Source organism: Dermacentor albipictus, chromosome 2 (assembly GCF_038994185.2).
Source record: "Dermacentor albipictus isolate Rhodes 1998 colony chromosome 2, USDA_Dalb.pri_finalv2, whole genome shotgun sequence".
Lineage (NCBI taxonomy): Eukaryota > Metazoa > Arthropoda > Arachnida > Ixodida > Ixodidae > Dermacentor > Dermacentor albipictus.
The window spans coordinates 191,648,354-191,765,164 of NC_091822.1; the positions used below are offsets into that span (position 1 = coordinate 191,648,354).

The window sequence follows — 116,811 nt, forward strand, 5'->3', positions numbered from 1 at the left end:
TAAGAAAAGAGCAGATTGGGTGAGGGAGCAAACGTGAGGTAATGACATCTTAGTTGAAATCAAGAAAAAGAAATGAGCACGGGCAGGACATGTAATGAGGAGGGAAGATAACCGATGGTCATTAAGGGTTACGGAGTGGATTCCAAGGGGAGGGAAGCATAGCAGGGGGTGGCAGAAAGTTAGGTGGGCGGATGAGATTAAGAAGTTTGCACGGACAACATGGCCACAATTAGTACATGACCGGGGTATTTGGAGAAGTATGGGAGAGGCCTTTGCTGTGCAGTGGGCGTAACCAGGCTGATGATGATGATGATGATATGACGTATGCTGTATGTGCGAGTGAAAGCATGCGAGGGTGAGCCAGTGAAGGCAGTTCAATCTCATGTGCATGAGCGAGGAATATGGGCCGGCAGCGTGCCCTCTCCTGTCACATGCGAGGCATGGCGGTCAGGCAAGGGAGGACGGCATTCTTCTGCGACAGCTGCTAGGGTGTCTCGATGCGCTCGCCTGCCACTCCGTACAGAGTGGAGACATCCATGGTGTCTACTACAGCATTGGGCACGCGAATGGTGGACACCATAGTAGACGCCTTTGGCGGACGCCGCAGGGACGTGTTGCCAGCGCTTGTGTGTCTTGAAAGTGATTTGCGACATGACAAAAGTGGGCACCCGAGTGTGCCTCATCTTCAAAGTGATCTGCGATGTTTGCAGAGTGCGCTTAGTGCCGGTAGCTTCGTATGCGCTCTGCTTTCAACATTTAGTTCGCGTTGAAGCAAGAGATGCATGAAGGTCAATTCGCTTGCTGCTGCTACGATTCCTCACTCCAGGATTTTCACAGCGAGTTTCCTCACTAATTAAGTGAGATGTGTTCATGTTTATTTTTGCACATGTGACACCGTGCTGGTTAATTTAGTTAAAACACATTGGCGGGCTGGTTGGTCTGAATCCATAATGGAATGCGTAAGCGTGACTGAACAAGGACGCAGAAAGAAGCAGACACACAAAGACAGCGCTGTCTCAGTGTGTCTGTTTCTTTCTACATCTTCGTTCAGTCATGCTTACATATTCTATCATTGTCAATTTAGTTAGTAAGCGAATGCTTACAAGTTTATATGGCCGATAAAACTATCCTTACTTCGTACAGCTATCTAATAATTTGCTATCGTAATTGGTGCTTCGCCTTCCGCAAAGAAGTGCAAATATTTTAATGAAGGAAGAGTCTAGGTGCGCACAAATGCAAATGGTTTATTCATGCACTAAAAAATGTGCAAAAGAGCACTTGGATGATCTAGAAAACAAATGGGCCCAAAAGGAGCCTCCACTTGCTTCTTTGAAGTACGACTGTGATGCGCGATTCTAGACAACAACCAACTTAGCTCGCTGCTCTCATGAGTACTGACCAATATGGTCAACTCAATGAATCTGGTTCTGGTTCCTTGAAGTAAAATAGTATGTAAAGCATCCACAAAATTCAATTAAAATAGTGCCTAACCGGGAAACAACGTTAGCACAACATATCAACAACAAACAGTCAGTGAATATCCAACTCAGTCAATCTCTAACTCCTTCAGTGACAAAAGACCAGTAAATTCCTTTTCCTTGAGCAGGCTGTCCAGCAGCTTCAGAACTCTGGCAGTTGAGTTATCTGAGAACTCCTGGTATATTCTTGCAACATTATCACGAGATTTGTTTAAGAGCTCTGAAAACAAAACAAAACAAATTAAATGGAACCTGCAAATTGGATGGGATGCACCTTCGCAGCATATCTATCAACAGCTGTAGTAACAGTTATGTATCTAAAAAAAAAGCAATTACCTTCTTGTACTATAAAAATTATTGCATATTCTACACATTGTGGTGGGAATCTATGTAAGCAAAGCTTTGGTTAGCCAACAAGATTATAAGGCACGGCACAACAAGAGACACAGTGTTGTTTTGTCATATCTCGCACAGCATATTTCATCAACAAAAGCATCCAGCAACTGCCTTCAGCTACGGCAGTAGACTTTACAGATATTTTTGAAGAAACGAAACTCAATGCCACACACAGCAAGTAAACCTTTGGATGCCAAAATGAAGACTTGACTAAACAAAGCCTCCCAATCGCAGAAAGTTTTGTTCCGCTGAAACTATAGAGTTCTGGTTCAGCAAATGTAGTTGCAAATGAATGATGGTGTGCCTGCATAGGCTTTGTTTTTTTCAGGAGCAAAATTTTCTATCTTTATAGTCAGCTAATAGAGTGCTGACTAGCTATTGCTTGCTAGCAGTGAAACGACCCCACGCTGAGCCTATCGGACAATACAAAGATGAAAAGCCAAACCCATACATAAGCAAAAAAAGCTTCACTTTAAACAAAAGCATCAACTGCATCCAGTCTGAACAGTTTAACACAATGAGTCAACAGGAACTATCCCAATGTGGTCATGCCATCCTGGCAACCTGAGGTGGAGGTGACCTGTGTGACAGCTAAAGCACACATTCTTTGAGTGAAGCTTCAAGTGATTGGCTTGACAGGGTCTGACATCTCAAAATGCCACCTGGACCATGAGAGATGCTGCCGTGAAGGGCTTTGGATTAATTGCAACCAGCTGCTGTTCCTTACAGCAAACTGGAATGCAAGCACAAAAGTCGTTTTGTATTCTACTTCCAATAAAATATTATTGCCAAGTTATTGAGCCTTTCTTTACAAAATCTTGCATGGTATACTGAATGCATACTGGTAGCTAAAATATTTTGCTTACTGCTGCTGAAATGGCTGAAAATGGTGCTACTTTACATTCTCTGGGGGCTTGCTTGTATCTATGGCATGACAGAAAAGCTTGTGTCTTTCATTTAAAATGAAACAGTGGTTAGGTATTTATGCTCCAATTTTCGTCCTAAGAATGTACGAACAAAAATGTTTACACTTACCGTATTTACTCAATTGTAACGCGACTTTTTTTCATGATTTTCATTGCCTGAACTCGACATTCGTATAATGGCAAAATTTAAGATTTTAAAACAAGTGTTCCAACTTCTGCCGAATTCAATGTTTCGTTGACAACCAGTACGCTTACGTCCCGACTCCATTGATAAAGTCAACCGAAATCAAAACTTTGTTAGAATCGACACCATTTTCACTATACTTGTGACTGGTGTTACGGCTACAGTGCTGCATTACCCTGTGGCCTTTCACGCTTTGACTATGTTGATTCACAATGTTATGGCAATGCAGAGCGTTCAGTATGACAGTTGCTTCGACAGACGAGTAAGTTTGATGGCCAAGGAGCTGAGAAACTCCGCCATGGCTTGGCGGCTCAACATCAATGAGTCGACGATTCTCGGATGGTAGCACCAATGGGAGGCCCTTTGTAAATGCGCGGCCAGTTGGAAGGGCCTCGTAATGGCCTGGTACTGTCCCTGAATAAAATGGTTTTGCTGTCTTTTAAGAAGTACTTAATCTCAAACGAGCTCGACCGCACGGATAACTTGATTCTTGGGCGATCACTATCGGTAATAGTTTCACTTTTGCAGGACTTGACTCGCTTCAGCCCCGAACCCCACAATGTATACGGCCGACAGCACTCTTGGCACTGATAAGAAGCTTGGCAAAGCGCCAAAAACACATGCCGGGGACACTTTCGGTGCTGAGCGACGTAATATTTTGCGAAAGTGAAACTATTTCCCAATGTGATCACCTGAGAGTCCCACCCAAGGAACGCTTCATCCCCTTCTCAGGTGACGACGACAAGTGAAGGGAACTCATGTCCAAATTGATTCCTAAATAAAGGTACCATTTCTCTTTCTGGTAATCTCACGTTACACTCGCAGTTTTATTTTTTTTTCTATTTCGTGGATTGAAAAGTCGACCCTTGCATTACAATCGTGGTTGCGTTACATTCGAGCAAATACGGTAACTGCAGATGAATTTTAAGGCAGGTAAAGCACAAATAAAACACGGACAGTGGAAAGAACAACAACATACAGAGCACTGTGAAGATGAATGTCTGGAGAATAATGACTTTGGATATTATCTTAAACATGGAATATATATACTGTATATATATTTTTCGATTTCTAATATGTAGAAGAAACTTGGCAAAAACAGTTAACCAGTATAGAGATTGGAAGTGCATAGTTGGAAAGGCAAACTGAAGTTACCACACTGTACATTATGCGAGTGATGAAAACACATTGTTCGTCTCTGTGAAGAAAACACTTATTTCGGTCGAGCTCCAGAAGATCCTATTCCCAATAACACTGCAAAGCATTTTCTAGCACTGAAGATACCATCATGTAGTACAAGTGCCTCTTGCTACCTGCCATGCATGTGGGACTGTGGGCCCTGTAAAGCCCATTTGAAGCTTTTCATTCCTGGTCCTCAACACAATTGATGTTAGTTAAATATAAAACCTGTGCTTTGGGCCTATAATAAATACAGTGGCATTATAAGCAATAAAGGGGCTTCTGGAAGAATACATCATTCAGTAGAATAAGGGGGGACAGATATTGAAATAGCCATAAAAGAAGATGAAAAAAGTGTGTGTGCTGTTTACTGACATGAACATGCCAATCAGTTCACCAGTCTAAGCTAGGATAGAAATGTAGGAAGGGATCGATACAGATTACTACCATTACTATAATCAGTTCCCAATCTAAAAATATAATTCTTCAAAGAGATATAGGTGATGCTTCAACCTATCGAGGCCACTTCACAGGCTAAAAAGAATGCTTTCAGAGGCATTTTTAGGGAACATTAAATGAAGGCACTCAATCAAGCTAGACTGGTAGATTACAATTGTATAACAGTATTTTTGTTACTTTCAGGAGGTAGTGACGTGATAAGTAAAAAATAATGATATAGATAAGACTATATTAAAATTGAATATTTAAAGTGAACATTGAAAACATTTTTTAGAGCAGTTTCCTTTGGCACAAAGGCTGTAAATATTATTGGTTGAGAATAGAAAATTGTCAGTTGTAATAAAATAATAATAATAGATATCACTACATTCGAAAACAAAAGAGTTTGGCCTGGCAACCACTGTAGACTTTTCAAGCACAAAAGACTCCCCCCAAACCGAAGTAAAGATAAAGACAACGTCTGTGCCATCACACTGACTTCATTTGTACTATGGCTTGTGAATGACAGAAATGAACAACAATAGGTCTAACTTTCAAATGAAGTTTTCTTTCCTGAAGTCATTTACATCTTTCAGGCAAATGCTCAGAAAATCACAAGAGGATAAACTACCGCTTTAACAACAATTCAATGTTTGGCTTCAAGCTGCATGCAGTAATAGTGTTGTCACAAGGAGCCTACCTAGAAGTGATGACTTTCCTTGTGTCCTCTTAAAGGCACTGGATATATTGCACTCATGTTCCAATGCAGCCCGTGCCATATCGGTTAGATCTTCAGATTTTGCCAGGGACAGGAGGTGGCATATCGTGGCACACAACTAGAAAGAATAAATAAATAATGGCTCGCTGAAGGTGCACACACGCACAAAATTTTAACTGCAATGGCCACTTTCACCTGAAGCACCCCCCCCCCAGCCCCCTCTCAAGAAAAAGAAGCAGGAAAAGAAAAAGGAAAAGAAGAAAGAGGGAGGGGACATCTGAAATAGCACATTTGTTACAACTGAAAGCGAAAGCATCTGAAGGCTGCTTTTTCTTAAAGTCCTAAATTTAGCATACACATTACAATCCTGGGCACATCAGATTTTAACAAATATGAAATATTTTCCTGCCTCCGTATAATGCACCCGAAAAAAAATGGGATTCACAATGTAGTTATCCTTTTACGTTTCAATTTTATTTACAATGAATACCATGGTAGGAACCCAAATTCAACTGTGGATAGTACTCATTAACTCCAATGTGCAGCAGTTCTTATGCATACGGGTTTGCAGCCACTCCTTTGTACAACAACCATTTGATAATCACATAGAAAATGTTCATCCTAAATCATTATTGGCTTCGAAATCAAAATTGACTAATTACACATGCCTAGTGAATGCCCATATGTAAAACGATTCCAATGACATCACGAATCAGAAGTGCAGTTTCCACATGTGGGGCAAGTGAAACACTTAGCATCTGCAATGACAATTTGAAGGCCCACAATGCCTAGGCAATAAGGCAAGATTGTAGTGCATGCACAAAAACAGAAAAACAGACTAAAAAAGAAATAATTAGCCCAAATGAAAGAAGACACTAAATCAGTGCTTTGATTTACGCACATAGGCAAGAAAATGCAGAAAGATGGGAACATAGGGCAGACTCAAAATACAACAACCTGTATTTTTCGTCCTTTTTATATTAAATGTGAGAGCATTCCTTTGGCTACCCTACCCCACCTTGGTTGGTAAATGTTGCCTTGATGCAATTATTGTGTAAAAAAAAAAACCCAGTCCCTACGAGGAATCAAACCCAGGCCTGCTGCATGGCAAGCAAGTACCTATCCTTAGTTCCATGCCAACAGTTGAGAAGGGGTGAACAATAAAATACTACAGTACAGCAGAAGAGCACAGCCACTGTTGTGCTGCCGCATTAGCAACGTGCATGCATGGCTCATTGCGTGGAGGGTTAGCAGGCCTCCAGAGTTGTGGAATGCATTTGGCAGCAAAAGTTACAAAGCCAAACGGGTACATCGTCACACTCCACTCAATTTGCCGCAATGAAAGTTGAATAAAGTATGTGTGTGTAGTGTAAATGCTCTCGCATAACTTAGACAATCACTGTAGGTGGGTTGCGCTGGAATATTTTTGTTGTGGAATACCAGACATACGAGTGCCCAAGTGCTCAGGAATTGAGTTGGGAACCCGCACCACATATGAGTGCTCAGGTGTTCAGGAATTGAGTTGGGAACCTGTATCCCACAGGAAAAACTCACCTGCTCCCTCAGCTGTTCCTGGTGCTGCAGTTCTCGATAGTCAACTGATTGCTTGGTGCCTTCGAGAGCGGTCAGTGTACCACACCACACGGTTTGCATGTGGCCGCCATAGGTGTTGCGTACTTTCGGCACTTGCAGAGCTGCTGCCGCTTGTATGCGCACCTTGAAATTGCTGCAGGTGTTGAGGCTTGAAAGTAGGGCCCCGAAGACAGAAGCCTGGAAGGCATACATAAGCAGCAAAATGCTACATGCTATTTTCTTTTACCCCACAAAAGGTCTGGGCACCAGAGCAAAGATTCAGTATTTTTCATGACGAGCTTGAAGCAGCACCTTGGACCTGGAGAAGACTTGAAACAGTACACTCTTAAGAAAAATGGGCACCCTTTGGGGCTTATCTTGTTCCTAAACAATTATTGTCATCTATCTTGTCTACATTTGATGAAGGTAGTCACAAATGACAGTCACAAATAGATTAATGACAGAAATGTCTATGCAAATAACTGTCAATGAAGGGTTTAAGAAGAGTGCTGCTTGAAATGTCCTAAGGGTTACTTTACACAAGTGTGGCTCATTATTAGCTCTGAAATGTCAACAACAACCTAATACAGTGTATTAGTGTTAAAAATTGCGACCTCTTTATGCTATTTCTTTAAAATATTTGAACTACTGACTCTTGTTTGTGGGAACAAATAGGCAGTAAGGTTAGGTAATCTGCAAAGGCACCTCAATGCACTGCCCATAAGCACATTGTTCTAGGAACAAATAGGCAGTAGGGTTACATGATATGCAAAGGCACCCCGAAACAATGCCCATAAGCACATTGTTCTAGGAAGTTCTGAGATCTATTTAGCTCACGCTAAAATTTTCTAAAATGCTATATTTGACTATAGCCCTAACGAAGCCATGGATATAGATACTTGTGGAAATTAAGTGTTCCAAAGCTGCAGACCTGGAAAGGCAGAGCTACTTCCAAGAGTCATAGCATTTAATCTCTTGCACAGGCTTTGCCAAGAGATATGGTGACAGCTCTCGAAGGTTGCACAACAACTTCATAATTTTCAGTTATTGCTGCGCACTTGCCTTTTGTTACCTGAGATTACTAACACAATCGAGTAAGAAGTAAAAACACTGTGGCATTCTGATGTGGATGGAATGCACTATAATGTCGAAGCAGTGAGGTTTTTGTACACATTATAAGCCAGAGTTACCAAAATTAATCTACGAGTCTCCTACATTCACATAGCTGAAGCCTAGTTTGAGGACCTGAAATGCCCATCAATACGTACCACATCAACATGGTCTGCGGAGACAATGTCAGTGCTTCCCAACAGACAGCCCAAAGAGTAGCAAGCGTTCCAGCGGACTTTCATTAGGCCAGCGTTGAGGCTCTGGATCAAACATGATGTTGAACTGATGGCAAGATTTCTGATGCTTTCGTTTTCTGAATGGGAAGGTTTGGAAGAAAGAAAAGGATAATCAACAGCGTGAATGCTCACAGCAAGTCACCACAGTGGGACAGCCATCAACAAAGTATTGACTCTTGCAATTTCACAGATGAGATTATTATCTTTAAGGCAACTTCACATGTACATTGTAATTCTCCCAGCATTAACAAAAAATTTTATTCTCCTATTTCTTTTAAGCGTGTGTTACGCAGTGTCCTTCCATATACAGTGAAACCTCATTAAACCGTAGTTGGCCAGAGCTCAGAAAAGGTAGGTACTAACTGGTAATACTGCTTAACCGAAATAGCATGAGATCGCCCACTTATCTGTCTAAAACGGAACTCAGAGATAATATGATGAAAGGGCAAAAGCATGGCAGTATTTATACACTTCGTGCGACAAAAGTGCTCTTTTCGTTTGATGCTGCAGTGGCCTAGCAGCGACGACAGCGGCCTCAAACTTACTGAAGCTGTGAGCCAGCTTTTCAGCCAGCCCCCACTTCTTGGCAAACACTCGCATGCAGATTCCTCGTTGGCGTTGCATATTTTTCGCGCACGGGTGCAGTAGCGCTGCTGAAGTTGTGGGGCGCCTTTTTAATTGCGGGTTGCTGGTCTCGTCGTGACAAATGCATTCATTAGGCTAACGTAACGCGCAGTTTCTGCCACTGTCGGGCCTGAATCACCTGTACTGTTGCTTTCCATGTTGTCCTCACCACTGTCGTTAGGTGACACTTTGGCAACAACCGAGGCAATGATGGCGAAAAGTTGAACCTCGTAGCTGACATCTCTTCGAGGTTGTAGCAGCGTTGCCGAACGACAACTTCCCATTCCAAATGCCAAACACCGTAGTCAACAGTAGATCTCCAGCTGTTGCATGCCAGCACCAAATTCTTTGTGCCACGTTCAATAGCACGAACAATGCCCAATTTTTCTTCTATGCTGAGCACCCGGTGTCTTTCATCCGAGCTTCGGCATGACACCACAATGCTCTCTGGCATGGGGCCCAACGCAAGGTATATGTAAACTGGTAGCGAAGCTTCCATAAAAGCACACTTGTCAAGAAAATGGCGGCTCATGGCAACCGTCACCACCTATGTATTGTAGGGACAACTAACAGCAAGCAAAAGATAAAAAAATTAAAAAAGTCATGTCACAACTGAAAATGGCAATGCCTCATTATCCTATGCTGCTTGGCACGAATGTTTGAATTTCTTTAGCGTCTGGCATTTCGATTGCTACGCCAGCAGTTATTTTTCTTTAGAGGCTGAGGTGTGCTTGTGACTCGCCTCAGCTGAAACGCCTTTAACTATACTGCAACCTTTAACTAAAAACTTTTAACTATAGGACTGGCATATGTCTTAATGCAAACATAATTAGGCTGTTATTGGTGGCAATTGCTCCAGTAGCTTCCTTAGGAATGTGAGCGAATAGGATGAAAATAAATGACACTGCCACCGAGGTTTCAAAACCAACTTCACTTTTACTCATCTAGAATAATGCAACCAATGTAACTGACTAAACAAAATATGTTTCAATGGATGAAAAGTATAATGGCCAGCAGACAGCCGTAATGTAAAGCAACATATGAGGATTCTTTTCCCAGAATCACCCATAATTCCTTGTGACACCATGTATTCATATGCAACAGTTATCAGACAAGACAACACTGCCCCACATCATCATTTAGAAAACATTCAATTTACTAATTTTGCTGCCCGTCATACACTCAAAGCTTGTGTTATGGAGAGTGAATGAATATAGCACGGCGTTTGTTCGCATAGCGTTCCGCATTTATCGTCACAATGAGACGAGCACGTCAGATTCCGCAGTGTGAGCTTGCACAATAACAAAAAACCTGCACACACACCTTTCGCCAATGAATGGCATGCTCTAGGTCACACAAAATTTGAACTGGAGCGCACGCCACACTTTGAACAAACACGCAAGGGAATAAAAAAACTCAAATGAAACCGCCACTTTCAAGTGAGCAATGCCATTCCGCACGAAATAATAGCTTGCTTGCACAGCCTTGCCAAGTCTTGCGCCAGAATCAGTGGTTAGTAGGGGTCACCAAGAAAAAACTAATAAATTGTGAAATAGAAAAAAAAATGAACATTTGTTGTTTTAGTACAGCAGGAATATTTGAAAAGGAATATTTACTCATATGACAGTATCCTGATAAAAGTTTTCGAACATATTTTTTTTACATAAATTTTCTAGTTTCAGTGTTTGTCCCCCCTCACATAGTCGCACTTAAATCATGCACCACTAACTGATATCTTTGGCAATAAGTTTTGGCACACTTTTCATTCCAAGCTTTGCAACCTATTTAGATGGACCTTGCCCAATGATCTTAAACATACTTCAGTTTCACAATTCCACTTGCGAGGCGGCTGAAGTCGTCATGCAAACGAGTGGTGCTGCGATGGTGTCTTTCATGTCTTCTACCACTTCTGGCTTCACTTCTGTATTCATTTTGGCGGTGCTGCTTTGTCTGTAACTACTGTGGTCATGTTTTTGGTGTCACGTAATGTGCCGGCACTTCCTTCCAGTGAAAAGTTTCGCGCAGACGCGTGTCGCCGTCTAATCACAGAAAGGAGCTTCCTGTGCAGTTCTGCTTTACCCACAGCTGCTTGAGTGGCCAGATGCAACGTGATGCTGGTGGTCACTATTTTTTTCACACCGCGATGACGATAGAGAGTCCTATATATGGAAACAAATGCTGCGCTGAGATAAAAAAATGCCCCACAGATAACTCCTACACATGTGAACGTCATGTTCAGGACAACAATCTATGTTTTCATTCTTGGGAACAAATACACATTGATTGCTTACTGGAAACATGGATGTTTGTTCACGGCGCGATTCCACAATTTAGTTATTCCCGGTCTTCACGAACATAGCTTGAAGCCAAGAAATGTGATGCAAAAGCGAAGTTCACCAACAGAAGTAGCTCGAGAGTTGACAGGCACTTCGATGGAAGCTTGCAGAGATGCACTTCATGCAGCTTTCAAACAAAATGTACTTGGAATATTGTTGTGCATGGCTTCGAAATAAGCACTAATGACTGTGAACAACAACATCGCAACTGTGATTTTGCCTTCTGTACTCTGAAAGTGTGAATTTATTGAAGACGACGCCATTCAGCAGCGATATGTGAATCGTTTTACATGAAGGAACTCGTAGGTGGAATTTTTTCAGTTATAGAAAGTAATGCCCGTGAAGAGTATCGCACTTAATTTGCTGCATGAAAAGCTGCAAAAAAATCCACAAAATGCTATTTTGAGTGGCTGTACTACCCTCAAAGCCATAATTGAAATCAGCCTCAGAGAAGCAGATGGCTTGACAATTAAGCACGGCCGGACGTGCATACCATGAAGCCAAAGTAAAACAGACACATACAAGATCATATGTGCGCCGCAAACAGCGTAGTGCAGCACTTACGAAAGGTTATGAACATTATCTCTTGCTGTAGAGGCAGCCTTGTTTCCGCAAGCCTCCAAACAGAACCCTTAAGCAACTACAGAAACATAAGTATGGGCAATACGATAAAGAGGCTTCAATGTACCTGTGGCTTTAAATGCACGTGATTCTGTACGTCACCAAGCCTCTTTTTTCGCAGAGAGATGAGGTCGTTCAAAACAATCCTGGCATATTCAACGTTAATGAACATGTACAGAATTAAACATTAATTCATTACACTTTAGTGAATCCTGCTTCTGGCGATTTATTCTGGAACACCCCAGTCAGGCTGCAGAAACCATCCATGAGTGCCTGCATTTATATGTGAAGATTTCTAATCGTTAAAATGACTAATAAAGTTTTATGTGATCATGCGTATTGACTTAATAAAAAGAAAAGAGAAAAAAAAGAAGGATATAAAATGACAGCTTACAGAGCATATGCACATCACTCGCCAGTAAAAAAATGCAAGATTACTTTGAAAAAACGTTGCTCAAGTAAATAAAAGACTTCACAATGTTCGTTGCCACTTTTGTTCGTAGAAAATAAAATAATCCTTTGACCAAAGAATGTTCAGTTGTTGAATCGGTTCTTGCCACTTCCTGCTGATCCCATTGAACGTACATATTTCAAATGCGTGAGGGACATGGAAAAAGGTATGCACAAACTAGGTTAATTAGACAAGGAACAGACGGCGGGCAGAGAAATTCACGAGTACATTCAGTTTCCAGATAAGAGCTTCGTCTGTTTATAGTTTATAGCTTATACAGATGACAATCATCTACATTTACACTACTTTAACAAATTAATGCACTTCTTAAATGCGCAAATTACGCATTTCTGTGTCGATACAAGGCATTACACTTTGCACGTGACAGACAGATTTTGCAAAGGGTACTCGCCACAGAATGCTTATGCATTAAAACAATGAGAAGTGGTTAGCTTATGAGCAGAGGAGCAGCATTTGGTGCACTTTACAATCTACGGCTGCGCGCGATACATTCTTAATACCACTGCAGATTACATACAGGCACTCGTCTTTATTACAGATGGTAGGAATATGCTGCTAGAAAAAAGCACCGAGCAGACCAGTGTGGTGCTTTCGACTAGGAAAAGCTGGTTGAAAAAAAAACGAATTGTTGCACCTGGCCGCTCATTTGCCCCGTACAGCTACAGATGCGATAGGCCAACCACATGTGCATTTAGAGGTTGGCACAAGGAAATTTTGTTTTTTGCATTAATTTTAGCATAAAAATTTGAGCAGGCAGCTAAACCACATTCACTAATGAGCAAGCAGTATAGGTTAGGTGGGGCAAACGATGCATCGCACCAATCATAGTAGACGAAGCACCATGTGTGAGGAGAGACACGACTGTAAGACACATTGACACAGTCACATCGACGCAATAAAGTAGCTGTTACTTAAGCGCGGCAGGTTTGTCACGAAGCTCAGAGTGCATATATAAACTACATTTACTGATGGATAAGCGCTACAGGCCAGTTGGTGCAAACGACGCACTGCAGCAGGAGCAGATGTCGCGTGGCGCGTGGCGCGTGACGAAAGAAGTGACTGCAGCGCCGATAGTTCCAGTGACAGCTGCTGTGGTCACGTCAGCCAGTGAGCTCGCATAGGGAGCTGCGAAACTGAAGTATGTATGTCTAAGAAGGTTGATGATGCCAACGTGGTGCTGAAATGATGCTGATGTCGCTTCACATGCAAACACACAGGCCGCTTATAGGTCGTTGTTCTGATCTCTGAGGCTTGTTGTTCTGGGGGGCTACCCGAAGGGGACGACGCACAACCGTGATTGCACGATAAAAAGTGGAAACACTACGTGTTCATCGATATGTACGCAATAAGCTAGTACGGTTTATCCGGATACACAACGCATTATGTTCAATGGCTGCTAAGTCAGGGATTTGACTTCAGTACTTCTAAAACGAAACTACTGTTTAAGCGGGTACGGTTTAATGAGGTTTTACTGTTTTTTATAAACATGTCTAGCCCTTACATGTGTAAGGGCTAGACTACAAATACAACTACACATAGTTACTACAAACATTTGTCACAGCTCTAAATAGGCCTATAGCTGGATACAACTTAAGTCTGCAGTGAAGCCCCGCCCATGCCCTCATAACCACCAGCCACTATTCCTCCGTGATGCTGCAAATAGTTCGTACTTCAAACTTTCCCTGCTACGCAAAAAAATGTGTTAACCACAAAAATAAAATTACAAGCACTTGATTTTATATGGTTTCACCTGCCTATTATAGTGAAACGGCAAAAGCCTAATTCTTTATTGAACTGAAATAAAGCGCTTGCTCCGCTGCAAGTTATTGTCAAGTTTCACTTCAGTTGGCAGTGTAGTTTCACGAGTTAAACGGGCTTAGCAGTGAAATGAACTGTACCACAGACTTTTGAAGAGTGAAATTCTCAGACTCTGTAAACTTCGTCTATGTCTGTTGCACACCTCATCGCTTCTGCCGATGAGGTATCAAGTATGACGACATTTTGAAAAGGTCGCATGATGACGATTTCGTTTGCTTCTGTGATTGGCTGGCAAATTAACACAATCCCGCTCGGTCTGTATGCCTTGGATGCCAACTGCTGTTTTTTTAAGTTGTATCCCACTATAAATTAAAGCATCTTTCCCAGGTTCAAGCAAAAAAAGCTCAATCAAGGAACACTAATCTGAAAAGCTTGTGAGGCACAGAATTTTATGCAGCAATAGTGGATTGCTGTAAATGACCTATCAAGGGTACAGCACAGCTGGAAATAATGCAGCACAAGAGGTCACTGTAGAGCGATAGTTTAAGCTATCCGCATTAAAAAGACAGTTACCTAAATTCTTCACTGAGACGAACTGTAGTAGGCAACCGAGTGCTCTGACCGCATTTGCCTGCATTTGGTTTTTGTCTGGCCGGACATGGATTGCTGCATTCCCAAGAAGACAGATGAAAGTATCTGGCACTTCAGATGCAACCTCTGACCCACTCTTCCTGCAGCCAAAGGCACAAATGCACATATTACAGTCAGTCATAGTGGAAGTAAGGCCGAGTTGGTCATAGCGCTGAATGACAAGGACAGACAAGAAGACATAGGAAATACAGTGCAGAACCTCAGTTTCTGTCAAGATGGATGAGCCAGGGCAGTTCATGGAACCGTGATTCATTTCTTGTTGTTCAGCAGTAAAGACACTGAAGTCACAGTCAGACCAGGAGATGGTGGACAGCGTCTTTCCTACCTGTTTTGTTCCGTTCATAGAAATGTAGGACTCTATAATATGGCTAAAATCTATGATATGGATAAGCGAAGGCAATAGATATATGGAATAAAACAGGCAGGAAAGACGCCTAAGTAAAAGGGATCTCTGCAAAACTACACACACTATGCCAAAACACAGAAAAACAGTACGAGTACATTCCATCCCGAACAATTTAGACCTATGGCAGAATTAATATGCGCAAGTGGATTCCTTAATTCACTTCTCAATTATATTCACAAAATTAGCTTTTTGAACGCACCTGAAAAAGTTGTGCATCTAGATAAAAAACAAGAAGAGTCAGTATACATATGTTACGCCAGCCTGCTAAGAACAACAGCTAACTTTAAAGTTCAATTTCCCTTTTGTCATGCTTCTCTTCGCTGATTAAGACCTTCAACATAAAGTGCAGCCTTGTTAGGACATAAGAATGCACAACTGCTGATGTGAAATCATCAGCATGTAATTTGGAGCCTATGACATAGCCAAATTTAAACCTTTCACTAGAATCATGACATCGACTATGCTGTTGCTGCAAAGCTCCTCTTTGCTTGAAGAAGGTTGTAAATATATTCCCTCAAGTTTCTTTACTTCTTCAATAAGCAACTTGGAGGGATACAGCAATCCTCCCCTGTAACAAATTTCGTGAATTTTGAGACTCTGCTACTGACACTAGAGTTCTGCAAAAGAAAAGATCGGCAGCTCTCACATTTGTTTCAAGTAAAAAATGTCTGCACAATATACCGTGCCATATGATGGACGAGGCGGTCATCGCCCCTTTCCTCCACATAAGCCCGGTGCTATACCAGAGTACTGTTTAGCCTTTGCTCTACCAGAATCAGATTTCCAGCTTCAGCTAACTCATCAAGTGATGCAACGTCCCCTTCCTAGTCTGAATTGATATCAAATCTTCACTGACCTCTGTGTTCCCTGTTTGCATTGCCTTCGCCAAGTTATAAAAAGACAGGCAATTCACAACAATAAAAAACTGAGATGACGTTTGGTGATCGATGGATCCGCACGACTACCTCACAAGAAGTTCTCCAACTTATATTAGCTTAGTTTAGATGTCAATATGTATTTAACCCCCCCCCCCCTCCCTCCAAGTATACTAACAGAACCAAAGTGCTGTACAATGTCGCGCGGAGCCCACCTGCCGTCGACTGGATCAAGAAGCCGCAAAGCCCCTTTGCATGTGACTCCTAATGAGACTGAAAGACAGAAACTTGAGGAATCCCTTCAGAGTCCTTAAGAGCAAGCACGCTGCAACCGGCCACAACACACGGAGAACGTGTCCGTACAGCCTGTGCGACTGCAGTGCCACCGCATACATCCGGGACCTGTCTACGCTCCCGGCTTCAAAGCAGTGCGTGGCACGCTCCACTGTCTGAACACACAACCCCTATTCTAGTACACTGTAGTACTACTAAACTACTCACTGAAGGAATTTGCAATATCAATTGGATAGCAGTATGTTTGTGTCTCAGTTGTTATTATTTTACTATATTTGTTAAATGCTCATGACATTTGTTATTTAAAGATTTGTTGATAACCTGCCAGTTGTGCCTCGCATTATTGCCATTATTCAAAATGTTGTTCTGAAAGTAATCTCGTTTGGCACACTCAAGTGCGACTGCAAGTGTGCTGGAATATTTCTTGAAATGAGCTTTAATTTTACAGTTAAGTGGCTCACAAATGACAAAGTTAACCTTTGTTTTTTATTGAAGATACGTTAAATAGCTCCCTCGTGACCCAAGGTTTTCTAGGGGAACTAAAGATACGAGCTATGATAAATGCAGTTGTGCATTCATGAATGCAGTGTGTAACTTCAGCCAAAAACAACTCATAAGCCTTTTCAGTGCAGAATTCATGTAGTACGGAGGTTTAACCAGTTGACTGTATCATAGAAACAAACATTTGAGAGTCAAAATATAACTTCTCTTTGTTTTCAGTAGATTTAGAATTTCTGTACCTAAGGTCAGGAATATAAGGTGGTGGTCTGTTATGCTGTGCTCAATGACTCCAGCTGTATTATCTGTAGTAAAGTTGGTTAATATGTGATGCATTAACGAATTAGATCCTGCCATGTCACATCTAGTTGCAGTGGTTATTAAAGAAGCAAGGCCGTAGCTAAGAAAAGAAAACACCCGGGATAATCAGAACATGACTGATAATTAGAGTCAATATTGTTAATGTTGACGTTTCCACAGATAATGACATTTTTGTTTTTGTTTGTAACAGTGTGTAACAACTTTTCGAACTGTAGACAATGATCATGAACGATAAATGCATGCTAACACTGCGTTCCGGCTATCAATTGAAAAAAAAATAAATGTTCTGATTAACTTCTAACCATGTAGACTCGCAGAGCAAAGAAGAAAAGGCAAGGTCGTTGCTGTGTTTGTATAACAATGACGGTTTGATAAATATGGCAGATCTTCCGCAAGGTAGTGTAGCACGATAGCAGTACTCTGCATTCTACTCAAATAGTGCATACAAATTTCTATTGTTCGGTGACAACCATGTCTCAGATAGACAGAAAAAAGAGAAGTGATTGATGACAGAAAGAAATGCAATAAGGCTGTTGTACTAATTTAATTGGAGTGGTGATTAAAGAAGCAAGGACGTAGCTGAGAAAACACCCAAGATAATTAGAACATGACTGATTATTCAGGTCGATAATGTTTGTTTATGTCATTTGAGCTACTGGATTGCGAACCTATTGTAAACAAACAAACAAACAAACAATAAATAAACAAATAAATAAAAATAATAAATAAACAAATAAAGTAAGCCCCACACACTTTTATACTCCTCCCTTCATTTACAACAGTTTTCATAGAAATATTCATACATTGATGTCAATTGATGACAAAACAAACAGGAACGAAGAAAAGGAGCAACACAAGGATGAGCGGACGAGGAAAGCGCTCATCCTTGTGTTGCTCCTTTCTTCATCCCTGTTTGTTTTGCGCTCAAAGTGTTTTCAAAAATGAATCTGTTCCAACTAGGCCGACTCGCAGTTAAGCAGTAATAACCATAGAAATCATCATCAATGAAGGAAATGGAAGCATCGCCCACAATTTTATGCTATGTCCCATCGCTACAATTATTTCACAAGCACTTGAAGAACAATATGGGCAGCAGTCATGATACGTAGAGAAGTTAGGCATGGATTCCTAAAAAGCTTAAAGGAGCTCTGAACCACTTTTTACCAAAGTTAATAAATGCATTTATATTTAAATTGGACTATTTCAGAAATACCTTGCTGCAAAAAGTGCTTCAATGTGTTCAGCAAAAGCGGAGTTATTGGCAATCAAACACTGCATTACTGGTGCTTCCATTCCTTCTTCAATGACTTGCACTGTGAAAGCTATGGCGGAGCGGGGTGTGCTTACAATGCTCTGCATTGTGGTCTGGAAAGGCGGTGGTCTCGGGTTCGAGTCCCGGACCAGGATGAATTTTTCAACTATGAGGCTTTTCTTTCAAGGAACCTGTATGGATATCTTTTGTAGCAACTGCTACGAACGGGTGGATGTCTCACTTTCTCTTTATTAAATGCTCTGCATACTGAATGCCACTACGGCGCACAATTCAAATTTGTTTCTGAATGTTCCTGTAGATGCCACTATTTTCAATTTTGGTGTCTATGGTGTGCCAAACGCAGTGGTCCTCAGCGAGCCTCGGTTCACTCAGCCAGTGAACTTATCGCGGCACCCTGTGACGGCCACAGTATCTAAGCTACGTAATAAACCGCAGCTACATGCAACTGTAGTGCGTATGCGCAGCATTTGCTTTCTGCATGACAGGGCTCACGTGCCAGCTTGTGCTCGTATTTTCCAGTCTGGGCGTGCTACGCGGTGCAGACTGACTTCATCCTGCACCAGCTTGACTGATGGATAGTAGCCACATCAAACTTGCTCATTTTGAAGCGCTATCAATAGCTCAATATGAAGCTAAGTCTGCCAAGGCATCTAACCAGGAGCGGTCAGGAGTGAGCATGTGCTGGCAAGCGTGTGTGTGGTCTGACCTTAAGGTTCCTGTGGTTATAGGCTAGTTGAGTGCTGAAAACTAGTCGAAATTAGCAAGACCTGATGGCTACGACAACAATGAGCAGGGTGGCCAAAGTTTAATTCCCACACGGGCCAAGGGTGAGCAGATGATAGTTGACTTTTTCTGGAAGTGCGTAATCATTACCAAACTTCAAAAGCAGATTTTCGCTTACTTCAGCTTGTTTATTAAACTGCATAAAAAAATACACAGAGCAGCAGTAAGAAGCAGCGCACTGATCCAAACATCTCCTTGATTGATGTCAGCTATTGGCCAATAGCAGCTGCATATGGGAATACGCTATATTACGAAATAAAGCCTCCAGAAAAAAGTGTGGAGTAGGTTTCTGTTGGAAAGAGAACATTTGAGAGAAAGGTGACCTTGCGCTCTGCTTGCGAGCTCTGTGCAAAGTGCACGACAGCAAAGCTTGGCTGAGATCTTCACAGCAGCGTATGCTATCCACACACTGTGTTTTTTCGCCAAGCTCAAGGGTGGTTAGGACCCCGTTAAGAACAAACATTACCTGACATCTTAGAATTTCTTGGACACAATACTAAAATGTTAAGGCGGTTATGAAGCACACAACCACCTTACAATGGTGCTAGCGACATAGCAAAAAGTAAAATGCTGTATCCACACACTGCCATGCCATTGTAAGAATGTATGATAATGCAGTGTTTACAGAAGGTGGCTAAATTTTTAATGCTTACCTTAACTCTGCGAGCATTTCAGTCACGTTGCTGAGAGCCCATGATGCATTCATTCGAACACTGACATCTTCAAGTGCTTCTACAGCAATTTCACCAACATCCATCAGGAACAGAAGATCCTATGATTGGAAGAGAAAATATGCAAAAAGGCAACAGCTACGAGTCTTTAACTCATGTATGACTCCTAACTCAGTTTCATACATAGCGAGCAACGCTGCGAAGGCTAGCGAGGCTTTTCTCACTGCAGAAAAAGAGTGCATCAGATTAGAAAGAAAGACATGCACTTGAACTTCGTCATAATGAAATGGAATATAAGGAAATAACAGATATAACAAAACAAGTGAATTTGCCCTTGAAATCTATATAGAGATTCATGTATTGAAAACCTTCATTTAACAAAGCGAAATTGTTCTGCCAATGGATTTAATGATCTAGATTTGTCTCCAAAAAGAAAAAAATACCCAACTGTTGCATGCTGAGTATATCTCTTTCCACGGGGTTTGGCGTGTGTTAGCCACGGCATTGCAAAACTCCCGCGTCAAATACGTTGTTGAGCAACAGTGGCCTTTCTTACAGTCGCACGCAGCTGCACACCTGCGCACCCGTGCACAAGCAGCAGCTCACTATCGCACTTCTCCACTGATCTCTCACTCCTGTGCATGCCTGGCTGCACGAGACGCGCAGCAGTGCAAAAGATTAGTGCATTCACTTCTACTGCAGGGCGCACAGCGCAGGCAGGTGCAGCTCTGAATGGCCTCTGAGATTCTCTGAGATTGCGCCGGGGCGATCTCGAGGGGTCCTGGCCCGGCCATGCATTCAGTTATCCCTCTCCCTGCGGTGCGTCGTGCGGGCTGGCAGCTGGGCATGGCGTCTGAGATCGCTTTGGCATCAGTGCGATCTCAAAGGCCATGAGCCGACAGAGCCAAGGCGGTGCGACGAAGTTCACTTGCATCCTCGATCGCATAGCGCAGTGCTGTGTTGATTGCCACGTGCTGCACGACCCCAACGAGCCAAGTGGAAAGCGGATGCAAAAGTCCATCACAATGGAACAGAAGGCCACTATCTAAAGCCTCTTGTGTCAGTAGCTAAGTTACATGTTGCACACGCTGAAGATTGTTTTGTTTATTCAAATTTCATTGCATGCAAGCCTGTGTAGTGATTTCGCGGGCGGTAAAGCAGTCTCCTTATTTCGATGTTTACAATTGTGCACCCCATTGGGCATATATGGCATTACATGGCAATAATAAATATAGTGAAATAATATATATAATGAAGTAATTTCAGCTCCCCCTTCAACTTTGTTAAAACGAGGTTCGAGTGAATAGGTATGAATCATGCAACTCGATGTGACATTAAGTCTCATACTTTTAGTGGCGAAATGTGATGTAATTGTCACATGGACAGCGTCACAGATGCAAACCTACCTGTATCTCCACCTAGTGAGTGGAGCGACACATTTCTGTTAGCAGTGGCGACCATTTGCTCTCACAACCAAAACACAGTACTGCACCACATGTTGACAACACAAAGGTGCACAAATAATAAGCGATGTGACACAACCTTACATCCACAAGTTGTAGTTGTAACATATGAAGTAGTTTTTTCGTGAAACAACTACTTCAACTGTGAAATGCGTGGAGGGTGACTTCTACGACGACGCTACTTTTTCTCTTAATTGTTTTAACTCGGTGAACATACGTACTTGGCAAGGCATATGTACAAAAAAAAAGAAAAGGGAGAGAGCCGAAGGCGTCAAATAAATGCATACAGTTGAGCCATGTTTGATGCAGGCATTGGATGTCACTACAGTGGAATCTTGATGATACGATCACGGCTAATACAAATTTCTGGATGATACGAATTTTTCTGTGGTCCCGGTCGAGCCCCATTACTTTCCAACGTGCTAGAGAACGGTTGTTACGAATCGATTTTCGACCCGCATCGGTTGATACGAATATTAGCGAAGACACTTTGGAAATTTGAAAGTGTGCTTGGCGAAGGCCAGACACTGCTGCCGTCTGCGCTCCGCTTCCCTGGCTTTACTGTTCGGTGAAATGGCTGGCCGCTGCTGCTGTCTGCGCTCCAATTCATTCGCTTTGGTGTTCGGCGATATTGCCTGTCGCTGCTGCCGCTTGCATTCTGCTTCCCTGCCTTTAGTACCCGGCGATCTAATCAGTCGCTGTTGGCGTTTCCGTTCTGCCTCCCTTGCTTTCACATCTGGTGACATGTTCATTCGTCGCACTCGCATTCGCTCCTTGTTCTTCTAGCGTTTGATGTTGAGGGAATCCGGCGTCCGCTGCCGCTTCTAGAACCGCTTGGCGCACAATCACTGGGTCGCTTCGGAGCTACGGGTCTCACTCGACTGCAATGAGACGCCTGACGAAGGAGCGGCGGTGCAGCTGCCACCGCCGACGCCCGCGCGCTCATTGGCACGCTCGTTCTACCGCTACTGTGTGACGTCACAGTTGCTATGCGCAGCTGCGCCCCGACCGGCGCGCCGGTTTCTAAGGAGGGGAGGAGGTTGCGCCGCTGCGCGGAGAAGAGGCCACAGTTGGCACCATTCCAGCGCACGGATGGACGCGACCACGAGCGCCACCGACGGCAGTGAAAGAGAACAGCGCACAGTTACGCGATTTCTCCCTCTCTCTTTTGGTGCGGAGGCGCGGACGTGGCGCTGGACAGCGCGGAGGCTGCGACTGGCCGCGAAGATATTGAAGCGGTGGCACTCTTGTTGCTTTTCCTCCTTTTCCACGTGCCATCGGGCGGAGTAGATGCTGTGCTTCTAGCCGCGTTCTTGTCTTTGAAATGGGCGACGGCGAAGGACCACCACCGGCGGCTGAAACGCTGCATGCGCTCGAAGTTCTGAGGCGTGCTATGGCCGCGAATGAAATCAGCGACGACACGTGCACGCGTTTTTATGGATTTGAACACAGTCTGCTAATTGACCTGACAAAGAAAAAGAAGCAGAAGGACATCGGAGACATTTCCTTCAAGAAATAAATGCTTTTTATGTACGTGTGCCTGAGTGTATTCACCTCTCACTCTTTAATTTAGCTAGATTTAATTGTTTGGATGATACGAATTTCGGCTAATACGAATATTTTTCGTGACCCTGTGAGATTCGTATCATCGAGATTCCATTGTACTTGCGTGCCATTCACAGTGTTGCCTTCTAAGTAGGAAATGGAGTACAGGGGTGTATTCCCTAAGTGTCCACCTAGTGTACTGTCCATTTTGGCTGCTTCCGAAGTGCTGATTGGCTGGGCTCGGGTATGGCAACAAGGAGGCAGGCGCCCTCAGCCTGTCTCCTTCTCGTTCATGCAGCTTCAGCCAATCAACACCAGCCAAAATGGACAGTCCTCTAGGTGGACACTTACAGAATACTCCCCCAGTTACATTGCTTCTGTTGAGTAATAATAAGTGCAGTCATTTTCATCCTATCCTGTTTGAGCGCTATAATCATGTCTTGACTGCCATTTAGTGTTTCACCTTGATAATTGCGAAACTATCCAAGAAAAAAAACAACGTGGAACTAAATTGGCATGGTGAATTTTCTGGGGCTAAAGTATTATAAGGACTGGACTTACTTATGCTTTAGCAAGAACTTGATCAACAGCACTGCTGCAGACATGGTCTCTTGTTAAATTTTTGAAGAGAGCTTTATCTAGGGACATTATAAATGACTGTGGGTCATTATAAATGACTGAGCCTCCCCTGGCAATGCTAAAGCCTACCTCCTCCCCACCTAACATGTAATTTCCAGAGTTTTGTTACCACAGTCATTTGAAGTTTCTTTTGTCTTGCCTCGACCTTCTCATTTAAAATTTTATTGTGGCTAATAGCTTACTGCATCATTGTTCTCGCAGATGTGCATGGATTTTAATTCATACCTTGCTTTATTTCTGCAAATCCTGACAATAGGAGAACAAACGCATTAGAAGCACCAGCGGCAGCTGCCTCATACGTATTTTCTCACTTCAGGATTGTTTTAAATTTTCACTGTAAACACCATGCACATACGAAATATATTTAAATATATACACAGGTCAAAGTTCATTATATTTTTAAAGGGAAGGAGGTAGCCAATTAAGAATTACTTCTAAAGCTATGTAAAGCTTATGCCTAGAGAATGAATATATGTTGCTGTATTTTCACCTCGCTTCAAAAGGCTTTGCATGCTCTTTTGATGCTGAAAAAGCCTGTAGACTTTAGTGACCCCTTTGGCAGAGTCCTTTATCAATGGCGTGTGAAATGCACGTGAATGATATGTGTCTCATTATCGCTTCTCTTTCCAGTAAGCGAAGCTAACGACTCATTAAGAAAACACTTCTAATAATTGACAACACTTATTAGGGATGGAAACATCGTCACTTGAATGCAGAGGTCATAAATATACACAGGGTGTCCTAATTAACTATAATGCACAAAGATTAAAAAGAAGCAGTGCAGAAGAAAATCTAATGCATATTGTTTCCAGTACAGTGGAGTAGCTGGCAGTAATTTTTTCGTTACTGAGATTTAATTAAATAATTGTAATTAATTATCTAACTTGAGATGCACTATCATAATTATCAAAGTGTCAATGAGGCATTTACAGGCACAGCCAAGGGACATCTAGCTGCGGTATTTTCAGCAAGGTACTAATTGCATACAAATTTTTTCCAACTGAAGAATAAACATTGCGAAATGTGGCAAATATCGCATGACTGCGCTCCCACCCGCATCATAAAGCAGCGCCCTCGAACAGGCTCCTTCTGAGTTAGCCAGAACGAAATGAAGGAAATAAAGAAAGAAATCACTGCCCAAGCACTACGTACAGATGGTTAACCAGCGAATCTACAATGCAGCCCCGGTGTTTATAATTGGGTTAATCCCGATGGTTTGTTAAATGACAGCTTGGTAGGTTGCCGGATCCTCAGTGCACAGTTGCTGCTTACGCTCGGCTGTATAAGCCTGTTCTTGTGCCCGGGCTGCAGCATCGGGATGGTGTAGAAGAGCTCGTTCCCGGTTCTGCTTGTGGCGTTGCTGATTGAAAGCTGCCTGCTCCTCATTTGGGAGCCGGAGAGAAACTCCTGCATGCCTGCTCGGCTGTGACGGAGAGCAACGACATCACTACTGGCGCAGCCAATCGCACGGCTCTTTAACTTTTTTTTTTTGAAGCATTCACATGGGGTTGCACCGGAGGAGGTTTCGGCATACAGGCGACAGACAGACGGGTGGACAAATCGACTAGCCATATAAAGCTTCGCTGCAAAATGTCATGATTGAGCTAGTGCCTTATCTGCCGCGCCTTGGCCGAAGTAACACGTCGCATTTGGTGTTAGTTCGAAACAAGCTGTGATAGCTATTGTCTTAGCGTAGATAAAGTGCACAGATGTGTGTGTGTGTTTTTTTTTTTTTTTGCCGCAAGACCTATCACCACAAAAGCAAATTGACAATGTCAGTGCAAATGTCTGAGGGTGCATTTTGTTTCGTCCGAGACGTCATGTCTTTCTCTAATGAGTAAAAACTGATCCTTGCCTTGGGAGCTGCAAGCGACGACAAGAGGAAGGCCCCAGATATATATCAGTCGTGGAAGTGTGGTGGTAGACCAAACACGTCAACTATCATCAGAAATGATGAAAACCTGAGACAAACCAGCAGCGTCAAGAAATAGCGACATAGGACTCTATCTTTGAGTCCTAGCCTATGCACGGATGTTGTAGCATTCATGGCCTCAAACCCTCATGCTAGTGTGCGGGACGCGGCCGCCCAGGTACCAATTTCTAAGTCATAAGTTTGGAGGATTCTAAATTTCGCCTGTACCATCTTAACCAGCACCAATGCTTGGAAGATAGCCCTGTCGAATCGTCTAGATTTTTTGTATTATGTCCTCAGAAAAGCCGATGAGTCACCAAACTTTTTAGGCAACATCATGTGCACAGATGAAGCCAATTTTCACAGAAATGCCCAGGTAAATTTGCATAATGCACACTAGTGCAATGACTACAATGCACACTGGGTAATGTGCAATCGGCACCAGTACCAGTGGTCGTTCAATGTGGGGTGCAGAATTTACGCCGGTGCTATAATCAGTCCCATCTTCTTCGATCACAGACAGACTAGAAAGAGTTACGTGGACGAGATCCTTGAAGTAGCAGTGGATGAGTTTCTCAGCAAAGTCCCGCTGTCACGTCTTCTACTTCTGTGGTATCAGCAAAATGGAGCACCAGCACACAGCAGCAGCCGAACACGAAACTGACTGTATGCGACTTTTCATGCGCAACAGATTGGAAGGCACTGGCCTGTAAATTGGCTGGCTAGTTCACCTGACCTCTCTTCACTTGATTTCTTTCTTTGGCATTATATGAAAGATTGTGCTTACATGATCAGGACAGATGTCAGTTTAGCTGAAGACAAGGATGACAGATGGCTGCCGTAGAATTCGAGCATTGGTCACCAAGAAAGCGACTGAGGATGTGATGAAGTAGACTCAGTACTACATAGCTGTAATCTGGTGGTGTTCAAGGGCGCTTACGAATTCATAAATAATAAGGGAACACTGAAATCTGATGTATTTTTCTTTTCTGTGCAAGCGTCCCAATTGCCAATTCGGCTCATTTAGAAGTGGTTATTTACTTTCTTGAATGCATCGGTTATGTCTTTTCTGAACAGATACATTGCTTCCCAGTGTGTTTATTTCGGTTTTATTTTATGCCCTGAACCTATTTTTGCAGGACGTATACACTCTCATGAAAACTAAGACCATCACTTTAATTTGGCTTAAGCAAGTTTTTGGCATGAAATATTGCTGTACGCGAAACATGCTACAGTCGAACATAATTATAGCAATGTTCAGGTGCCACGAAAATTCCATTGTTATAACCAGGTTGCATGAAAAAAACAAAATATGGGGATGGCAGAGCTGTTGTGAGAAAACTATAATGGCGGGGAGGCCAGTGCCCCTCCCCAACACCTTCCTCCATCTGGCTGCTGATTGTGTTCACTCGTTTAACTGCTTCCTGGGCGCTCCGATTACGTGTAACAAGACGCGGCTGTCAGCGTTAAAGAATGACACTGCTATAACAACTGCAAAGAGGTGTCACGGGTGACAAGTGGTATGCGAGTACCAACGAGGCATCGCTTTGGTGGCCCCAAAAGGGGCCTTTTAAAAATTGTGAAAACGCTGCCACAGCAGCCTGTCAGCTTGAGAAATCCAAAAGAAACGTTGAGGTGGAATTGCTACAAGCATCTCGACAGGTACTTCTCACTGGCTTGCATGAGAAAGCCCTACGTTCCTCACTCTTGCATGCTTTACGCGAAGCTTGCCGACATCCTTCTCCAACGCATCCAGGTGCTCCACGTAGTGCAGCGGAAGGTTCGTAGCGAAAACAAAGCTCCGGAGTGACTGAATAATCTGCCGAGCCTCCTGTGAGGACAACGTTGAGGCAGCCTGCCCTACCGCATCATCGCTGTCATCGTCGCTATCTGGTGCAAGCATAGTCGTGACGATCGCCTCATTGATTAGAAGCACTTAGTTTCTAAATCTACAGCCGTGCGCTCTCTTTTCACCGGCAACGTCGTGCATTGTCGATGATCAGCGGGCGAATCAGCCATCTTCCGTTTCGGCGGCGAGCAACTGCGTGGCCAGGAACTATTTCGAAGCAAACAACAAAGACCAACACGAGCGATTAAGCTGTTTGCAGAACTGCGCTGAATGAAGAGCCAGCGAGCAACCTGTGAACAGCATGGCTGGCGTGGTCCATTCGTGTTTCGGTGGTGGGGCGGCATAGAGCTGTGGGTGCAGCCGAGCTGTGCGTGCAACCCATTCATGTTCAGAGGGGGGAAAGAAGGGCGACGGGAGAGAGGCGCACAGAGATAGCTAGAAAATGAGTGCACGGTGGCTGTTGGAGCAGCGGTCTATTGTGAAGTGGCTCAAATTTCTTGTTTTCTTTTTTTCTTTTCAAGGATTTTGCATTTCACTACTGTTCGGCTCGGGTGCCCAACAGCCAAACTTCATCGTTATAACCGATAATGCGGCATTGGGGCATTGTAGTAAGCGGGTTATTTCACCATTGAAAACATACAAAAGTTGACAGTGCAGCAGCTTCTCATTGTTATAACCGATATATTGTTAAAACCAGTATCGCTAAAAGTGGGTTCGACTGTATGCCTATTACATCACTTTTCGCATTCCGTGCGTTGTCAGAGTGGCACTTTGGCCGCGTTATCAAGGGGCTTTTGTCATCATTGTGATCAGTCAACCTTGAGAGACGGTAATAAGTGTGATGTGGAGAGGAAGGAATAGCTGCAAAGCCGCGAAACGTGCTGGTGGTGCTGCATCCGTACCATTATCAAGGTGATGCGCTGTCTCTTCATGTTTGGGATAGGCAGTGCAGTCTTTCAATCAGCTTATTTGAGGGCGCTGCTGTATGATGTGGATGGGAGCGCAGTCACGTGGTATTTTTCATATTTCGTGAGGTTTGTTTGCCAAATGAAAAAAAATTACATGCAATCAGTATGTCGCTGAAAACACAGCAGTTAGATGTCATTTGGGGGTGCCTGGGGGTGCCTACAAATGCTTCATTGACATTTTGATAATTAGGACAGCACTTCTCGAATTAGAGAATTAATTGCAATTAACAAATTAAATTTCAGGGATGAAATAATTACCGGTGGCTACTCCACTGTACATGAAACAACATACACTAGGTTTTCTTCGAGTAACGAAAATGCTCTTTCTTAAAGTCTTAGTGCATGATAGTTGGGGCACCTTAAATAATTCACTCAGTAACTGAAACGAGGCTAAGCTGGATCCAGTCGAAATCAGAACCAACAGCAGTCATGCACAGGAGCGCTTATACACAGACTCACAGAAAAATAAAAGACAGAGAGAGGCTGCAGTTTCACCAGAAAGGTGAAGCAGTATTAGTGATAACAAAGTATACGACAATTACACGAAGGAAGTTTACACCACCGAGAGACACCAGATTCTTTGTGGTGGGAGAGGATTCAGTCTGTGAAACTGAGCTGTCTCCTACTATGAGGTCTTGTAAATTCTCATATAAGGCTGACACTTCAGTGAACAATTCTTCGAGGTCACACGAAGTTTCTTCAAGTGCAAGAAACACACAACCACACACACACGCACGCACACACGCACGCGCACACACGCGCGCGCGCACACACACACACGCACGCACGCACACACACACACACACACACACACACACACACACACAGGGTTCGGAAAGCTGGTTGGGCCCAAACCTCCAAACCTGCACCCCCCCCCCTCCGTAAAAATGAAAACTTTCTGCCTATGATCAGAACATACTTAGTGCCAATTGCTCACACGCTTACAATTGCTCGCACACAAATTACAGTTAACAACTCGGGTTATCATTCTTGGGTGTGCCTACTGTGCCCCTTCGTTGAGCCCTGATTGTACGGATGAACTGTACACATATATGCAGCGTCTTGCATGTAGTGCCAGAGTTAATCTAGTGGGGGATGTTAATCTGCCCGATTTCAACTGGGAATTGATGCAGTACCACAGTGCCAGCTCATAAGTCATTTTTGACCTAATGCTTTCCTTTAACTTTATGCAAATAGTGACGCAGCCTACAGGCATACGGAACACAGTTTGAGTATGCTTGATTTACTATTTCTCGCTGATAACTTTTCGATACGTGATGCAAAGATAGAAATACTGGATGGCATATCAGATAGATAGATAGATAGATAGATGGATGGATGGATGGATAAATAAATAAATAAATAAATAAATAAATAAATAAATAAATAAATAAATAAATAAATAAATAATGTCCTCCTCACCTCCCGTAGTGATGTGTACATACAGAAGATGCTGAGGCACCTAATGGCAGCATTACGCACAAAGGCATCTTCTGTCCGTTCCACAACATTACCGTTGCTGTCGGGTGACCGTGCAAGTCCAAGTAGCACCGTGATGCATAGCACTCTGCGGTCATCCTGAAGAGAGGAGTACAAAAGTTAGGCTGAAAATGGCTGCTGGATTGTGCCCAAAGACAAGCTTTCGAGCGGGGGGGGGGAGGGGGGGGGTCATAGTTGGTTCACTTAAGAAGCTCCAACATAAACTGCTGACTAAGGTGCAAGAGAGTACGCTATGAAGCATTATGGGGAATTATAGCAGCGGTATACTAACAGACTTGGTGCCCACTTTGTATAAAAGCATAGAACCGGTGCACACAGCTGTACTTAGTGTTACTCGTGATAACAAGCAATGAACCAACAATGAATGTGCAATTCTGCTAGAAATATCTAGGGATGAGTCTTTTATGTACAGTACGGTACGCTGCTAAAGAAAAACAAATAACTAGTAATAAAGACAACATTTGGGTTTTCTAATGTCAATAATTGTTGCTGTCATGGTACTTTGATTGCGCCTATAATTGCAGTGTTTTTTGTGCTACTGTCTTTACACACATTGCATTTTTTTTCTTGTTTTATTGTTGTGTAATGCATTTTAAGTGCTTCAAGGCCCCCTTAAAGTCCCATTGGGGTCTTTCAGAGCAAATAAATTGTGATTATGATGATAACTAGGAACATTGCTGTTACTAGAAAAAAGTGGCTGATCAGATGCATAGTGTACACTTTAACATAAGATATTGGTACATGTGCTTTTATGTCATATCTTAAAGATAATCAAAAGCAGTATACTAAGTGCATGTGTCCTTTAACAGTGGGCCATACTGTACTATCAGTATATATAAACTACTACTACACTGTGTTCCATTTCCAGGTTCACATGCACATTTACCAGTGGCTTAATCCAGGCTTAATCAAACAGTGGCTTAATCCAGTTATTCAGCAATGTATAAGCTTCACCAGTTCTTCTAATCTCACTAAGGCCGATGATATCCCAAACAATGTCTGATAGTTCCTCAAAGAGTTCTGCTAAGCTAGCCTCACTTGACAGAGTTTGGCAATTAAAGGTTGACAGGGTCAGTTTCCATTGACAGCCTATCTGGACCCACAGATTGAGTACTTACAGGCAAGGAATCCCACATAACCGTCCCAATTGTGGAGAGGCAATTGCAACCCTCTGTTTGTAGCATTGGTTCAGAAAAATCTTGTAGAAAAGACTGTAGTGTTCCGTTCAGCAGGCAGTCCAACCAAAGATGGCGCCCCTGAAAAAAGAAAAGAAGAAACATATATAAAAGTGCGCCAAATGCTGATTATACCAAGTACTCATTGCCCAAGGCAATGCTCGGAAAGATGAATTATACAAGTATAAAAAAAAAACTTATGGTATTCTAAACAGAGCTTTCCCAAGTCACACAAGGATTAGAAAGTGACAGCTTCTCCAAAACTTTATTGTGCTTGAAACTATGATGTTCACAAGATTTGCTAAGTTCTATGCACATTCATATTTAGGCAAAAAAAGGAGAAGTAATATTGCTTATACCTGAAACGCGTAGTTACAGCTGAACAAATTATTGCACGGCTGAATCAGAATAAAAGAGAATAAAATCTACTTAAGGCTATGTACACACTTCATCTTGGAGCAGGCAGAAGCAGCAAAAACTTGACAGAATCCACCTGCGTAGGCAGCGAAACAGGCAGAAAACCCTGGCAGCGAGCCCGATCACTCTCGGACCGTTTTTTCCGTCACAGAGAAGCGGAAAGCTGTTCTGCTTCACCAGAAGCTGCACTATCATGTAAACTTCTGGTTGTAAACCTCTCCCGTTGTTTATTGTCCATATTTAGGAAAAACAACTAGCTAAAGGTATTAAAACTATGTCTTTTTCTGCTTCCATGGTAGACGAAAGCAAAAGACGACATGTACAGTAGAGTGAAAGGATAGCTTTTAATAACTGATGGGCCAATAAATGAACATACTGCTTGAAATGGTGTGATGAACAGCACCACCACGCAGACAAACATACGCAGACTAGATGGATGTGGGCGAAAGTGGATGTGCTTTCCGCTGCAGTGGCAAAACAAATGTGAACATCTTGGTCACGCGTGGAAAAGATTTTCCACCTGATTTGGCCTTTCTGGCTGCTTGCCGCTTCCCAAGTGTGAACGTAGTCTAAAATATTATTTTATAATTAATTAATTATGGGGTTTTATGTGCCAAAACCACTTTCTGATTATGAGGCACGCCGTAGTGGAGGACTCCGGAAATTTCGACCACCTGGAGTTCTTTAACGTGCCCCTAAAGCTAAGCACACGGGTGTTTTCGCATTTCGCCCCCATCGAAATGCGGCCGCCGTGGCCGGGATTCGATCCCGCCACCTCGTGCTCAGCAGCCCAACACCATAGCCACTGAGCAACCACGGCAGGTTAAAAATATTATATTATGCAGCCTCTAGTACTAACAATAAGCTTTTTGGCGTGTCTTAATGTGGCAGTTAGAAAATCATAACCAAGTGTTTTTCAAACTGTGGTTCACAACCATCAGGGTAGTTATACAGGCTGAACAGAGGGCCACGCAGTGGCTCAGAGCTTTATTCATGAGAGCGGATATTAGTAGAAGCTGCTGTTCGTCAAACATGGCAAGAGAGTACCACTCATTCTTCAGTACCAAACCCACATATGTTTTCATCATTATTATCACTATGCACTGTAGTGCAAACCTGGCTCTTCAGTACAGTGCCGTGAAAATACAGTTTGCCGTTCAACAACCAGAAAGGACTTATGGTGCTGACAAGAACTATGCTCTCTTTTTGGGTAGCTGTGGTGTAATGAACAAGATCACCTCAGCCATTTCTGCTGAATAGCTTTTTTTTTGCTGTCTTTTCTAGCACAATGACTTGACCCTGACCATATTAACCTTCAGTAGAAATATCAATTTTCTACATTGCAGATCCTGCACAGAAACCTTGAAGCTTGCTGTCTTGCGGAAAACCAAAGGGGACAAAAGGCATAGCGCATCAGAAACAGGACAAAAGAACACAGACGACACACACGTTTGGCGCCTCTATCATGATATACCAACAAGCCCAAAGTGCAACTTTAACCAAAGGGGAGGTAGAGTGCCCCAATACTATTTTTGCACATCACAAAGTACATAGTTGCAACACTAAAATTCGTAAAGCTTAGCAGAGAGATAGAGAGAGATAGACAAACTCCATTGAAGAAAACAAAACTCGAGGTCCTGTGATTGGGGCGCCTAGTCCAGGGCTCCAGTGGCACGAGTGGCTCGCTGGGCTTGGTCCATGAGAGCCAGTTGGCTATCATAATTTTCATCCACAAGCCGCACTTCCCATTGCTTGTTAAAATTTTGTGTTCTTTGTTTTGTGGAATTGATATGGGTCAGTCTGTTTGGGCACATCCGTGTGATGTGTGATAACGTTGGCATGTACTTGCACTACGAGCATTCGTCAGTGTGTCGTGCGTGGTGAATGCGGCTAAGTGTATGTATGTAGGTTTGGGTACGCTTGTTTTTGAAGTCGGCGCCAAATCCTCGCCTGTTTAAGTTTGGTTGCAGCGTCCATATTGTCTCTGCTCCTCTTTTTCGTGTTCGAGGATGTCATGCACTGTAGAGGGGGAGGGAGGGGGGGGTCATCACTCCTTTGGTCTGCAGCTCATGTGCTTAGTATGCAAGCTAGCCTGTCCACCCTTGTGTTACCCTCCATGCTCTTGTGCGCGGGGCACCAAGTGAGATTGCAAAATCTGGTGAGTTGGTTCCCTAGAATTTTGAGTATACTAAGTGCAGCGCTGACCCGGAGAGATACAGGTGACAGGCGATTTCTGAGTCCATGAGTATGGCTGCAGATGTGTCTCGATTCTCCACGTTCCTAATTGCAAGTGCAATCGCTGTGGCTTCTGCCGTAATGACAGATTTTACAGATGCCCCTATCACGAGAGTTAGGTTTGTGGCTACCACCGCATACTTGTCCTTGCCAGTCTGACTAGCGTCCGTGGAGTACACGTCCGGTTGCGCTCTAAAGGTCTTGTGCAATGCTCTTGCTCGGCCTTTCGGTGCCCACGCAATACGTTGGACTCATATTTTTTGGCATTGAATACACCACTATGTGCTGTCTGACTTCCCAGGTCATCTGCACTGTCTCTTCTGCAGTGAACTGAGGGCGGAGTGCAAAGCCGAGTTTGGTTAGTATGGCCCCACACTGCGTTGTTGCGCACAGCCATTCCCTTTGCGTGATGAGGGTAGCCACCACACACCGAAAGGTATTGTGGATTCCCAATCTCTCAAAGCATTCTGTACTAGTAGATTCAGGGAGCCCTAGAGCAGCTTTAAAAACTCTCAGAATGATGACTTCAAGCTGCTTGAGCTTCTGATTGGTAATGCTTTAAAAGGGGAGTCCGTATGGTATCCTACTGATGACCGAGGCGTGTACGAGTCAGATAGTTAATCCTTCCAAGAAGCCTTCGTAGGTTCGCGTAACACTACGAATCAGCTCAGCTACATATTGGGTGGTACCTTTCAGGTGGCAGATCGCGTGCGCTACTTTGGCCATGTTGGATCCATAATCACAGGATGCAATGTTTATCCACCTCCCTTATGGAATCCCCATACAAGAATAGTCCAAAACTCTGGCAATTTTCTCATCTCGCGTACTTTGCCCTTATTCGCATAAGTTAAGACTTCTCTAGGGCACATGTCATGCCAGCTCCTAGCGTGAATGTCTCGACCTGTTGGATTGCCCACTGGAGAAGCTCCTGCTTATCCCCCTAGGATCCCCAATTTGCCCAAGGCGTAAATCATCAGCATAAATAGCGCGCCCTAGGGTTAGCTTCCCCCCTAGTTACAATGCGGGTTTACACATTCTAACATTAAATAGGAGCAAGGAGCGTACATACACTTGCTGGGTTTCTCGATCAGGAACTACAAAGGGTTTCTACCTAGTTGAGCTTGGACCGATGGTGGCCGTATGGTTTTTCAGATAGCTGCGTAAATACGGGAAAATGCGTGTCCCGCAGCCTACCGCTTCTAGTCCTCCCAGTCTTGCATTGCAGACATGACAAAGAGGAGGGGGGGGGGGGCAATACACATCTTTTACAATGTTTCTCCTATGAACACAACTTTTGTGGGATAAATACACTCTTTATTAATGATTTACCTTTAAACGCAGCTGTCAAGCAGCAGCAAACTTGGAACAACAGAGGCTAACAAGCAACCATGTGTTTGAGATCAAAGTGACTTTATCACCGAGTTTGCTGTTGCTGAATTGGCCTGCTCTAAAAACTTGTGAAAATAAATTTGTTCAAGCCAACCAGCCTCAGACATAATGGCGGCTTGAGTTGCCGCGAAAATGACGGTGCAGGTACCATCACAATTTCTTTTTTGCACACAATTTTTCCAATATTGCAGCACTGCATTTTCAACATGTTATCTTTTGCAAAACTGGAGACAATGATCGTAAAACTGTACAAGTAGCCTAAATTTGCAAATTTCTGCAGAGCCGGCAGGTGTGATAGTAATATCTTGGAGAACACTGTCACAATAAATGCAAGAATCAAGCTGCTTACACGAGGCACAAGAAATAATTAACACAAAAAATTACATGAATGCCTTTGCTGTGACTGCCAGTTCAATATCTAATTTGGGCCTGAGGTTGACATGTACCAGCCGAGTACGTGTCAATGCAAACGAGATTAGACACTGAGCCTTACCAAGTCTAAGCAGCGTTGTACGTCAGCATTATCCTCATCCTGCTTCACGCTGACAGCTTCACCCAATTTCTTACTGAATGCGCCAAGAAGCTGTAAACAACAGAATAGAGCACACAGTAAGCAAAGTTTCTTTAACACGATGGCATGACAGTGAACATTGTAATCAACATGATGTGACTATTAAGAAAGATGACAAGGTTTTATTAATTTATTCACATAGCCTAATAACACAAGATAATGCTGGAGTAATAGAGAAACAGCACGACACAGGCTGAGCAAGTAAAGAGCACAGGACAGAGTGCTGACTAACAACCAAATGCTTTATTTGCAGAAGCAGCATATAAAGACATCATTGAAGTGACATAAAAGAAAGAAAAAGATGGATAAGCGTTAGCCACAGAGATAATCTAGTTCTTTTTTGATAGCATGAGGGACGCAGAACTGACGCTTGCGTCGCCACTTGTGAACATGCAAAAGGCCTCAAAGATTTCCTGCGTGCGCTGTTCACTATATCTTCCTACTATTTAGCACTATTGGAACATATAGTCAACAGTGCGTGCAGGAAATCTTTGAGGCCTTTTGCATATTCACAAGCGGTGTAACCTTCAATGATGTCGTTATATACTGCTTCTGCAAATAAAGCATCTGGTTGCTGGTCAGCGCTCTGTCCTATGCTTTTACTCCCTTATCTTGTGTCATGCTATTTCTGTTTTATTCCAATGATGAACCAACTAGCCCCTTTGAACACACTGCTAACAAGATACTGTGCCAAAGCCCTTGCAGGTATTGTGCAAAACATAAAGGAGTAACAACAAAATAAAGACACCTATGCACAGAAGCAAAAGAAGACACATGCAAAACCAGTGATAAATTCAGAAAGCAATTTTCTCAAACTGAACTTCAAAGTATGTACCTTAGTTTTTGAATGAATGAGTGAAGTACATTGTGCATACATGTTGCGAGCAAAAAGAGAAGCCTCAATGAGAAAATGTTCTTGTGCAGAAGTGCTTTCTCATGTAAAAGAAATAGGCACAATAAAGCTTGTTGTTGGGTGAGTTGGTTCATAATGCTCAAGAAAAGATACTGCGCCAAACACAGACAAGCACAAAAGGGTATCGACACGGACAAGTGCTAGTTCGTGTTGATACCTCTAGTGCTTGTTCGACTTTGGTGCAGTATCTCTTCTTAACCCTTTGAGGGTCAATGACGTAAATATACGGCGCCGCAAACAAACTCCAAAATGGTCAATGCCACATATTTACAGCGCCGCTTGTATACTTTAAAAGCGCGCCAATTTCCTAACTTTTTCTTTTCTGTCATGTGCTGCCACCATGTGGGAATACAGAAAATTTATTTCGCGCGCTGTTAGGAATGGCCTTCCGAGTTGCGGACCTGCAGGTTTTTCAGCCAGCTGCAGCTACGAGCGTTGCGATCTTCCCCAAAGAGAACCAGCGAGGACAGCGCTAACCGACCATGCGCCTTGTTTGGAGGATCGGTGACGACAGCAGGGCTGGCCACGTTTGACACACCGTGCATTGTTGGTTAATTTGCCAAGTCGTCATGGTCTCTCTGCGGCAAGGGGAGCCACCCTGGCAAAAGGGTGCTTTGCGGTACGGGGGCCCCAGGATTCGTCACAGTCTGCCGACACACGTGGCGACTACAGGAAAAAGGCAGCTCTGGAATTTAGAGCGCCGACTGGGGTCAGGCGTGACCACCTGACTACTGTGACGCAGGACAATGGACACCACGACGACTGCACTGCAAAGGTCGTCTGCGCTCGGAGAGAGCACTGAAACCTGTGCGGCCTGCGGGTGTCTAAAACTCCTACCCCCTTCTCTCAAAGGTGAACACGAGGCCTTTCTCCGATGACGTCGAACGATGACGTCGAACGAAGTGGTTATATCGAGCTGTTGTCGGCGGCTAGAGTGTGCTCGTCGTCATGCTCTGTGCTCGTCAATGTACTCGTGAGCTGTGTGCTCGTTTGCTGTATGCTTCGTCTTGCAGGCTCCATTTGGGGGTCACGCATAGACTGTGTAAATGTATCTCTTGTTCAAAATGTTAATATGTAAATAAACCCTGCTCGCCTAAGTCCTGAGGAAGAATCAAGGTCCTCCCTACAGCTACGACTGCCAAATCCTATAGCGCCTCCCTCACTCGGTTTTCGTTGTGTGGTTTGTTTTAGCGCTAGTTCCCTTTCGTGCGTCTATATAGTACCGCTCGCGCATTGGCGCGCGCGCGGGTGAGCAGCGGCTTGCGCTTTGTTCCACGGTCGGTTTCGGCGTCTTCCGCTTGCAAAACTGATGGCTATCTCGTTACTAATCGCTCAAAGGGCAACCGCCTCTTTTTCGCTCATTTAGTGCTCACAGGGGTGCGCATAGGAAGGATGCCGCCGTGCATGCGTTTCTGCTGCTTTTTTTTTACTCGCGAAAACTAATTGCCTCTGGTTGGCGATAAGATGAAGATTAGCGGAAGTTTGTCACACATTTTGCTTTTTTGACGGGCACACAACCACGCAGTTTTCTTGAGTGCGCGCTCCTACGCAGTTCGATTACGCTATGGATGTGCACATTAGTGTAACAGCAGGAACATTTGAGTCTTGCGAAATATTCTCGTGTGCGCATTTTCAGACTTGAACTATAGAAATGCATAAAATTTTCAATTCTTACAAGTTTATTTCCTCTTTTGTTGTTATTCATGAATGAAGAGTACATATATGCCAATGTAAAATATTTTTTTCTCACTTTACGGGCATCCTAGAAAAATTACGGTAAACTTTTTTGCGAAATAACTTCCTAAGAAGAATTGGAATCTGCAATAAAAATTGACCCCCGAAGGGTTACGCAGAACTAGGCCTATCATCATAGAAATTTTGCAGACTAATTTAGTACTAGACTCACCTTCAATGTGTGCATTTTGATGGTTGAATTGGTGTCCCGAAGGCATGCTTCTACTGCCGATACCACACAGTCTGATGACTTCCTGAAAAAGAAGACAAGCTAAATTACACAGTCAAGATACAAAGTTTTTCTAAGAGTGGCAAGGTTACAAGCGTGCAACCTTCTCTACTGCGGTACATAAAGCTTCCCGCTTTTCAAAGTATACAGTATCGTTAAATAATCTTTGCCTGACAACAACCTCTGATACTGCATTTTTACACCGAGACTGTAGCTGTGATGACAGATGACATAACATGGAGTTTTACATACCAGCACAATTTGCCAAGAGCCATTTTTAAATCATCCTACAATGTGAAATCATACATTGAGTCCTCCTGCCATTAGCCTTGGGACAGACATTCAAGATAACTTAGTGCTTAACATGCTTTTACATTATACAAAGCAAACTGTCACTTAAAAAAAAGAGGGTAAAAAGAATACTCTACTCTTACTGGAATAAAGATCTTTTTACTACATACTCATAATGTATCAAGTGAACAGGTGTTATTTGTGTTAGTCGTTTATATAAGCACAACATGTACTGTAGAAACATACATGAGCTGTGCAAAGTATCCCTGGCACATGTTGGTCAGAACCTGGAGTGCCTCTACACGCACGGCTGTTGTAGCTATCCGAACAGACTCAGTCATGTCGGCTAGCAGCTTGTCAGCACAAGCTGCAGCAAGCCAGCAAGAGCCTGGAAAGTTGCTGCTGCTCTCTGTGCTCTCAGTGCCATTGCTTCTCAACCCAGGAGTGCTGCTCGGCTCCAGCGCTACAGCAACTTCCTTCGGCCAGGGAGTTACATTCACTACTGCACCCAGCACAGTCAAGGCAGCGACCTGCACCTGGACACCTGTGGAATGCAAGCAGAATGAGAGCTCAACATTCCTTACATCATGCTGAAACCGAACATATGTGAACCTAAATTATTTTTAATAAACATTGTTAATACTACACTCACTGCTAGCTGAGCAGTTCAAGGCACCTCATAAACAAGAGCAGTGTGTAAAAAATTAGCATGAAGGCAAAATTCCTGCCATGGTGGATCAGTAGCTATGGCTTCAGAAGGACTTGTTCGCCTAGTTGGAATTCGTTGCGAGAAATATTAGCAATATTTTTTTAAAAGGATGTAGACAAACCACAGACACAAAAGAAAACAATCATGAAAGAATTACAGACATGAAAGAGAACAGCCACCCACGTGGTCGTAATTGTTTTTTTCCTCTTGTGGTTTGTGTGCCTCTTAGAGGCAAGCATGTCTCACAGTCACTGTGACACTCTGCCCAGCAACACGAGGTAACAGGTGTGGTTGTCGGCTGTGGCAGCTGTATTCTTATTAAAGAAGAATGCTAAAATGCCTGCGTACCAAGCTTTGAGTGTTCATTGCAGGACCCTGGGTGGTTTGAACGAATTTGGTGGCAACCATTGTGGAATTTCTCACAGTCAGATTGTGACTTCACATTTATATAAGATCCCATCATAATTTATTTGATTGTATTATAGGGGTCAAATATTGTTTAACACAGTGCAAGGTCCACAGATGTTTCAGAAAAAAGCCAGTGCTCTCTCTTCAGAAGTGGAGCTCAGTTAATCCTCTGTCACATGAGGATGTGTGGAACAAATGCAGCCAGTGATGATGGCATACACAACTGCAGACTGCAAGAGTAAAGGCGTGCTTATAGTCGCTCGATGCCGGGCGTGACGGAACGCATTGGCCGTGTCCGGTTATGTTGACTGCGCCAGTGCGTGGCACCATCGGTCGAACTATAGACGCTGTCGCTCTCGCTAACGTGAAGTAACATGTGCGCATGCTCACGCTACGTCAGACTACGTTTAGCCCTTAAGGTGCGCCGCAATATAGTATCCTAGATTATATGTAATGACGTTAAGAAGATGCAGTGCTTCTATGGTTTTCACATTCTTCAAACTTTTGCAGTTGATAGCACAATCAGAAAAAAAAAAAAATCTTTATTTGCATCAGTGAATGCACTAGGCATGGCCTCAGTTTAAAGAACTGCACCTTAAATGGCATTGGAATACATGCTTGTGGACAGTGCCAGAAGCCAGACAATGGATTTAGCACAACAAACCTTTGTTGTCCATAAAGGCAGCCACGTCATTAATGACGCGACTAAGAAGTCCTTGTTGCAAACGATGATATGGAGATCCTGTGACTACAGCTGCTAGGCACTGTTTTCAGCAATAGGGATTGGGGGAAATTGTGAGAGAAAAAGAGGGAAGGACAAGTTTGAGGTCAACAAACTGTTCTGTTCACTTTATGGTACACTCTCATACACACAAAGAGCTTTAGTGAATGCTGCGTTACTTGACTTGTGCAAGTTCTTCGCAATAGATGATGTAAATAAAAAATAGGCTAAAAGCAACTAAGTATGACATCAAATGATATGTACAGCCACTCAAACTTCATGCAGTAGATTAAAGAAACCAGAGCATAGTGGCTGTGTGCTGCAAATGACACAATTTGGCCAGCCAGACGAGAATTTTCAATTGCAAGCGAGCCCAATCCAGAACAAATTTCTCAACCCTGATTGGCCACCTTCTACATCTTGTGCAAAGGCACCAATTGGGATTGAGAAATTATATCCTGATCAGGCTCAATCATGATTGAAAGTGTCCCTTGTGACATCAGTACAAGACTGTACAGGGTGTTGATATCCTCTGAAGGTGTGGTGAAATGTAATGCCATGCTGTATTGATGTGGAGTTCTTTCATGGAGTGCAGTATTTGTTTTGATTTCTTATTTTGTTTGTTTCTTTGTTCAAAACATGCGCAATCTTTTCTTCAAAGTGTGTTGTAAGGTTACTTAGAAGCAATGGTTCAGACTGCGCAGGTCACATTTACATGATTTCCTAATAAATCATGCCATTTACCAAGGATAGCTTGACAAGACTGAAATCAATTTCATTCAACTTCAACTCTATTATGGAGGTGCTTTTCGGAAAAAAGAAAAATTGCCTGCTTCTAGAAATTCTTCATGTAAAATGTAGTCCACTTATCATACATAGTCAAGATCAGGCAGCCAACAACACAATGGAACTAGTCACACACGCTTGCTTAGGTATGCAAAATGTACCGAGCACTCAGCAAGGTATACAGACCTTGAGTAGCTGGATAATCTGAGCTGGATTGTTCTCTGCAATAATGGCTAGATGAAGGCACCGATGCACTTCTCCTAGGATAGCAGCCACAGTTTCGGATAAAGTCGTGAATGCTGTTCTCTTTGAGCCGCTACGATAAATCAGAAGAAAATAAATATTAGCACCTTCAACACAGACACTGGAGCCATTTCCCATGCCAAGTAACCAAAAGAAGAAGAAGAAAAAAAAAAAGTTAACCAGGCAGTTAGGTAAGCAGTGGCAAAATTTGCAGGTTCATTTTGTGCGTCAACTGTCCATGACGGTACTGCCCCAGAAAATGTTTCTTATGACTTATCATTTATTTTATATACAACTCCTAAACAGGCTGCTAATGTGGGTTTCTATCTATGTAATGCATGTCTTAAGAAAATTAAATGGCATTCAAATCATACGAAAAGTGGCCAACATTTAAAAGTAAAGTGCAGAAAAAAAAAGGTAAGAACAAATATAAAAATGAAGTCTATTTATTTACTGCTTATTCAAAGGTGCACATGTTTCTACATCTAGAGGATGTATAGCGGATGGATGGATGGATGCAAAACTTTAATGAAGGTCCTGAGGTACGCGACTCAGCGCGCTGCGGGCCGCTCCCACGTTGGGACAGTCAGGACAATACAGAAATAAAGCCACCAAGTTCAGCAACGACCTAAATCAACAATGTGCAGTACATCACAGTTGTCTGTGCCTATAAGGGGAGACACGGGTCTTAGAGACCAAAAAATTGGGGAAAAATAACTTTTTTGAAGAGTTATTTATGGATTTTGCAGTATCTGATGCATTATCTCAAATTTTCACCCCTATTGGACCAATAGTTTGGTCGTAATGGCGCTTGATATCGTGTCGGCAAGCTGTATTTTTATTGATGAACGTGCAAAAATAGGTCTTTTTCTGTGACGCACAGTTGCCGTTCTAAGTTTCCGATCGCAGCCATCTTGGTCTTGTTTGAAATAGGCACACTTCTCGTTCAGTTTTTGGGCCACCGCTACTCCATGTGCTGAATGGTTATGAAGAAAAAGCCCACAAAAAAAGCCCCGATGCACAATTCCATTTGTCGACTGAGGCACGTGACCGCAAGCACACCATGCCATTGGCAGATTTTCGCCGCCATCTGCTCGGGCGTGCGAAACTCGGCATGAAACAATGTCAAATTCAGTTTGCTACAAGCCATAAATTCAGCGACTAAAAGAAAAAATGAGGGGTATTAAACTTTTAAAAGTGCGCATTTAAAAAGATGCCAGCAATAGTTCGGTACCCATGACAAGTGCCGCCGAAGCCTCCCCCCACAACAGCGGAATAGGCTTAGCAGGCTTAGCAGATGAAAGTGGTTCTGGCAGCGACCGGTGTTCATGTGGGATTCCAGCAAAACTACTGCAACCCGATGATTTGGAGAAAGTGAAGAAGGCTCAAGAAAAACTGCAAGACTTTGTTTCCGCATCAGCTACCAAGCGAAAATAGGATTTCCTCACTCACCCTGACGCAGCCGCGGCTGGCATGGATGCGATAGAGGCGCACTTCGTTATTGTAAGCCGCGATTCTACGAATGCTTTGCTGTCTTGTGGAAAAAGGTGAACGTGACTGCAGTCTTTCCATAGAGATAGTCATTTCGTGTGCAATCTGCGGCAATGTCGCGTCGGCGCAGAGTTCGCTATACGTGAATGGCGGCCAAACGTGCACTCTGTTGCTCATGAATAATTTCCTTTTGCACGAAATGCAGAGCACTGGTAATTGGCAAATGGCATTAAATTATATTTTTTGCGATGAAAGATATTAATCTTGTGCGCGATCTGCGGTAATGCAGCATCGACAGGATGTGCAACCCATTTCTCGTGAACAATTTCGCTATGCTCGAAATGTGGAGCACCGGTAATCTGCAAACTACACAATATATATATTTTTTTTCTTATCAGAAACCTTTCAGGCTGCAACATACATACTGGGGCATGTGCCAGGGGCATACTAGCCTGTTACAACTTGTAACATGTAAACACTTTATTATATTTACTAATAAATCTAGTTGTCCGTTTTTCTGAAGACAAGCTTTTCACTCAGTCTACTTGTTTGTGGCAACAATATTTTAAGATCTAGGACAGTTACAACTGTAACGTTTTTTGCTACATGAAGGTAAATGCATAAAGCTTGAACTGCTGCAGGAAGATTACTGCAGGGCTTACTAGTCAATTCCGTATGTAAATATGTAAGTAGCTTCTTCTGTATAACACTGAGTAACGTTTACTTTTTCTAATTTTTCTCAAAAGATGATTTTTAGTCACCTTGCTTGTTTGCTGCATAAGTATCTTTGGACCTACAACAGCTACAGCTATTATTTTTTTGTAGCACAAAGCTAAATGTGTTGGGAAGGCAATGCGGAGAGCACATTTTTTTATTTCCAGCTTCAAAATCTTTTTATTTACATCTATATTTGCTCTTATTATTGACACTGTGGACACAGAACTTCAGTGGGCTGTAAAATGACAAATAATTGTCCAATTTCGAATCTGTTTCCAGCATTGCAATCCTTATGCACTGTAGTATCTACCCTTTAACAGGTAAATTTTAATTGTTTCAGCAAATAATAGAAGGTAATTATTAGTTATATCGGTAACTACTATGTATATGCAATACATAATTGGATATTTAAAGTAAACACAAAACCCTAAATATGCATATGCAGTTTTATCAGATTTGATCAAGAAACAACAAAGTTATCTCAACTTCCCCCCCGACATCCCGTCATTGAGGCAATTCAAAATAACCAAAGGAGAAACATGTCCTACATTACCTATAGGCTGCAAGCCCCAGGAACGGCTTGTACTTGGTCACAAAGCCAGTCAACAAATCGAGCGCTGCTACCCGAACCTACACATAAAAAAAAGTAGTCAGCTGCACATTAGGCCCAGTCAAAAATCTGTGCTGTGATGAATTGCTGAAAATTTTAATCTCTACTTGCTAGCAAGGACAATAGTATTGTGGGAGCTCCAGAGGAGATGTAATCTCTGCTATATAATACTGATTACATAGAGCATAAAGGGCAAGGACAATGGCAAGACGCAAATGATACACACATGGCACTAACTCAACTACTAACAAAGAAGGGTAAAAAGCCCTGCATGCGTCACCTGTGTCTTGCTGGTGTCCTTGTCTATTATGGGCTATTATTAATGGCACACCAGCAGGCCAAAATAGCAACCTTTATATAAAGTACTCACGGACAGTGTCAGAATGTAAATTTAGTTTGCAAAGGACAATACGTAATTCTTTGTGATACCACTTCAGTAAATGAACACAAAACGAAGACTATGAAGACTCCTTGCAATTATCTAGACTATTAATAAAGTGTTTTCAAGCCATAACTTAGACTAATTGTGAGAATGTCAAGCACTGGAAATGTACACATAACTGCACCTGTGGGTTTGGGTCCTTGAGAATGGTCAAAAGAACTGTCTGTGTCTGAGGTGCACCAATGGTAACTGGTATATCAGGAAGAAAGTGAAGCCAGTAGCCAAACATCTCTCGGCTGTCAACGACCTGAAATGCCACATATAGCATTGTGCCAGAAGAGACTTCACCCATTTACCCAGACGGCATGATATACTGTGGCTAAAACATGATTTGGTAAACGTGTTGGACAATAAAAATATGCGATCAACCATGTTATCAGTAATTCAGTGGTGTGTGCTATTCCTGCTACAAACTGTACATGAAGGCTACTGGAGAATTTGCCTAGCAAGGGAGCGTAACAAAGCAAACAACTTTCCTCCCAACTTCTCTTCTTCAGACATATGTGTATAAATAAGAAGCAGATCACACACGCAATTTATTTAGATTGGAATGCTATGAGCAAACAATTTGAAGGAATAAAAATTAAATTCTGCCTATTGCATTAGGCACTTCAGAATAAGGGGTTAATTAACAGAGATGAAGATGTTAATTATCCAGCTTTCCAAGAAAAACTATTTACTGAATAAGTCTACTACATTAATTTTTCCTCAAATTTCTTTTTTAAGGGCCCCAGCATCAATACGAGATAATGCACAACCTGCTGGACAATCTTCCTGTCAAAAAGGACAGCTAATAAAAACTCATCAACACATAAGTTAAGAAAATATGTTACTAAAGAAATAGAGGTGGAGGGAGACAACGGAGAAAGAAAAGTTATGGATGCAATTCTCACCTTTGTAATGTAAGCGAGAGTGAAGTAGACATTGCGACGGACACTTGCTTGCAAATGCCGTTGCCTCATCACCTGACTTCCTTCGGAATCAGAAAACTCCGACTCCGAACTTGATGTCTTTTTCCAAAACTGAAGAGGAGTCTTCATGCCCTCTGCAGAAATTACAGCAATATGGAAGAATGCAGGTATGGGAAATTAAGAATCTCTTTTAACTTAACACACACACAAAAAAAGAGTAGTATTGCAAATGCCAGAAATACTGCCACATTCAGAGTCACATGGCAAATAAAGAGACAGCCATCCTCACTGCCATGACAACAGATCAGCACATTACAGCAGTCTTACATTCTGCCTCATGAGATGCCATTCGTCCATGTTTCCACCTGTGTGTCTTTTTTTTTCATTTCTTTTTATGTGGCTCCCGGTTGCCCACTTACTCAGAAGCCAATGCATTTTCTTTTTCTAAATTTATTTTCTCCAGATGCACAGCCCACAAGCCTCACTAAAGAGTAGTTCTACCCCTTTGCTGGAGTATTAAAATGGGGTCTGAACTAGCAACACAAGTGTCACTATCATGTGACACTGTGTTCGATCAGAAAGCGCTGGAGCATTCTTCAGTTGCCTGACACTTCTTTGCAAGATGATGCACAACATGAGGAAGCCTATGTTGCTGCAGAAACCTTTATGCTAGAAGACAAGAGAAAACAGCTGCATTATGCAACAATCTACATGGTTAATTGAGCAAATTGCCACAAGATGTTGCCACTACTGTTGTCCTACATGGCTCTCTTTAGGTATTCTGGTAAAACTGCACTATTAATATGTATAGACTAAGGCAGGGCTGCACAATATACAACCCACAGGTTGCATGTGGCTTGTGATCAGACTTTTAGCAACCCACAGCCAAGTTTAGACTTCTATAATATGCTGGTGCTGCAATCAGAGCACAGCCATATGATGAGGAAAACAATTTCGTCACCAAACATAATGCACAACATGAATTGTTGGCAGCATCAGAAACATTAAAACAAAAGGAGTGTGGAAGCAAGGATCTCTAGTTGGGAGGAGATATAAAAGATGCACAATCACCGAACGTATTCGTTAAGTTACTAACATCAAGACCACATTATTGGCACGGACTTTTCTAAAATAATTCCTAACATGCGCTTTTCCAATATGTTTTTACTGAATGACAATAACCAGACTGCCTTTTTGCAAACAAAAGACACACCGTTTCCCGCTAAAGTGCAGCCTGTGTGGTTCCCACAAAAGTTGGTATTGGTCCTTGCTAGTTTGGAGTTGTGCAGTCCTGTATTAACTGACTGATGCATTTTTTTTATATTTTGCAGGGGTCATACCTGATTATATTGGAAAATGCATACAGCATCAAAAATTGATTAGCACAAATATAGATCCATGACTTTATCAGTTTCTATAGCTCCAATGTAAGATTAGATGGCCTGTCAAACACATGGCCATGATATCAGCAGTTTAACATACCTTCTTCAGACTGCTCTGGAGTGTCCTCCTTCAGACATCCATTCCCTTTCTTGACCTTCTTCTTACGATTCCTTCGCCTCGGCGTTGCTAGCTTCAAGTGGAGTAACAACAGATGACCAGGAATGAAAGTGTGAACAAAGCAAGCTCCTAGCAAATTTATCAGATATCGCACATAAACAAAATATTCTTGCATAAAAAGAATAACCCTTAAAGTAAACGTTTTTTACAGCCCCATGAGTGATACTGAAAGTGAATGCAGATGAAGACATACTTATACACGAACACATAGACATGAAATTAACAAGATTCATCTTCAGAATTCAGAATACTCAGCATGATGTAAGAAAGAAATAAAGAAAGAAGGCTTCTCAAGGCCGTTGTTTTTTGTCCTGCTGGGTCTTCTAGAGATGAGTAGGTGCCAATTCACCTAACACTTAGCTTAGTGAACGTGATGTCATGTTCAATTAATTTCGAATGAGCCGACAGGCTTCTGTGCTTTAGTTAAAAGACTAGTCAATGAAATTCAGTGGTCTTTTGATGGGAAAGAAAAAGGTATGTTGAATTTTTCCCCCGAGATTTGGTTTTAACCAAAAGGGGTCAGTGATAGTAAATTTACATTAAGGCTAGGACGGTGCTCGGTAAACAGCTGTGAGCTTATGTGTGCTCCAATGCCTGATCCCAAGCAGTTTTTGCTTTTTTCTTATTTGCTTCTGTTTTGCCTGTGGCTGCAGAATGAAAATGAGAAGTGGGGACCATATGCAGAGGGGTTCAGGGATCCATGGTCCAGGCTTTTGCAGTTCTTGCACTGCGGCAACTACCACCACTGCGGTGGATCAAATGGGCAAGCTCACTAACGGTAAAGCGAGGTCATATCTACCTCGTCATTTCTTTTTTTTTCTAATTATTTGTAGAAGCTCTGTACCTGCATAATGTTATAAGTAAGGTACCATTTTATTTGTGCTTGAATGCGAAATGCATTTCCTGCGTATAGTCATGTCACCATATGGATCCAGTTACATCCTTGCTATTTAGACAGCTTCTCGAAATCTTGTGTACTGGACGCAACTACAGCGTTGAAGAGTAAGATGTGCAGTTATACAGATTGTTTCAGTATACACAAAATTAGTGAACCTGATATTTACTAGAAAAACAAACCAAAACTAAACAGTAAGCTTAAAACAAAAAATTTCCCATTAAAAGAGTTGGTTAAAGTTCACCCAGAAAAATACATCCAGCGAAAAACGCCCAATTTTGGGGCGGAAATAAAAACCAAGACGAGTGTGCCCAATTTCGAGAAAATAAAAACCAAGAATGCTGAAACCTAATCACACCCTCTTATGTTTTTAGCAGAGATCGAACAAGGGATGCCTCAAAATAGGAGCCAACATATTGAGAATGGGACTTGTCTGTTAGTACCCTTGTTGAAACGTTGGTTCTACTTCGAAGCATCTCTTCTTTAAGTACTGTTTCACAATTCAAGTATCTCTCTTGCCCTAAACCTCTCTCTTGCATTGATTTATGCCCCCTCATGCCACCCACAGAATCGGGAACCTTATCATTTGATCAGCTAACAAAAGAAAAAGAACTCTTCACAGATGTATCCCAGTCTGACAACTGATAACTCAAAGACAGCGAAGCTGTATAAGCAAGTTGTCACATCCTTTGTAAGTAACAGGGGACAAATGTGGCTGGCTGTTCTTAGTGACAGTTCCCATGCAGGCTGCATCGCAGCATGACGGTGTCTGCTTTTACTGCCACAGCTGCACAAACTCATGGTTGACCTCCAATGTGGAGGTGACATGAGAAATAAAATTGTGTATTACTGACGAAAAAAAAGAGTGCATATAAGCTATAGATTTGAATGAGATATATAAAAGGTAACTTTAATTTTATAATCATTAATCATTCCCTTTGAAAGCAAATTTGGGGCTCCGCCGCACGTTGTGTTGCATCTACATTTGATATCAGCCACACCCCCAACGCCCCTGCATGGAAACCGTTGTGGAACTCCCCTTTACAGCTTCATTGTAATGAACAATGAAGCAGCTGTCAAGCTACAGTCACACATTGCCATTATGTAAAGGAGTCGAGCACAGAAACGTTGGTAGGAATAATTTAACAATTCTATTTCAATTCTTTTTCACACTTCATAAGCAAGCATCTTTTGGAGCACAGATAAGCGAAATGAAAGATTTGTTAAGAAAATAACATGCACAAGACATCAATGATGATTATCTAAGTAAGTGTGTAAGCTGGCCTGCCATCGATAAGCATTCATCACATTCGTTTGCTGTAGATAATGTTCTCTTTCTTCAGCATTCTGTGCAGTGTAGTGTAGGAAAAAAACGGCACGTTTCAACAAAAGACACACAACAATCTACAGTGACAATAATGCTCAGCAAGGCCAGGTGGCACAGAAAAGCAACTCAGCACTACCACTAAGCACAGCATGCATCTAAACCTTTGGACGGCACAAAGCACATGAGACACATTTGCCCTCAAGGAGCTAAGTACAGTTGGCGTTTGGCAAGAAATGTGCCCTGCAACCCTCTCGCTTTCGCACCGCTTCCCTCTCCCACCTCCAACTCTGGTGCCCACTTTTCTGAGTGTGACAGTGCACTAGCATAGGGCCAATCAGCGAGCCCTCTCTCCTCTTCCGACCTCTGGCGCTCACATGTGCTGCCCTTTCCCTATGCCAAAGATGACGGGGGCACCGGTACTCTACCATGCAAAATGGTAGCCAAAGAAAGCTATTTACTCTAAGTCATCAAGTTCCAGCGTATCACTGCTGCCCCTATTTGGCAGCTTTATTTACAATGATGTCTAGTTTACATTTTGAAGGAGCTTGGTAGACTTACCTTGGACGGACTCTGAGATTCGTCACTGGTTGCAACTGACGGCAAATGTGTGCACAACGGGCTTGGATTAAGGATGAGGTACTGCCTGTTTTTTTGTCCAGGGAAACCGAAAAAGGAGAGGCTCTAGCAAAAAAAAAAAAAGGAAGGAAAGAACACATTAGTTTATTTATCGGAGAGAGCGGAATAAGAAAAATTAAAATCGTGGATATGCACTGTGAGTATTTACTCAAATTTAAAAGATACAGAGCTATACAGTCCAGTCCACTTATATTTGCAATCAGGAAAACCCCAAGAATCTGGTTGCTATGACTGGTCATCCTTATTTCTAGACTTATTTAGCTGAAAAGCACTGCCCAGCATTCAGGAAGACCTCTACCACTATGAGTAATGTCAGAGGGAACACGTGAGCTAAGCATGAATGGCCTCAATTAAAACATTGCAGTCATATACAGGCAAAAGGGCAGCACAACTAGGTTAACTGGTGGCCTGCTCATTGCATCTATGTTTCTACAATGTGGGGTATCCCACCGCATCTGGAACTTGCATATATATTCAGGTATCACAATGACTGGCAATACACTTCAGTGTAACAGTGAATACCCCTACTGTGATAATGGCCAATTCCTATGACGAGGTGAGTGCAATATACAAGGGGGCAAGAGGCGGTTTGACTGGAGCGGCTTTATCACTATCAGCACAGACCTGCCAATCTTATAATTTGAAGAACACTTCACTGCAAGCCTAAAAATGCTAAAATGTGGAGGATAACACTAACTCTGCTCTATATGATCGCAGCAACGATCCCTGCTCTAAACAAGCAGAGATGACTATGAAGTTTAAAAATGAAATATTCAGGGAACGGTTGTCAACAATTCAGTTGCCCTAATAGCGAAAGAACTGGTGCCCCGGACGTGAAGGAGAGACATTTATTTTGCGAACATGGAGGCAAACTTCCTGATCCTCGCACGCATGTGAGCCCTTGTGCCTTGATTTAGCCTAAACTGTCTCTTCCCCCAAAGACGCTGGCATGGTCTTTGTTGCTACGTTGCATTTTTTTTCTTCTTCCCTAGAGCCCTTATACAATGGTTCTGCCTGTTTATGTCACTACCATGTGGGCTTGTCCGTATAATTGACAGGTCCGAAAAAATGGGCCATAAGATATCGCCCATCGACTGCTTTGGTTATCTTTTAAAATTAGTTTTGCCTCAACAATCAGCACATAAAAATCAGAAAATATTTTTGGCAATAAGACAATTGTAGAAGAGCGCTAAAAATCAGGCATTTTATAATAAAATCATAAAAGTTGGCAGGCATCAGAGCAGAAGCTGTAGAACGTGCCTTCGTACTCGCACATAAAAGTCTAGAGCACAGGTGCTCTCCTCCTTTCCAACACACCTTCCTTCCCCTCATTTAACATTTCACAAGTAATTAATACTTGTAAATGTAAATAACACAAGGAGTAATTATTAGTGAATAAAAGTTCCAACTAATACGATCAATATAGCAACAGTAGATAAAGTGATGTGGATCAACTTCGTTAAAGGGACACTAAAGCGAAACAATAAATAAGTTTAGACTAATGAAGCATTGCTTGAGAACCCTGCAGGCAGTCATTTCAAAAAAATAGTTTGATTATGAAGATGAGAAAATGAAGGTCCAAGTATCAGTATTTGAATTTCGCGCCGAAACCCCAGCGCCGGTACGTCAGCGTGACGTCAGGGATTCCAAAGTATGTTTTCACATTTGGGCCGCGTTGGCTGAATAAAGGTTCCCGAAAATTGCCATATTTAATATTTGGTTCCTTTAGAACACAATGTAGTCAATCTGTACCGCTATATATATTTAGTAGGCCCTAGAAGATGCCATAAAAATCCAAGACGTCACAGCCCATAGGTGCGGGAACTTAAGTAGGCGTTGCCACCCGTATTTCGTTCTTGCGTTTTTTCTGGCTTACCAAACGTCTTATCATTGTAAGAGTGGTGTTTTTGGTATTGTAAAATGGTAATTTACTTATGCAGTAGAAACCATTTTTCACTTTAGTGTCCCTTTAAACAACGCTGATGCAATAACCTGCCAAATAAGCATGCAACCAGAGACCAACAATAAATAGCAGTTAAAATTGAAGATTCCAAAGAGAAGCACAACTGTGTGTCATAATGCTGCTGTAGCTTACACTTAAACCCTATACTTAAAGTTGGTTATAAGTCCTGTTTTTGAGACCGAATCAAATATGAATCGATTAGTGCCAGAAGCAAACTAAATCAAATAGAATATCGAACAGCTTTTGACTAGTTTTCAAATAATGAATAGTCGTTATCACAATTAATAAATACAAAATGATGTTCACATCCTGGTATTCTTAAAGTTAGTAAGTTCATTCATTACATAGTACATTATGAAGCGTGTTTATTAAATGTACAAATGGAGCATTAGGAGCAAACAAATAGTTTCTTTGCATGCGCAGGGCTCTTCAGAGAGCATGAATGATCATTGTACAACCTGTAAGTATGGCGAACTAAGTGATGCAACTGGCTCTACTACGCAAGATCTCATGTTTTATCTCTATACTATGCCTTCGGGGATAAAAATTTACCGTACTTTTGCTCCAATTTTATGTTTATCTGGGCACAGTTGACGCTTCCAGGTACTTGAAAAGTATGCGAAAGGTATCCACATTTTAGAACAGTGACAATTCGATTCGAAGACCAAATCGAATAGGACGCTATCATTAAAATTTTGTATGTCTGTATAAAAAGCCACCATAATCGTGGCAACTTCATCACTTGACAAATGCAAATAACATGCAGGGTTTCTTACACCTGTTCCGAACAACTGTGTACAACTCACTTTGAGAATGCCCAAAAGATTTCCTAGGTGCTCACTGGGAAAATTCCATTTTGTAGAAAAAATATTCTGCAAGCACCTCAGGGCACTGATCACCAAAGTCTGTGAAGAAATCAGGAGAAAAGAAGTGCATAGACGCCAATGATAAACTATGCACACAATACGAAAACTCTGCAAATTTTTCAGCTCTCAAGAAAAAGCTTTAAAAAACAAAAACATAAGGTTAATGTTGCATGAAAAGGGTTAAAGATCTGAGTCCGTTTACCACCGAATGCATGGAGTTGGAAGCTTTAGCTACCAGTGGCCACAGTGCTATGTTTGATAACATGACCAAAGCAAAGCACATTGAGTATTAGAGGCCCAAAGGTGCACAAATAATGTGATGTTATGCAATCTTATGTAAACAAGTTTTCGTTGTACAATATGAAGTAGTTATACGGTAAAAAGTGCTGTAAATAAAATTCATGCAGAATCTCGTCAGGGAGTTTATGTATGCCTAAGCATTGTGCCACTTGTTCACCTCCACACAGTCAGGTATCATTATCAATCTTACCAAATTTGGCTCGACCAGTATGAGCACTTATCAACGCTCATCGGTTGTCATCAACCTTACTGGACTACATCCGACCCTTATGAACTTTTATCGATTGCTATCAACCTTATCAGACTTGATCTGACCCTTATCGAACCTTATTGCTCATTATCAACTTTATTGTAATTGATGCGATCCTTATCATCCCAAACCTATCCTTAAAAACCTTGCCAAACTATGTACAACCCTTATCAACTCTTAGCAGACTTGATCCGACCCTTGTCAACCCTTATCGGCCCTTGTCAAACTTATCCGAATTGCTTCAACCATTATAAGGCTTATCACTCTTTCGCACCTTATCCATCCAAGTCGGACCATTACCGACTATGATAAGACCCATTAACCCTTCATTACTCCTTATCATACTCATCAAACACACATACACCACATAACTAGCAATGCTAACCGCATGCTTGGTTACCTCCATCGCAATTTCTCTATGGTCCCTGCTAAGAGCTACTCAGTACAACACACTAATACATCCTAAGCTTCAATATGCCTCTTGCTGTCTGGGACCCTGGCTCAGATTACTTAACAAATGCAATAGAATCTATACAAAATCATAGTACACGTTTCATTCTTACAAACTATTCTCGGACGTCAAGTGTAACAGCTATGAAGGCTACTTTAAACCTCCCTCTCCTTTCATCTCGTAGGAAGTTAGCACGCTTATCACTGCTGCACAAAGTTTATTACTACAATCTGAAATTAAAAAGTGAACTTTTGTACGAACCTGCATACATATAATCTCGCACTGACCATCACCATAAATTGAGCGTTCTGCATAGTTGCACGAACCTATTTTTATTCATTTATTCCTAAAACTACCAATGAATGGAATCATCTGCCAGCCTCAATTATTAACATAACTGATACATCTGCTTTTAGAACTGCTATTGAAGAATGCTTTTATTGATCTGCATTTTAAAATTTTTTTATTATTATAACCTGCCATCTGTACATGCTCTGTATTTCGTTCCACTCCCTTCTGTAAAGCCTTTGGGCCATGAAGGTACAATAAATAAATAAATAAATAAATAAATAAATAAATAAACTCATTGACTGCTTATCTGTCTGTTGTGTAACACAAAGTGCATGAGTCCATAGAGATCAGTGGCATTTCGGTCAGTGAAGGAACACCCCAAAGGAAAACGCATCCTGCGATCACTGAAATGCATCGAAGATGTGGCATGTTTGGCATTAAATTTTCACAAAATTAGAATTTTCCTGATGTCTACAAGGCTCCAAGTCGGCTCTACAAATGGTCCTAGAGATGGCTTTTATCCCGCCATCACCAAATCTTTCAACAAAGACTTCACAGAGACTGTTTTCGTTTTACTTTTGCTTTGTACCGCCAGTACAACACATTCATATGGTTCAGATATATTGACCTTCTGCGAGTCTAGGTGTTCAGCCCAGTGGGTAAGACACTTGGCTTTCGAGCGTGGTTCGCAGGTTTGAAATTCTCCACCACCAATATTTCTCCTTTCGAATTTATTTTGTTTTATACATTAATTTCTTTATAGCGATTCATCTCACATGACAGACGGATTGACGGTCGGACAGGTTTCCTCGTTGGGTACGCACAGAAATGCTTATGCATTTGGAGAACAACTGCCTTGCAAAACACATGGAGTGATACGTTTCTACTAATAGTGTTTCTACTAAGCTTTTGCTTCTTTCTTTGATGTGAATATTTTCAGCAATGGAAAATATGTGAGAAATCAATGTGAGCAGGACTATGATACAGCATTGCAGTACTGGAGAGTAATAAAGAGGGGGGAAAAAAGAAGAGAAAAAAAGAAAGATGGGATCACACTTGCCTGTGCTTGCACTGTGCTGTCATTAAAGCATGGTCCACTGAGCACACCTAGAAGTATTTCCACCATTCGAATGACGTAGGCATCTGGCATGTATGGTTCTCCAGGATTCCTGTTTTGCATGAAACGCATAAGCAATCAGCTCACTGAAAATACTGAAGCTTTTTCAATTACATTAGAGAGTTTGAGGTTCTCCGTAAAGTGTCAGTCCCTGCGTAGGATAAGCCTGCTGCGCGCTGATGTGCGTCCTGCAGGGCCTTTATTCAAGTTTGTCCAATCCAATCCGTAAACTTATTACCGTTTACAGAATACTGGAATAGTGTAGATACTGGTGCATGACAGAAAAGCGCCATCTTGTGACACAGAGTTTAACCAGAGGTTGGTAAACTGTTGGTATGAAGTGTTGGTAGCAACATAATCACTGACGTGCAGTCCTTTTATGATTTTACCTTGACAAGAACACTCATGCAATATGAAAATGTTTCAAATGCATTGAAGTTGGACAAAGCACCACAAGATGTTTCTACAAGCTTTGCTAATTCTGTCTACAGTTTTGCTAACCCGATAATCTGCACATGGTCAGAAGTTCGAAAAAACTATAAATGAGACTATATATACATTGAATGTGTATAAAACATTTGTTCATCCTATTTTGGAATATGTCTGCGTGGTATGAAATGCAGACCAAAAAGTTCTGTAAGGTAAAATAGAGAAAAATTCAGAGGCAGGCGGCCAGTTTTATATGCTCAAAATAATGACGAACTTGTTCAGCTACAGATATGCTAAATGAACGTGCTCTAGAGCTGTCGGAGTGCCACAAGAAGAAGCATCGATTAAAGTTTATTTTCCGGATTTTGCAACAAGCGGTTGGGATAAATAGAGACAAGTATATTTGACAGCCAGAAAAGAGAAGTGCAAGAACAAATATTAGTATAGCCATTGAGCCTTATTTATTGCATACTCATGGGTTTCATTACTCATTTTTATTCAACAATATGGAAATGTGGCCAGCACTACCCAACTCTGTTGTTGTTGTAAGTGTGCATTTTGGTACTGCGTAACTTGATGTGTTTCTTTACTTGAATGTGTACTTAGAATGTGTATGACTGAGTATGATTTTAACTTTCCCTGTAATGGCCTTACACAGGAGTTGACACTACCAATAAATTAAATATAAAAATAACTGTAGACATTTAAACTTCAGGGAATACTGACAAAAAATAAAGACAAGGAGGTGGTGATGCCAGACCATTTTCAGGGAAACAGAGATGTGAGGGGAGGGGAGGAGCAGAAAAAGATATCTCTTGGAAAAAAAAAAATTACTCAGACGTATTTTAATTTTTTTCTTGTAGAAACTTTTTGAGTAATTCTCGGAAAGCCTTTCTGCTTGCACTTCCTCACTGGCTGTGGCAAGGGGAGGGCACTTAGAGGGAGGAATGCACTGTAGTCTGTCAACGAAAGTTGATGATCCAGTCAAGTATCAGATATGCTAACCTCCTGGTGCCACAGACAGTGACGACAGCTAGATGCGGAGCAACAATGTCCCCAGTTATTTACTTAACAGAGTTGCATCAACAGTTAGTCTCGTGACCAACATGATGTGGCTGGTTAAAGGGCCCCTAAAGCAAAACATTAAATCAGTTTAGATGGATAAAGCGTTCTTTGAAAACTATGTATTTCAAAATTTCATTTTTTGAATTTCATGCCAAATCTGCAATAGTGGCATATCACTGTGACGTCAAGGACTTCAAAGTATTTTCTCGTATTTAGGCTGCGTTAGCTTAGCAAAGGTTCCTGAAACACGGGATGTTCAACCTTTGGCTACTCTAGAACTCAATGTAGACTATCTTTACCGCTAAAAAATTAACTAGGCCCTAAAAGGCGTCAAAATCTATGACGTCACAGCGAGGCCTTGTGTGAATTTCAAGAAGGTGTCACCACCCGTCATTTCTTATTGCATTTTTTCTGGCTTACCAAGCGTTTTATTGTGGTAAGAGTGGTGTTTTTGTAGAAAGATAATTTACTGACATGGGAAAATTTTTTTCTTCTCTTTAGTGTCCCTTTAAACATGATCTGGTATGTGGGAGAGTGGTGCACCTTGGGTGCGACCGCAATGTGCCTCTGCTACTGGCAGAGCACCTTGCCTTTTTGGAACCCCTGGGTGATGAAAGCACTTTGCATAGAGTTACTAGCATAGCTGCTAAACAGGAGGCCGTCCATGCTGAGAAACACAAACTCAAAACAAGCGGAGGCAATGCGGGAGGAACCTTTGAGAGGCGCAAACTCCCATGCCAGTCTCCGTCCATCACCGCCATCATGAATGGCTCGTCTGCCTGAAGTGGGACTGACTGTACTTTGATGCATTTGTACCCTTTATTTTCTCTTAAAGTGATGTGCTCCTTGGGCCCATTTATCTGCATTGCGATGGCAACAAGATACTATAGAAAACCATCTAAGAGAGGAGGGGGGGGGGGCGACCCCTCCGCCCTTCTGTAGGTGGGCCCCCCCACCCCGTACTGCCACTTATGTGGCCACTCATGCAAATGCATCAGATAACACGGTATTGCGTAAACTGCAATACGCTTATAAAAACGCTCTATCATGGCAAAGGTAACGACTATTGTGGTGCCATGACAAGACAAAATAGAATAGAAGCAGAATGACTGCCTCGATTGGAGGTGCTTGGTATGCAGTGGTGCAGCTTGAGCCAGCCAGAGTGTCTGCAGGAAAAGTAGTGCTGCAAAATGAGAAGTGAATGCTTCCCACTGTCCACTGCCGCATATTAAATGCCACTGCAAGTTATTATATCATGGTAGTGTAAAGTAAAATTCTCAATGCCATACGACTAAAAATGCAGCAGACACAAAAAAGTCATTAACAGGCTCACAATTTTGGCTGTTTCCACCATATGTGTGCTGGAGGATTTTCAAAAGTGACGAAGTTCAATTTTTGTCAGTAACATTTGTGCAAGTAACACATTCACAGGCTTTAAATTCAAATGGTATTTATTCATAATATGCTACTGAACCTCCTACCATATTTGTTCGTGTATAACCCCCACCCCCTCGTAACAACAGCCTGGAAAGAAAAGAAAAAATGCACACGCATAGAGCGTGTAAATTACTGCATAGAAGTGCTAAAATCCTTGCAAAAAGACTCCACTCGTGAACGCATGACTCGCCCACGTCGTATATCTGGCCAGCCAGCAACTCTTCCCACAACCCTCTTTGGCGATGCCGATGAAGTTGGATTCACAGAACGGACATGGTCACGGACAAACCAGTCATGTGACATGTGACGTGAATCGGATAACTTCACAGCTAGCATTCACACGACAAAGGATGACAACGCGGACGGAGTCAGCCTCGCATAGGCAGCAGCAACGGAGCAAACAAGCGAAGCGCTTCACGCGGACCGAGGGAGCACACCAGGCATGGGTGACGTATGTATGATCTCATGGTATGTAATCTGCAAGCTCAAATCGCAATTTGCTTCATCGTGTGAAAGCTTTATCATTAGTTTCTGCTGTGCTAGGACGGCGGTTGTGCACAGGTCACCGTGATCTGAGTTCTTGTTTGCTGGCGGCTCATACACTATTCGCTAACTACTCGATGTAAAATGACGATCCATAAAGAGGGGAGAACGGGCAACCATGCAGGGGAGAGGGGAGCTTCAACACGCAAGGATGGGAAGAGGGTGGGGTTCCCTATGAGATAACGAAACAATCATAAAACCCATCCTTAAGGTGCAGCTTCAAAGCAGCACGCGCTATGCTGCCGTGAAGCCAACGCCTCAAGGCGAAAGTTGCAGATATCTTGCACCCCGACTTTCCTGTTAAATTTCTTGCATTTTGTTGCGGATTATATGCGCAAAAATATGGTATATACACTGTTTCTTGATCTGAATATTCCAATAAATGTCAATAATAATGCCAATGAATGACTTGGCCTTTTTGTCATTATCATTGTAAACAGAATGCACTTTGTAGTCAATATCAAAGGCCTCTGAATAAGAATTCACAAGAAGCTTCCAATTTCTTTTACATTCAAAAGTCACGTGCACGTCTTGTGCGAGCCCGCCGTGACGAGAGAACAAGAGACAAAAGTCACATGAGCATGGAGGCTGATGTGAGCAACATCTATAGATAAGCTATATAGCACCACCTGCTATATACAAACAAAAGCTGTCATGCAATTTCAGTTTAATCGACTTCTGCATAGATGGTGAAACTAGTATATAAGGGTACCACGTTCACGAGCTTTCTCAGAAAAGACAGGGACTGAAAGGAAAAAGTGATATGGAAGTTGTGATGAGAAGAAATTGCATGTGTCCTCTGTTCATTTCTTGTGTGGTTTCCATGTTTGCACTAACTTACTGTATCAAGTCACGCAACCCAGTTTTACTTGGATGGACTAGCATAGTGCACATGCACCCAGACGCGTCCATTTTGGGCATGGCACTTAAAAGGATGAAAATGATTGTCTCCTTCAGTTTTATTTATCACAAGATATTTATCTTTTTGGAAATTTATGCCTTCCACAGTTGGCATTCTTACTTTTAGTGCATACAAAAAAAATTGAAGGACATGCATCACAAAAATTAAAAGAAAAACAAATCTATGCATGTAGAGAGGGTCTCAAAAGCAAAAAACAACAAGCATACGTTGAAGTCATAAGGTTTATATGACTCACCTAACTGTCATTGCTCTTAGAGCTTTAAGAGTTGCCAGCTTTGCATTGATGTCAAGCTCCAGTGAGGAAAGCAAGGTTTCAAATGCACACCCTCGGCCAAGCAGTTGCTCCCAGAACTAAAATAGGAAAGCAATGAGATATACTATTAAAAGCACTATAACACACGAAAGCTACAGACATTAAGAAACTTGGTGAGTGCATGTAAAAATAGCAATTTAAAGAACATGAGTAAAGAGTTTAAATATGAACCTGAAGAGTACAAAAATTGCTGTCATTTCATGGAAGCAGTAAATGAGTATATATTTATGCTTTAAAGGTATCTAAGAGTATTTATTGAGCTTCACTACACAACGAAGCGAAATTTCGAGCTGCTAACACAATTTTAATAAAAACTGGAAAGTGTTCATGGTCATAATATAAGGACGGGTACCAAGTTTTATTATATTAGAATAATTTGTTAAAGAGTTACTGCTCTTAAAAGGTTTATGTGATTGTAGTTAGTCATAAAAGCAACCTTTTCAAATTATGAGAAAGCATAGCAATTTCTTTTTCCCTTATATAATAATAGGTAAGCCTAAACTATGCTAAGGGGCTCCATTTTTATGTTTCAATAGTTTTCATACAAAAAAATATTATATAATTGACACCACTATCATTGCACTTCCATCCTGCATTCAAAATAGCAATTTTTTCTATTGTAAGGGAGGTAAAATTAAAGAAATCTGAGCTGACAGTAGCATTCTGCATAATATTTAACCACTGTAATACCCTTTACAACTAAATCAGTCTAATGTAATGCTGAAATAATAACTTTTGAAAACTCAGACATCGCTAAAAAATGCAAAATGCAAAAGAAAAAAAGAAAGCGCTTTTAAAGAGTTAGAACTGCGCTATTTTATTTTCACATCACATCTCCACCCCCCAGCCCCCCCTGGAAATACATGCTGGGCTTTCCTGTATTCTGTGTCCTTTTGTGAGAATGGCTTCGAGCTGAGACTTCCTTTTGACCACTTTTACAATTCTGTTACATCAACTTTTGCCTTGAATGCACATTCTTCGAAGCTCTTTTCCAAATGGTATGCTGCGTGCATGCCACTGTTACAAACAGTGCCCGAGTTCTCAAGCAATCCCTTATGGGCAAGTAATGTTTAATGAGTGACAGGGTTGTAATTGCAGAGGTTGCCAAAGTGGATCCAGGATCAAGGAAGATGCTGCGTCAATCTCACAGTGGCCTGAAGAGCTCAGAGCATGAGCTACTTTTTCATGCGGTCACTCGTCCATCACAGGCTGTGCCCCTTGGCCTCGCGAAACAATGTTGTGTTCTAAAGCTGTGGTTTATGCAAAACTACAGGGCCATTTTACAAATGCAAATGTGCACACTACAAATGGCGAATGACCGTACAACAATACATGCACCGAAAACTGTCATAGAAAACAATTTTAAGGCATTAAGCCGCATGTCTCAGGAAATCAAGTTACGGTGCAAAGCCTCATGTGGTAGTAAATTGCACTCAAGTGTCGATAGTGTATTGAATATTGCTTCCTTTGCAGCCACTTCCCAAAATTGGTTGCTTTTTGACTTCACTTGTCAGCCTCTGCACATGCCTTATCGCACCTCTGATGCCACTGCTTGAGCTTATAGAAAAGAGAGAACTACTTTACAATGAAGGCAGCCATTTCGTGTTAAGTGTTTTCCTTATGTTACAAATGCACTTTAAGAACGGTGGTCACAGGCAAATTTCCTTTATCCAACGTGTCACCAGCTTATTTAAAAATACTAATTCCCGCTTCACTACCGCACAGATGTGGCTGAAATTTTGCTGGTACCTTCTTGAATAATTGAGGAACCATAAGCAGCAACAAAGTGAAAACAAGCTTTTCGGCTGAAAATTAGAGTATTTTTTCACTGTGTCCCTACTTAATAAATTTAAGTTCATGCACTTAGTGCCACAATCTTATTAAAGAACGGACCTCAGTAAAGTATTTGAAGGAACAAGATTTAGCAAAGCAGGCCTAAATGTTGGGCTCGCAGTGTCACAGTAACTGTTGCAAAAAATAAAGCATGCAGCAGTGTGGGTTAAAAACAGGTGTTCTATGTGGTGCACAGCCACAAGATGTTCACATATCTTCAACTACAAGTTATAGTAGAGATGGCATCACACCCTACAAGCATGGCACAGAGTGTTTTACTTAGTGAACTTGAGTAATTAAAATAAAATTTGGAGTCTAAATGGTTCAGAAAAGGCTGTGATGACATCCACACACACTGTTCCAGTTGCTATTCTCTCATGGAGATGAAGGAAATACTGGAGCAATAAGTGAAAGAAAGACTGAAGCAAATGTTTTAACAAAAGCAGACATGTTGTGGCTTGCCTGCTCCAGCCGTGGCACATTTGAGTAGAGGAGTGCACCACAGGCACTGATGCAGCTTGTCAGCACCCAAAAGCTACAGAAAGACAATGCCTTCAGGAAGTACTCCATTGCTTTGTGTAGAGTCCTTGTCTCCAATGTGACCTGAAATCATGAAGAGCAATGTAGAGATAGCAGGCAATGGCAAGTCATATCTCCTGAACGCTATCATATTTCCTGGCAAGTGATCCTTCATGAACACATGACGAAATCATCTGTATACTGGTTACACGAAATATTTTAAAAAAGGAGAGAGCTTATTTTGCTCCAAAACTTGTAGCAGCGGACTACATAGTGGGCACAGACTAAGGAAAGGCTTTTTATTTTAAAGGGAGAATAAAGAGAAATACTCTTTATTCTGATAAAATATAATATCAAAACTTAATTTTCATTCACTTTTCAGTGGGAGTGTAATTACTAGATAAGAAAATGAAGGCCAACTTATATAATCTTAATTTTGCATCGAACACCCGCCATGGTTGATTAGTGGCTACGCTGTTGGGCTGCAAAGCACGAGGTCACAAGACCGAATCCCGGCCGCAGCAGTTGCGCTTTGATGGGGCAAAATACGAAAACATCTGTATACTTAAATTTATGTGCACGTTAAAGAACCCCTGGTGGTCTAAGATATTCCGGAGTTCCCCATTGTGGTGCCCTTCATAATCAAATCGTGGTTTTTGCACGTAAAACCCCATAATAAAATTTTGCATCGAAACCTCGGTGCAGGTTTGCTATAGCTTCATCATGGATTTCAAGATGCTCTTTTGTGCTATTTGGCTTATGCCGCTAAAATTGTTCTCAAGACTTACCAAGTTCAGTCCTTGATTCCTTTAGAATACAATGAAGTCCGTGTTTACTTCTAGACAACTGACTAGGCCCGAGCAGAAGCCCTCAAAATCCATGGCAAGCTGATGAGGTAACTTCAAGTCAGCACTGGCACCTGTCTTCGGTTTTTGCATATTTTTTGGCTAACCAAGCCTTCGTTCACGGTAAGAGTAGCTTGTTTGGTACTGCCCAACTGTAATTTACTAATACAGCCAAACCTACTTTTCTGTGTAGTATCTCTTTAAGACCAAATGTGCCCCTGCAGACATTAAATCAGGTGCTGCATAGGAAATACAGTACTCTAGAGAACTTACAGCACTCTATTACAGTAAGAATTTGAATCTGTGTGTGCATGTGTACATATATACATACAGGCATGCCACAAAATTATCACGTCTGTTCTGTTTACAAAGGCAGGGAGGTGATTTCATTTCGATATTTTTGTTTCATTAATTTCAGTTTTGCTCATTGGCTCGAAACTTGACACACCAGTGTTGATCACTCGAATGGCACAGTCGATAGGAACGAAGAAAACAAAGGTAGGAAACCATCATACTCTGTCAGGGCAGTGCTCTAGATATTATCAATTTAATTAACATCTTTAACAGACTATTCAAATGAAATCGTCACACGCTACATATAGGTACAGCCATACGCACATGCAGGATTTCAGATGTTCATATCAAGGCAGAAACTACGCTGAAGTCCCATGGCACATGCAAAACAAATTTCATACCTTTTGTTTCGTGCAGATGTCAAAAACGAGCTGACCGAAATTTGATATCAGGTCATCATCATGTAAAACATTTAGTGTGTCGACGAGAAGTACAATTATCACATCAGCATCCTGAAAAAAAAAGAGAGAGAGAGAGAGAGATAGAGAATTGGTCATATCAGGTGTGGGGACTTAAACAGGGTAACGCGCAACATCCGATTGTAACTCTGACGAACCTACATCTGTGCTCACTGGACCTTTAACTTTGCACGAACACTGCACCTCTCAAGAAACTGCGCGTAATTTTCACAAAGGGTTGCTGAAACAAACCGAGGTCAATGCACAAATCGCAATAACATCTGCACGATGAGCAAAACGAGAACAAGGTAAAAGCGGGAGGGAGCCAACGTTTCGACAAGTGTGCTTGTCTTTTTCAATAACATTTGCAGTAATCTCTGCAGTAATATCTTGTATGACGAAAAATAGCCCAAAGCCTAAACAATCGAGGCAAAATCAAGACGTTCTCACCCGACTACTAATGAATTGAAAACTATAGTTGCACTCATTCAGCTTTCGTAAGTTCTGCTTGAGCTCCACACCGTCTTGGATTTCTTGCTTTCGAACCAAAGTATCGTAGCACTCTTTGAGGCATATCTGCTGTCTCAATACGATGTCCATCGTCGCTATTCAGCAGCAAAACACCTCAGCGTTGGCTTTCAGAGTGATTCGAGGCGCGTTTCAGTTGTACACCAGTTCAACCTGCGCCGAAACGGACGTATTTAAAACATGAGTTCATGGCGAAGCAGACACATACGTCAGCGTTAGATCGCGATGACCTGACCACTCGCTCTAACGATACTCAAAAGTACACGTGAAAGGGTCACAATGCTACAATATCAATATATGCCGATGGCATAAGGGCTCATTGCAGACAGCTCCTCAGAAGGCGGCCATGATTAACACATGGGCGCCACCTAGAATAAAATAACTTCAATGGGCAACTGCCAGCTACTTTCGGTTTTAGAATCGTTTTAGAAGGCTTTAGAATACTTTCGGTTCCTCGTATTCCCTTGGTGCCAAACCGTGAAGTACGCAAAATTATGGCCTTCGAGATAGGTTAGATTGGTCTCGCCCTTACTGACGAGTGCAACGTGAACAGCACTTCGTGCAGGCTGCCCTTATTGCCCTTGTGGCATTTTGTATGGCAACGGCCGTGTTCACTGCACACGTAGTTGTGCACAGCGTCAAATAATCTCAAAGGCCATACCTTTCTCATAGCGTCACAGGCGTCACCGCTTGTCATCAAACAAGCGCAACGCCCTGTGCACAAGTGTATACCCATGGACACGACCCATTTAAAAACATTGGCTGCGATGTCGCACCTTAGTCGAATGATCTATTTTAGATCACAGACTCTGTGGTTGCGCTCGCAGGCAGTGCCAGCGCGCGAAATCTCGGAGGCCGTGCCTGGACCTTTTGGACCATGGAGTGTTTTGGACTTCCTCCATATTGTCAAATTTGGTAACAGAGGCATTTTCAGCCCATCAGAGGGAGCCAGAGAGCTGCTACGGGCTTTCTGATCCTCAAAATGCCGCGATTACTAACTCAGCATGGCGGAATTTGACAGTGTCCAGAACTGGTCCAGAAATCCCAAGCCGACATTTTCAAAGTCATGACGGGGTCAACTTAGTTATATCCCCCTCCCCCACCTTCCCCCAAAATTTTCTTTTGTGCAGTTATTTGCTGCACACACCACCGCACTGTTGCACACATTCTGAAAGGATGTCGATCTAGATAGATATTACGAATTCCGGAGAAATCCTGGGGGTATGCGTGGTCCTGGAAAATCAGGTCGCTCACTCCAAGTAAAGTGTGCACATTTCTAAGGTACCACCACCATTTCAAAGTTAGCGACAAACCTTGATCCAGACATTAAGTGCGACATTGAATGATCCATACGGGGCCTATGCCAGTCGTTCTTCCTCTATTTTACCATCTTGATGTGTGTAGTGCAGCATTTTACACGTGGAATATAGCGCCTAAACGTAGTTTTCGATAAGCTTTGTTGTCACCTAGCTCAAATATGTGACACCGTTCTGGATTCTTTTGAGAACTCAGCGCAGAACTGAAATGCGATTGAAATGCTCACATATATCACTAGAAGTATTCGCAATGCAGACCTTATGGGTGGTCCTAAGGCTCACATCTTTGTCTACTATAGCAATAATAGTTCACACAAATCCCAAGGGACGATTATACAAGCAATATCAGGTTTATGGTATATGTAGACATGTTTCGAAATTAGCTCGTGCATGCGTTATTAAAACGCTGAAGTGCGCCTGCTGTCAAAGCTGGCTTCTCCACAATAAGAGCTTGTGTGCGGAGAAGTACACTCCACTAATCTCTTTTGACAACATTAACGGAGGAAACTTGAAGCACAAAAAGCTAGGCGTTCTAGTCCTCTCATTCTAGTAGAACATTAACTCTGCGGTACCCTGATATCTGCTAGCATCTTTCCTCGCTTGAGTGGTAGCACGGTAGGGTGTAATTAGAAGCGTTACATTCCCAGGCCATGGTGGATTTTCCTTTAACTAGGTAGTTTTCTTACCAAGAAACGCTTTGTGGTCTTATGCTACGACTAGCTGCAAACTTCTTTCACTGACGGGATTTCCACAGAGATCACATGGTTAATCCAGACCAAGCTGCGAGCTGCTTTCATGGTACCTAAATATTCTGTAGTCAACAAAATTTAGAAAATGTAACATATTTCCACAATTATCAGCGACTCAGGATAATATTTATATGTGTCTGAAACACAATAAAATTGCTAATATTAAGGTCCTCATCACTCTGACGTGCTCGATCGTGCTAGGCCTCCGGCGCGGCGCCAACATGAGCTCAGTGTCTCCCTGTTAACGAACGTGTGCGAGCAACCTTCTCTGCTTCAAGAGCATATTAAACTTTTAGGAAGCTTAACCTTTCCCATTACACACGCTGCATGCGCTCAGCAGCACCTAAGTACGGCAAGAGCACGCGGGAGAACTACGGCGCGTGACGTCAAGGCACGACCTATGTTGAACGCGCTTCTCTTGGAACGGAAAGTCCCCCCCCCCCCCCCCCCTCGATGCGCGCGGAGAAGCTTGCGGGCACTGCAGTCAACCGCAAGACGTAATCCGCTTATCAGAAAACCTTCGCTGGACCCCCTGGGCATGCTTTTTGTACGACGCGGCCACAGGAGCCAATGGACAGGTCCAGAAAGAAATTTTCACCCACAAAAGGCAACTTGAAGCGCTGAGCCTTACTTTCTGAAGATGGCTAGCGAAGATCGTCTAGTCGATCTTTTCAGCGGTGTTTGGAATTCACGAAGAAAACAAAAGCCAGAAAGAAAGCAAAAAAAGAAGAAAATAAAAACTGGCTAGAGATAGAAAAGATACAGTTAGATTAGGGAGAAGGAATTATTATAACGCACTATAATATTGCATTATAATAAACAGCGGGCGACCAACGGAGGCCTCAGGCTCGAGACAACATTTCGACAACTAGAACTAGTCTTCGTCAGGGCGAAAGATGTCAGGGCCCTAAGAAGGACAAGTTCCCTTATCGATCGAAACATTAGCTCCGGACGGAGACCTTCCTTGGTCGTAATTTGAGCGCCTCCATTTTACTGTGGCTCCTTTGTCTTGTTTAAATGTAACACTACATAAGCAGCCCAGCTACATAATGCTGTCAAATATTGCCCCTACGGGCGCGCTTCAACTATGTCGACGTCGTGCAGAAGCATGAGATGTGCACTCGCCACCACAACAACCAAACAAACCGAGTGCTAAAGTTTCCATCTACAGAGGTGTCTGCATACATCGAACATGTTAAAACTCATGCGCATGACCATCTCACGAGAAGACCTGCACTAAAAGACGGTGGTTTAGCTTAACATGGCGGTTTCACAATCGACCGCTGTGGGAGCAAGACGTGAGGGCGACGATTATGCACATAGCATACCAAAGCATACAAGAGCATTGCCGCGGTTCCTAAAAAAAAATAAACAACCGAACTGTGCAGCCATCTATTAATGCGTGGTTAATGCTCATGTGCGTGCACGCGCGCCCTCATCCTGTCACTTGTTTTTTATCATACCGTCGTCTTTATCACACAGTTTTATCATACCATTTCCCTCCCCCAGTGTGTAGGGTAACAAATCGGGTGCAATAGGCACAACCTTCTTTTCTATTATTCACTCTCACTGCACGCAGACTCTGCTTACTTGAGTTTCGATGCCCTAATTTGCCTGTGTGTCATCGTACTTACCAACTTTACCTGAACAGGAGACATACACTCAAGAGCCGATCCTCGTGGCGACATTGGAAAATGTGTGTCGCGTTATATTAAAAATAATAATAATAAGTCAACTAAATACCTGCAAAGGGTTGTGCATTGCGCTTGATTGCGCTGCGAGGTCAAGTGACGTTGTATCGACATTATAAAGCGACGTTGCGGATGTGGGTCTACTCGTACGCGATTTACACATCTCTGAACGATGCATGCGTAAGATGCGAGCGCTTTGCTCGATGTCCCGTCAGGATTGTTATTAATTCGCTTTCGAACACGGGAGCTATAGCCGAACAATGGTGACGCGCACGAAGATGGAAAAAAGTGAAAATTTTATGGTTGGAAGCTGCCATCAGGAAACACGCGACGCCTTTTTTTTTTTTTTTTTTTTACAGCCCACGGACAGACAGAACGAACGCGGGGATGAACTAGTCTCGTCTCGTCTTGTCTCGTCTCCCAAAAACTGGCGCATACCCACTATGGGGGATTGGTCAAGAAGAAGGTGGTTTTCCGTATGGTTAGAATTAAAGCAAAACTAGATTTGAAGTGGAGCGTGAGACTAAAGAACTGTAATTTAGGAATGTAATGAAAATATTGTTAAGAATTTTGATAAAGTGTGTTAAATAAAAAAATGAAATAATAGAAATAACTGATGATTTTAGAAATTCAGCAAGGTAATCTTCTTGTCTCTAATAAAATTCTACACTGCAAGAAAAGCGTCCCTGTGGCAGGATCCCAGTGAATTCACCCCAAAAGAAAGAATGGTTGGTGAGGTGATCGAAAGCGCAAGTTTGCTAAATGAGGTTTCTCAGAGTTTTCGTTGTCTTAGAAGGCGGCGGCACGAGAGAAAGCAATGTTCGATAGATTCAGGTGCACTGCAAGAAGAACATAGAGGGGACATAGCGAGACCAGAACTGTGTAGGTAAAAATTTAGAGGCGGTATACGGCATCTCAATTTTCTAAAAGAAACTTCCGATTGCCTTGATGGTCACCAATTATTATTCCATGGGAAGTCAAGATTTTGGAATTCAGAAGAATTCGTTAGCATGGATATTGCAGAGTTTTGCGACATACAGAAATTTCTGTACCTAACCGCGGTGACATAAGCTGATGTCGGCAAAACAGATATGATAGGACCATTGGGGGATGCTCGTGCGAGTGAATCGGCCATTTCGTTCAAGTGCAGCCCACCATGTCCCGGTACCCACTGCAAACATACTTTCTTAAGTACGGAGGTACGATCGAACGAAATGTTCGTTGAATTCTTTAATTTAAAGATGCAGTTAGTGCTCTGCATACAGATGGCGAGTCGGTCACAATAATAGCTAATGGGTCATTTAGGGGGAGTTTTCGTAGTGCCAGAGTCCTTCCATTTTCCAAAAACATGGAAGGACTCTGGTAGTGCTAATATAATGGCTAATAATTCTGCCTGAAATATGGGTGTGAAGTCGGGAAGGTGAAGGGAGTAAGATCATTGAAGAGATTCAGAGACGATCCCCATTCCTGCCTTTTCATTGCACACAGAAGCGTCAGTAGCTATTACATTGTCAATGGTTAGCTGGTGTAGGTCGGCCGTGTAAGATATTAATTACATGTCTGCTTGGTAATAGTTTAGACTGATTTGAAAATATGTCGTCGAACTCAATTTTGAGGTCTGGTAATGCTTTATTTGAATGGCAACCTTGGCGTATGGACACATCTAGTTTTTGTAACTGTGCTTGCACAAATATTATATAAGGACTGTGTAATCTCGACCACGATACTTGAAAAAACTCAGACGGTTCAGTGATAAATGCATATTGCGTACGTAAGTCTATTTAAAAAGTCATATATCTTTAAAGATGTCTGAACCGTAAACATGTGGAATCTGCAATCTAGGGTGGGTATATGAGCTTCCTGATATAAAACAGTGTTGGCAACAAATCTAGGTAGCCCGAGGCATAATCGTAGGGCTTCCCTTTCTAAGAGTATGAGAGGTTTAATTTTGCATGCGGAACCACCGGAAAATATTACGCAGCCGAATTCTAATATAGGCCAAACATACATCTTATATATCATCAGTAAGGTATCCCTACGTAGCCCAAAGCGACAGTGGCTGAGCCGGCGGAGCATAGCTACGGCACGTTCTGCCTTTGTTTTAATATGATCAGTGTGACTGCGCCAGGTGAGTTTGCCATTGTAAAAAACACCAAGATACTTGACTGCGTCCACTTGAGGAATGATTTCCTGTCCGTATTGTAAAGATATATGTACCTGTGCAGTCAACGGGAATACTAATACCGTACTTTTGCTAATGTTTAACGACATACATAACCCCTCTAGCCATGTCTACAGCATTCCTAAGTAATTCTGCAACGACTGATGAATTGAATGTATATTATTTGCGGATGTAAAAAAACGCAATATCGTCCGCATAAACATAAACATGTACTTCCGGAGACAAAGTAATTGTGCTTAGCAAAATGTTACACAATATAGGGGAAAGAACGGAAACTTGTGGTACACCTCTTGTCTGTTTGTGTTTAGACGAAGAAATGCCGTGTTGGTAACAATAAAACTCTCTATCCCTTATAAATTTATAGATAACAGCGGTTATATACTTCGGGAAATTCGTAGATTGGAGCTTATCGAATAGAATCCAGTATTCTACAGAGTCGTATGCTTTTGCTACATCTAGCGTCACCAAAGCTGCGCACTCACGTTTGCGGCGAGCAAGTTTAATGCGGCTGTCTAAATCTACAAGAGCGCACCATATGGAGTGGCGGGGACGAAATACAATCTGACAAGGACTGCGAATGGTATCATCCTACATAAAATTTTTTATACGGCCGTGAATAACCCTTTCTATTACTTTGACGACATTGGAAGTAAGAGAAATTGGTCTTGTGTTGTTTAAATCAAGTCCAGCTGCTTTTTTGTTCAATAGTGGAATAACTTTAGCTACTCTCCACTCTCTTGGAACCCATGGATTTTTTAGAGAGAAATTTATTATATTGAGCAGGTCCTGAGGCGCATAATCAAACAAATCTTTTAGCATTCATGTTGTAATGCCATTTGTATCTGGGGCTGACGCCGGTAACGTACTAATAATGCCCTCAAGCTCTGTCGCTGTTACTTTTACAAAGTCGTCTCCCAAGGGAGGTTTCTTTACTCTTATCGGCAATTTATGCTTGAAACGCCGCGAAAGTCCTTGAGTTGAGCAATTTTCCCAAGTGATTCTGATACTTCTTTTGTTGGTAGAACGACAGAGTCGATATTCACGGGCGCCGGTATAACTTTACGGGATCGAAGAAAGGTACTTCATTAAAACTTCTTTCTGGGCGAGTTGGTGCATACTTGACATAAAAATTCTTACAGCGCAAACACATGCAACCACGATGTGTATGATAGTATCCCTCGCTTTTTGCTAGTGTTTTTCTAGTTTTTCGTTTTCTTCTTTTTTCTGCGCCTGATTCGGTTGACTGCAGGCACGTTCGTTCATAGATGCGCATTATCATTTTCCCCGATTGTATCACTCCCTTCCCCCTTCACTTCTGCCTTTCCCCTTATATAAGGTATCCGTACAGCGCTTGTGTCCCGTCCTTCATACTTTGTGGTTGCATGTGTTTGCGCTGTAACAGTTTTTATGTCGAGGGATCGAAGAAATTTAAACAGGGCTTTTTTATTGCTAGACCTCGAAAGATATGTGCAGTGCTTGAAATCATAATCTTCCTTAGCTTTTGAGACTGTTCGTTTAAACGTAGTAGCTATATATGTATAATCAGCCCAATTAACAGGGCATTGGTTACATAAAAGTTTTTTCCACGCAGCTTTTCTGTGTCTAAAATCTCGCTCGCAGTCAGAATTCCACCACGGACAATATGATCTACCCTTAGTACCTTGCACAGCAAATTGAACTTTTTTTGATGATTGTTTTAGAATTGAACATCCCATTGCTTTAATATCCCTCCCCATGCCCTCCTGAACGTGTTAAGTTGATATTAACGCATTTTAAAAAAAAATTGCGTAATTAACAAAAGTGCGCACGTGACTATCTAAACTGTTTAACGGGGTAAACAGTTCAAAAATTATAGGGAGGTGATCACTATTATTTCCGGAATCAACAGTCTTCCAGGAGGTGACAGACATGCTCGAGGTAGCAAAAGTAAGATCTAGAGCAGATCGCAGCTGACGCCGAACAAAAGTATGTGCTTTCGAATTTAAGCAAGAGAATTGATTTAATAAGACCCAATCCCACAAGCATTTGCCACAAGTGTCCATTCGGAAACCCCACAATACATGATGAGAATTAAAATTGCCCACTACTATTATGTTCTTCTGACTGCAAGCAATAGAGGTACCGAGATGACGGGCATCTTGCACTCCAGCGGGGAAGTACGTGTTAATTATAGAAAAAGGCGTGCAACCAAGAAGTACTATATCCAGCACTAAGATTTCACAGTCTGGGGACATTCTCTGGTATGCTACAGTAGCTCTATGGCAGATGTTTGATGAGGCAAAAAAAAAAAAAAGCTAAGCCACCACTTCGAGATAGGTGATCCAATCGAAAACATCGGAAATTTTTTAGGTGAAAAGTTTGACCAGCAGCAAGCTAAGTTTCCTGTAAAATAATAATATCTGGATAATAGTTAGAAGTAAGATATAATAAATCTGTTGCAGCGGAAAGTATGGAATGACAGTTCCACTGAATTACTGTTAAAGTTCCTATGGTGAATAAATCCGAGACAGAAGATTGCTTGGTCTAAAACGCTCTGTTTTAAGAAATCCTTAGTCGTAATCTCTCTAACGTACTTTTTTGCCTTGGAGTTGGTGGGAGAGCTAGACTTTCTCTCTATCGGTGACCTTGTTCGTTTAAGAGATGGGGGGTCCATATCTACATCTTGATTTTCCCTTCCATCTATGTCGGAGAGACAGATGCGGCCAACTTTCTCAGAAGTTGGTGGCTTTGATGAATCGTTATTACTGAATGGCTGCGCGGTCGACATTTCAATAGGTGGATTCCGCGGTAGACCCGACACCTGACCTGCAATGTTGGCTTTATTGGTTAGTTGGTGTTGGTTAGCCACGGTGCTAGCTGTGAGGACATCACTTGAACAAGGGAGTCGATGAGATTTGTCACAATGTGCTCCATTGCTTTCTCCAACGCCTTTTCTACGGAAGCTGCCACAGCCTGAGAGATTGAGTTTTCCATGCACTGTATTTGACGGGCCGTTATACCAGCACACCCTTGAGTCCTGCTCTGAATTTCTCCAATGGCATCACAACGAGGGCATCGACGTCTGTCAATTACTTCGAGGATTTGCACTTCTTTTGACCTTGCAGGGCAGTTAGGCTCATCTGCAGGGTGTGGACCACTGCAAATGCAGCAGGACTCATTTCGGGAAGAACAGTCATTTGAATTATGGATTTCTCCGAAAATCCGGCATCGTGTGTTGGACTTGCAACCTTTTATGGAGTGCCCAAACCGCCAGCACTTTAGACACTGAAGGACGCGTGGTGATAGAGGATCAACTCGGTATATAAGTGGTCATGTTTTGATTTACGATGGGCGGTTCATTCCAGCAAATGTAGCAATGACTGTTCCTGTGCGCATGCGCTTATTATCAGCGACACGGCTGCAACGATACACAGAAATCACGCCTGCCGCTGAAAGCGTTTCCGAAATTTTTGCGGGACATATACTTATGTCGACACTGCGGACTAGGCCTTTGGTACATGCAAGGTGATGAGGAATGAAACTGCTCACCGGATGTGTCGCAAAAACATCGCACTTCAGTAAATCTTGAACACAAGTCTGGTACGACGAACAGCAAAGAATTCCCTCTCTGCCAAACTGTCGAACCTCGGTGATTTGTTAAAAATTGGCCCAGGCCATTCGGAGTTCGGTTTGAAGTGCCTTGGGATTCTTCATGCAAATCACTCCGCTACCACTCGAAACCAAAGCCGCAGGTGCGCTGCTCGTCCCACTGCGTAAGAAAAGCTCCACCGGCAAATCAGAGGGAGGAATAGAAGCCGACCAGGTGGAAGTCCCCTGGCCTGGCGATGAGAGAGACATTGCAAAGAAATAGGAAATTTCTCTGGAAAGTTAACAGATATTGGAACTAAAGGCTCTAAGACAATTAGGTAAAAGACACAGATCAAAACAGAACCGCCAGCTACTTGACCGAAACCAGCGTCGTGAGCTCCACGGAGCTGGAACTTGCTGTGGACTGGACTTGATGATGATGATGACCTTGATGAGTTTGGCGCATACCCACTCACGGGGATTGGCCAAGAGTCGGGCAGACTTTACTGATGTGTTCAGGCAATGAATTTAACAATCTGCAATTTTGTTGCATAAAATTAAGCGAGGAAAGCTCAAAACGGTTCAGTAGACTGTCTTACAATCAAGAGAATATATATATATATATATATGAAACTGCAGAAACTATATATGAAACTATATATATATATATATATATATATATATATATATATATATATATATATATATATATATATATATATATATATATATATATATATATATATATATATATATATATAGTCATATAATGAGAATGAGTTGGTTGGCTTCTCATTATATGACTAATAAATATCGGGTCCCTCGGTTAACCCCCTTTCTTCTCGTTTATATATATATATATATATATATATATATATATATATATATATATATTCGCTCATTCGCCTGTGCATTGATTTTCACTTTTTGCCCGAGCATTCCCGCGTTGTGATGATGCAAATAAATTTCAACTGCAACTTCAACTTCAACTTCCTTCTTCTTCTTCTTCTTCCTATTATTATTATTATTATTATTATTATTATTATTATTATTATTATTATTATTATTATTATTATCTGAGCGGCTGCCTCATGAGCTCTCGCCATAGTGACCAGCAAATTCACATTATAGAATTTGAAGGCGTTTTGGCCCCGCACAATGTTAATGTAAAAGATAGCAGTCATGAAAGCTTTCAAATCTGTCACACGTTTTTCATGACACGTTCCCTCCTGCAAAAACTATCTGACATATACTTACGCAGCCGACGTTTCAACGGAGAACGTTGAACAGCGCTCTTGAAGTAGTCTCGAGGCAGAAGTGTAGTCAATGCAGGTACGTCGTGGCTCCCGCTGATGTCTTTCGAGATGCCTGTCATTTATAATACCAGAGTTTGTACCAACTAAATTTCGCTAACGCACTTCAACTGTTCTCTTCTTGCCCACACTGCAATGATAGAAAGGCCCATGCATATAATCACGCCGATGACAGGCTTTCTTTCATTGGCTGGAGACGCTATTATTAAACTGTGGCCCTTTCCGCTGCTTTTATTCCTTGCCGAGCGTACGATGCCGGAATCGCGACTGAGGCTGCGGCATGCATGAGGAAAGTTGGCGCAATTTGTATGATGACGAGCTGCTCATTACTAGATCGCGTGCACTTGCCTTTCCTCGTGCGGTTGAAGGGCTTATGTAAGCGCGCAAGAACTTGTCCGGACTGAAGGAGAGAGATAGGAGAGAGAGAGGGGATGGAGAGAGCAGTCACGTGAAACAAACAAACAAACAAACAAACAAACAAACAAACAAACAAACAAACAAACAAACAAACAATACATTAATGTGATGCGTGTCTATCGATGTCCATATCTTTGTGCAGCTTGAATTTTCCGTGTTGCAAACGAGTGCACGCTTACATGCCTCACTGTACGCTGTGTACACTGCGGGATGCTCTTAGAAGGGACACCAAAGCAGCCATATATGCATCAGAGCTCGCACCCTCACCATTGGACTGGAAAACAACACGTGAATTCGTCAGAATAGTGGGACCCTATACCAGCACAGACAGACGTCCTTCTTCTTTTGTCTTCTTTTTTCGCTTACTGCGTTCAGTGAAGTGTGATCATCCTCGCCAGGTGGTACGTAAAGGGTGGTGCGGACAAATTATAGATAATAAAGAGACAATGTGCCGTACCAATTGAGAAGCACGTGCCCATTTTGACAATTTTGAGCACGTGCACCGATTTTTACTGGTTTCGTTCTGCACGTGACGTCAACACGTGATTCGTGCAAGGGCACGTCTTTGCGAGAGCTTTTTGGCCTCTAGGAAAGAACTGATTAGCATTCCAGCATTGACTTCTGCTCGGACTTGAAATCCCTCCGTAGAAATATTTCGCAACAAGGTACTTTAATTAGTTTGTATGTTGCGGGTTCCTTAGCGTTTATGTACGCTGTGTGTCAGTGCCGCGCGCTGTGCGCAACATCTAATATATCATCATTTTCATCTGGAGTAGCCGTTTGGTAAGCTTCTCAATGAATCAATGAGCCTCTATCTCGCCGTTGTATATATGCACTGGCATCGGACAACTCAGTTCGCCATATTGTGCCACGTGCAAGCTGTCTGACGATGTTGAACCCGTGTTATGTCACTGCTGCCGTTATGCCATAGCATGCGGTTAGTCGCAAAGAGTACACTTGATCACGACTGCATGGACTGGGGCGCACGTCTGGTAGACCAGACACCGGACGCGCACTCTAGACCGGTCGCCACTTGATATACGAGGATAACTACAGACTAGTGGTTTCCTATAGAGCGCTGAGACAAGTGAAGGCGTAACCCGAGCCATGAAGTTCCTGTGAAGAACTGTATCGGCTGCGGACTGAGAGTGGCTAACGCGGCGGTCAAGCAACAACAGGAGTTCCAGCACGAGCGGCGAACCCCTGCCCAGCGCTGGTGATGATGATTTGCCAGCGTTCGTCGTCTTCACTACAATTACCCCCGGGAACGAAAAGGAGCCGTCCTGGCGACCTAAGAGTTCACCATGATGAGCGGCCCGGGTTTTTAGGCGCTGCACATGGACAATATCTTGCCCTTGGATACAACTTGACCGAGTATAGTAAGCTGTCTCGCTGCAAAGCGGTACTTTTGCAAGTTCATCTGTAGGCCGGCATTCGTTAAGCATGTCAGGACACATTTTAGCCGCTGAAGGTGTGCGGTGAAGTCCACCGCAAAGACAACAACATCGAGTTAGCACAGGCATGGGTGCCACTTCGAACCACGCAAACCTGTGTCATGCGCTCAAATGTTGAGGGCGCATTACAAAGTCCAAAAGGCATTACGTTAAATTCGTATAAGCCATCAGGCGTGACAAATGCTGTCTTCGGTGGGTCGACTTCTGCCTCTGGCACTTGCCAATTTCCCCACTGCAAATCTAATGAAGAACACAATTTTGCGCCTTTCAGACAGCCAATGGCGTCAATTATGCGCGGCAGGGGATAGACATCCTTGTGAGTGATCTTGTTAAAGTGTCGGTAACCTACACAGAAGCGAACAGAGCCATTTTTCTTCGTAAAAAGGACCACAGGAGACGCCCACGGACTATATGAAGGTCGAGTCACCTAGCGGCGAAGCATGTCGTCGACTTGCTCGTTGATGACATGACGCTCTGAAGCAGATATGCGTTACGGGCGTTGTTGCAATGGCGGATGGGAGCCGGCGTCAATCGCATGCGTAACGGTGGACGTGCGGCTCAAATAATGTTTAGTGGCATCGAAAGAAGAACGAAATTCGTTTAAGACGCATAGAAGCTGTGGACGCTGAACCGGTGTAAGATCATCTGCGATGCGGCGACCTAACACATCAGGGGACAATTCTGTAGATGTAGAGAAAGCAGTCAGAGCAGGGTGGCTGGCAGAGGCCTCGTCGTCCGATACGTCATTGACTTGCTTGTCGCCAATGGTTTCTACATTGCCCAGGTATTCCCGTCGAAGCAGTGTCAGGGGATACGGAAGTGGGTTCGAAACAAGGAGATTGCCTTGCGTAATTCGAACAGCAGCGAAAGGTACCGCAACAGCTTTTCCTTTAAGGAATAGGCCAGCTGAAGAAAACAGCGCGACTGCGTCGGAGAAGCTGTTGCAGCACACGGGCAGAAGCGCTGAGACGTTTGGGGGAATGTCCGTATCTTCCTTCACGAGCAGTTTACAGAGAATGGGCGAAACGTCGGCTAAGGTCCCATTACCATCGGTAATATTTCAACTTCAGCCCATTTGTTATGGTTCAAAAGAAAGCCCTAACGGAGGATAACGTCATGAGAACACGAAGAAGTAGCAATAAACTCAATAGTATCGGACGTCATCAATGAACACGCACGCCGTGTACGCCGCGAGAGGGTGAACATGCTGAGCGCTTGCCGTGCAAAAGGAGAATCTCGAAAGTGGCGTCGTAACTTTCCGGACTGAGTGACAGAGTTTTGCATCCATAACAGAGACGGCGGCTCCAGTGTCCAAGAGATCAAATGCGCGTGCACCTTCAACGTCTATAAGATTTGATGGGTGACCGTGAGGGCTTATGTAGTTCGACGGCGACGCAGTTGACTGCGACAATCAGTTTTCCTCTTCTCGAGCCACAGAACGAGGTCGCATCGGCGATAGTGTGCGGCGACGTGGAGAAGGTGAACGGCAGGTAACGGGCATCGGTCCAACAGCTGACGTGGGCGAATATGAGTCGTAAGAGCTGCAAAATGGCCTTGGCATATCACGGGACGTCACGGGTAATGCGGAACCAGTCGATTGAGCGCATCGGCAAAAGCGGGCGCTGTGACCGGCATATAGCCGCAGGCAAAACACATTGGCCGATCGTCGGACGTACGCCACGAGTTTGCGACAGCAGGTCCAGTCCAGGTCACAGGACGTGGCGGACGTGGCGTCTGGTGAAACAGCCGGACGGCGACTTGTGGTCGGGGCCTAGGTACCATGTTGGCGTAATTGAGGGGCAGAGCTACAGCTGCGGGGGAAGGTGGGGGCCTGGTGACGACTTCAGTATAACTGAGAAGCTCACTGCAGGAATCTGTTGGCGGTGGAGAGGCAAGACTCCGGCAATTTCTCGCTCACTTGCGTGGCGGAGTGAGGGCCCGAAATCTGTAGCAGACAATGGATATGCTGCGGCTGATCGAAGGGCACTAAGGAGAGCTGGCAGGTAACTTCCTCACGCACAAGAGCCTTTATCTCAGTGAGCAGCGTCGACTGGTCGGAAACGGCAGACACTCCAGCCAGATGTTGGTCGTACAAGCAAGGTCGGCGGGTTAACGACAGCTGCCTTCACAGCTCCTCGTAGCTTTTACACAGAGTGATTATTTCTGCCACAGTGCACGGATTCTACGCAAGTAGCATGTTGAAAACACCCTCATATATTCCATTCATAATATTCTTGATTCGGCCTGACTCTGACATGGCCGCGTCGATTTTTTTGTTGCCCAGGATGTCTTAAATGCAGCTCGTAAATGATTCACCCAGCTGTTGAGCTCGTTCTCGCAAACACTGCCTGCGTGCAGCTTACGAACAACAGGGCGGCCAAGCGCGTCTACGAAAGAGGTATTAAACGCTGACCACGTCTGGAAATCCCTCTCACGGTTCTTGTACCACAGGCTGGCCACGCCATCTAGATAACAGATCACGTTGTTCAGTTTGGCTGCATCATCCCATCTGTTGTGCACGCTTACCTTCTCGTACTACGAGAGCCAAACCTCCACGTCGTTGTCATCTGCGCCGCTGAAAAACAGCAGGGTCCCTTTGGCGGAGCATACCGGAGCACACGACCGATGGAGGAGGAGTAGCCTGCCGGCATGCGTCGTCGGGCATGGTGGACGGTAGCGTGCGGGATCGCAGTTCCAGTGCGGCCGTTTTCAAAATACCCAGCACCTCCACCAATTGTGAAGAGGTTCATTGACTGCGGACTGAGAGCGGCTGCGGTCAAGCAGCAGCAAGAGTCCCAGCACGAGTGGCGAACCCCGTGCACAGCGCTGGTGATGATGTTTGGCCAGCGTTCGTTCGTCTTCACTACAGCCCTGATATTATACTTACGCCAATCACGACTCGTGGACATTCTTCAACCTTTTATCAGTCATCTGAACTTGACTGACGCTTGTGTGTTTCTCTTCTGTGTGTCCCGTCAAAATGTTGGGCATTCAAACTTGTCGTATGCCATACCAACACGCCCTTCTTGAACATTAACTTTTCCTTAACTTTAATTATTTTTGCGTTAGCGTATTTTATTCCCTTCATGACAATTCAAGCACTTCATCGGAAGCAGCAAACCTTGCATATACCAGGGGTGACATCTTTAGCTTCCGTTAAGCTCTCTCTCTCTCTCGCTCCGGCCATATCCGTCTTTCTGTATTCTCCTTTCCATCAAATAATAAGTAAGCAAGGGTTAAAATTACCGCCGCGCTCCTATACACCTCTGGCTCAGCAGAAGTGCCGCGGCGTTCCTGAGGCGGAACAAAGTTCCGAGAACCGCGCCACTGAACGGCAAGCGCGTAAATATAGAGACGCGGGGGCAAGTGCAGTGACGGAGCGGCCGTTGTTTCCGAACCGAAGCTTGGCATGCGCCGCTTCCGGAGGAGCCGCGGTGTGGATGACGATCTCGCGTTCGCCCGCACTGATGCGCGGCGAGCCTCTCCGAGCTTCTTCCTCGCGGTGGAACCACGGCGGGCGGCATAGCGCAACGCCGGACGAGCTCGTGCCATTGCACGCCGACGCGTTTCAGCGCTCGCTTTCCCCATCGCGCTGCAGTTGCACGGGGCTCGCGCAACGGCGAATCCGCACACCCGACCGGAGAACGCGCGGTACACTCGCCGCGCGCCGTGGTGCAGCGGTGCCGCGCTGCGAAGGCCAGAAAGAGGTCGCGGGTGCGCTTCTCTGCCGCGGCGCGTTCTTACGGAGTTGGAATGCGAAAGAACTCTTGCGTACAGGGCTTTGAGTGCACACTAAAGAACCGCAAGTGGCCAAAATTAATCCGAAGCGTCCCAACTGCGACTTCCCCTACGATATTGTGCATGTTTGGGAAGTCAAACTCCACAATTTCATTTAATTAGAGAACGTGAGGTGAAGCGCGGAACCGCACTCATTTTGTGAAATCAAACTCGCTCACAAATATGCTCTGGTTGCCAGAATCTAGCTTTTTCCCGGCCATAAGGCCGAAAGAAGGAGTGGGCGAATTGAGGAAGGGAAATGGGAGCTGCTTAGATTGAAAATATAGCGGTATACCACCGTACTTATTAAACGTAGGGAACTTTGCAGGCACGTACACGGGAACACCCCCCTCCCCCCTCCCGAAATTAAGCGGCATAACCTCCCCCTCGCCCACACCACCAGTCCTCACACACATTCCTAAAGCGCCGCCAAATCAATCTTGAGACTCGACAGCTATTCGACGGTTAGGATTTTGCTGCCTTCTATCTCCTTTTGGATGGCGGTATAGTTATCGGCATCTCCTGTGGTGCGAAGGCCAGTTTTCACATTCACATAGATTCGGTGCACGCGCGAATAACTCGAGATGCGTTCAGTTGCCACCACTTGTTGCAACGGTCACGCGTGTCACTGTTGCTTCGTTAGTTAAACCTTCTTTGTTTAGGCTGATCCAGGGACCAGGAAACGGATTCAATTTGTAGTGAGCTGGTCTGTAAGCGGCCGGAGAAAACGCCAGTTTTGTTTACCTTTACCTTTTGCTTCATTATTTCCTCGAGTGACGGCTCGCCGCCACGCTGGCAAATCCTCGGAACCATATACCCGTGATATGGGTAAGATAAAGTGGAAAATAAAATCATGCGAAACAGCATCCATCATCAAACCTTGCATTAACCGTTAAACTTATCAAAAATGTGGACGTCACCCGTTAGCTCGCCTGGTCTTTCCCTAATTGTACAGGTTCTTTCGTGCAATATTGGCAACTGGAAACACGAATAGCAAGGAGGCGACAAATTAAGCGATCTACAAGGGAGAGAGCCGAGGCAACAGCCAAACAGGAAGGAAAAGCGAAAATTGACGAATTTACTGGTTGTTTGTGAAAATATTTATGAACCAACGTCTTCTTATTTTAAAAGGAAGCAGTGAAAACAACGCCGGAAGTGGAGAATGATTCCGTGTGTTTAGAACGATGCTTCTAGAGTTATCAGTTGAGCCGCCTGACGTAGACAATATTCTGCTGTGCTTATGTGGATGTCTTTCTAACCTTCGGCGGTAGGCGCAGTACGTCTAGAACCGCAGCGTCCCACGCGCCACGTGGTTGTAAGGGACTGCCGGTCACGCATCGTTACGCAACTTCCCAAATAACAATACGAGTCGGTTTTGGCACTGAACTTGGTAGAGCACTAAACGAGGGATCCAAAAGAACTGTGATCACTCCGTAAATGTATATTTCTCTGTAATTTTTCCACCGCTAACTCACAAAACGCAACTAAACATATTTATTTTACACTTTCGCTTGATCACTTGTTCTTGGCAGTGTTCTCCCTGCGCTTCTTTCCTGCGTAACTCCATTTGATGTAGTTTGATGGTGTATCTTACAGGCGTACCTGTGAGTTACACCTTATTTCGTTCCTCTTTAACAGGTTTACACGTCTTTATGCCGAACGGTGGGCATTATTCACGCTTATACTGGTAAAGGTCACCCTCTTCATTTGCATAGAAAAAGAAAAGTTACCTTGGGTTGCCCCCTGCCCCCCTCCCCCCCCCCCCCGAAAAATATTTGGGTACGTGCCTGGAACTTTGTATACAGAAACATTGCCATACAATGGTTTACCAACATAGTACCACATTCGGGATCAGCCCCGGCCATAACGGAACAGTTGGTAAAGTTCTTGGTCATGTCATCGGTCAGTGGTCGTGTCAATCAATGGTCATGCTATCGTTGTCGCCTTGCTACTGTGACCACACGCACAATTGCTCGCCTTATGAAAACACGTTGCATTTGGTAACGCTTTGCAGAAGCTCAAACGATGCCGGACAGCCATCTATCTGCAAAATTCTTCGCGTAACGTCAGTACCCCCGGTGCGTGGGATCTGCATACTTTTTTTTCTGGTTAGGCGCGAACTAAATACATCGGATCGTTGATAAAACGTGTAAACTCATAAGTCAACTAACTAGTCGCAAACAATAAACTTATTGCCTTATGTGAAATTGTGATTCATTAACGTGTGTTAGGTTGTTCATATGGACCATATTCTGGCTAAAATATTTTTAGACAAGTGGGCTGGAGTTTTGTAGTGGGTTTTCCGTTCTGTTTAGAGCACTACAGAACATCGCGTTGAATTTCCAACGTTGTCGTGGTTGATAGCCACCGCCACCTTACAGAGGCCCAAGTCTAAGCCCTCCGAAGAGGCATATATATATACCAATGCCCACCTACGGATGACCTCAGTTCGGGCCCTTCGGAGGACTTAGGTTCGATAGCTTAGCATGTCCTATATGTGAATGCAGCCATAGGAGTGGTCACAAGATGTTTTTCAATGTCCGCGGTATGGAGAAAAAAGGCATAGAAACGAAAACTACAAAAGTGCCAGCTGTAATAGAAAACTGTCATAGGCTGGAAACAAATGACAAAAGGCTTGTTTTTTTTTTCCGCTTACCCCGGCGCCAAAATCTTTCTCGATGCAGACCGTGAGGCCCGTGAAGCACGACTTGGGAGAATACAGGAAATAATATGCGAACGTTGACGACGTAACTGGTAAGTTGTACGCCAGCTTGAAACTTCCGCGTGCGGATCAGGTTATAGCTGGCGCTCGCTATAAACGCCACAAACGTGTTCACGTACTCCCACGAAAGGCTGAGAGGTAAACGAAACCGAAAACCGGGGGCGCTCGTCCTGGCGACCTGATCGCACGGCGGGGTCGACGCGGCCGCTCACCGACGGCATCGATCACCGGACCGCCGCGAGTCGCGCAGCTGACGGATGGCATCGAGCCGGGCGCAGCACCGAGCTCGGATCAATGCACGCAAACTTTGTGGCCTCGACACCCGCTGTCGCACAGAGGTCACGTGGTCAGTATACCTAGAAAGCACGCGGTGCACTTTCCTTCTTCTGTTTTGGTGCTCGACACGTGTGGTTGTTGGTCGGTCTTTCGCTAAACTGAAGCGACGGCTACTCCCGGGTCAAACTTGGCCGGCAGCTTCTGTGGTGCAGTCGCCGAAGTAGATTAGCGTGTCAAAGGGACAAGGTATTTGCTTTGTTCAGCATGGCTCGGCGTATTATGTTGCCCAGGTTCATGTAAAGGAGAAGCTTGCGGATAATAATTATGTGCGGCTTCGCTTCTATATGTGTAGCTATCACGCTGGCGAGGTTTGACGTCGCTTAACGATTACAGCGCAGTAAGAGACGAGGCTCACCATGGAGGTAACTGGAAACTTACCGCTGCGTTCGACGGTTGGAAAAAACTGCGATTCCGAGGTAATTCAGGAGAAAGCCAAGCTAGAGACCATGAAAACAGAAGCAGTAAGCTGTAAGAGCTATTCTAATTCCTCGCACTTTGTTCTGTTCGATAAAGAGCTTGGCTTCCTGTATGTAAATAGACAGTTTTAGTACCTATCCTTCTTAATGCGCTAAATAAAACGAAATGAATAAATAAATATGAAAAATTCCAATGCAACGCATACCCGATATGCATAATCCAAAATGATCATATGTGATCATGTTTGTTCCCGCGCGAACCCATACGTTCATATGGGATTATGGCACGCTGTATAAAGGTTGTTTTCAATACGAGGTAAGTCGGTCGGTCGAAGAAATGTAAATTTTTGTAAGAGTGGCTTCCGTGCTAATCACATCAGACTTTTCCGGGCAGTTCTGTGTGTTCTGACAAATCATCTCAGAAAGCAGCAAAAACAATCGCTAGTTTGGCATATTCTATTTTGTTAGCGTCTCTGTTAACTTTCTCGCGCTTTTAAAGTCTGCAACATTTTGCGACTGGACAAGATTTTTGCACCTTGTCTCAGTTAGGGTTTCATCATGTGTGAAGAAAAAATGTATGTTGGGAAAGTAGGCGCAGTTTGGTGGTGTGGAAGGATTTTTATGTCGAATATAAAAGCTTAAGCGAAAATTAAAATATTCGGGACCCGTTTTGCAACTGTCCTCATCTGCACATACCCGCCTGGCTGCAGGGGCGTCATCGCACCTTCCCTCTAGGCTGTTGCATCGTTCATGTACGCAGGGAGCATTTCAGATAGCAGATGTAATTAGAGATCAACGCCAGAAATAGGTTCCCCCCGACTAGTCTTTAAAAAACTTGCTATACGAGCTCTCGCGTGCTTGCTACTGCAACGTACCGCAGTATAGAAATACAGATGCAGGAGCCTTGAAAACTCAAGCTCAGCTCATCTCATGGCTAAAAAGAGGCAAAAAAAGACACAACCTGAGTGACTTTTCTTATACTACAAAAAATAATGGGTTCAGAATACAATACGAGTAATACACGAGAATACAACACGAGTAAAAATTGCCTCCAAAAAAAAAAAAGAAACCCTGATTTTGGGGTCAGTCAGAGGCAGTTGCTTAAAAACCAATGTTTGGCAACTTTTCAAAAACATACTGGGAGTGACATAAATTTAACTTCCCGTGGGCCAATACTACAAGTGGTGTTGCTTTACTGAGAAAATAATGGCGGTGTACAATGCGTTAACTTTAGAGCGATAGGCCTATGAATTTGTAAAATCTTAAAGTCGTTAAAACACTCTTTTTCACCTTTAGTGAAATACGATTTTTTTCAAAAAATCCGTGCTAAGTTTCGCAAAAACGAAGGTTGATTCATTTCTACAGACATTTTCCCACCTCACATAAATATTGTGCTGAAAATTTAGAAAAAAAAAAGCAGGAGTCAGCTGTCATCTGTACACACCCAATAATACCTGCCGCTATTTCTGCGATGAGATATATACCCTCTCAAGAGACCTATGCGTTGAGAAAAAGAAGTTACATTGTTAAAATTTCCGCATGAAAAGATCTCCCTTATACAGGCTGCGGCCAGGGATCAGTTTCTTGCGAATTCTTTGCTCTTTGCGCAATTAAACCCGCTCGTTCCTGAGGTTCTCGTGGTGTGAATCTTTGTTGATATCGTCAGTCCCCTTCTCAGATGGCCCTTAGATTCCTCTTGCCACCAAAGACAATCTTCCCGGCTTTAGTGTTGAACTTGCGTGTGTGTGATCGTGCTTTACTTGTGCATGCATTGAACTCTGCAGGCGCAACTTCGCATCCAACTTTATGCTGACGCAGTTCTTGTTCCCACACATAACGCCACGGCGAAACCATCCACGTCCTCGCTCTTTTTAAACCTTTGATGCAACATGCGCGACTGCGACCGTTGGTTTCAGATGTTGCCGATGCTATGTTTATCTCTTCGGGTCACTGCACACATACATTTCCCTGTCATCGTTTCAGTCACCTGGCTCATCTCAATGCTGAGCTTCCTCGCTACCGCTACGTTTCTACGCTGTATTACTAGTCGTCGTACCACTGTCTCATAAATGTGTACTGTTTGTTATTGGACTCTTGTCGCACATAATTCTTGAGTCATTCTTTCTGTCATTTTGTTTTTGTCCTGCCTGTGTTTTGTTTGTTACCTCTTCTCAAACACTGACTTCATTTTTACCCATGCATCGAACCAAGGGATATCCAAGTCAATGCCTTCTTGATCCCCTTCTTCCACATTTACGTATTCATTGCAGCGACTGCACGTCTTTTAGAGTTGCCGACCATGAGCTCGCTTTGATTCTTCTGCAGACCCCAAAACCCTGAGTGCCTTCTGGTCATTTGCAAGGCTCTACATTTGCTTCAGCACTTTCTTTTCAACAGAGGACAATGTCGTCAGTGCAGTATGTGTGGTTTAACAAATTTTGTTGCTGGGCTAGTTGGTTCATTATTGAATGGAATAAACGAAAGCACAAACTTCAAACTTGACGAATAGAAAGACAGAGATCGCCTGTTCTATGTCTCTGTATTGCTTTGCGTCCTGTTCGATGTTTGCGCTTTCCTTTATTCCATTCAGTATGTTTGGTGCTTAGACGTGAGTATATGTGCGTGCTGCGCCGAGACAGCCATCGCCACGTTAAACAGGAAACGGTGCAGCGCTCAACATCGGTGGACTCCAACTGTGACACCGAGGCTAGCAGCTTCGAGCCTTCGTCCTTGGTTCCCCGTACATTTCCCTATCAGCCGGTCATGCTTCTCGGCACGTTGTTTCCTTAAACATCCTACAGACTTCCTGCCTTGGCATTACATCACACACGCTCTCTCTCTCCGCGTCAACAAACTCAACGCACAACTGCCACTTCTCCGTCGTTTGTCTCAGAACGAATGTTGCAATTTCTTGCAGAAATGTTGCATATTAATCTCATACCTATCTTCACGAAGACGTACGCGAGCTGAATCCATTCTAAAGTCTTCATTGTGGGTGCTATGGGATCCATGTGTGCTATTTTCACACCTTGTCATTTTTGTGAGCTGTAACCCTTATCTTGTATTATAGAGGAAGAGATCGAGAACAAAACAGAAATCAGACGCTAGCGCTACTACGAATTGTGCTTATGCTTCACCGCCGCAAACAGATAGAGAATCTCTTTATTGGTAGGCGGAGATTTTTGTTGTTGTGTATATATTACCGCTGACATGCTCTCACCATAGGGAGAGGAAAGTGGGTTGAAAAGATTGTTGAACAGATAAAACACTCATGCATATATATCCCATTTCATTCGCTGTTCTAGTTCGCAAACGTCATAATTAGATCAAGGCCCCACAGTATGTTGATCACATCTCCCGGAACCTGTCCGGCTTCTGTGGTATTCCGACTGGCCCATCTGCTTTATCTTTGCTCATTATTTTCAGCGCTTTCCCGTCACCTCGCTTTTATCGCGATCTCCCGGACACATTGGAGGAATCTATCGTCCTCATGGCATCTTCGTCCTGTATGCGCGTTGATGAGTTGGCGGAGATACTAATTATACCACGCCAAGTCCCTCAGTATACGCTCCCATAAGTTCCCTCGATCTGCATTACGTGGATCATATATCTCTTAAAAATTTTATTTAAAGGTTTTACCTTGGTGGCCGCCGTAGTAGAGGGTCGTGCATTAACTTTGATTGATTTCGCGTACTACAAAGTGCAGCACACGAGTTTTTTTTTTTTTCGTTCCGCCTTCTTTGGATTGCGACCGCCGCGCGGCCGGGGATCGCACCCCGACCTTATGCACAGCAGTGCAGCGCCAAAGCCACCGAGCCGCCGCGGCGGACGGTGACATCCTCTGCTTTCTCGGGTACTTGTAACTTGTAAAATTACTTCTTTCGTTCGCCTGTTCCAGGATTAGTGCTCATTTCTCCGCGCTTTCTAGTCGCCTTTCGCCACCCTCTCCCTTCCCCGCTCCTTATCACGGAGACAAAGGCGCTCGACTCCTACGAGGGTGGACCAAGATGGAAAGTTGGGCTAATCGATATGCGTTCGTGGTAAAGGTGCAGCGATTGCGGCGTCGGATATTGTGTTGCCCGAGCTTTTTTCGCGCTGTACATTTACGTAAGCGTGGCCGGAGAGACGCGCATGAACGCGCCGAGCCCTCGCGCGAGCGTACAGCGCAGCATTTTGTTTCCAGCGTTCCGGGCTCGCATCGCTGCTGTCCAGAAGCGGTCGCTCGGACGCGAGTCCAGCCGGCGCCAGGGCCACGACCTCCCCTGGTGAGCGAAACCACGCCCTGGGACACCGTCGCCCTCCCCGTGGAGCGGAAACTCAACGATCACGAATAGACGGGCGGTTCTGTCGCCGGCCAGACGCGACGCCTCCTTCAATAATGCAGCCACGCCGCGCTCTCTTTGCACGTGCGTCGGTTAGCCGCCGCGTGTGCAGCGCGAAGCTCGCTAGCCGGGCGCTGCAACAAACAGCTCCGCCCCATGCTTTGTGTCCTCGCAGGAAGCAAGGATGGATAGCCAACGAGGTAGGCAAGTCACCTGGTGCAATAATTATCGAGTCCGGCAGGGCAGCCCTCGACTCAGACTCTCTGGTACGAAACAAGTGTCGGAAGTGTGCGAGATTTCCTAATAAGAGCTTCGATAAGCTCGCCTGTCATTTTTTTTTTAACGCTTCGATGGCATGGTTTGTTTATCTGCGTGTATTCTATGCAGCACTGTGTTCAGCGTCAATAACTTGCACCTTTTTCTTCTACTGTGCTGACATCCACGGAAGGTCTCTTGCTCAAAGTATCAAGAACACATTGCTAGTCTTCGCATCACTTACAAAAGAAAATACTGCGCTAGAAACAAATAAGATAAAGAAAGAGAGACCAAAAGAGAGAGGAAAATCGCCTTATATAGTTATATACCGTGCGGTGCGTACTTTCACGGGCTGTGGTTAATTTTGGGTCAGCAGTGTATGACGAGATCTCACAGTATTGTTTGTTTGTGTTGTTTTTGTTGTTGTTTCGTCGTCGTCGTCGTCGTCGTTGTTGTTGTTGTTCCCATTGTACGTCGCCAGTAAGGCGTGCGGCGAGTTTCACGTGGTTCTGCCCTGCTGACTATGATTTCGTTTACCGTGCTGTACTTGAACCCCATATTTATTTCCTTTCTTTTATCAGGCTTTATGCTTTAAGCGAGTTGCGTTCACCTTACTGTTCCCAATCTTTGTATGTGCAGGCTCGGTAACACTCACCTTAGGCAGCGCGAGAACGACGCTTTCTCGATTGTTGTAGCCACAGACGTTCACGTGCGACCGCTGCTTCGATGCACTCTCCTCGCGCGCGTGCATTGTTGCAGGGGCAGTGTGTCGCTCGCCGTTAGCTGGCCGTGCCAAAGGCCCCCCAAGGTTCGAGGCAGGCCTACACTACTCCCAACGAATCGCTTAACCGTGCCTACAACTGCGCACGATAAAGGTCCCCAGCAGGAGGTCACATGATTATGATAATGTTTGAAATTGCAACTACCATTTTTCTATATTGTAGTGCGCTATAACACGCAGCTGTTACTGTCACGACAAGCGCGTTATAGCTAGCGTTTATCATTCTTGCACTTTCTTTCTCTTGCTGACGTTATTTCGCGTTACCGCGAAGTAACCGTTTGATATTGAATTTACACTGATAATGAAAATGAAAATATGTGCCACGTATTCTTGTATCTGATGTTGGGCGCTATGTCATAGTAACCTAGTCTTTGCACAGAGTTTGTCACAACACATTTTAGAAAATGATTTTTCACGAGAACGTCCCTGTTCCTCAATCAAATAAAGGAATAAATTTCACTCCGGAGCAAACCGTTTTCTCGCTCAGAACAGCGCCTAACAACGCACCTAAGACGTGCACTCACTCGCTTTCGTTAGCTGGAACAGCCAGGAATGTGAAAGCAAGCGGCAAGTTTTAATTTACCGTAGTGGTTTTGAGTTGAACGCACACGCGTACCACCCCCTGCCCAGTGCTGCGGGCCGCGCTTCGAGCAGTGTTTTGTTTTTGCCTCGGAACACTTACGTTAAGCAGAGAAGCTCTCTTGCCGTTATAGCGATGTATTGGGAAACGGGGCGCCGCAAATTTGATCACACGAAGTGCAAATCTTTCTCTTTTAATTTCCTGTACCTTGTCAGCCGCCTCGACTCATTGTCTTCAGTCCAGATGAACTTCATTCGAGTTATTCTCTAGACGTCCCCATTGCCTTACTTAATTTGTGTCTTATTTATTAAACGTTTTGAACAAGAAATGTCGCTGAAGCCAACGTTTCGACGAGAGCACAAGCGAGGGAAGCCTCAGCGCACAGCAAACTTTCAGGCAAAGAAAGTTGTCTTCGTCAAGGAGAAGTCTCCTTGTCTAAACGTTGGCTCCAGCCCGAAACCCACCCAGTTCGCCCTCCGTTGACCAGCCCGAAACTTCACTTTGCATTCGTCCATCTGCCTTGCTTGCTTTTACTTTAACGAAACGATGCGCTAACAAGCTTCAAAGGACAGGAAGCATAACGACAGAAAGCATACTGTCACGTTGTAGTGACGTTTAACAACTTTGTCGTGGCACCGCCAAATCACCCCATCACCACGCACAGTCAGCCCGTTTGAACAACGAAAAAAAAAAAAAGCCAGGATGCGTTTGAAGTGGGCAACTTCCTTCAATCCATATTTGGTACGTGCTGCTATAGTGTGGACGTACTTGAATGCAAACGACTATTCACGAATACGGCTATGTGACCTTGTGGGTGCGCCCGCGTAGGGCAGCATTGGGACGGGCCAATTCTGGTGAACGATGTCAATTCTTTTTTTTTCTTTTCCTGCACGCATTTTTCTGATACACACTATGCCCTGACGCTGCTTCCCGGGGGTCGGCGAGCCGGAAGTGGCCGTAAAGATTTGCCATTTGCGCGTCGCGTGCCGTGCATGCGTGAGCATAGCAAATGACCGCACGTGGTTCGGTCCGCAAGCGATCCGTCGATGGCGGGACGTGCGAGGACTGTCCCGAAGAGGCCGAACGGTGCCTAGCTACGCTGAGCTATAGCAAAGAACAGCGAGGGAAGGCGGGATAACGTCGACACTTTAGTGCGGCCGCACGGCTTGATAATGTCTCGGAACACGCTCCTTGTGTGCGGCCAGAATATCTGCCGAGAGGAGAGCGTCAAGCCCAAGAACGGAGTATACCAGCAGGTGCGAGCAGCGCGAGATTCACCGACGGCCACGCGCAGCTTAAGCGTGTCAAAACGAACGCGCGAACGCGTAGCCGTGATGCGTGCAGCACCAGCTCGTGGTCAGAGCCACTGGCGCGTTACCGTCGTTGCTACACGTGTACCGACAGCCGAGCGCTGGTGACAGGCCGCGTTGCGCTGCCATCCAGCCTACATAGGTGGAAGCTCTGCGAGTTGCACTCGCGTCAGTCTTGTAATAAGAGCGGCCTATACACGGAAACGATGTGAAAGGTGTTATTGTCGATAAGTATAGATATTCACTCCTTAAGCGTTCAACTGGACTGCAATCTCAGTCATTCCAACATTAGCGTGCGGTTGAAGAGCATCATAATCATCACCATCGGCCTACTTTATGTTCACTGCAGGACGAAGGCCTCTCCCTGCGATCTCCAATTACCCCTGTCCTGCGCCAACCGATTACAACTAGCAACCGCGAATTTCCTAATTTCATCGCACCACCTAGTCTTCTGCCACCGTCCTCTACTGCGCTTCCCTTCTCTTGGTACCCATTCTGTAACCCTAATGGTCCAACGCTTACCTAACCTGCGCATTACATGACCTTCCCAAGACCATTGTTTTCTCTTAATGTCAATTAAAATATCGGCTATACCCGTTTGCTCTCTGATCCAAACCGCTCTCTTTCTGTCTCGTAAACGTTACGCCTAACATTCTGTAGGTTAAATAAGACATAGCATTCCTGACTTGCTAGCGTATAGGCCCGCAGCGTTCCCGGGAAACTACGGGAACGCTGATTTTTCCAGGGTAATCTGAGATGATGAAAGTTTGTCGAGCATGCTATTGATGAATCGAGGGGATCTCTATTACAGCGAATCTGTTAGCCTCTTTTTATTGGTCGGCATTTTCCGCGTCCGCATCCATCAGCAAAAATGTGGGCTGATCCTGAAAGCAGTCTAGGGCCAGGAGCAGTGGCTTGTACCCGTGTAAGGCAGAGGCGTCAAGCAGTCACAGAAGTGAAGCGAACAGTGCATGCATTCTTTGGAATCACGCATACAACATGCAGAACAGCATACGTTTCAATAAAGGACAAGCACAAAACAATCATCCGAACCACCTAATTGATGATAAGGCGCTCTTGATAAAATGCCAAGCTAACGGCAGCTTGCGACGTGGGCATCTACGTCCCTAGCCTTTCGTATATAGAAGAACCAGCCTCGCAACTGACTTCACTGTTGCTGCAGCGCCGCTATGGGCGGCAGCGTGCTGTAAAAATTATGACTACTAGCATTACTCTAAAGCAAGAAAGCATTGCATGCCCACCCTTCAGCAGTTGTAGTGGTGGTTTCCGACAGCTTCACACTTTCGCAGGGCCGGAATGGCGAGTCAACTTTTTGTTAAAAAGTTCTTGCATCTAATCGCTGTTATATAAGCTGATAATGAGAGAACATAAATTATAGTTTCACGCAGAGCTCCTGGCCACACTCACAACTACTATCTCTTCTTTTCTTGGTGATGACGACGACCTAAAATTTTGGCGCAACCAATTTCCCATTTATGAGAGGATATAAACCACAAAACTAAGGGGGGTTGGCCAAGAATCGAGTAGGGTAGGCGAAAGTGCACTCATTCAATAAATTTTCAAAGATCAACAAATGAAATAAAGAAAAGCAGAAATTAAAGGTGTGATCGAACAGTCAGACGCTGTTGGTATAATTTCTGAGTTTTAATAAAACATAATAGTAACCAAATGAGATAGAGAAATAAATAACTAAAATAAACAAAATGATGTTAACAATTTAGTCAGTGGGAGCAACAAATGAAATTTTCTATGGCACTGCATAACTCATTGTGCACGTTCCCCAGTAAGAATAACAATGAGATAACAGTACAGAAACATTAATTTCTCCCCTGTCTCCTTTGTTCCCTGGCTTGCTAGTGTGCGTGTGTGTTTTTCAGTTCTTTTCTTCGTGTGATTTCACTGAGTCTGGCGTTTCTTCTCGATTCTATTTTAGAGTCCCCCCAAAAGAAAGAAAGAAATACAAAGAATAAACAATAAAGACAAACGATTAGATAACCTGCTGCTTTTTAAACCGTCCATTTCTCGGCCAATCCACCGTAGTGTGTAAGAAGCCCCCACTGGTGAGAAACAAAAAGAAAAATAAACTCAAGCAAATGCAACGCTGTGTATGTAGACCTAGGCCGCTGGTGCACCATACAACCTTGAAGAGCAACTCACGATACCTTGCTCGATACGAGTGACGGATCAGGTTCAACGTCTGGTTTTACGTGGCGCGCGCAGTGTACTGTCGGGACAGACTGCGAATAGTGGTACGGACCTACTTACGATCCGATGTTCGACTTTCGGGTGCCCTGCAGCCTCAACAGGCGCGATCGGGCATGTCCACAACATCATTCGGCTAAACGTCGCAAGTACTATATTCTCATATACTATATTTGCGGCGTAATGATACGCAGGAATTTGGGAGAATTGCGGAGGGGAGGGAGGGCGACGATCACTTGTCGCAGCTGTGATGTCGATGAACGAAGCATCACAAGGCCGTAAATCTGCTACAAAACAATAGGGCTGCGCTACGAATGCCACGCGCGGAGAGAAAGACAGAGCAGATGCAGAAAGCGAGTCAGCATTAAGAGATTAGAGCCGTTTCGTCTACGGGCAGCTCCTGTGCCTTTTGGCCGTCAATCGATCGGGGCCAGGAATTCGAAAGGCGGGCTCCGGCGTAACGAAGACAATTGCGTCCGTGCAGCTTGGTCCTGTTCTCCGATAGCTGCCATTATATGCCCGCTTTATTTCTGCTTCGTGCGAGACGTTTCTTTTCGACGAAACGTGCGCCGTGTGCCGGTCTGGATTGCCCCCGTCCGTGTACCGTCTCTCCGCGTGTATACGTCTACGGCTGCCGGGGGAGGAAGAAAAGTGGGCGGGCGGTGGCGGCGAACAAGATGACGAAAAGAGTGCGGGAAATTGAATGGAACTGCACTTCCCGTCGTCGTCGTCGTTCCTTCAAACAGAAATCAATTATCCTCCGGCAGCCGCCCCCACGGTTCGGGCACGGTTTCCGCTCAGCTGCCGGCGAACGAAAGGGTTCCTCGGTCACGGACAGATTGGCCCGCGTACAGGGCGCCGTGCGCGGCCGTGGGAGGTCCCGCGAGCGTCCGGGACTGGCGCGATCGACTACCCTTGGCAATACGGGTGTGTTCGTCTTCGGCCGAAGGTGGCCGGCCCGTCCGAAGAACCTGCTGGACATCTCGTAGCGACCACTTGGTTTGGTTTGGTGCCTGTGGATATGGCTCAACCCACTACGGGGGGATCGGCCATGAATCGGGTGGAAGTAGGTTAGAAGGGAAGAGTACTTAAATAGAATTTTGTAATTTAGAGATGATATCAAATAAATACTAATCTTTATTACCAATTTTCGGGCTGTAGTATTTTAAAATTTGAAGTTAATATTTTTGTGTTCATATTGAGGAAAGTAAAACAATTAAGTTAACATTGCAGTATCTTTGTTGCGGTGATGCGGAGGCTGCACAGTGTTGCACAGGCTGCACATCACTATTGTGATCATGATCATCATAATGGCCGCCGCCTTCATCATCAAACCCTCTTGGCAATCCCTAATACAACCGGCACCAATTCTTTCTCGCTCTCTTTCTTTTCTTTCTTTTTTATTAGCTGCAAACTTTGCTACCTGTCCGCATCAGCACTTTGGAGGTTAATGCTTATTTTTTATTTCTATCTGAAATTATGACGCGTAGCAAACCAAGGAAACAAAAACAAAACAAAAAAAGAAAACATAACACATTTGTTCTTTATTTTTCTGCTTCGTACCTTTCCCCATTCTCGCCTCTTCATCCGCCAAAAACACGCTTGTTATACGAGAATACTGAAGCAACGTGTGCTGTTGGGAGAGTTTGTAAATGCTTGAAAAATACGAATGAGCACAAGATTAACAGGGACGAATAAAGGCACAGGACGCATGCTTACTCACAAGTGATGTTTGTGGAAACTATCACGCCAACATATTCATTGTCGTGTATGCGCGAAAATGCATGCACACATATGCACCTGCGTTAGAGACACCACATGCAGTTTTAGTTAGGAAAAGGGAATATGAAATGCTCTATAGACTACGTTCAATTTGTCTCGTTAATTTTCACTGTGTGTGCGCCTGAGAACTTGGGGGAATGTAGATGTTCACATAACGCTTTCAGTAAACATCAGTTGTGAGTGAGCACCTGTCATGTGCCCTTGCTCGTCCTTGTTTACTTTATGCCGGTTTTCAAACAGAATATCGAAATATGCGTGCAATTACTTTTCTCGACGTAAACAAGCTGGTAATAATATAAAATGTTCCAGTTTCGCCGCCACTCGAAGCAATGGTTGCGATAGCAAATTTTTGGACAGCTATACGAAGTAAAGTTAGTAGTTTTATCAGCTGCATGGACTGCTGTGAATATTCGCTAACTAAATTAACAAGCACGTTGTCAAGCGCGCACACGCAAACACATCTCACTCGATGAGCGCGGGCACTCGTTGTTAGAACGCTGGCATGATGAAGAGCGGCAGCAGCGGTGAGCTAATCGTGCTGCCTCTCGCTTCAACGCAAACTAGGTGCGCGAGAACACTCTGCACACGAAGCCATCAGCTAGAACCGACCGGCTAGCCTTCGAACCCAGTGCAGGTTGCCTCCAAGATAGGACGCGCGCGGCCGCTCTCAGCGGCCGAACCTGGAGTAGATGTGCTCTAACCTGGCCCCTTCGACCCCCTCCTAGCACGCATGAGAAGACGGCGCGCACCTCTCCCCGCTGTAAGGTCGCTCTGATTGTTCGGGTTCGTAAGTCTCACGAATCGGCCTCGTGCTTTGTGTATAGAGAGGGGGTTCACTTCCCCCCATGTCAGCGGGGCGACAGTTGCTGTGTTATGTGGAGTCACAGGCAACGCGCGGGGTTGGGTGACGCGTCGCGGCAGGTGCCAGGCGGGCGTGTGCCGATTCCTGGAAGTCAGTATTGTGCGCACGATGTTGGCAGTCCGCCGACGGGTCACACAGACCAGCTTTGAAACGAACCGCTGTACAAAAGGTATTGTGGGTCTGGCGCCCGAGTCCCTGACTAATTGGAGGCGCCGCCGAGGTTAAGAAGGACTTAGCAACTCTGACTCCGTGCCGCATGCAGTGAGCATGGACCTAATCCTCTACGCGTCCGGAACGTAATCGCCAGCCTTGTTGTTGGGTGCGACCAACGTTACTAGACTAGCTTCAGTTGTAAAACTCTCCGCCCGCGCGCTTACAGCCGGTGTCGCCACTTCTGTGACAGCCGCCAGATGGCAGCGCCGTTCCATCGGGCTCCACTGCAGACGCCTCGCCGCAGCCTTTAGCCCGTGCGGACGGGCAGTTTGCGCGTGTTTCACGCTCGCTGGCGTTCTCCCTTGTCCGAATTAGTGATACCATGAGAAAGCGGTATCCACCTACAGCAATAAGATTTATCGTGCCAGTTGGTTCATACTGTAATAAGGGTAAACTGCACGAAAGAAAGAAACGCATAGAGCGAAGCGCGGAAGCTGTGTTTTTTCCTGCCGTCTTAACGTTTCGCCCAGTTTAGGCTCAGAAGCCTGAACATTTGGCCAAAGTGTATGATTAGGATGATCTTCATCCCCACCGAGGCTTCTCGCCACGCCAAAGAAGCGCAACAAAAAGAAAGATGAGGTCAGTCTTTGAACACACAAGCCACACACACACACAAAAAAATATCATCTGCTCTTCCACTCCGTGAAGATGGTTAACCAGCGAAGCTGAAACGTGCGGCCCGTGTTTATCACTGGGTTAATCTAGAGGATTCATCAAAGTATTTCTGAATTATGCGGTAACACACACAATCGGCTGCGATTGAGAGAACGACGTCACTGACGATATGCCCGTAGTCCGCCGTTGTCGCTTGCGTTCGATGTCTCGAGTTTGCTCGGAGGCGTGATTAGCTGCTTTCGCCCGATTTGCGATTATTCAAAATTAAGTTTCTTCAGAAATTAAATCTATCCGTTACGTAAGACAATGAGTGGCTCATACTGCCTTAAGCAATGGCCCCTCCCACCGTAAACGCGGCCTCCCCATTACGATGACAGAAGTGAAATTCTACGCTGGAATGATGAACGGCAACGCAGCCAGCTGTGGAAGACGACGATGAACGTAGGAGTAGTGGCACGAGCGCGTGTGCCGGTCGGCACAAGGAATAGCCGAATTCATGGCCGTGGTGCTAGCATTACGCAAATTAGGACCGTCAATTACGTCAGCCGTGATAGTCACTGATTCTTTATCATTGTGCTCATCCCTTACTGCTTCTAGTTATTCTCGCGTGATGAGGACATTTCAATCATTGGCACCTGGTTACATGAGAAGCGTGCGTTTGATTTGGGTGCCCGGCCATAAAGGACTAATCATTAATGAAATTGCAGACTCTCTAGCCAAGGCATCGATAAGTGGCCCGATTCTTCCTTGCTGCCCTTTGACTACTTATGTAATTGCAGCTAGATTTCGCAGGAGTATCATTATACAGTCAGTATCAGGCTCCGAAATTACTAACTCTGTGGAGTACGGACATCTCCTGCACCCTTGGAACAGAGATTTTTGCCGAACACGGAAAATTGAAGTGTCCATCACGAAGCTGCGCTGCCGTATACCTGCATTGAACTTCTACCTCCACAGGTCTGGTCTGGTGCCCTCACCACTATGCTCATTCTGTGGCGAAGCGGAGACAATCGACCATTTCTTGTTGTCTTGCAGAAGTTTTTCTATTATAAGAAAACGACTACTCGAAATCCCGCTTCGCTCTATTGGTCTGACTTTATCAGTGCCTGTGATCCTATCTTTTGGAGCCTCCACTGTTGGGTTCAGCAACAGAAATGTTTGCTTGGCGATCCAAAATTACCTCATTGAAACTAATCGATTTCCTTGTTAGATTGATCGTTCTCCCTCCCAACCATAGCTTTCTTTTATTTCTTATCTTTTATTAATTATTATTATTATTATTATTATTATTATTGTTATCTTATACCCGGTTTTCATCTGATTATTTCTTTTTTCTCCAAACACAAAACGTTTACTTTTAAACTCACACGCCCAAATTGTTAACTCCCTTGTTATCATTATTATTTTAGGCACCTAATTAAACCGCCCGATTCTTGGCCAATCCCCCACTGTGGGTATGTGCCACGGCCACTCAGGACAACAACAACAACAACAGAATCGCTCTGTTCCACGCCGAGCGAAGCGTCGCATTGCTGGCGGCACAGAAAAAGCAGCGCGCCGAACTGTCGACATCGTTCCGATAGCCGCCTATGCAGCCAGGTGCGCAGCACGTCGGCATCGTCTGCTTATATTCTCAACAAACTCGGCGAAAGCTACAGTTTCGCGGATTACATGCTTGCTGAAATTCGCCTTCAGCAACGAACCACACAATACGCTGCACCGCGCGCTTAGTCCGGCCCGCCCGCGTAGCCGGCTAGTGAGGAAGTGAAGCCGGGCGCGACTGCAGCGCCACGAAGGCGCGGGCGGGTGGCGGTTCCGCGCAACGGCGCCGAGTTTTAAAACTGAAGCTAGTCTAGTAACGTTGGGTGCGACTGCCTGCGTGGTGTCTAAGACCAGCTTACCGTGCACGCTGTAGGAATGCGGTGCACACGTAAAGAGTGCATTCGCACGACGGCGTCTTGGAAACACGCACTCAAAGAACTTTGTCTTGTAGACAATAAGTTTGAAGGACAAGGAGGGTCATCCGTCTCCCAGACGGCCAAACTTTGAGTACAGCGGCACTTCGTGGTGCCGGTGCCCCTGCTTCCGAGACATTTGCAGCCTAGACGCCGTTGGGATTTGAAACGGTCTAGCGATAACTTGTTCGGGCCGGGCGTGTTTTGCTGAGCCCGTCACTAACTACGGAGAAATGAGAGGGCAACCGAGTTTTGGCGAAGAAGGAAAAGAGCTTTGTTTTCCAATATGTTTATTTTTAAGAGTAAGCCCATCCCTGTGGGTTGTGGCTTAACAAACGGTTGACTCTGATTGGCAACTGAACCTGTGGGACGGGCCAACGGCCCTACCGCCTTTTTTCTTTGTATATTTGGGCTATAAAAATCGGGACGACATGCTGTCCCTCAGACTTGGCTGAAATCAGGATTGCTGATAGATCAGTGAGCCTCCGTACTATGTACGTTAAAACGAGTCTGGGCTCTAACAGTCATTGAGACAGTCGAAGAGTGAGACCTTGTTCGTCAATTGTTGAAGTTTGTAATGTATTTGTTTTACCGGCCATGTATATAGAAAAGTTTGCCTATAAATGTTTCTTGTACATCTGACCTCATCGTTTCCTGCCTGCGTTTGATCATCAACTGCCGATCATCGTCCGAGAAGCTTCAAGTTCCAACGGTGAAGCGAGGACGGAGAACGAACGAAACTTTACTGGCGCAGCACGACAGGATCGGCAAGCCCCACAACGAGGAACGAGCAGCGAGCCAGGCGCAAGGAATCAGAGGGCCACCAGCGAATTCCGCAAGGGTTGCAATTCATCTGGACAAGGACGTCAGGCGGCACCCCCAGCAGCAACGGGTGAGCGGGATTCCTTGCGTTTTGTCTAGGTTGGCATGGCTGTTGTTCAGTGGGGTTAATGGTGTTCACGCGCAGAACAGCGAATGCGAGTGAGGCTAACGTAAACATTGATACGGCATCTGAACAAAGAGAGGGTCAGAGACGGCAGGAACTACAACGCATCGGAGAGACCGAGTCTGAGACGTCGGATACTGAAATGGATAGTGAGACGCAAGGAGCTTCGCAGGCTCCGAGCACGACAGATCCAGAGGCCATGGCGGTGAGACGCCTGGAGCTGGAGCTGGAAAAGGTGCGCCTACAGCTAGAGTGCGAGCGCATTGCTCTACGGAGAGTGGAGCTCGAGCAGTCGAGCAGGCCGCCTTCGGTGTCGGAAGGAAGCGATCGGCGCGGTGCCATCACGGATGGAATAGCACAATGTGCTAAAGTGCTTAAGGCATACCGGTTGCCGTGTGACGCTGACGTTCCGATATGGTTTGATGAGGTCGAAAAGTTGTTTTCATCTTTTCAAGTACCAGAACACAGCCGTGTACATTTGATCATGCCGGCGCTGGCCGAGCGGGTTCGTTATCTGTTGCGTGGCCTCAATGACGAGGAATGTACAGATTATGAGACTGTAAAGAAGGCAGTATTAGATGAACTTAAGCTCACGCCAGCTAAATACTTGGAGAGGTTTGAAAAGGCTTCTAAACGAAAGGAGGAAACTTGGGCTCAGTTCGCGTCCCGCGCTAGAACCTATTTGGCCTATTACCTTCAATCTCGAAATGCGAACACCAAAGAAGCTATGACGGAGCTTATGGTTGCTGACCGTATGAAAGCCAGTCTAAGCTCAGAAGCCCTTGAATATGTTCTTTTGCGGGAGGGCGAAGATTGGTTTAAGCCAGTGGAGGTGGCGAAAGTGCTCGAGACTTTCGAGCAAGCTAAAGGGAAAGGACGAGCAACTAAGCCAGCCGCAACAGCCTCATTGCCGCAGCACGCAAAACTAGCTGGCCCGCAGAGGACAAATTTAAGATGCCACGTGTGTCATATACAGGGTCACCTAGCCAGAGACTGCCCAAAAGCTTCAGATAAAGAACCGCAGGGGAAGCCACCGACTGTGCAAAAACAAAGGGTACAGAAGGTTGCTGTTGTAAGTGAAGAACCTCCACCAGAGCAAGAAAGGGTGCTAAGCGCTAGAGTACATGTCGTAGCTCAAAATGCTAGCTCGGGGAGGTCGAAGCTGGACCTAATCCCTCTCATGTGCGGGGATATAGCAACGGAGGCTGTGTTGGACACAGGTAGTGAGATAACGGTAGTCCGTAAAAGTATGTTACCCATCGATTTACAGGAGCCATCACGAACAGTAAGACTTGAGTCGGCATTCGGAAACACCATTCGAGCTAAGCTAGCTACGCTGCCCGTAGGCATGCATCGCCCGGGGGCTGTGATACAACCGCAGAGGATCGATCTGGTGTGCGCGGTTACCGACGAACTTGCAAACGGGGTTGACTGCCTGCTGTCAAAGGAAGATTGGGAACTGCTACGGGCGCAGGAAAAAGAGGAGTTTGGAGAGGAAAATATTCCGCGGGTAGCCAATTCCGTAGGGGTCCGATCAGTCGAAATATTCGATAACACTGAGCCAGACTGCAGTCTAAGTTGCGAAGAAACGACAGATGAAATCCCTAAATTGCAAGGGAATAGTTTGATGCAGGATGTCAATGGGGTGCCCAGTCAGCGGGAGCTAGAACTAGCCGAGAGTGTAGCTGAGTTGACAGGCACCGAGTGCCAGAGCAAATATGCTCTAGTTTACAATAGGAGGGCACGGACTAAAGAATTTAATGTCGGGGACCAAGTACTCCTCTTTGACACAGGTCGGGCAACCAAGATAGCTGCCATAGAAGGTCTTGTGCCACCTCACACAAAGAAAGAGTTGCGAAGTCTGTTGGGGCTTTGTGGGCATTATCGGGACTATGTCTCAAACTACGCCGACGTGGCGAGCCCGCTTACAGCTTTGACAAGGCGAGGGGTTCCTAATTCAATTCCATGGTCGGAAGCAGCGCAGTGCGCGTTTGAATGTCTGAAATTAGCTCTCTGTCAGGCTGTCGCCATGAACACGCCTGAGCCTCATCAGCCGTACTGGCTATTCACTGATGCGTCGGCGACGGCGGCCGGTGCCTGTTTAGCTCAAATGTCAGCGGACGGAAAAGAAAAGCCGATCGCTTTTGCTAACCATCGCTTTAACCCGACACAGGCGCGCTGGTCGACTATAGAGAGAGAAGCCTTTGCCATTATTTGGGCACTCAAGAAATTTGACTACTGGCTTTTCGGAGCAGTGGTGAATGTTGTCTCTGATCATAACCCACTGTCATATTTGACAACCAGCACCCCGCAGGGGGCCAAGTTAGCAAGATGGGCGCTTTCACTACAGCGCTGCAATGTAACGGTGCGTCACCGGAAAGGAACATGTAACGCCAATGCTGATGCATTGTCAAGGCTCTCGAATCGTTCATGGGAGCCAATCGAGTAAAGAGCAGAAACGAAAGGATAGACAGAAACAGCCATGCCAGCTGGGACAGGCGTGAATGTTCCCGTTCACCTGAAGAATGTGTGTGTGGGACAGTTCAGCCTTGGTGGAACTTTCTGTGGCTGCTGTCGTCTATGTGTGTGAGGGTTATAAGACTATGGACATACTATGTATATAACCTGCATATGTTACTTTACTGCTGTTGTGCCGTGCAGTGCGTTGGAGTGTTCCTGTACATACATGAGTGTTTCTTTTGCATGCTCACTGTCATGAATGTGTTGAGCTTTCGCCCTTTTTTTTGTCGCTGTGAGAAAATTCTTTTTCTCCGTGGTCCTTTCAGTTAATTTTCCTGTTCCTTACGGACTCCGCAGCACCCGTGTTGGGCAGCGTATGTCAATTTTCTTTGACGACGGAACCTTCAGAGCCTAAATCTTATGATACAGCGCCCTTTGGCTCTTGTAGTATAGCTGGGAACATTGTAAGCCCAGTATACTCTTTAGGAGGGACGTGTAAGGTCGCTCTGATTGTTCGGGTTCGTAAGTCTCACGAATCGGCCTCGTGCTTTGTGTATAGAGAGGGGGTTCACTTCCCCCCATGTCAGCGGGGCGACAGTTGCTGTGTTATGTGGAGTCACAGGCAACGCGCGGGGTTGGGTGACGCGTCGCGGCAGGTGCCAGGCGGGCGTGTGCCGATTCCTGGAAGTCAGTATTGTGCGCACGATGTTGGCAGTCCGCCGACGGGTCACACAGACCAGCTTTGAAACGAACCGCTGTACAAAAGGTATTGTGGGTCTGGCGCCCGAGTCCCTGACTAATTGGAGGCGCCGCCGAGGTTAAGAAGGACTTAGCAACTCTGACTCCGTGCCGCATGCAGTGAGCATGGACCTAATCCTCTACGCGTCCGGAACGTAATCGCCAGCCTTGTTGTTGGGTGCGACCAACGTTACTAGACTAGCTTCAGTTGTAAAACTCTCCGCCCGCGCGCTTACAGCCGGTGTCGCCACTTCTGTGACAGCCGCCAGATGGCAGCGCCGTTCCATCGGGCTCCACTGCAGACGCCTCGCCGCAGCCTTTAGCCCGTGCGGACGGGCAGTTTGCGCGTGTTTCACGCTCGCTGGCGTTCTCCCTTGTCCGAATTAGTGATACCATGAGAAAGCGGTATCCACCTACAGCAATAAGATTTATCGTGCCAGTTGGTTCATACTGTAATAAGGGTAAACTGCACGAAAGAAAGAAACGCATAGAGCGAAGCGCGGAAGCTGTGTTTTTTCCTGCCGTCTTAACGTTTCGCCCAGTTTAGGCTCAGAAGCCTGAACATTTGGCCAAAGTGTATGATTAGGATGATCTTCATCCCCACCGAGGCTTCTCGCCACGCCAAAGAAGCGCAACAAAAAGAAAGATGAGGTCAGTCTTTGAACACACAAGCCACACACACACACAAAAAAATATCATCTGCTCTTCCACTCCGTGAAGATGGTTAACCAGCGAAGCTGAAACGTGCGGCCCGTGTTTATCACTGGGTTAATCTAGAGGATTCATCAAAGTATTTCTGAATTATGCGGTAACACACACAATCGGCTGCGATTGAGAGAACGACGTCACTGACGATATGCCCGTAGTCCGCCGTTGTCGCTTGCGTTCGATGTCTCGAGTTTGCTCGGAGGCGTGATTAGCTGCTTTCGCCCGATTTGCGATTATTCAAAATTAAGTTTCTTCAGAAATTAAATCTATCCGTTACGTAAGACAATGAGTGGCTCATACTGCCTTAAGCAATGGCCCCTCCCACCGTAAACGCGGCCTCCCCATTACGATGACAGAAGTGAAATTCTACGCTGGAATGATGAACGGCAACGCAGCCAGCTGTGGAAGACGACGATGAACGTAGGAGTAGTGGCACGAGCGCGTGTGCCGGTCGGCACAAGGAATAGCCGAATTCATGGCCGTGGTGCTAGCATTACGCAAATTAGGACCGTCAATTACGTCAGCCGTGATAGTCACTGATTCTTTATCATTGTGCTCATCCCTTACTGCTTCTAGTTATTCTCGCGTGATGAGGACATTTCAATCATTGGCACCTGGTTACATGAGAAGCGTGCGTTTGATTTGGGTGCCCGGCCATAAAGGACTAATCATTAATGAAATTGCAGACTCTCTAGCCAAGGCATCGATAAGTGGCCCGATTCTTCCTTGCTGCCCTTTGACTACTTATGTAATTGCAGCTAGATTTCGCAGGAGTATCATTATACAGTCAGTATCAGGCTCCGAAATTACTAACTCTGTGGAGTACGGACATCTCCTGCACCCTTGGAACAGAGATTTTTGCCGAACACGGAAAATTGAAGTGTCCATCACGAAGCTGCGCTGCCGTATACCTGCATTGAACTTCTACCTCCACAGGTCTGGTCTGGTGCCCTCACCACTATGCTCATTCTGTGGCGAAGCGGAGACAATCGACCATTTCTTGTTGTCTTGCAGAAGTTTTTCTATTATAAGAAAACGACTACTCGAAATCCCGCTTCGCTCTATTGGTCTGACTTTATCAGTGCCTGTGATCCTATCTTTTGGAGCCTCCACTGTTGGGTTCAGCAACAGAAATGTTTGCTTGGCGATCCAAAATTACCTCATTGAAACTAATCGATTTCCTTGTTAGATTGATCGTTCTCCCTCCCAACCATAGCTTTCTTTTATTTCTTATCTTTTATTAATTATTATTATTATTATTATTATTATTATTGTTATCTTATACCCGGTTTTCATCTGATTATTTCTTTTTTCTCCAAACACAAAACGTTTACTTTTAAACTCACACGCCCAAATTGTTAACTCCCTTGTTATCATTATTATTTTAGGCACCTAATTAAACCGCCCGATTCTTGGCCAATCCCCCACTGTGGGTATGTGCCACGGCCACTCAGGACAACAACAACAACAACAGAATCGCTCTGTTCCACGCCGAGCGAAGCGTCGCATTGCTGGCGGCACAGAAAAAGCAGCGCGCCGAACTGTCGACATCGTTCCGATAGCCGCCTATGCAGCCAGGTGCGCAGCACGTCGGCATCGTCTGCTTATATTCTCAACAAACTCGGCGAAAGCTACAGTTTCGCGGATTACATGCTTGCTGAAATTCGCCTTCAGCAACGAACCACACAATACGCTGCACCGCGCGCTTAGTCCGGCCCGCCCGCGTAGCCGGCTAGTGAGGAAGTGAAGCCGGGCGCGACTGCAGCGCCACGAAGGCGCGGGCGGGTGGCGGTTCCGCGCAACGGCGCCGAGTTTTAAAACTGAAGCTAGTCTAGTAACGTTGGGTGCGACTGCCTGCGTGGTGTCTAAGACCAGCTTACCGTGCACGCTGTAGGAATGCGGTGCACACGTAAAGAGTGCATTCGCACGACGGCGTCTTGGAAACACGCACTCAAAGAACTTTGTCTTGTAGACAATAAGTTTGAAGGACAAGGAGGGTCATCCGTCTCCCAGACGGCCAAACTTTGAGTACAGCGGCACTTCGTGGTGCCGGTGCCCCTGCTTCCGAGACATTTGCAGCCTAGACGCCGTTGGGATTTGAAACGGTCTAGCGATAACTTGTTCGGGCCGGGCGTGTTTTGCTGAGCCCGTCACTAACTACGGAGAAATGAGAGGGCAACCGAGTTTTGGCGAAGAAGGAAAAGAGCTTTGTTTTCCAATATGTTTATTTTTAAGAGTAAGCCCATCCCTGTGGGTTGTGGCTTAACAAACGGTTGACTCTGATTGGCAACTGAACCTGTGGGACGGGCCAACGGCCCTACCGCCTTTTTTCTTTGTATATTTGGGCTATAAAAATCGGGACGACATGCTGTCCCTCAGACTTGGCTGAAATCAGGATTGCTGATAGATCAGTGAGCCTCCGTACTATGTACGTTAAAACGAGTCTGGGCTCTAACAGTCATTGAGACAGTCGAAGAGTGAGACCTTGTTCGTCAATTGTTGAAGTTTGTAATGTATTTGTTTTACCGGCCATGTATATAGAAAAGTTTGCCTATAAATGTTTCTTGTACATCTGACCTCATCGTTTCCTGCCTGCGTTTGATCATCAACTGCCGATCATCGTCCGAGAAGCTTCAAGTTCCAACGGTGAAGCGAGGACGGAGAACGAACGAAACTTTACTCCCGCCTTCCTCACTTGCGAGCGCTAGAGTTACTGTATATGCTACCAAAGGTACTTGGTAGCATATACAGTAATTCTAGCGTGGCCGTCATTGGAGAAGTATAGTTCGCGCTTGCTGCTGACGCTAGTGACAGCAGTACAAAAAACTTGGGTATAGAGACATACTACGACGCTTTCCTGAAGGTTGCCACACTTCCTTGTTTTGGTGCTGCGCCTACAGAGTCCTTTAGTCGAAACGTTGGCTCCGGCCCAAGGCATTCCTCATTGGACCACTATACTGGTCGCATGCCTATGGCGGGCTATATTTCTTTAATACTGATGCCTACACGGCCTTTGATGCGTTGCTAAAGCATGGATGGCAAGGATGTTCCACATCCGCCGTCAAGGCGGTGAGGTGTGGCGCTTGCTAACACTCCCAGGCTTAACACTCCCAGTTTAGATAAACATAAATACCCCAGAATTTCCATTAATTTCCATTAATTTATCATTTATTTAATTCAATCAATAAGTACATGTAGATTCCCCTATGCTGTCCTTGGCGTATTTATTTATTGTGTTCTTATGATATGACTAATAAAAATCGGGCCCTCGGTTTCCTTTCTTCTCGTTTTATACATTGCAGTAACGCAAGAACGCAGATGAGTGTTAAAGTAGAATGTACACAATTATTTGCGCCTCCACTGCACATCTTCTGAATGTATTAAACCGTTACTTACACAACAAAATCATAGTTATCGCAGTCATCGAGGTAATCCAAGTGACGAGTCATAACAGACACGAAAACAAGTGAACACAGGAAAATATATGGAAGGGACGTAAGGCTTCCTTCGTTATTCCGTGACGTTTTTCGTACTGGGATTGGTTGCACTTGAATGTCATCGACACCGCAAGAATAAGGCTCCAAAACATTAGTATGCTACATTCTGGAAGGAACAACTTTTTCGAGGACTGCTGTGCGGAACCTTGCTATTCTGTCGCTTCGCTGCTGGGAATCATCATTGCTCAGGTGAGCTCTTGGTCTCGCTGCCACGATGTTTTCTTTATTTAAAGAAACCTTAAGCAAATAACAGACTGTTAGATATAACGAGGTTTATTCATTTAAATCAAACAGTACAATAAGGAACGCAAAATTTATCTACAAGCTCGAAAGACCAAACAAAAGCGCGCGCTTAAGCCACCGGGGACGAGCAACTTATATCGTGGTCGTCAACGAAACACAGTGGCCTAGCTCTGACCTCCAGCTCTGGAGAGACCGCAGGTCTTCGTATAGCGACGCGAAGATGCAACACATCGTGGGGCCGATTAGACGATGAGGGAGATCAGAATTCCGATAACTTGTTCATTTTCGCATAGAAACGTCGAACTCCTGAGCCCCGCACCCTGCCCTATTATCACACGCCATGTCTAAAGCCACCGCACTTGCATTCGCTAGAGAGCGCACGGCGTACGAGAAGCACCTCTTCCTGCATGTGTGAGCACAGCTCACGCGTCATGATCGTTTCAAATATACGCACCACCTACGCATATGCGCTTTGTCGAATTGAATTGAATTCTGGGGTTTATGTGCCCAAACCACGACTTGATCATGAGGCACGCCGTAGTGCGGGACTGCGGAATAACTTTGACCACCAGGGGATTTTTAACGTGCCCCCAATAACTTGGCGCAAAGAGAGAGAGAGAGAAAAAAAAAACATCCCCGAGGACAAGAGAAGAAAACGGAGAAGAGTGCTACTAACAACTGAATATTTATTGCACATGGTTACCACATATATACCATCGTACAACAGGCCATTATTATTATTATTATTATTATTATTATTATTATTATTATTATTATTATTATTATTATTATTATCGCTACATATGCATGCCCACAGCACGTGGTGGCGAAGTTTTCCAGAGCAAGATGGCGCACAGAATGACGCGTGTGCCACAGGCACGTTGCCACACTGCGTGCCACCGATTTCGCAGCTATATCATACGCCCTCGTAAGCACACTCATTTTTTTTGTCAATTTGACTGCAATTCCTTAACATAGTCGCTTGTGGCTGCTCTCTGCGAGGCGACAACACATGCTGGCAGTTTCAGTGAAAGTTAGTGGGCCTGGGGCGACTTCTGCGCTTCTCCTGGAGCGATACTAGTCGTGTTTGTTTCGACAAGAACTGCTTCGATGAACAGTTTTGCCTAACCGCCGCCCCTGATTTGTGGGCTAGTGTATCGGCTGTTATACATATATATATATACACACACACACCACACGCCTATTCACTGCGTGCTTAGAAGAAGTATTCAAGCTATTAAACTGGGAAGGCTTAAGAGTAAAGATCGACGGTGAATACCTCAACAACCTTCGGTTTGCCGATGACATTGTTCTATTCAGCAACAACGCAGACGAGTTACAACAAATGATTGAAGACCTTAACAGGGAGAGTGTAAGAGTGGGGCTAAAGATTAATATGCAGAAGACAAAGATAATGATGATAAATAACCTGGCAACGGAACAACGTCAAATGTCTGATTGTGCTGAACTGGAATCTCTGAAAACAACTGTGTTAACTCAGACAGCAACAATACAAAAGCTAGAAGAAAACCAATATGAAAGGGAGCACTACAGCAGACGATGGAATCACGAGATTCACGATTTGCCAGAGGAAAGTAATGAAAGCTTAACGCAATCTGTCGTGCAAATGGCAGCAAAGCTGGAACTGTCTGGGTTTTCATCTGACGACATTGCGGACCGTACATCGCTTAAAAGTAAAAATCGGTGGTACATTTGTGGGCCTGTAGTTACATCTGTAATTTGGAAGGGAAAATGGTTTGAAGCGCGGGGAAAGCTGAAGCAACTATGTGAAGGTGTATCATTTCCAAAGATCTACTTCAATGATAACTTGACCAAAGTTAAGCGCGATCTCTTTTGGAAAGCCAGAACAAAGGCAAAGTAGGATGGTTATCGGTTTTGTTGGACGAAAGGAGGCAAGATATTCGTGAAAAAGAATGAAACAGTGTCTCTTATTCGAATCGGTAAACAAGCAGACCTGGAAACCATCGCTTAGCCAGCATGTCTTTTTTTTCTTTCAGCCAACTACCAGACTTCAGTTCATTTAAAACAAAATTTCAACGCCATTCTGATAAAGATTTCACTGTTGTGAGAGTTAAGATTCGAAGTCTGCGTAAATACTGGGGCGAATTTAAATTTCCGGCTGAGCCGGCAGCTGCCTTTGTTGACGTTTTTGTAATAACAGAAATCAATCTTTCCCAGGCTTGCCTTGATACATTTACTTTGCAAATTGCAGCGCTTTTCCACACATTTTGTTATACGAAGCTGGCGTCGTGGCGTAGGTATTGCTTTCCTTGTAAACAACAACTCTGAAGTTTCTTCTGCTGAGGCATCTTTTGTACATGCTGAATCCATGATGGTCAAAGTTTGTAAGAGGTCATTTTTTGTGCATATTTTATCGATTTATCGACCAGCCTCATGTAGCCTTTCACGGTTTCTTGTAGGGCTTGATGAAACTCTGCGGCAGTGGAGCTCAGTGGACCCATTATGCTTGATCGGAGACTTTATTATCAACATTTTATGTCCTGAAAAAATTACTGTTTGTGATTGTCTATCTACGTTGTCCGCTTATGGTGTGGAATGTACAATTGGAGCTCCTACTAGAGCGGTATTAGTTAATAATAGCCTAGTGCAATCCTGTTTAGATCACATAGCGGTCGGAGCTCCCAGCTGTTCATTTAGGTGATGTACTATTCTACAAATGTTGGCTGACCACTACTTAGTAGCATGTCGTCTTGTATTACCAAACGTGTCTGGAACGCCGTAGGTAGAAACTGCACCTGGACAGCACAAATGCCTTGTCCATATTGTTAATCAATCCAAGCTTGATAAGCCTTTCGTTTCGTTTGAATGTGCATCCTTAACCAAAGAAGATTCGTCGGGCAGAGTGTATGAAAGGTTCTGTCCGCAACTGAAAAAAATTGAATTACATTGTACACGGGTGATAGCTAAGCCGATAAGAAATGGTCACTGCTGGAGAACGCGAAAATCCTTGCTTCTATTTCCTATCGAAACACCTTGTGGAAACGCCGCAAAAGAAATCCGAGAAACCAAGCACTGAGATTAGAATACAAGTCGGCAAGAAATATAGAGTTGTTGCTCTTCTGTGTGGCGCCAACCACCGATACTTTCTTTATAAATTCCAACGATCTTCGAATAATGTAAGCAAAACTTGGTCTTCGGTAAATCATCTAGGAGAAGTGAGTTCCAGTAAACGGTCTGTTTTCAGTGCTTTTCAGCAACCTCCCACACCAGTAGCTGATGCTTTCAGCAGGCACTTCGTAAGAGCGTCCCAAAGAGCTGTCTCTCCATCCACAAACACTCGGTCGTTAGGGCAATCCGTATCTACGTCAGCTTTTCTTCCGAGAATTTCGAGGGGTGATCTAGAAGAAATTCTTTTCAGTGTCAGTCCTAATAAGCCCACTGAATTTTCAATGCGCTGTCAGATATTGCATAGACTGAATGGGTTTTTGGAAGGTGACGAAATTCCGGATTGCTTAAAAACTGCAGTTGTTTTACCACTACACAAGTCAAAAAAGAAAGATAATATTGAAAACTGTCGGCCAATTTCTATATTGCTGGTTATTGCTCAGGTCTTACAAAAGTTTCCTTTCCACATTATGTCTTCTTTTCTTAACAAATTTTCTATCCTGACTGATCTACAGTTTGGCTTTGTTTTAGGGCGTGTTACTGTGGCACTGCTTGAGGAATCTTCAGATGAACTGTTCTCAGCATTCGATCAGAATCTTTTCACGTGGGCGCTGTTCTTAGATGTAGCGAAAGCGTTTGACACCCTGAATGATCAAATCTTGTTAAGTAAACTGTATTTTGGGGGATTTCGTGGGTCTTCTTACAACATTCTCGAAGATTACTTGAGCAATAGATTTCAAATAGTCACTATCGATGATAAGGGCGTTTTTAGTTCTAAGCTGTCGCTGAAAGCTGGAATTCCTCAGGGGTCCATTTTATCGCCATTGTTTAACATATTCGTTAATGACTTTCCTTCGGCACTTTCCAAATTTTCCGTGTTCCAGTATGCTGACGACACTGTGTTACTGGCGAAACATCTTTCTTACAAAATGTCCACTGAAACGTTGCAATATGACGTGTACAGTGCAATTCTTGTGTTCACTAATATTGGAGTTGTTGTTAATTCCCCAAAAAACAGAACTTGCTTGTTTTCGCTCTCCACTCAAGGTTACTGTAACTAACATGCCTTTCTACTCACACGAGTCGAACTGCGAGTCTTGTAAATGAGGGCCAATTCCATACGTGGATTGTGTGAAATATCTCGGAATATATTTCGAGAGTAGCTTATCGTGGTAACATCACTTATCACTTATTTGGTCTAAACTGAGGTCAGTCGCTTGGCTGTTGTCTAATATCAAAAGATTTGCACTCTTGTCTGTAAAAAAGATTATTGTACATGCACTGGGTTAGAGCGTGTTGAGATACGGCATTACAGTCTTCGGATTCTGTTCAGATCATTGGAGATGCAGGGTAGACAGGATTATAAAAGATATTCTTAAAAATGTTGCCTACGATTCCCCAATAGTAACAGCTGCAAATAGCTTCCGTAAACTTGGTCTACCTAATTAACAATCATTGCTTATAGAAACAGTTGTCAAACATTTTTGGAATTCCGCATTCAAACAAAAAAGTGACGCCACAGTAGAACTTAGAAAACACGTCCGTTATGTGGTTCCTCGTTCAGCCACAGGGGTATGATGCAGCCAGATGCTTTGCATATGTGCCGGACATATTAAACAAGTTACCAGATGAAATCTTTAACGCGACATCGAAAATCGCGCTGAAAGAATTATTAAAGGCGCTATGTCGAAATTAACCTCCAGAACGTTTTTGCCTCACAATATTTACTTCTTCAATTTCCTTTGTTTTAACTGGACTAACCAAATGTTACATTGTTCTTTTCTATTTTTTTTGTCATTCATATTATTTCTTTATTCTACGTCTCATCAATTTATGTATTTCTTTTTCGGCATGTGTATCATATGCATAGGCAAGGTCCTACAAGCCAACTGAGGCTTAGACCGGCCTGTTTGTGTTGTTTTTCATTTTTGGTGGCAAAAAACATATTTATTATTTAAACGTATACATACATCACTAAGAGAAACAAAAGCGGGCTAACAATTGTCTCCTAAAAGTACAACCCCGCCCAGCCGCTTGCATAATATAAAGAAAATCTAAATAATATTCTAATGAGTTACACTTTACGGCACATGTTGCCACAGTCAGGGCTCGGGACATGCGCAACAATTATCGCCAATCCTAGTACTACAGATATCGGTCTTGAAAATAGCGGAGAAACGCAATGTCGTTCCAGTGCCAAGACTCACTCGCACGCGATGTGGGACATAGCCAGGTGGAACGCTAATGCTTTCCCAGACACATTTTGAGCACGGATATCGCTCAAAATTGCGCGAATCTATATCAGGGCTCTCACCATGTCGACAGTCTTCCAACACTGACCGGTTTCAATTCAGCTATCCCAACACTTGCCTTTTAATCTCATCAGTTTAAAGTTATTATATAGCTACATTGGTTCATTATTTAGTAAATTTTTATCACGCATTTACTGTCGTCAGCCACCGCTAGTAATGCATTGCCGGAAAAAAAGAAAGAATGCTACAGTGATCTCGAAATTTGAAAACTGGAAACTTTTAAACGACGTCTTGAAACAGTCACTCTTATACCATTCGAAACACACGGTATATATACACACGGCGTGTATAGACGCCTATAGACGCGTATTCAATTCAGTTCGATTCAATTCAATCCTCGTTATTTTTCTCCGCATCAGAGGATAACAAATTCAACCACCGCTGCAGTGGGACGCAGGCATTTCCCCCGGGACCGAGCTCGAGCATTCGAACAAGGGCCGGCGCACTTACTCGTAAGCGCCACTCACTCACTCACTCGCACTCATTTCTCACTCGAGAGGCACGTGACCGTGAGCGCGAATGAGAGTACACTAATTTTGCGGGAGGCCATTTTTCTCAACGCGGCGCGAGGCTCGACGCAGGTTGTTGTCCCACGTGGGCGCGCGCGCGTCTGGAACCCGTCACCGCTTCCCGGCCCTCGGATTGCCCAATGTCCTCAGAGTGGCGGCCCGGCCCGCTCGCTACAACGCGACGACCGAGGGGGGCATTCGGTCGCGCACCCGGTCCGTCGCAGCGGGAATCATTTCCGACGCCGACGCGTTCGATGCTAATTATTAGCAGGAGGCGTCCGTCGCTTATCGCTGGGAAGGCATGCAGTAATAAGTGCCAGGTGTGGAGGGTCGATCCGCGATGCCATCGCGACACCGTGGAAGTGGCGGCGCGAGGTGGCCGAACGTTTTCCCGGAGCAAGATGGCGCACCGACTGACGCGTCTGCAACAGGCGCGTTGCCACACTGCGTGCCGCCGGTTTCGTGGATATACGTACGTTGTACGCCGTCGTAAGCGCACTCACTGTTTTTTCTTTTTTACAATTTGACTGCGATTCCCTGAGCATGTGCGTGAGAATATCTGCTACGTCGTTGGTTTGACGCGGATGCGCGTGCTTAACCAGAGTGCGCTATACTTAATTCATCTATACTTAATTGTATCTTGCTATTCTAAACTCTATCTATGTCTATATATATGCTAATCTATACTATTCTATTCTAATTCTATTCTAATCTATACTAATCTATACTAAACTGCATCTCAACAAGTATTTTATTTAAGACAACGTAAGTCAATGTAAACACAACCGCCTCTTTTGGAACGGCTTCTGTTCATTTGGCGGCCTGTTCATTTAGATACCGCATGCACTGCCGAACGAAGCTCGCGAGACCGACAGAGCCTGCATGTGCTCAGTGCACAGCTGCCCGCTTCTTTGGAAGCCCCGGGATTATTACGTCAGAGCACTAAGTACAATGCGTCGACGAGGAAGAGGAAGTGAACGATTAAGTTCTTACTCCACGTCCAGTAGCGCCGACAAAGGTGTCACTGATAATGAACGAGGGAACAGGAAGTGCAGGAGGCGGTGACGGTGGTTGCGCATTCAGTCAACGAGAGAGCCGGGATATGTTGACGACGATGAGTGCGGCAGAATATGCACGCCCACGATACAGCGAAGAATTTTATGTTGGTAGCTACTTCCGCGCATGTGCTCAATAAAAGACTATATTTATCAATCGATACGCAATACAGTGTGTTGGCTAGTCGGTCACGGCTCGGGACCCAGTTCTAGCCTATACAAGGCCGTCGACCCCACGGATTCTAGAGCACTTTGCAGTAACCCCGTCGCACGGGCTGCACAACGCAGAGGGCCCACTCAGTCAAATGAAATTTGTTGGAATGGCTGCAGCTCAAGGGTGCCGTTGTGTCTTGAATACAGAAGCAGCGGGCCACGAGGGAGAATAATATTCTTTCTCGAGTATAGTGCATTCGGGATATTCGGGTAGCCGCCTCTAAGGTGGCCTACCTTCCCGTCTTTCCACGTTTAAGTACAAAAAAAAGTAAAGAAAAGGAAGAAGAAGAAGATTAAGAGCATAACATGGAGATAAGACAGCGTGCGCATGAACGACTTTAGGAAAAAGGAGGCGAGAGCGAAGGGGTAAGACAGCGATGAAAAAAAAAAAAACAGAAGATGAAACGCAAGTATAGTTGTCCCGACTGACCTTTCTGGATTATCTTCTCTCGACCGATGACCGTCTCAAGCACTGGACTCTGATGTCAGTGCTAATGACGGTATGGTTGACACTGTTTGCGTGCTGGCCGTGTCTTGCGATAGCGTGCCTAGTGCGTGTTACGATTTTTTCTGCATTTCTTTTCGTTTTTGTCTTCATTATTCTTACCCGGGTACAGTGTATTTGGGATATCGGAATAGTGGGACCTAAAGAGGCCTATCTTTCTTCTACATTATATATATATATATATATATATATACTGCAAACAAATGCAAACACCAAATCAGGCGGATGTCCAGTGTGAGACACCTAAGCAGGGATATATCCCGAGAGCAAAGGCGACGTGTGATGCTTGCCGAGGCAGCAATGGCGATCACAGATGCATGCCCACGGAAGTACGACTGTTTTATCCTCTTTACACTGTGGCTACACCTTCTTTTTTATATTAAAGGGCAGATATCGCGGCCGCGTTGTGCTAGTAGATCGACACTTGAAAATAGTTGTGTAGGCTCTCCAGTGTAATGGGTGACCGTCCAATCATATTGAGCTGTGCTCTCGGGGCTGGTGTTCGTAGAGACATTCTTTGTGCGCTTGTGTTAGTGTGTGTATCGGAATTATTGATATTTTCTTGCTTTTCCTTCTTTTATTGTTGCTTGAGTAACGAATTTTGGATTTTGGGATAGCTGGTTCTAAACAAGCCTACATTCCCATGTTACATGAGAAATAAAATAAAAAGTACTACATATATCTAGCACAGTTTAGGATTCTATTTATTTATTTATTTATTTATTTATTTATTTATTTATTACGCACTGTGGACTGAAGGTCTAGGCAGGGTGGGCAATACCAAAGAAAAGAAAAAAAAATATCAGTGAAGAACAAAACGAACAACAGCAATGTAGCGCAATAATTTTAACTCGCAAGTCTGATCATCTACTTCAATGAGTTAATTCCGTTCATGTGGTTCTTAGGGGGAAAAAAGAGGAAAAACTTGAACAAGTTTCTGCGGGGAGAATATGCCGTTAGTTCCGGAGGACTCGCCAAAAATGGGCACACATTATAGTGGCAACCGAACGGCTAAATCAAATAAATTAAGTGAAAGAAAATTCGTTTAATATAATCCGCTGTCCCATTAAGAGGTCGGTGTGCTTTATGTATAATATATGTGAGCCGACA

General features: G+C 44.2%; 2 protein-coding genes across 4 annotated transcripts in view; one reads left to right on the top strand and one right to left on the bottom strand.

Annotated features, from left to right (window-relative positions):
- Positions 1 to 1,228: 1,228 nt before the first annotated feature.
- Positions 1,229 to 64,893, bottom strand: LOC135898487 (HEAT repeat-containing protein 6). Of its 3 annotated transcripts, XM_065427427.1 has the most exons (25): positions 64,739 to 64,890; positions 64,453 to 64,683; positions 63,946 to 64,056; positions 62,349 to 62,489; positions 59,976 to 60,091; positions 55,288 to 55,396; positions 52,876 to 52,974; positions 50,029 to 50,151; positions 47,171 to 47,261; positions 45,671 to 45,822; positions 44,902 to 45,024; positions 44,279 to 44,355; positions 41,461 to 41,590; positions 40,432 to 40,531; positions 38,897 to 39,194; positions 38,303 to 38,384; positions 35,406 to 35,495; positions 30,815 to 30,952; positions 29,619 to 29,774; positions 19,803 to 19,921; positions 14,622 to 14,779; positions 8,160 to 8,314; positions 6,874 to 7,089; positions 5,302 to 5,437; positions 1,229 to 1,698 (listed from the first exon to the last, which is right to left on the bottom strand). In XM_065427427.1, the coding sequence occupies exons 2-25, from the start codon at positions 64,600 to 64,602 to the stop codon at positions 1,547 to 1,549; spliced, it is 3,222 nt and encodes a 1,073-aa protein (XP_065283499.1). In that variant the 5' UTR covers positions 64,603 to 64,683; positions 64,739 to 64,890; the 3' UTR covers positions 1,229 to 1,546. The 3 variants fall into 3 exon arrangements, with proteins under 3 accessions (XP_065283499.1, XP_065283498.1, XP_065283500.1); XM_065427426.1 differs by having other exon boundaries at positions 64,453 to 64,893; XM_065427428.1 differs by having other exon boundaries at positions 47,171 to 47,257; positions 50,025 to 50,151; positions 64,453 to 64,893.
- A 35,426-nt stretch (positions 64,894 to 100,319) lies between these two features.
- Positions 100,320 to 116,811, top strand: part of LOC139055828 (uncharacterized) — a 24,698-nt gene continuing 8,206 nt past the window's right edge. The window contains exon 1 of the mRNA XM_070533377.1: positions 100,320 to 101,824. Within this exon, the coding sequence (XP_070389478.1) occupies positions 100,457 to 101,824 (1,368 nt within the window). The 5' untranslated portion in view covers positions 100,320 to 100,456. The remainder of the gene's footprint in view (positions 101,825 to 116,811) is intronic.

Bases quoted from the DNA above. Each gene is read 5' to 3' on its own strand.
- LOC135898487 (XM_065427426.1), bottom strand. From the start codon at position 64,602: ATGGACATCGTATTGAGACAGCAGATATGCCTCAAAGAGTGCTACGAT. The intron at 50,152-52,875 runs GTGAGTTGTACA...TTTTTTTGCTAG, and splicing joins ATCTTTTGGGCATTCTCAAA to AGCCTCTCCTTTTTCGGTTT. The intron at 41,591-44,278 runs GTAATGTAGGAC...GATTTATCGTAG, and splicing joins CTGGGGCTTGCAGCCTATAG to CGGCTCAAAGAGAACAGCAT.